This window comes from Copadichromis virginalis, linkage group LG22 (assembly GCF_057382275.1).
Source record: "Copadichromis virginalis isolate Kocher_CV1m ecotype Utaka linkage group LG22, C_Virginalis_male_GT1.1, whole genome shotgun sequence".
Taxonomy (NCBI): Eukaryota; Metazoa; Chordata; class Actinopteri; order Cichliformes; family Cichlidae; genus Copadichromis; species Copadichromis virginalis.
The window spans coordinates 8,941,833-9,081,940 of NC_140638.1; the positions used below are offsets into that span (position 1 = coordinate 8,941,833).

The following is a 140,108-nucleotide window of genomic DNA, read 5'->3' on the forward strand; positions in this document are numbered from 1 at the left end:
CTTACATATTCTCCAAGTGCTTAAGAGGCTTTTCTCCAGGTGCTCCAGCTTCTTCCCTCAGATAATAGAGCTTGTCTGGTTAACTGATTAATCTTAACTGGCTATAGCTGTGAATGTGAGTGTCTCTCTCTCTGTGTCAGACTCAGTTGACACCCAGCATATTTTCCTTAATGAATAATTATTTGAATAAATAAACATTTGATTTCATATATTTCGGTTGCATTTTGCTCAAAATTATTGCTTTGTGTTTATTGGAGGTGGATTTTTTGTGTAATGTCTCATATATCCTCAGCTATATTTGAAATAAATTTGTTTTCTTTGAAGTACTGTGACACTAATTTGCGACATTGTGTGAAATCTGTAAAGAAGGGACGTCACAAACAAACCATGTGAGCCTTTGTTTCAGTGCAGGAGTAATGGAGTCCTAAAGGGCACAATCATTAAGGTGTGATGCATGAAGTCCTACTTTCAGCATCTGCCGCAGCTTTATCTCACAGCGATACCATGATCTTATACAACATCGTCTCCCCTCCCACCTCTGTGATTTTCTTTACCAACCTTGTTAGAGACATAAGGAGATAAGCTGCTTTCGACTCTGCTGCTTGCCCTCTCAGGTGGTTAGCCCTTCACCTCAGCTTGGAGTCAGACCTGTTGTTTCCATGACACTGAGCCATGAGAGGAGACCACAGCAACAGCACATCCATTTATACCAATAATTTGAAACAAGCTTACTTCTCCTGCTAACTAGTTGGGAGCCTCAGGTTGTCATTTTGGTGATTTACTTTTCAAAGACCACAGTGTTTGTTGGGTTTTGTTTTGCCTTCATTTTCTTTTCTGGATAATGATAGGTCTTTCTGAGTCCCTGAAGATGCAGAGGATGATGATGTCAAAATGTTAGCCTTCCTCCTCAAACCAACATCAATTTTCAGTAAGATAAGACTGCTTTTTTCTCAGGGAATAAAATAAAAACTCTGCTTTTTTTCTTCAGTACTGATTTTTTCTTCTTCTTGTGGAATGACTAAATAAAGCATCCTCTTATAGAGAAAACGAAACATCCCTCAGATAATGTAGCGCTCAGTTGTGGATACGTGAGAGTACATGTTATCTCCTGTCACATCCGTTTTGTTTTTATTATCTAGTTTCATGCTGTTGTGCATGTGTGCAAATAAAAAACCCTACATAAAGACGATTATGAGCGTAATAAAAAAGACATTAGGTAGTAGAGCTTTAAAGTCTTCAATCAAAGCTTGAGGTCATTCTTTTTAGGTGATGACTATGTCAGCGGATGGTCTGAATGTGTCATATTCTTTTGGATGTCAGAGGTTGAGCATGTATGGGATGGTGAGCTCTAGCTGAATAAATTGAAAAAAGGAGATGTGAGCTATTTTCAAGGCTTTAACAGCAAAAACAAAACAAAACAATCTAAATAGTGGTTTTATATCATGAAAGATGCAACATGTTTTTGTCTCAGTGCAGTTTTGTCAGAAGCCGCCTACATCTCACAATTAAGGGTTTCTTTGACCACGGTCTTTGCAACAAAATGAGGTGCTGAATGAAAACTGCTGAAAACAGTCCTGTTTTAAAGATCCACATTGTCCACATTAAGAGGCTTACATGGTGGTGGTAATAAGGTCCCTAGAATACATCGGGCGAGTGTGTTTGACCTCGATTTTCACTCCTGAATTGGTTCACAGGTTTTTTAATTTCCCTTGCTGGTTACAGTATATTTACCCAACACATGCATCACATAATACAACATAACAGTTGGCCCTTATAATGATCATAATTTACAAAATGAACTACATTTTTATTGGAATGAGTGAATGAGCCCATAAATGCATCAGGAAAGTGTTTACAAAGGCAACTTTCTGTCGGATTTTTATAAGGCCAAAGGTTTTTGCAGTCACAGGTATTGCCCCCTGGTGGGTATTAAAAGGCACTTTTGAGTTTTCAAAACAGTCACAAAAATCATCTGTGCAGCTGTTTTTCTATATGTTATAATACAGCTCCGTATCAATGCGTCCACAGCAAAAAGTCGTGAGTCAGTCACATGCTAAAGCCTCAGTCATGCAGGCGTAAGACCAGAACCACAGTAATTAGATGCTAGAGACAATACTCTGACTGGATGGAAAGTGGCTCGCTGTTGCGAAGAAGTATACAGGACTACACCAAAAACCTCCTTGCCAGTGCATTGGTTTCAAATTTGTGTGGTTGCCCGTAGCTTGTAAAGATGTCAAATCATGACAAAACACTGGCCAACTACTTGCTAAGGGGCAGTGAAACTGTGAAAAATGCAGCATAAACTGGGAACAGAGACCGTTCACCTTCAAAGTAAAAATCGTGCCTTTTGAAATGTCTTGGTTTCAGTGGCAAGGCTCAACTACTACCTTGAAGGTGAACATTCTCAAGAAGATCAAGAAGATGACAAGTGTTTACTGACAAATCAGTGTCTTCCATGCAAACTAAAGATGACAACAATCTGCGAATGATGAGAGCAGGTTTTCAGTGCAGCGACCTCTTTGACTAATTTCATTTAGTGCCAGCCAGCAGCCTCCAGCAACCAATTCAATTGAATTTCATTTATAAAGCGCCAAATCACAACAACAATCACCTCAAGGTGTTTTATATTTTAAGGAAGAACCTACAATAATACACACAGAGGAAAAAAACACCAATCACATGAACACCTATGAGCAAGCACTTTGGCAACAGTGGGAAGGAAAAACTCTTTTTTAAAAGGAAGAAACCTCCGGCAGAACCAGGCTCAGGAAGGGACGGCCATTTGCCTGAAGAACTGAAGAACTGAAGCTTCTCAGATGAGAGGTGAAAGATCTTCAAGCAACAGATGCTTTTCTTTCCAAGGTCCTTAGACTAAAAATCTGATGATGCATGTATAAATTCTTCTGCTGCAAAAAGCAGATTTACCACTGATCGTCTTAAGCAAGGCTCACATACAATGAACTGTTTTTTGCAAAGACTTTTACAAAGTAGCCAATTAATTGATGGTATCTAATTGCTCAGCAGCATATTTTTAAAACCTAATAATGAAAAAAATCCCTGCAGACACCGGCGTCCAGTGCATTTCACAAAACATCTTAATGTACTATACCATCCTAGTTCTGATAAAACAGCATTTGGCACCCTGATCTGGACTCTGTTTTTTCAGTGGTTTACCTTATCCAACCTCATTATTCAGGAAGGAGTGATGAGTACTAAATTTTATATTAGCGATAAAGCAGAATGCAGTGTGGTAGGCTGATATGAGAAAGATATTCTTTAATTCTTTTTTTTTCTTTTTCTTGAGCCTCTGAGAAGGGTCATAGTAAATCTTACCATTTAATTAAATTAACACATTCTGACACTTAAGTAAAGCAAAATAAATATTCATCAGAGTCACAGTTCCTCACACCAGCAGCAGAGGGAGTGATCGAGGTTTGCCTCAGCAATCATGAGTGCCACTGTCAAGTGCAAAGTCAAACAGTCCTGTTGATTTATCTGGAGCCAGAGGAAATGTCTTTTTTAAGCCCTTGTTGGCTCAGATTATTTTGCATCCAGTGTCAGGAACCTGTGCAAATTTAATCACGATCACAGAAACACACCAAGACCCACGTGAGAACCGCTCAGCATGACCACAGCGTGCTGCTTCTGGTCATTGAGATGCACTGCTGGAGTAAACACAGATCAAAGTTGAGCATGCTCATTTCCATAGTGTTTACTGTACATGCAGCACACAGCAGGAAACAACAAGAAGTGTTAAGATAAACTATTAATTGCTGCTGGGAACATGCTGTTTTAAGATCGTGCCATCTGAAGTTACTAGTTCTAAATTTCAAATATGGCTTCAGATGGATGATAAACATGAAGACTTGCAGGTGTGAAGGCACGACTTGTTCTTTAATATGGCTGAGGGTATGGTACTTTGGGAGTTAGATCAGACATAACATGTCTCTTATGTCTGATGTGCACTTGAGCTGTAGGTTTGACCAAATGTCTGAACCACACTTTTCAAATTGGACTTTCATCTGCACAGCACTGTCACAAACAAGTACTGAAGTGAATGAAACAAAGGAAATTCAAAAGTAAATGCATGAAAGTCACAACACCAAAAGAACTTGTATCAGACAAAAGAAAACAAACAAGACACATCTCCAGGGAAGATAAAGCAAAATAAGAGGCACATAGAACTTTTCTTTCAGCTATTGGTAGCTACAAGTTGGAGATGCTGGAACAAGCAGCAGGAGTTCTGCTGTTAAAGGAGGCTGCGAAGATGAAGAGGGAGAAGGATAACAGTTGAAAGTAAAACATGAGGGAAAGCAGCATGGGGATTCACTGAAGGGAGAGAAACCTTCAGAATTGAGAGGTTTCAAAAGTGGTATTAGGTTCACATTATTCCTGCTTGGTTTCAGGAAACAAAACCTTCCCGCAGTCTTTTCAAAAGTAACGACAGGGTTGTGTGTTTTTACTGGCAGTGAATCCAAAACAAAGCAAGTAAAAAATAAAAGAGAAGAGATGCATTCAAATGTGGTGTTGAATCTGTGTTTACTCTGAATTAGGATTCCAGGTAATGCTGAACACAGTAAACAGTTACCCATGTAAGAACCAGAAATGAACAACTTGCTATATTTCAGCATTCAGGAATTCATGGCTGCAGCTGAAGGAAGGATTCCTGCAAAGTCTGTTTGTTCTCTATAGTCTAAAGAGATCCATGTGAATGGTGATTTTAAAGGTGCGAATGGTTGCCTGTCTCTGTGTTAGCCCTGTGACAGACTGCTGAATTGTCCAAGATGACTTTATCAGCTGGGTTTCTTCTCTTCTGTGGCTCAAGCTACAGCTGAGGGTAAGAAAAAGGAGATTTTTCCTGTCTTATTTCTAAACCATGATATTTTTAAATCTATTCACTGAACACCTGAATATGTTTTAGTAAAACCATAAGTCCGTGACAGATGTTAGGATCCTGCAGATGCAGTTTGCATGTTGTTTTGAAATGAATGGAAACAGCAGGCAGCTGGCCCACTTGAGCCATCGCAGGCACAATGAGTGAAATCTGTAAAATCTTTTTTGGCACGGAAGTGGAAAATATTGCCACAGTATTATTATGATAACAACATGGCTGCGCTTCTTTCAGGCCCTGCCAATCTCATGAATGCGTTAAATGGGACAAAAGCAGACCAGTGATAGATTGATCAATTCTGTTGATTACATCAGAAAGATAAAACTGAGAAATGTATTACACAGTTTGCAGTTCGTCCACTCCTGTGAAGTGTCTTGTTGTTTTCAGTGACCTTCGCTGCCTACCAACATGTTTCTGTCACACTCCCACAGAGTGGAGTAAACTGGAATACATCGCTGATGTGTACACAAATGTCAGAGTTTCTTTTATGTGATCAGCATGCAGCACTGAGAGACAGACTCACTGTTTTCATAATGAATGCAAAGATGGAGATTTACTGAAAACCAGCCGAATGGTCACCTGCTCTCTGTGGGGGAAACTAGGTGCATAACAGGCCGTCTTTACCCAGCACAGATGTTTTTAACACATCAGTGGCTCCAATAAATACAAAGCAGTGTGCATGAACTTTATCTGTGTGTGGGGTAAGGCAGAAGGAAGAGAGATGAAATATTGTAAGGCAACACGTAGCAATATTTAAACAAATTTTAGGTGACATAAACATGAAACATTTACTGGGAAAACAGTATCACCAAAAAATAAATAAAGAAATTAAGTGATTATATTTCAATGGCTGCAAAAACAGGGGCTGGCTGTGATATTTAAGACAGAAAACCTGCAAAAGAAACATTTCCAACACAGACTTCTCTTCTGTTTCTACTTTGTCTCTGGTTGCAAAAATCCCCTTCGTGTGCAGCTAGCGGCGGTGGCTCAAAAATATCCTCCAGCCTTCGGTTTGAAACAAGAGAGCACGATATTGTTGAGTCGCTAAACAAATGATCGCTTTATGCTGGAGCCCTGCGCTGTGGCTCCTGCCAAATGTTGATGGAATCATTGGCTTTCAACCACCAAGACATTTGCATTGAGTTGTTTACCAGCCAAAAGGACTGCTGCAAGGACGCACTGCGATGGGGGGGGGGAGCATATCTTACAGCTGATCCAATTAGCTCAAACAATAGAAATGTTCAAAGACAGAAAAGAGACAAACTGCCTCAGAAAAATCAGCAAATCATTATTCCTTTAGTGATAATTGACTTAAAGGACTAAATCTTGAATTATGAAACACTAGATGTAAAATGAAACACAATTATATTTACTTTAAAGTGTTTTTTCTTTCTTTTTCAGCCAAGTGTCTGCTAAATGGAGACATCAGCTGCCGAGCCTCAAAGCTATGGTGTCATCTATGTGCATCTACAGGGAAGCCACTCGATACGAAGAGGTCATCCAGGGTGACGAAGAGACGCAGCAGCACAAAGGCTTTTCACTCTCGGGGCTTATTAGTGGATCACAGTTTAAATGAGACAGAGTAACATCTCCTTTCTTCCTTTTTCTACCACGGCTATTGTCTTCCTCAGATTAAAGAGAAATGAAAAGAAAGTAATTTCAGACAAATTTAAATCTTCAAAGACTTATTTGAGGACAGAAATTGTATGTGAACAAAACATAGATCCATCTCATTTCTAGGATGTCTAATTCTGCCGTTCTGTCAAAGCAGCTGGCATCAGGCAAGACGTGCTTTACAGCAAACATAAGTACCGTGACACAACAGTTTATAGCAACACTAAGGCGGGTCTGTCACTTCTAATTCAATATAAACACTCTTTAAGGAGCGCTTGGGGTTTCATTTAAAGACAGTTCTTAAATGGTGATTTCATTTATTAAGGGAAATATTTATCCAAACCTACCTGACCCTGTGTAAAAAAGTAATTTCAGACCTCTGCAGGAAGTTTGTACATAAGAAGGGACTTAAACTTAAACAGCTTATTTAAGGTCATTCCAAAGGGTTTCAATAAGATTTAAGTTTTGACTTTGACTTGGCCACTCCAAAACCTTACTGTTTTGGACCAGTGAGGCCTGCAGTTCTTTAGATGTTTCTCTGGTTCCTTTTGTGACCTCCTGGATGAGTCACTGATGCGCTCTTGAAGTAATTTCGGTATATCGGCCACCCCAGTGAAGGTTCGTTACTGTTTTCTCTATTTGTGGATAATGGCTCTGACTGTGATTTACTGGAGTCGCAAAGCCTTAGAAATGGCTTTGTAATCCTTTCCCAACTGATAGATGTCGGTGACTTTGTTCCCCAGCTGTTTCTTTAATTTATATCATCATGTGTTGCTTTTTGAGATCTTTTAGCCTGCTTCAGTTTTATCAGACAATTTCTATTTAAGTGATTTCTTGATCCAACAAGTCTGCCAGTAAACAGGTGAACTTAGCTTCCCAAAAAATGAGATTAATCCAGTTAATTCATGATTTAACAATAGTGCTAATTACTTTTTCACACAGTCACACCCACAGTAACCCACAATCACATACAGACTCAATACTAAGACCAAGTCCTTTGCATTACTTCCAAAAACTTTGCTCTAAATGTGTGCCTTTCTCATGTTTGTATATATTTATCTAGTCTGTATATATCTATTCTATTCTATTCTATTTACAAAAACATACTAGACCTTAGGGGATATTAGTACCTAGGTTGGCTTTGACCTTAACCATCAATGTTAGTGTCCAGGGTCAAAGCTGACCTTGAGAAACAATTTCACAAAACTATATCAGGTACTCTGTCACATGAAAGGGCACGGAGAGACTACACATTTTATTTTTTTATATGTTACAATGATGCCAGGGTTTTGCACAATTACACTGTATTTGTATATCTTAAAGTCTGAAGTTTTAAAAACTTATTAAAGCCAAAGGCTTCAGCCCATTCTGCTCCAATCATATGGTTAAAGATAATAAAATGTGTAATTTTAGTATGTAATCTTTGAAGGACATAGGTCAAAGGTCAAACATCAGTGTGTTGCTATAAAAGCAGGCTGATGACAGCGTGTTGTAATAAAGACATCATAAAACATCAAAGTTTTATATAGCACTTGCCCTTCGGGAAGCGTTGCCCTCTCTGAGTGTTTATATGTGCCTCCACCTGCTTTACTGCCTCTTAATGCAGACATTTTCTGCTCTTCAAAACAATTCAATTCAATTCAATTTTATTTATATAGCGCCAAATCACATCAACAGTCTATTGCAGCCTACGTCTATTGCAGCATAACTAAGGGAGGATTCAGGGTCACCTGGTCCAGCCCTAACTATATGCTTTAGCAAAAAGGAAAGTTTTAAGCCTAATCTTAAAAGTAGAGATAGTGTCTGTCTCCTGAATCCAAACTGGAAGCTGGTTCCACAGAAGAGGGCCCTGAAAACTGAAGGCTCTCCCTCCCATTCTACTTTTAAATACTCTAGGAACAACAAGTAGACCTGCAGTGCGAGAGCGAAGTGCTCTAATAAGGTGATATGGTACTACAAGGTCATTAAGATAAGATGGGGCCTGGTTATTTAAGACCTTGTATGTGAGGAGCAGGATTTTGAATTCCATTCTGGATTTAACAGGAAGCCAATGAAGGGAAGCCAAAACAGGAGAAATATGCTCTCTCTTTCTAGTCCCTGTCAGCACTCTTGCTGCAGCATTTTGGATTAACTGAAGGCTTTTCAGGGAGTTTTTAGGGCATCCTGATAATAATGAATTACAGTAGTCCAGCCTGGAAGTAATAAATGCATGAACTAGTTTTTCAGCATCACTCTGAGACAGGATATTTCTAATTTTAGAGATGTTGCGCAAATGGAAGAAAGCAGTCTTACATATTTGTTTAATATGTGCGTTGAAGGACATGTCTTGGTCAAAAATGACTCCAAGGTTCCTCACAGCGTTACTGGAGGCCAAGGTAATGCCATCCAGAGTAAGAATCTGCTTAGATGCCATATTTCTACGATTTTGAGGGTCGAGTAAAATAACCTCAGTTTTATCTGAATTAAGAAGCAGAAAGTTAGTGGCCATCCAGGTCTTTATGTCTTTAAGACATTCCTGCAGTTTAACTTATTGGTGTGTGTTATCTGGCTTCATAGATAGATAGAGCTGGGTGTCATCAGCATAGCAGTGAAAATGTATGCTATGACTTCTAATGATGCTGTCTAGGGGAAGCATGTATAATGTAAACAGAATTGGTCCTAGCATTGAACCCTGTGGAACTCCATAATTAACCTCAGTGTGTGAAGAGGACTCAACATTTACATGAATAAATTGGAGTCTATTAGATAGATATGATACAAACCACTGCAGCACAGTAACTGTAATACCTACAGCATGTTCTAATCGCTCTAATAGGATATTATGGTCAACAGTATCGAACGCTGCACTAAGGTCTAGCAGGACAAGCACAGAGATGAATTCATAAAAAGATCATTTGTAACCTTCACTAAAGCTGTTTCTGTGCTGTGATGAGCTCTGAAACCTGACTGAAACTCTTCAAATAAACCATTCCTCTGCAGATGATCTATTAGCTGTTTGACAACTACTCTTTCAAGGATTTTTGATATGAAAGGAAGGTTGGAGATTGGCCTATAATTAGCTAAGACTGCTGGGTCTAGAGATGGCTTTTTGAGTAAAGGTTTAACTACAGCCAGCTTGAAGGCCTGTGGTACATAGCCTATTATTAGAGATAGGTTGATCATATTTAAGGTTGAAGCATTAATTAATGGCAGGACTTCTTTGAGCAGTTTTGTAGGAATGGGGTCTAAAAGACATGTTTATGGTTTGGAGGAAGTAATTATTGAAGTTAACTCAGAAAGATCAATTGGAGAAAAAGTGTCTAAATGAACATCAATGGTACTAAAAGTAGCTGTAGATAATATTACATCTGTGATATGATTATTGGTAATTTGTTTCTCTAATGATAAAAATTTTATTTGTGAAGAAGTTCATGAAGTCATTACTAGTTAACGTTAAAGGGATGGTTGGCTCAACAGTACTCTGACCTTTTGTCAGCCTGGCTACAGCGCTGAAGAGGAACCTGGGGTTGTTCTTATTTTCTTCAATCAGTGATGAATAGTAAGATGTTCTGGCTTTGCGGAGGGCTTTCTTATAAAGCAACAAACTATTTCTCCAGGCTAAATGATGATCTTCTAAATTTGTGAAACGGCATTTCGTCTCCAGCTTACGAGTCATCTGCTTTAGCTCGTCCACAGAAGGACTGGTAGCTCCCCTTACGATAAGGGTTCAGATCGCGCGAACAGGTGTGAAATGTGTGTGTTTAGTTAGTTTGTTTGTTTGCTTGTTTTAATCAATTTTAAATCATGCTTTTTATTTGTTTTTGTTTCTAATGTCTCTGTAAAGCACTTTGAATCACCTTGTTGTTGAATTGTGCTATACAAATAAATTTGCCTTGCCTTGCCTTGCCTTGCTTTAGGCTACGTGTTTGAGAATTATACCACAGAGTCAGGTACTTCTGATTTGAGGCCTTAGTTTTCACCGGAGCTACAGTATCCAGAGTCGTAGGTAGTGAGGAGGTAAAATTATTAACAAGATGATCGACCTCTGTTGGAGTAGCGTTCAGGTAGCTTGTCTGCTCTATGTTGGTACAGGGCATTGACGACGATAGCAGTGGTTGGATTAAATTCTTAAACTTAGTTACAGCACTTTCAGAAAGACATCTACTGTGATAAAGTAGATGTCTAAGTAGATGTCTAAAACAAGACTGTTATCTCTCAGTTTCAATTTCCAAGGCAACCATCACAACATATAAATATTTATAAGCAATGCAGTGGCATCTTAAAAATGTCAGGATTTGATGCTCTGAGATGAGAATGCATTTATCAAATAAAAATCTTTTGTTTTGTTAATACTGCTTCTTTTTTTTTTTTAAACTGTGTGTTTATTAAGTTTTAAACTTTACACTGACACCAAAATTAAACAAACAAACAAATAACCAAAACAACAACAACAACAAACAAAACAACAACAACAATAACATAGCAGAATGAAACAAAACAGACAAAACAAAACAAAGAGACAGGCAACCCGGCTTATGAATACAAAGAAATAAGTGGAAAATCCAGACATTTTGATTGTGAGATACGATTAGCAATACATATATGTAAAATAGCAGTGATCTGCTTGCATTATACCAAGGCCCATGAGAAAATAGCAGAAATATCCAAACCGACATACGCCATAAATGGGTCCCATATTTTATGAAACTTTTTGTCCCTATTATGTAGCTTGCATGTTAGGAAATCTAGTGACACATATTCCAATACTGTCCAATGCCATTGAGTCTTAGATGGGGCCGTGTCCGTGATCCAGTTCAAGAGGACACAAATACTGCCTCTTTTATTAGTGATTGGTTTGATGCTTTTTAAGACTTCAAGAAAATCATATTGCTGACCCCTCTTTTCCCAGTATAATGTACAAGCATAAATGGAAATTAATCACGATCTTATACTGAACCCAATGAACACATCAGCCATACAACAGGCCAAGCAACAAAAAAGCACATGGCATTAATAATAGCAGCTTTCTAATAGCATGTTCTTTTAACTAGCATGCTTTCCGAATCACCAGTAAATATCGTTTGTAGTTATAGTTTCCTCACAACATAAACACTTTCCAGGATAAGTTAAATTTTACACTGGTCTCACATTAAACCAGTCTAAAGAAATAATAACGCTTTTCCTTACACGAGCCTCAATGTCCTGGGCTATTTCGTCCTGCTGTTGTTTTTCTTCTGTCCTTACTAAACTGGCCTCCTGTGTCATTTATTCCTACTGCCGATACGCTCTGCACTCTACTGCAGAAGACTCACCTGCACTCACAGAAAGCTAGACAAGGTGCAGCATGATGGTTGTTTCTTCCTCTCCCTCTCCTCACCACCACTAGCATTGGTCTGATTTTACTGTTAATTTGTCATTTTCTTTATTAGTTAACAGTTAACAGCTATCCTGTTTTATTTTGGTTCTGTTTCAATATTTATTAATAATAATATTAAGGCGAGAAGCCTGATCCAGTGGCTCAATGTGTGGGTGGCTCTTTTGTTCTGTTTATTTTTTCAGGAATCCCATCTTTGGATTTGATATTTGTAATTAATTATATTTCCATTATTAAGATTTTCTTGAGTTGTAGCAATGATGAGGCACATTTAATATCTTGGTTAACTTTGAGTCACAGATTTAGACCATCACATTTTTAATTTCACACATCTAGCGTCCATCACCCCAGAAATTGCTGCCCTCAGAATAAGAGGGTTAGTGTCACACTTCAAATACTTTAATACAAATATGGGCTTTTGACATGTTCAGAAGGCGCATCAGCAGCAATAAACATGCCAGATTGTTTCTTTTCTTTAAAAAAAAGACAAACTTCAAGACTAAAACATACAGTGAGCCATTGCTACTGCACAAGGACAAATATACTTGACAAAATTGCAAAAAGTGAACAGAAAACCTGCAAAAATACGGGAGAAAAAAAGTCAGTCTACTTAAAAAATGAGGGGAAACGGTGATGATGGTGTATTTTGTCCACCAGTCTTCAGGCAACTATTTTGCTGAGTACCTTTATAAATCAAAACCCGTTTTTCCAAAATAATATGGTTTCAAGTGTGGTTTCTAATGACTGGGATCTCTGATGTGCCCTCCACTGGAATCTACCTGCAACAACCAATGTACAAAGCAAGCATAAACAGTGTTTATGACCCTGTGATTTGTCTTTTTATGTCTTGAAGAGACTCACAAACAGCAGGATCCCTCTCTGGGTGGCAGGGTTGGTCTTTTCATTAAACTGTGCCAGAAAATAACCAAAATTCAATTTAAGCTCATCTTTACCAAATTATAACTCAAGTGACCTCAAGCCTTTAAAATGGTGACAATGTCAGACTAATTCTGGGAACCTCTCAGGCTGACTCCCGCATCTGCAAGGTTGCAAAAGTCATAAAAACAGTTTTAATTTAATAATGTAAAACAAGGCAGACTTTTTCATGCGTTCTTCTACAGTACATGTGATGGAACAGAGGCCGTCTTTCTTCCTCTCTCCAGTAGCAGATAGATATTCGGCTGCTCGCTCTGAGTGGGTGACTTGGTTTAGATCAGCATTCCTGCTGGGGTTCAAGGATATCTCCCGTGTTTGTGTCCCACAGCTCTCTTCCATGGCTGCTATTGTTTGTCCTCGCTCCGTCCTCAGCCATCCATTCCCAGGAACAAATCCAAGACTCTTCTGGACACGAGAGCACAAGCAGTGTGGTCAGCCCACTCTCTGCATTCCTGCACCCTACCTCTGACAGGCCTGTGGGTGCTGCACTGATATCGTTTTTTGCAGGACAAACAACACAGTGTACAGCTCAGAGTGGACAAACACGTCTCCCATGTCCCCATTTTAGATTCTCTGTACAGGAAACTGGGCAGCCATGTTGCCCGGGCAGTGGTATGTGATATCAGGGCACGTTCACCCACTTATTCGAGATTTCTCAGCGGATGAGTTCAGATAAAGGCCTCACATTTCTACGTTTTTACGAGTCTAGAGATTTCCTGAGTCACCGTTTTAAGTGAATGAGCAACATTTAGAGCTGCAAGAGTTCAAAAGTTTCCACTAGCTTTTATATCAGGAGGAAAACCTGTATGTAAGCGATGAGTGATATTAATGAAAGACATCACATTTTCAATTAATGCGTCATTTTGGATTAGCAAATGTACAAAGCAAGCAACTTCCCAAAAAGTAGTGACTGTTCAGCCAAAATTTAGCTTACATCTGCAGGTTACATTTTACCATGACTAACAGAGTTGACTCAGGGTGACTCACATTAGCCACAAATCCATCTTACACTGGCCAGATGTCAGGTTTATCATGACATTTGATCCACACAACATTTGTGAGAGGCTCAACTGAGCTGTGAGTGCCCAAAACAGCCAACTTTAGCCCTAAATATGGTGGCAGTCTAATCAGATTTATGGATTAAACTGATATCAACAAATAATCTCTCCTCTTTGCACCTTCTGCACATATGTGGCTTAAATTTAAAGTTTGTACTTTAAAAAGGAAAAAAGGATGTACTACACTTACTGAATACATACTGAAAAAAGCCATTTTAACTTTTTCCGTTATTATTCTGACAATCTGTAAACCAAACGGTTTGAGGAGTAAGTGGGTGTATTTAGGATTTCCATTCTTACCGACATCACCAAGACCAAGGAGTAGAAAAATCTTTCTGAAACTGAGAGTTCAGAGCCGTCTGAGCTTTGAGCTCACAGGCTATACTTGTCTACATGCTGATCCCATTATTTTAAATTCGGCCATGCTTAATCTGAGGTATGCATCATTGTAACAATTTATATGTAACAGAAAATGTAAGAAGAAATCATAACAAGTTCACTTTAGAGTTGTGCGATTAGTCGTAAATGATTTTGAAGTTTTGTTTGACAACTGGTGTTTTATTGGACAGTTAGCTGCAAGGGGCTATTCAGCTAGCTTTGCATAATCAACAATAGCAACATCTGCTTTACATTTATTTGTAAATTAATGGCTGACTTGTATTTTGTCCACCTACTGATATTGCCAGATATATGTCATTGTGTGCTACATGTGCTACATGCTAAAACCAAGAACCAGGCTGCTGAAGAACTGTCATTTACACTGATCAATGTAACTAACTGCCTGCCAAATTCATGTTTGCATCTTAATTTCAGCTAAACTGTGTTTTTTTTTTCACGGTCCTGAAATAGTGATTCAGATGTAATTAGTAATAGGGACAAGACTATCAGTTACTATCATCATCAGTCAGTATCAGGTGATAAATATAAATATTTAGGTATAATAATAGATCCAGAATTTACATTTTTTTAAAAAGTTGTGAATAGTCAAATTTGGTTTGGGAAATTTTAGGCTTGTTGGGAACAATTTAACGACTGAGGCCTCAAAACTTTTCTCTCTTATGACCTTTTGTCTCATTAGTTGGACACAGACAAATGAAACCACATCACAATGAATCGAAAGAATCTGTAAGCAAGCCATGAAAACCTAAAAACCTAAAAACAACCTGCCTGGGACTGCAGATCAAAATTAGCTAGTAGCTAAATCTGACAGATTTACATCATCAATTTAAGGGCTTTATTTTTTGGTTGATTTATTGAGCCATTCACTTTCAACAAAAGTAACAAAATATGACAGTATATGCATCTGCAAACCCTCCAAGAATAGTTCACTTTGTACTCAAAGACCAGCATAACATTTCATTATACCTACAGGTTGACAGGCAGCAATGTTCCCTTCTGCATCTAAAGGTCAAGTCATCATCAAGTGGGCTCCAGACTCTGGATGCCATTGTCAACCTTGTTTTTGCACCATGCTCATCATCGTTATTTGCCAGTTTAGCATTAGTTGGAATGCAACTCGAACTCCACTTGAGACGAGGCTCAGTGAGTTCGGAGCAATAAACATGATTCAAACCCAAAGGTAAACAATTAAAAATGAAACTCACATTCTAAAAAAAAAAGGGGGGAAAAAACAATAATGAAGTTTGAAATGTATCTTTCATTTTTTCAAACTTTGGTTTGATTTGAATAAAAAACTTTCAATGGTCACTGACAAGATCCATGTCACATATGATGCAATCAACAAGATCCAAACCTGAACATTCATGTCAGAGTTAAATTATTATTGTTAAATAAACTTTAATTTTCAGATATATAAGATATGTAAAATATAGTCAAATTTCAAGTGTTGGTATTTAACTTTCATGCTTACTTTCAATTCTCTTTATTTCAATGTGTTTATTTTAGTTTTATAAGCTGAAAGACCCCAGAAACAGCTACCTAGGATGTAGCTAATATAGGGTCAATAAAAGAATAAAAATGTTCAAATACAACAAACTCAGCAAGTCATAAATCTTGCTGGAATAGTTACAAATGTGTTACTTGCTAAAGAAAATGTTACTTAATTTGATTTTCTGTCTACGCTTTCCCTTCACCCCAAAACCAGTTTCGACCAGTGGTTGCCTCTCCGTGATCCTGACTCTGCTGGAGGTTTGTTCCTGTCAAAAGGGAGTTCTTCCTCCCAACGTTTGCCAAGTGTTGCTCATAGGGGATTGTCAGATTTCTCAAGTTCTTTCTTATATATACATGATAACAGTCAGTCTGCTGCAAAACAGGGACTGAGATGAAAGATAAATAAATAGAAATACTGCTGTAAGGCTGAAACTTTCATGATTAGATTTTTTGAATTTGGGTGAAAGCAGGAAAAGAAAACAAGCCCTAACATCCCAGACTGAAACTGTCTGCAGACATTCAGCCTCTGATGTCAGCAGGAAAGAGAAATGAGTCCCAAAACAAATTATCCTGTAATGATTCACAACAATATGACAGCACGAGTGAGGAGAAACAGTTCAGAGCTTGTTTGTTTCAAAATTATATGCCCATCAAGCAGAACAAGATTTTTTTTAATCTTATTTCCACGTTTAGCACACCGCGTACACATATTACTTAAAAGTAAAACCAAAAAGTGCGCAAGCCAGGCAGCTCACAACAGTCAACACTAAATAGACCATTATGTACCACAAATATATATTTGTGGTACATAATATTTAGAGTTTAGTCAATAAGTAAAATATAAATACTAAAAACGTGTTAACTAAAATTTGTGATCACATGATAAAGAAAAGCTAAAAATAAGACTGTTGGTGGAAACTGAGAAGCCAGCAGGATCTCTTCATTATCAGGCCACATGACAGCTCACCCACTCATCAAGCTCGGCCATTCATTCAACATCCAAGTTATTTAGAGGCCTGCCTCTGCAACCCACTGGATATGCAACTGGCTTGGTTTGTCATTGGTATCCACAGATGCACTATGTACATGTCTTTTTATCTGTGATTACCATAATAGAGGTTTTTATTGAAATATACAAATGTTTGTTGTGTGCAAGTGATCTGCAGATGGTGGTTTTGATTAGATTGTAGATGATTGAAAAGGCAGGAACCAATAGCCTATAGATCTCAGCTGCTGAGGTGAATGTGTGATTTACCTGCATGCGTGTATCAGCCAATGGGGCTCCCAAGGTTGGCACATGAATTACTCTGAAAATTAGTTCAGAGTTTAAAAATGGGTGGCATGGTGTTGCAGCGGTTAGATGGCTCTGGGTTTGAACCTGCTTCTTTGTGAAGTTTGCATGTTTGCATACCAGTTTCCTCCCACAGTGGTATGTTAGACATGCATGTCATTGGTGGTTCAATCATTAGCCATATGTGTGTGTTATTTGCATCTCTGGCTTAGTATCTGAATCTGAATTGGATACAAAGTTTAGAAAATGTTCAGAAGCTTGAAAGAATGTCTTACTATTTATATTAAAACACTAAAACATTGTTATTAAAAATATGGAGACTGTTCCTATAAAACTTCCACTTCAGTAACGTGGCCAAAATCCCCACTTTTCACTTGCTTTATGTTGTGCGATATGAACACATATGAATTTAAGCCATGTTTTTCCAGTTTAACCTGTTTGTTTTCTATAAACATTTCTGCTTGACTTGAAATAAGAAACAATCAACAACAAAAAGACATCTGTTGCAAAATATTAATATTCTGATGCTGCATGGGTGTTTTCTAACACAGCTCGCTGCTCAACAGATCGTGCTTTGTCTGCCGACTGCCGCAGCCGCTCTGGGTGAAACAACACATGCAGGACTCCTTGTAATGTTGTTAAGTGGTACAATGAGAAAATAAATTTACACTCTACACTGCTAAACAGCCATGGATCGTTCTGTGAAACACTGACGGCTAACAAAAATATTCACTCCAAGGTCTTCAGGAGCAAATGCAGTTTGCTCAATCATCAATAAGCTGCAGATGCTTTCAAGGCAGCTACCTTTTATTTATTTTTTTGCAGATTTAAACTTGGTGCATTTGTACTTTTATTGGCATTAAAGCATAAAGCTGCAGTTTTCAAGTCCATGGCACAGATCTTGTTCTCCTGTTAGTTATAAACTGAAATAACTGGAGCTCTTCAATGGCTTTGGCTTAAAGACACCGAAACGGAGCAAATGCAATGTGCAAAGTCACCTCAAGTTTATTTTATTACTGTGCAGACAGATAATTGGCCTGTGTTCACAGGTTTTTGTCTCTTTCACACCATAGTCTTTCCTTTTCTTAATCTGGTGACTGTACATCCAATTCAAACACAATGCATGAAGAAGATATATGGGGCCGATGCAACAATGGCCCCACAGTGCTTCGGGCTGCTTTGCATCAGGGTGTGAGTTCAGACTCAGAGATAACCCTTGTTGTCCCTGCGGCCGGGGTGAGGCAGATGGGGAGAGGAACAATGGCCGGGCCCATGCGGAGGGCGGCAGTGACTGACACAGCCACTGAAGCTCCAAAGAATGCCTGGAGCTGAGCCAGAACCATGGACATCACCAATGCAAACCCCCCCACCCTCACCAACCTGACCCTCAGTATGTCCCATGGTGCCCTTGGGCCAAGGGGATGACACCTTCAAAGACAGCCCCTGAGCGTCAGATGGGCTGCAAACCACCCTGAAGGAGCAGCAGAGACGGGTTTTGGCACTGTGAGCTTTGGAATAGCTTGGAAGAGGACTACTGAGTAAACAGAGAGGTCAACGCCACCAACAGCAGCAGCAGCTAGCATGGCTACAGCGAGCACCTCAGGGCAGAGCGCTTTCGGGCTCGGGAGGAAAAAGAAGAACCCCGGTCTGATGGATCAGATTAGCAAATTCTTTGGAGGAAACAAAAAGAAGAGGAGCAAGGTGAGCATCCATCCATTTAAAAGGACAGTTTCATCCTCAGCTTAACCCAGTTTTAAACTTTTACTTAGTTAATTAGATACTTTGTGCCAAGCTGTGGTCTGTAAGCCAATTCATGCATATATTAATTTTTACATATAAATAATAATGTGGTTACAATAATAATGCAATTAATATGATTAATAACTTGTGTTTTTATCTTAAAAAGTGAAATATTAAAAAGAAATGTCCTCATAAACTAAAGTGAGACTTTGTGGATGATTAGAGGTTAGGGGAGGTGATAATTCACTTCTGCAGTTTATATTATGACAGTTTGCTTTTAAATATTTAAGCAATTTTGAATTTTCTTGAGCAGAGTTGAGATTTCTTTGGTTTTACTGCTTGTACTTCACATTCACCTGCAGACCTTATCTGTTAATTAAAATCCACTTATTTAAGCGTCAGTGTCCTAAAGCACTGAGGTTGTTTTGTATGTCAGACACCATCTCTGTGATGTTTCACTGAGTACTGCACTATGTAAAAGCTCACACTCAAAATTACTGTATGTACTGTGGGCTGTGGATTTTTTTTTTGCCTCCCATCTTCAGCTTTTTTAAAATATATATATATATATTTTTTTTTTTTTGGAGGGTATGAGTAACTCAAAAATCCATCCAGTTGCTTTGGTAGCTTTGCCCCGATGCACTGTTTTATTTTGTTTTTCTTGTTATCTTGCAAAATGCTGCAAAGAATCTAATATAAAGGCTCTAATACAGTCCCATTGAGATCTTGTGAAGGAAAAAACAGGCCTCAATGTGGATGCATGTAAATTTAGTCTGTAATATCTGTCTGACCATGAGCTGCAGCAGATAGAAAACATCAGACAAAACCCCTTTCAGATTTCAAGATTCAACAGTATGTGATGGGAGGGGCCCTTCTGCTGCTTCCAAACTGCTTTCATCTGCTATCTGAGGCTGTTATTCTGAGTAGGCAGAGCGCAAGGACGCCAGATCTCAGAGATTTCTTGAATTTTATTGTTTGTGTGTTTCACTCTTGTATTTCAGCCTTTCTGTGACTCATTTGCAAGACAGACAGAAAACAACAGAAAGCAAAAAGATGCGTGCCTGCACATATCTCGCTTCTTTATTCGGACTTCTTTGTATTCATTAAATATAAGACCAAGTAAAAAAAAATACAATAACTGTCATAGAGGCAGAAACCTTCCCCTGATTGGCTTCCCACATAAACAGAGGCTTACAGCAATATGTAGGGGTTGCTTCTGATCTCACAGCTCGCCTTAGATGACCATCAGGGATACATCTCCTCTCATTGTCTTCATTGCTTTTGCCTTTAAAACTTTAAAGTCTTTAATTCCCAGAACACTCAATTTTTTTCTAAAAGGAGTGTTTATTGAACCCTTGAACCTTGAACATTTACAAAATCATTAAAAATTGATTTGCATATATGAGGTTTAATCTGTATCATCAGTCTTAAAAACATCATCTTGATAATTTCCTCTCTGTCACTGAGATCTGACAACAATTAGGAAATATCAAAGCTATAATTCTGCAGCTGCATGGTGCTGACTTTCATCAGAGAAAGTGAGCTCATCCCAATCTGTTCTATCATGAAGACACTGCAGAAAAATGAATGTTTCATACAGTCAGATGAACATGTGTTAAACAAATATATGCAGTTACTTGACCTCTGCTTATCTTCTCAGGGGTCTTTCCGGGGTCATCTGGCCGCCTCACCCCAGCAGTCCTCTTCCCGCCGTCGGACTAATGAAAATGCTGTTGTGCATTTCTTCAGGAGCTTTGTAAGTTCCACTTGCACGCACACGTTATTCATGCCATTCCATACATGTTTTACTTACCTTTATAAAAGCTATTTTTTGTTGCTGGGTCACGCTAACCCCGCCGAGCGTCATTCAGTTAAATTTGTTTGATGTAATCCCCTGAAATTGCCAAAAACTGCATAACTCATAATGCGGAAAAAACAAATTTCCTCCAGTATTTTCTTTGGCTCTAACTCTTGGCATCAACAGTGTGGCAATGTTTGTTTGTTTGTTTTTAAAAACAGCTGGTTAAATTGTTTTTCCTCGCCTATCTCAGTGATTAGCGCGCGCATGACTCCTTCATTTGCATATTGTTAAAAAAGATTTTGGGGAAATTTCAATCAGCAGCTCAGCACTTTTTGTTTATTTCATATCTGAGTTTGTTGCTCTGTTTTTGTTTTGGTTTTTTTTGCTCTGAACAATCAGTCACTCTCTTGTTGTTGTTGTTGCTGTTGTTGTTGCTTGGTGTTCCTCAGGTTTCCTCTCCTCGTCCTAAATCCAGGGTGAGTCCCACTTTACCCATATCTGTTTTTAATTATTCCAAAGGTTTAACCACAGGATGAAGATAAAGTGTTTTTGCAGCAATCAAAGGTTAAAATAATCACTCTTTATCATTTCAGGTTTAAATTCAATTTTGTTGATGAAGTGCCAAAACAAAGTCAAAACAATCACCTCACCTTTTTATAGTTAAATAGAGATCCAATCATTTTAAAGAGGAAAGCCTAACAGTCAGATGAACCCCTGTGAGCAAGCGCTTGGCATCAGTGGGAAGAAAGAACTGCCATTTAACAGGAAGAGGACTCCAGCAGAGCCAGGCTCAGGGAGGAGCAGCCATATGCTGCAGTCTTTAGGGGGTGAAGCAAAGGAGAAGAAAGAGAAGGGATCAATATAGAGACAAAGACATTATATAGTAAGATAAACTGAATGTTACAAAAGCCCCTCAGTTCATTCCTCTGTCTTAAGCTGTTTAAGCTCATTTCCCTCTAAGGCCACACCTTTTTTTTTTTTATCAAAACCTCTTCTGATTGGTTGTCACTTAGATAGGAAGCTACATTCATGTTTTATGCTAACCTCAAAAGGGGAAGTACCTAAAACTTGCATTCTATCCGAAGACCACAAGATGGCGACAGTTGTAGAAGCAAAAACGATTCAGGTCCTATACAAGTTTATATGAAAACTCCCTTTTTGACCTCTGCAAACACTTTCCTCCTGAGTCTATGGACTCAGTCACTTATTTTGGGTAATATTTAATCCAAAATTGAGTTTATTTCAGAAATCTTGTTAATACTGTCTTAAAAAGTGGAGATACAAAACCGCAAGCTAAAATTAGCCAATTTAGCAGATTTTACTGTTGGATATTACATCAAGAATTTTGCACTTTGCAGGCATCGATTATGCTTACTGTCAGTCTGCTAGGGTCTGCTCAGGCCTGAGAGATACAAATTTTAGTGTTAGATAATGAAGGTCTATGAGGACATTTGCAGTCCTGACTTTATTTTTTATTTTTTAATGTAATTCATTTTTTGTGTCTTGAATGCACCAACTGCACATGCACCCAGACTTCAAAGAAGTAAAACTGAAATCAATACTCAACTGTTGCCGATATAAATACACTCTGCTATAAAAGCAGCAGAATCAAAGTTCTTTATTTAGAGAAGCCTAAAAATGAGATTTGGATATTTGACCTAAAATCTGTCTCAGTGGTTACTTTACTGATACTGTCATGACTGCAAATTTCCCACCACAATTTCTGCTAATTGCATCTCACATCTTATTGTGGAAATTCACTTTACTCATTTTCAGCATTTTGCTGAAGGTGCCTTCATGTAATGGTTACAAAATCACTGGAGAGCCATGAAGTGTCCTGTGGATCTAAATGTGCACTGTGGGTCTTTCACCCATAAACAAATGGATGAAACAGAGTTCACCTGTGTTCACAGAGATTATCTAAATGTCCTACAAAGGAAAAAGCTGATATAATCACAGACAGCACTATAAGCCATAAATAAGAAAATATCAGATAATAAGATCATAATAGATAGAGACCTCTGCATCACCAGCGAGATTTTCTTTAACCGTAACCCACTTATTGTTTTTCTTTTTCAAACTGCCAGCAATAAACTGCACAAAAATGATATTTAATGTATTTTTTAATATTTGTCGGAAGGGTTCATAAACACGGTTTGGGCTTTGAAGGGTTAATGAAAGCTAAAATGTAATGTGTACCTAATTTCACACATCACCATGGTTGCTATCCTGGTGTTATCATGGTAACATAAACTAAAGCTGAGGCTGATTTTAGTGAGACAAATAGATAATTGGTTATAACTGAGCAAACCAAGACTGTGACCTGATGATGGTGCCATTATGTAATATTAAGGTTATAGTTCATACGTTTATTGAATGAATATCTGCAAAAAAAATATCATAGCAAGTCATCTTATTTATGCTGATGTTTACTAGATTATTAGTAATCCTCTGTGTGGGGATCTATCTGTATTCTTATATTTGTCTTATTATTGCAAAGCAATTTCTTTATAAGGGTCACATATTCCTCTAAAATGCAGATTCCCACTCTGGTACTGGATAAATACATTATCAAGGATCATGAGATAACTGGACAGGAAACGAAACCTTTTCTCTTTTTTTTATATGTGCATCCATTTTCAGTTTCTTCGTGGTTTTTTTTAGGAACCTTTACCGAAACATTTTTAAAAGCTAGATCATAGCAGTGGAGATCATGGAGGGACTGGATAAAATCAGAGTTTTCACATCGACTTGTCTGCTACCACAAAGCTAATCTGAGACCAGTGCAGGTGGCATCATAATCTTACTGTTGCTCATCTCACCATGTCGTTATCTGTTTCTTTTTCATGTCCAGTGGAGAGACGTCTTGGGTTTGGTACGTCACTCGATCCATCTCAAATTATACAAAAGCCCCACTGCTGACTGCGCCGCTCTGTGCGTCTGCAATCATCCCATTTAAATCTGTCTGTCAACCTCTTCTTTGCAACATGTCCTTTGTCTGCAGTGCACCTGTTTCCTAACCTACTTTGTGTTTCACTGCTTTCCTCCCTGAAGAGAAATACATTTTATACCGGAGCGCGATGAATCAAGTCGCATTCACGTCCTGATTCACCAGCATTCACACACAAGGCCTGAAAGGCACAGTTACAGCAGATCAGCCTGGATGAATGCCACAGAAAATCGATTTCATTCATTGACTTGCTGCTTGGAAATTATTGATACAGTTATTGACTTATTGATAAGTTCATTACACTTCAATTTCCCTCCCTTCTTTGCTTCAATCCAGAGCGACTCACTGCTTCTGGATGACTTTGAAATCGCTCAACTATTTATGAACCACAGCCGGTAAACGCTTTTTTCTTAGGACCTCTCCCCCCCCTCTCCTCTTTCACACCGCTAGTTCTCTGTAACACCTTCATCAACTTCTCCAGAGATGACTCACCGATCCATCTGTTCTGGTCTGCCACCTCCTTTGTGTCTTCTTATCTGTCCAGCCACTGTGGACAACTCTTTGTGTGTCATTTGATCAGCCACTTACACCCTTTGTGTCAGTGTCTCTTCTCATGGACCCCATCTTCTCCTTGTCATCCATCTTCTTTCCCCTAAAGGTTACTGTTAGGTGAAATCTGGTCCAGTCACACATTCATATTTCTCTCCTTTCATGTCTACTCACAATAACAGATCAAAGACAACTTTCTTCTTTGCTGTTGCAGAGAAACCACATACCTGCACTTTGTTATTTTGCACACCAATTCACTTTAAATATCAAAGAAGGAAATTCAACTCATAGCCAAACACAATGAAAGCACAAACCCAAATACCAAGGAGTCCATCCTAATGCATTTAAAGAGGATGGAGATCATTAAAAAGAAGGTTTGCAGTCATATTACGGGTGGTTATGTGTTTTTTGTGCAGCAACAGCAAAAACGGCGCCCTTTGTAACAAAATGTTAAGTAGTTTTTTTGTGTGTTTGGCATTTTGTTGAAGTAGTTTGATATCTCTGATTGTCTGGGGGAAAATATCTTTAATCTCATGGAGAGGAAAAGGCCGTCCATGTAAAATGAATTGCTTAAAGGTTATGCAGTGAGGCAATGCTGGATTCTGGAGCTGGTTCCAGTTCTCCACCTGTGCTTATAAGGCATCTTTTTCTAGGCCACGTCACCGCGTGCCGAGAGCACAAAGTCACCAGTCAGAAGGCGCAGAGACCAAAGCACGCTGTCCAGACTCTTCAACCTGGTGAGCTCGCAGAACGTTTGCCTCTTTGCGTTACCCAGAATTCCCCCTTTCTGCCTGTAAACCTGGATTTCACGATCACTGCTTCCTGTTTGTGTTTGCTCAAATGCAACAGTGATGTTCTCGTCAGAGATCAGTGAGTAGGATGTAAATACGATCATTTCATCATCATGCTTTTACTGCAGCCTGTCATCATAATAAACTAACAAGCTTTAGAGCCACATTTTCACTTTTACATGTAAGCCCAAATTCATCCAATGCCATCTACCTCGATGTTTTTGAGGCTTTATTTTCAGTGTGGATCAGCGCCACTAAATGCAACGTTTTTTTTGACAATCACCTCGTTCATGAACTTTCAACACTGTTTTAACCAAATATCTTCCCAGATTGCTCTTATCTGTGGCTGCGGCAGGAAAACTAATGTTTTTCTCAACCTCCTCATGTCCACTTCTTCTTCTCTCCAGGGAGAAGGCAAGTCCCGTGCACCCTCTAAACGCTGGAGCACCATCTTCTAAGCTCTCCACTGAGGACCAAACCGCAGATCCGACACTGACGAGACCAAAAGAAGAGACAGATACGCCTGCGGCAGACTCACGACCTCAAGAGATGTTAACAAACTAACACGATCCTCCTTTATCTTTAGACAGAGACACAACATTAGTGTAAAAATCCTCTTTTTATTTTTAATCCTACTTCTGAGGAATTATTTAGCTGTTTGTAAGAGGTTCAGTCATGCTTTTAGTAAAGTCTCCTACCATAAAAATCATTGTTTGATGGTGCTAGTGTCTGCTGTCTGAGGTTTGTTCATGGCAGGTGTTTGTTTCTTCTATGTCTGCTGTCGTCTGCATTTTGTACACGATTGATGCTTTATGGATCTCGCTGCTTCCTAGAAACACACAGCTCACACGACACACAAGCCAAACAAACTTTCACATGTGAAATCGTGACAGAGGGTGGTCCCGTTTCTGCTTGAGCATGTCACAAAGCCACACGTTTGTAAAATGCAACTGGAAACCTATAGAAGTAGTGGACTCTAATATTGTTTTTAACACCACTGCATAAGTTTTCTTTGCCTCAGTGTAATTAATCACCATGTATGATATTGATGCTTCCCAACTCTATCAAAACAAGATAAAAATGCCCTTTCGAATGCACTGTTTCACACCTGAGAAATGTGCTAAAACTATTCTGTTGTCTTTTCTGTAGCTTTTGCCTCATTTAGTGATTTTCTTTATCTGTTCTGTCGTCATTTAAGTTTTATGGTGATTTGTGTTTTTCCAGAGGATGGCTGACATGTTTTATAGCTGATGGTTAATTTGCAAGTGGTTCAAAAGGTTTAAGGATGAAGCAGCAAGTTGGCACGAGGAGCACAGTACTGTAGGACAGGATGTTGGATTCATGTGTTCTGACAAATATTTTGTGATTTATTTTTTTTTTGTTTGTAATAAATTACACTGCCACTCTTATTTCTACTTGATGTTTGTATGTTCACTTTAACTGAATGGTCAAAAGCACTGTAAAGATGAGATGGCTAATGTGTGGTGGTGCTACGGGAATAGGAACTGATACTTAAATAAGTGTTGTGTTTCCTCTTAATGTAAATTTCCTGTTTGTAATGTACAGCCTAACTTGCAATAAACACCTTTACTTTTTTCACATTTAAGAGTTATTAAATGTTTTAAAATCAGATCATTCCCTTGTCTTTGCTGCATTTTAATTGTTATGATTTACCAAACATATGATTCAAATGAGCTCTGAGCAAAAAATGTGACAACGAATGTGCACGCTAGCGTTCCTGCTGAACGTTAACCAGATAATAACACTTTCACGTCTGTGGTAAGGGGACAGTCTGCTAGGCTTAAAATGCCTGAAAACAAGTGGACACAACTAGTCGAATGCATAGACTGTATGTAAAAGATGGACTTTAGTCATAAAGATCAAGCCAGAAGTCCTTAAAACTGTTTTTTCTTTTCCTTTTAATAAGGTTTGATTTCATAGAAAGTGATGAGAAAATGGTTTTTAGATTATTTTGAACTCAGTTAAAAACTTTCCCGATGAGCTTCTTCTCAGTCAGTAGTTTCAAATATATGTGAAATATAGTCTCTGCTAGAGTTTAGGAGGAGGATAAAACACAAGACGCTTTAGAGCAGGGGTGTTCAACTCCAGGCCTCGAGGGCCGGTGTCCTGCAAGTTTTAGATGTATCCTTAGTGCAACACAGCTGATTTCAATGGCTAAATTACCTCCTGAAGTTGTCTTGAAGCTCTCCAGAGGCCTATAATGAACTAATCATTTGATTCAGGTGTGATGACCCAGGGTGAGATCTAAAACCTGCAGGACACCGGCCCTTGAGGCCTGGAGTTCCCCACCCCTGCTTTAAGGCATGTTTACCTTATGCATGATAAGTCGCTGGTGTATGAGAGTATCTGCTGTTTATTGGTGTCTCAGTCAGACCGAGCTCTCACTCCTCATGAAGTTAGGAACAGCAACAAATTCTCAGAACAGGGCCTCACATTAGGACTATAATAACCATATGTTTTATTGTTTTATTATTTGCTTCGAGCCCTGTGTACAGGAGCTGCATGCAAAAGGATCTTTTGTTAAAAGGCTTGGCGTAATAAGCAAATGCTTCAGCCAATACCTTTTGATTAGCCTTGTCTCATGCTTTCTTGCTTTGTGGTAGATCTTTGTTCTGTCTTCACTGAGATATTTAAATGCTAATCAATCAAATCAAATCAAATCATATGATGTCACGGTGGTTACGTTCTTGAAGAAAAACATAACCACCTATATACAGTCTATATTCTTAAGGTTGAACAGACCATAAAAATAGCTGCACTTCTAAAGCTTTATGCCTTTTTCCATTTAAGTAATGCAAAAAACAGTATAAAATATTGTATAGTGTCATGTTTCGCTGTGTGGCAGGCAGGATGAGGACCCAAATCCAGGACTTGGCACACGGAAAAGTAAAATTAAAACGGCAGCTCTATTTCCCGGAAAAACTCTACACTGAATACAAGAAAACGAAACCAGAAACATAAAACCTAGGGAAGTACACTACAACAGAGAACTTGGAGAATACTAGGAGCGCCGAAGACTCACACACAGCACTTAGCACTGACAGTATGACGTGACAACAAACAGGGGAAGACTGAGGGCTAAAATACACAGGCAGGATAACGAGACGACGGGGAACAGGTGGAAACACAGCTGGAACTAATCAGACATAAAGAGACAAGGGGACGCAAAACTAGATACACTGACATGAGACAAGGACTATCAAAATAAAACACAAAGCATGAGACATAAGCAATTTGACACAGAGACGTGGAAAATGACAGGCTCAGAACAGAAATGACTGTTTTAGTACCATTGGCATGCTTGCTGCTGCATTCGCTGTAAGTTATCGTGCCTCACATCACACATATTAAATTAATCATTAGTTTAATGTAAACAAACAACACAATAGTTCACACAGACACACTACACAAAGATAATGTACACAAAGTGTCCCTAATAATAATGTAGAAAATGAGCTGTTCATTGGTTCCGTTCCAATTTATCATGCTTACTTCCTATTTTGTTTCTATTTTGTCCTTGAGCACATGAATGTATGAAATATAGTGTGCTCTGTATGTGTATGTGTTGTATGTGTGTTGATGCTGAGGCACATTTGCAAGTATGCATAGAGGCATTGTGCAATTGTGAAATACCTTATGTTAAACTATTCATTTGTACAAAGGGCAGGCTTATAAGATTTCTTCTTGCACCGCTTCCCGTTATTATGAAGTTATATATTCTAACGTCTTAAATAAACTCAAATAAATAAAGAAATATAAATTTCTAGTACTATGAAAGAAAAAGAAAATTACATTTCTGCTCATTTAAGCTCATTTAAGGTAAGTAATAGCCTTCTACTGGAAGATTTGTAACCATACTTCATAAATTTTCAATATTTTACCCATTAAGAGTCTTTGTTGAATTGCCAAATTGTTTTAAAAAATTACAAAATTTGACCCTGTTACCTTCTTGCAGCTTAGAAGGCTTATAGTTTGACCTAGCAGCTCAAAAACTGAGAGGAAAAAAATGTAAACTGATAAGCCCCTGTTGTAACTCAGCAATGATCCATGCCATAAAAAGCTCCCAAACACTGCTGAAATATTCTCTCGAGGCCAGTCGTCTACGTCAGACGATAATCCCAATATCAAAGTCTTTTGCAGAGTGAAAAAAACAAGATCTCAACTACATCAAGCAGGACACTCTGTCCTACATTTAATTAAACACTAAACAAGGATGAGTCATCCTCGTTAGACTCCCTTGTCAATACTGAGAAGTGGGAAAAACAGTGTTTCTCATCATTAGAAATAACGGTGAGATAGAACTTTTCATGGACTACTGCCTCTAAAAGCAGAATAATCACTGAGCTGCTTATTCTCTGAATAATTCAACAATTGGCTCAGAGGTCTATAATCCATGTTACGTCACGCACATTTGAGCACTCATATAAAGAGCAAACTGTACACTCAGCCAGTTCATCTTCACAGTTAATCCAGCCATACAAGTGTCTAATGTGACAAAACATTACTATAAAATGATTTTTAACTGTACTGCAGTAACATTTCTCTCTAAGCTATAGGGCTCTGCAAGCCAAAAATGTGTATTTTCTGTGTTATGTCATTTCTTTCTTTGATGGTCAGGACCTCATGTTTGCTATTTCTATAGACTATCCCTTCTGAAAACACCCAAATATATTAATCAGCAGTCCCATTCACTGGCATCTCTAGATCATGTTATCACAGATAGTGTAGTTTTTGACTAGAATGGCTTGATGCAGTGTTGAGCTACAGAGACCTCTTGTGCCCCGTCATTGTGCTGCAAGGCAGCATTCTAAATGTGTTCTAATGGGGCAAATACTATATCCAAAAGCAGCACCTGTTTACTGAAATTTGAATTTCAGAATTTCTCCACTATAAAAAAAGCAATATGTTCTTATGCACACAACTCAGCAGGTGACTAAGAGCCAACAAACAGTTATTGAGACTGTTATGAGAATGACCATAAATGACCCAGGTTTTAAGATGAGCCTAAAGCTCGATTTAGACTTCTGCAGGAAAGCTGCATCCTAACTTACGTCGTAATCAGAAACTCCTTTTAGCCGTCCACCACATTTCCATGCCATTGAAGTCGAGGCAGCCTGCATCAACCCGATGTGTAGTTATTTTTTTCAGGAGGTGCACATCAGGTGGTGCACATCAGGCTACATGGAAGGTTACAGTGAAGGGTTAACATTGTAGATTTCCCAATGAAGCATTATTCATGCATTAATCTTCTACAATTAGCTACAATGAAAAACTAGTGTTCAATAAACTTGTAGCATTGTTAAAAAAAAAACATTCTAGTATGTTTCAGATCAGCCTCAGTGTTCTAGAATGTTTCTAAAATGTTTCTAAAATGTTCTAGAATGACCATCAATGTTTAGAATGTTGCACACTGTTGTTCTAGAATGATCACCAATATACACAGCACTTCAGCATTGTTTAAAACATACATTCTAGAACAGGGGTGTCCAACTCCGGGCCTCAAGGCCTCAAGTTCGACACCTGTGTTCTAGAATGTGCCGTGCTCTAGTAAGTTTAGAATCAGTCTCAGAGTTCTAGAATGTTTCACATTAGCATCTGTGTTCTAGAATGGCCATGAATGCTTAAAAATCAACTTCTGCATTCTGGAATGTTGCACACCGTTGTTCTAGAATGGCCACCACTATCTACACACTAGTGCTCTACGACAATCTCAGCATTGTTTAAAACATGAATTCCAGATTGTTTCAAATCAGCCTAAGGGTTCTAAAATTATCTGCAATGTTTCTTTAAACCTCAGTGTTTTATGTCCTCCAAAAACACACAGCAGTGTGGAATGTTGCTTAACAATCTTTTAATATTGACCAGTGGGAAAATGCCGCATATACAGTACTTTTCAAATACTTTTAGATAAGAGGCTATTCATCTAAAAACATTTCTAACTCCTCAAAAATGTAAGATTTGTTTATGTTGGTCAAATTTCCACTAGGAAGGGATTTTTCTTAACCGATGAAAGAAACTGCAAGAATCCACTTTAGTTGTGGATTTATTGGTGTTTACTGCATTCTTTCGTTTTAGAAAAGTACCAAACAGTCGACTGGTCACTCCTAAAATAATGTCTCCCTCTGGTGTTCATTTTGTTTTTTTTAAGTCTAATCATAGCCTCCTTCACTTACATCAACATCTCTAAGGACCTCATACTGATAGCAAAAATAAATGGTTCCCAAATACAACAGAGGAAATTAACAAAATCGACTCCAGTCACCGGAATTACTTTTTTTTTTTAAGTCAACTGCCTTTCCCAGTTATATATTGCTTTTGTTGAACCACTTGAATTTAAACTGATAGTCTCCACCTCAATCATATCTTAATAGCTTGATTTAAAATCCACTGTGTTAGCCTAAAATGGAAAAATTATAAATCAGTGTTCACACCCTGCAAGCCTAAATGTAACTGGTAGAGCTCGTCTCACAGGGAAGACGATCACACTTATCTACTAGAAACCCAAAGTCACCTGTTTCAACCTGGAAAAGATGCTAAACTTCATATAAATCTAACAAGCTATTCGGGAGCCCAGTGTTAGCCTCTCAGGTGCCAATACACTGACTGGCTTTGTCAGCAACTGCTAGATAAAGCTGTAATCTCATCACCATTGATTTTAAGTTTCTTTCTTGAGAAGTCATTTAACAAAATATTTAAAAATGGCCTCAGTGCTCTAAAATAACACACAATATTAAAATGAGCCTCAGTGACATGTTTTAAAATGATCACAGATCACCAAAACCAGGAAACAAAACTACTTTTATTACCATGATTTTTTTTTCTTCACATAAGTGACATCAGCATGGCACGGGAAAAAAGCATTTTTATCCTTGTGTTAAAGGTCAATGGCAAATAATTTATGTGCAAAATGCGAGAAATACATTCACAACACTGCTTGGTAGAGTTTTAAGCATCACTAAACAAAAACTGAGCCTATGTGACGCTGCAAAATGAAAAAGGATCACTTGAAATTAGAATTTTTTTTTTCTCATGTTTTTCAAAATAACCATGGCCTGTAAATAATGCACATGTAATGGACAAAACTGAAGCAGTGGCTCAAAGATTTGTTGCGTTATACATTTCCATCTTTTAAAGGGTTTATGTACATACAGCAGAAAGCTGACAAATCCTTTGGGATCACCAACACTTTAACTGATTACTAATTATCTGATCAAACTCTGAAAATATCAGTTTTACTTTTCATGTCTTTATTGAACACATTGAGTAATCCCACAGTGTTTATTCTAAAACGGTAAGTAAACTATTGAATTTATTTAGTTGGACAAACATTAACAGCATTGAGGCCAATAATATTTCCTGTTTTACTGCATCTTCCCAAACTCTTCTAAGCATCAGATTTAGAACTGCCGCTATAAACGTATTTACTCTCTCAATGCCTGCAAAGCATCCAGTTGGTGGATGGTAAGACTGACTTTTGTCTCAACTGTGCTCAGAAAATTATTACAGAACTGTTTTGGAACATCCATCTGGTCTTTTGCAAACTTATTTACTTAGCAAAATCCTTCCATTAACACTATTTGTTATTCAAAAGTTTTCTGTATATCTTTTAATTATTTTAGTAAGTGTAGATATATTGTTTGCAGATATATTGTGGCCTCTGTGGCCTTTGGAAAAAAAAGAGTAGTGCCTGTCCTATATTTCCACTTTATATAAATTTCAGAAAAGGCTTTGTAAGTAATCAGACTGTGTACACATTTGTTTATAGGGATAAGTGCCTCTACATCCCACAAGTCAAATCTCATTGCCTTAATTGGAACACCTGACTCCAAGCAGCTTTTCTGAGAACTCATTAGCACAAAGGTTCGCTTATTCTTTCCATCCAGCACTGAGTGATTGCTCAATGTTTCATAAATAAAAGAATGAAAAGTATAACTGCTTGTGTTCTTCGTTTATTCAGATTGTGTGAAGATCGGATGACATTTCATGGCAATTTAAGCAAAATCCTTCTTCAAACTTTACAGTAAGTGCTTTAAATCACCGTTTTCCACATAAACGTTTAATTTCAGGTAAAGCTCTCGCTGGCCTCCTCTTTAAAAACGTGACTGCCAGGGTCCAAGTTTTGCGTCTGGGTTCTTAGCTCAGCAACTATCCCAGAAACACTACCCAAAAGCCCACCCATCCCATCCTCTATCTCCTTATGAAAATCCACTTCCTCAACTTTCACCTGTCCTCCAGTGGGGAGAAAGGCTTCCCCTTCATCAAATCCATAACTGTAGCCATCATCCATATCTGCTGCTGCGCTTGCACTGTTGCTGTTCGCCGAGGAGCTGGAAGCAAGTCTCTCACATCGGGCCTGATGTCTCAGGAAGCTGTCTCTCCAAATGACTTTCTTCCCACAGAGGCTGCATTCATAGGGCCGCAGCCCTCCGTGGGTTTTAAGGTGCTTAGTGAGATGGTGCTTCATTTTGAAGGACTTTGTGCAAACAGGACACCCAAAGGGCCGTAAATTGAGGTGCTGCATCTTCACATGCCGGTCACGCATACTCTTCAGGGTGTAGGCTTTCCCACAGTGGCAGAAGTGTACTTTGCCCGTGTAGGGCGCAGCAGCGAGGGACACTGAGGATGATGAAGATGGGGTTGGAGGTGAAGGGGGCGGTGGAAATGCAGCAGAAGATGAGGACAAATGGCGACTGGAGGTAGGGGTCAAAGAGCCACCCTGCCAATTCACCTCCGCGCCCGCCACTGTAAAGTCAGGAGACACGGGGACCAAAGGCCGCTGGGAAACCTGTCCTGTGCCATCTTCAATCTCATCGTAAGTGCCTCTCCTATAGGTCGCTTCTGTGAAACATTCAAAATCCACATCCTCCTCTTCATCATCCTCATCTTTACTGCAGCTGCCGCCCTCTCCTTCCTGAGGCCTCTGCTCTTGCTGAGACCAGGCACCTGTTTGCCACTGAAGCCTCGCTGAGGACGGGCAGGAAGGGTCTGGAACTGCGTCACCTGTTTGGCAACCATGAAGACTGGGCAGGTCTGTGGCTGGATCGCTTCCTACCAAATCTCTTTGCTTCATCACGTCTGCACTCTGCTTCCCTGCAACATGTCCAGCTTCGTCATTTTCATTTGAAACTGAGTGAAAGTCTGCTGAAGACAAGAAGGAACAAAAGCACAGTTTATTAAATTCACTGGGAAAATGCACAAAGAGAAAGAATATATGACCCAGCTATCTGGTCAGATTCAACATTATTTATATTTATATCCACTGCTGACGTAAATCAGAATTTCACTAAATTGAAACCAATAAATAAAATATTTAAATTCTTGTATTTATTTTATAATATATAAACATATTAACTTTCAGTAACATTTACAGTAAATGTCAGGGCACTGCTGTCAGTCCAAATCATCCCCACAAAAGCTGCAAATTTCTTTATATTTGGAAAAAAACTGCTGTTCAAGAAAAGTAAAAATCCTAATAACAAATAGTGTCTAAAAAGGATTCTTTAATGCTGTTCATATTTGTCCATCTTACCACAGTGTCCCATTTGTGCAAAGCCTTCCTTCTTCCCCGTCTCTTCTCCTACTCCTTCATCCGCCTCAATCTCTCTTCTCTCACTCCTCCTCTTATCCTGCGTCTCATCACCATCCCCACTCTCTCTATTCTTATCGAGTGGTCGATCAGAGGTCTGTGGTGCCCCCCGCTGTTGAAATCTGACTTTCTGCTTTAAAGCCTCAGCACCCAAAAACCCCCCATGGTGCCGGGCATTGTGTCCAGGTCCGTCATGAGTAAAGTGACTCGTCTTAGCATTGCACGATACCCATGTCTCCTCGCAGCTGGTGTAATCAGTCTCCACATAGCCAGGAAGGCTGTCCAGCTGTGAATCAGCCAAGTGCTGGGCTGACGAGGGTCGAGGGCGTCCCCATCTTGAGAACTGCTGTGGGCGTCTCCATGTAGCCAAAGGAGGCAGTGAATCTGGCTTCTTCTCCCTCCTCCTTCCCTCCCTTTCTGCATACAGGCACTCCGTGCTGCTCGGGGACTGCTGGCGAGATGCAGAGCCGGGGTGAGCTGCGGCGGCAGCCTCCCCAGAGGCGCCCTCTGCTAAGGACCGAGGCCTCTTCAGGATCTCGGTGCATTTGTCCACGATGTGCCACATCTGGAGGAAACTGGCCACGGTGACATAGTTGACGATATCGTCATGCACGATGCTCAGCTGGCCAGTGTACGCAGAACTCAGGACGCTCTCAAAGGCAACTGGGTCCATGACTGAGGGCAGGGAGACAGTTGTAACATTTTTCAGTAACACCTGTGAAGAGACAGAAACAAAGACACACTTTGACATCTGGACTAAAATATACACATAAACAGGTTTTCTGCCAGTGTTTTACAAACCCAGTGCCTTTACAAAAACAAACTGTTGCTCAGTTTGTTATCCATTTTAAACATAGAAAAACAGCTAAAGAAACTATAAGGGAGGCTTAAGACACCTGCTTTTTATACAAAAGCTAGGTTTCCGCTAACTGGAGTCACTGATGTGGACATTTCCACCATGTTTGTGCTGTTTGATGAAATTATCTGAGCTACTGTGAGGTACAGACTACCCAAGGATTTTCTGCTTCAGTTTTGGCGAGTGAAATTCAAGTATTTTATCATAACCATCAGCTTATGTTACTACGTATTAATTAGCAGGTATCTTTTTCAGTGGATTGCACTCCAACAGTTAATAATACAGCTTTTAAACATGTTTGCCAGCTGTGGCCAAAATGTAAATATTAAAGCTCAAAATGTGGAGTAGAAAACATGTGGGTGATATGCTCATAAAGGCTGTGAAGTGGTGTCTCTCCCTTCGTCTCTTGTCACCCACTCTACATGCAGAGATGATTTTAGGTATTCTAATAGTGCTATATTACTGGAGTGCAACATCAGACAGTAAACCCCAACAACTTCAACCCTGCATTAATATGCTCTGCCCTACCTGATCATGAAAGTAAGGTGAGGATGCAGCGAGGACACAGCGGTGAGCCCTGAACACTTGACCTTGCACCTGGATGGAGAGATCGCACAGCCTGCCTTCCTCCCGCTGCCGGTTCAGATTGTCCAAAACAGCTGCTCTGGCGCCTGGGAAGCACACCTGGACCGTCAAACCGGCCGGAGCCACAGACCCACTGCAGGTCGGATCCATGGTCAGAGAAACCTAGAGGAAAGGCACAAAAGTTGTCAGTTGTTTTCTCATATTTTACTACACATGTAGTTATTATTTTTCTAATCCACACTTATACATATAATGCATTATAGACTAATATATGTTTTGTTACGCCATTAAAATATGCAATAACACTGTCTGGTTTCCACAAAAGAAGGCTGATAACATTCACCGCAGAAAAGATCAGCTGGTACATTAATCTATTATCCTCTGATTGATCTTTAATTGCTTACGAGTAATTTCATGAAGACCAATTTTACCTCATCATTTTACCTCAAATGTCAGGTAAAACACTGCTAATATCAGTGTTATGGAAAATATGCTGTTTGGTTCCTGTACCGAAGAACTCAACACTATCAGGGCTTAACAACTATTGACTAGCTCCCTCACACCAGAGACTTGCCTGGGCCCACCGGTGAAGTAGTCTAGGAGGAATTGTCTACCTCTGAATGTGAATAAGACCACAGTTACGGTGACTAACTTCAGAAGGAAGAGGGCAGCTACATAGCCAAGACCTATCCTGGGACAAGGTGTTGAAGTAGAGGGCTACTCCAGGCATCCAAATCAGGAAAACCAACACAGATTGTATACAAGAAGGGTAATAGGAGACTATTTCCTAAAGAAACTGAGATCCTTCAAAGCATCCAACAAAATGCTGCAGATCACCCAATTTTAGACTTTGCTGAAGTCTGCTGGGGAGCTGGTGACTCCAACATACTGAATAAACTGATCAGACAGGCTGGCTCTGTGACTGGCTGCACACACGACACTTATGAAAGAGCTGTGGTCGAGACGAGGCCACTGAACAGTCTGCTATCCATCATAGATAATCTTGACCACCCTCTGCAACACTTACTAAACAGACAGCAGAGCCTGCCTCAGATACACTGCCACAAGGAGAGATATACAAAATCTTCCCTTCCACATGCCATCACACTCTATAATTCAATACATCCGCCTACCAGAAAGCCATCTGCCAGATAATCCGGGTGTTATCTTTAATGTTCAATTTAAGTGCTGTAACGATAGCATTTCCCGAATATGGGATAAATAGGGCTGATTTATTAATAACCACCTGTGTTCATCCCGAATAATTTACCACCTGGTGATTACTGCTCACGTCGATGCTCTACTATTTCACCATCTACTTTTAAAGGCGGCACTCACACGATGAAGGGCTGAAGACATTCGCTCCTTAGTTTTTGGTTCATTGTTTATATTCCCTGGGTTAAGCTAGCTTTTAGCTACATTAGCCAGTCAACAGTTAGCCCAGTAAACGTTAGTTTAATGACTTTACCTTCGATGAGCCGAGATTTTGTTGTTTTACATGGAGCCTCGCTGACTATTTGCAGCAAAACGTCACTGGTAAACTCCACATGCTAACCGCCATCTCAAAAAAATCACGCTAATAAAACGAGGCTAACGGCAGCCTGCCCGCAGGCGCAGCTGCTGCTTATAGCCAGTTGACTAAGCAGCATCCTCATACGGTGTGAGTGGGTGTTTAGTGTAAACGTCGGTTAGAACTGTCACGAAACGCCATCACACGTTAACCTGTTGATTCACCTGCCGCTGAATAAACAATAGCTGCATGGACAATTATTAAACGTTACTGACAGACCCATTGTTACATGTATTGACAGAGCCCAATCCCCGAGAAACTGGCTGCAATCCAGCTGGAGGCCCAGCAGGGGGCGCTCCGGAGATATTCAATTAGCTGACAGTGCAACACGGATAAAACAACAGCTTCTAGACAAAACGGTCAATGTGTAATTTAATTTTCGCATATCTCATCGATAATGGGCCTGTACTGAAATAAAACGATGTTCCTGTCCTTTAGTTAGTCCTCACAGAGAAGCTTATGCTGCCCAAAAGCTAGCATTTTGCTAAGACACACGTTTCTACAAGCGTTAAATAAACAGTGGAAGAAAAGTTAAACCGCAACAGAAAACAACATGTGTGATGGTTGTGGTGGTTGAACGGGACGCTGCCAGGAGGTTAGTTGCTAGAAATTCTCAGCTACTGGTGGATTCATGCCCAAAAGTAAAATGGCGGATGCAGTAAAGCGGCTCATAGTGCTGTGAAAATAAATAAAACCGCCAACGTTTATCTCCAAACAAAATATCATAAAAATTTCAAATTTTCCTCAATGAAGTTTACACTTTTAAAAATGCAAAAGATAAAATGAAAATGAAATACCCCCACCCACCCCTTGCACCTAAATAAAGTTCAAGGTTCTTTATTTGTCACATGCATAGTTATACAAGTATAACATACAGTGAAATGTAGCCTGACACGCTCCTCGACATGTGCAAAAATTGGGGGGGGGGGGGTGTAGAGGAAGAACATTTTATATATATATATATATATATATATATATATATATATATATATATATATATACACTGGGTGAATGTGCAGTAGTAGCAGCAAGCAGGTGAATTCTGTACATTAATATGAATAGACATCTGACTATTTTACAGGATAGACAATATAAACATTAAAATTAAAGGAATTTGGAATGTACATTGTGCCTTGGTTTAGAGTGTCTGGAAGAGAGTCCTGTCTCAGTCAATTATAGATGATGTGAGAGGGCGGGTGTGTGTGTTTAGGGCACGGATGGCTTGGGGATAGAAGCTCCTCTTGAGTCTCTCTGTCCTTGCCCGGAAGATGCGGAACCTTCTACCAGATTGCAGAAGTTGGAACAGTTTGTTGCCAGGATGGGACGGGTCCTTCAGTATCTGCGCTGCTCTAGTCCGGCATCTCCTGGTGTGTCCTGAAGCAGGGGGAGAGCAATCCTGCAGCAGCGTTCTGCTGTACGGATCACTCTCTGGAGAGCTTTTTGGTCCTTCACACAGCTGTTCCCGAACCACGGTGTCATGTTCTGTGTGAGGATGCTCTCCACAGCGCCTGTATAGAAAATCCTGAGGATCTTTGGAGGGACCCTGAACTTCCTCAGTTGTCGTAGGTGATACAGGCGCTGCCTAGCCTTTTTGGTCTGGACCTGAATGTGGGCAGCCCATGTCAGGTCTGAGGAGATGTGGACACCAAGATACTTGAAGGACTGCACCCTCTCCACTGGAGCTCCATTGATGATAATGGGCTTGTAGTCTCTGTGCTGACCCCTTCTGAAGTCCACCACCAGCTCCTTGGTCTTGCAGACGTTCAGCTGGAGGTGGTTGTCCTGGCACCACGATGCCAGATTCTTCACTTCATCCATGTAGGCCGCCTCATCGTTGTTGGAGATGGCACCCAACACCACTGTGTCGTCAGCAAACTTCACAATGGTGTTGGAGCCATGGGTGGCCACACAGTCTGAAGTGTAGAGGGAGTAGAGCAGTGGCGAGAGGACACATCCCTGAGGTGCTCCTGTGTTGATGGTGATGCTGTTGGAGAAGCACCTGCCCACCCTCACCACCTGAGTTCTGCCAGTGAGGAAGTCAAACACCCATGCACACAGACGGCTGTTAAGTCCCAGATCCCTGAGCTTTGTGAACAGTCTGCAGGGCACTATTGCGTTAAACGCTGAACTGTAATCAACAAACAGCATTCGCACATAGTTACCCTGTTTCTTGTCCACGTGGCTGAGAGTGGTGTGTAGGACGTGGGCGATAGCATCCTCTGTGGATCTGTTGGATCTGTAGGCGAACTGCAGCGGATCTGTGGTGTCTGGGATGGAGGAGGAGATGATGTTCTTCAGCAGCCTCTCAAACACCTTCATTACTACCGAGGTCAGTGCAACTGGCCGGTAATCGTTCAGGGATGAGGGTTTGCTGTTCTTGGGCACAGGGATGATGGTGGATCTTTTGAATACATTAAAATAATTTCACGAAAAATTCCTTCACTGTAGCCTACTGTAATTTTAACTGGATTTTTTGAGTCACCTCCCATTAGCGCCCCCTATAAAACAAGAAGTCCAGAAAGTGGAAGCTCTCTGATGCCCTGTATGAATCAACATGGAGTTAAATTAAAGGGCCATCTCGCCCTGTTCTCGTTTTCTTATTTATCATTTTCCATTTAATTTGCTTCCAACGCACACCGGGATCCCTGCAGCAGGTTTGAGGCAGGGTTAAATGAGCATCAGTTTAAAAAACCGTACAGAAGAGGCTCAAACAGCTGTCACATGCAGCACCTGCCCTGTCTCACACACGCTTGGCTGTTTTTACCGCAGTGCATCTGCAGCAACAGCCTCTCAACAGAGGTGCCGCTGTGGCGCAGGAAAAAACACCGTTAACTGAGCACTGGACGGATTTATTTGAGGGTTGTGTGTGTGTTTTTTTTAATTGCGTGTCTGGTTTATATGCCTGCGTGTGCGCTCACGCAGTTTGACCTGCAATGCCAACGCGAACGAAACATCTTTTCTCCGAGCACGGGGTCATTAGATAGCTGAAATTATACAAAAAAAATATATAGCTGCCATCGCAGGAGAGGACAGTATTTTTCTATATTTTTTCCAGGAGAGACGACTCTGCTCGAGGAGAGGAGGCCTGATCAGGACAGTGGCTCTGATTTCATTGATCCGATTAAGGATAATTACCATTAGACCATTAGACTGGTCTCTATTAAATACTGGTAGCGTGTACCCTGTAAAAGGTAGCCATTTGTTTCCTGCCGTAGAGCATGCAAATTGATTATAAATGCACTGGCATGTAAATGTATTGTTGACGTTTATTCAGTAGCTGGCATGTTGCACTCTTGAACACATTCATTTTAACCTCGTAAGCGTCTATACTCTCTGTAATTTTCCAACATTTAGAGCGGAGCATGCCCCAGGGAGGTCTACTGATTGCTCTCTGCATCTCATATTAAAAGGACCTCAGGAAAAAAAAATCATAACCTCAGGGTGCGGATCTGGGGAGCACTGTGAGTTAACAGATATCTGGATCGTTTCATAAGCTATTTGATTATTGATAGCAGAAAAGGTCACCGCGTGGATGCGGGAGGCCAGTGGGTGTGTAAATTGGGGGAACTGTCTCAAAAGGAGCAATAATTTGTGGCAATAAATTCTGCAACCAGAATTCTGGAAACTGTTGCCGGCTTGAGCCAAAGACCTGAGTGGTTCCACGGGACATTACATTTACGCGTATACGGTTTGCACTTTACAATGCATGTTTAGCTGCTAGTTGTCACCAACACATGACATCAGCCTGCACTTAAAAAAAAAAAACAATACAGATAAGCTTCCTGAAATCTACAAGAAAACATTTGCAAATATCCATCCTGCTATTGCAAACTCGGAGGTGCTCAGTGCGTGAGTGTCACTAGGCTCCGTGAAAGCTTCAAGAACCATTTTAGGGTTGTACTTTTTGAGGCCCCTCCTTCGATAAAACATCTGGAGTTATGGCACTACTACGTTTTCTGCTATTTTCCTTCCTCTGCACGCTGTTTGGTGAGTGGGCGGGATTCCTGGCAGTGTTTTGCTATGACACCTTGTTAACCCAGGCTGATGACATCTCTTCTTTTCTTGTAAACAGTGTACCAGTGTCACGGGGCCTGTGCAGAGGTGGACTCGGACACTGAAGCTGTAGCAGGCAAGGGTTTTAAACTGGGCTGCATCTCCTGCAAAAGAAGGAGTGAGGTGAGAGGTGAAGCCAGCGTCGAATGGTACTTCAGGCCAAAAGGGGAGGCTGACTTTTTTCTGGTGAGTGTTTCCATGAAGTGGGATTTATGGCCCTGCAGATCTGGGTTTCCCCCCATCTTTTAAAAAAAAAAAAACATTTATTAGAAGAAGGAACAAAGTATAGAAGTAACTTGCTGCTTTATTTATATAAAATAAACACTGTTCAATATATTTTCAGGGGAGACGACAGTAGGAATATGATTGTGGAACTGCATTCGTTTTCAGTTTAGAAACTTACATTTGTGAATCTGAAATTTGGCACAGAATTAAAAAAAATCAGATTAATCTGAAATTCACAAGAGTTTGCGTTATTGTCTTGATGGAGTCCAAATAAAATATCTTTCCAAACCAATCGGGAATCACTTACATAAACGTAAACATGCTGTTTCAGTAGGCAGGAGTAGAGGTAAAGCTAAAATAACTGAAAGACAAACTCATGTAAGATTACATAATGTCAGGTTTGAGTCTTTTTAAGGACACTTTCGGTAGCATAAAACCAGTGGAGCACTTTAAAGGATGCTTCTTTCACCTTGTTAATAAAGTAGAAGAAAATAACTGCAAAAGCCAGAGCTTCTTCCAGTTACTATCACACAAAACGATTTCAGTACATTTGAAGGAGAAGCAATATCCTTCAGGAAAAGAGCTCTCATTTCCTAATTGCAGTTTTGATGATGGAGATTAAAACAAATTTTAGTCTTCCAAGATCCTCACTGTGCATCGCTGAACTGGATGACATACACGTCAAGAAGTGGGCCGGTGTTGCACCAAAAAGATTTCTGATGTTTCTGATGTATGTATGTGTAATAGCTCCTCGTGTTGGTAAATTAACTGGATTTATGAAGAGGTTATCTATAAAATAATACCTAAATTCTAATCAACCCAATCCTTTTTGGCCAATTTAATAATATCTTTACAGAACTATGGTGCTATTTATGCTTGTTGCAATTTCTGCAAAATCCCTTGAAAAATACATTTATGTCAATGACACACAGCGAAGCCGCTACCTCTGCTGGACCTTAAATTCTGCTTTGTACACAACAAGCAGCACTGCTGACTATATGGGAGGTTTGGAGCAGGAAGTCTTAGTCATGCAAGCATCCATAAAATCAAACTTGTGGGCTACTTCTCTCAGGACTTGAGCTATTTATATATGCACTTATATATAGTGCACACCAAAGCTCTCCTCCTTCCTGTCGCTCTCACTTACTCGCACATAGACACCTACAGTACGGTCCTCAGTCACATAATAGCACCCAGTGATGAGACCGTCATGAGCTTCAGATGGGAATCAATTGGAACATTTTACTCCACTGAAGTCATCAAAGTGTCAGAGAGAGCTCTGCTGACCTTGTGCTGGATTCTCTGTTTGATGCCGCAGTGCATGCTGTGTTAATGTAGCCGTGGATGTATTTCAGTATAGTAGTGTCTGAACGGTCGTTTTATAATTTACAAAAATATGCCTGAACAGTTTCAGGGGAAAGTGTGTTTCATATGGGGTGACTGGGGGTGTAGACAAATTTAAATCGGAGGCAACACATCCATCTACAATATGTAACGAGGTATTTTCCTCTCACATGATATCCATTTGGAGCTGTCAAGTGTGTTTACTTAACCAATTAACTGAAAATCTAAAAAATGGAGTATGTTTTTTACTCATGAACCTGGACATATTTTTTTCATTGTTGCTTCCAATTTGAAATCAAACAATCAGGGTACAGCTGAAGTGTAGACTTTCTGCTCTAATTCAAGGGTTTAACAAACATTTAGCAATAAATGTTTACGAGTTACTGACAGTTTTTACACTAAATCCTTGATTTTCAAGAGATATGAAACACATTTCCAAAATAATAATAATAATAATAATACATCGTAGCCTAAATAACATAATAGCTCATTGGTGGATGTTCATATTAGACACCGCCAAAGTTTCAGCGTTTTTAAAAGTAACACCTGTGAGCCAAATGCTCTGTTTCTGACAGTTTCTTCTACCCTTGGCTCTGTGTGATGTCATGGAGTGTGTATATCCCAATAGAGTCATCTCAGACACCTGGTATTAGCTGTGAGAACAGAAGCTCCACCCACAACTGTTCCGATCTTCTGTTTAGGGGGGGACAGCCAATCAGAAATAAGTTCTCTTTAAGGGGGGAAACAAACTGAGCGGCTACACCAAGGCCCAGAATAACATAAATAATGAAAGATTAATTTTAACCGTCACTCATGCAAAGGTGTTGCATAAGAATATGTAACTGGTAATGAACACAACCTTAAATGATCTCTGTGTCGTCCAGATGTACACCTACAATGAGGATGGCCCCACCATTGAGAGTGACCAGTTTGAGGCTCGTGTCGACTGGAACGGAAGCAAAAGGAGCAGAGACATTCAAGATGCGTCCATATACCTGTTAAATGTCACCTTCAATGACTCGGGCACTTACCGGTGCTTTTTCAACCGCATCCTCTCCTACGAAAACTACGAGTACAACGACGTTGTCAGCAAAGTGGTGCACCTCAGTGTGGTGGGGAAAGGTACGACTTTATACAGGTCATTAGTATCTGAGCAAGTAGACTTAAAGACATCTGAAGACAGTTAACAAGAAAAAGCTAATTTATTGCTAAATGTTAAAATATATTATGCATATTGAAATAAGGTTGAAAAGTGTGGTTTGAGCAGTCAGATTTAGATTTTTTGAATTTTTTTGAATGAATTTATCTTACGTGTAAATGTGGCGATCAATGGTGGAGATGGCTGAGCATTTTCAGGCCTTAATTAGACTTAAGCAGACTCTGTCATTGCAGAAGCATTTCACAAACTGATTCACACTCACACAATACAGACCGTCACTCTTTTAAATCTCACTGTGAGTGCAGTGTGCATTCCTATTAACCTGGAGGTCCCTGAACAACAACGGAGCTTTAATATTATGAGAATGCAGCCTGCCTCCATTTTCAGAGGTTGAAGATTCTGGCACTGTCAATAAAGCAGCCTCCTAGTCTCTGTTATGATTAAAATGGAAGCAACATTCATTTTGTTTCACTTCTATTTCATCAGTGGCTGATATTTACTCTCTACAGTTTTCAATAGATGGAAGAAACATGTCTAATCGTGGATACTGACACGCTGCCAGTTCAGCAGCTTAGCTGAATTATTTAATGTTTCCTGATAAATGCATTACTATCAGACAGCATAACAGTAAGCATATATAACTGTGCGCTCTTTGGTTCAGTCTCCCAGACACGGATCAAGTCTAGTCTTAGACTTTGCGGCGATCTTAATTTAATTTCCCTTTGAATCTAGGACTAGGCTTTAAATACGTCTGGAAAACTGTCTCTTAACTGTAACTTTGGAACAAATTATGATTAATTAATAGATATTTTGCAAATATTTAGACTCTTAAGAGAGCTTTGCATAAACGAATGCCTGCAAATTGTAATGAACCGAAGCAATGTTGTGAAGTGGTCCAAAATTCCTCTGCAAGAACATGAGAGACTGTTAAAGTCATTTTATTATATATTATATATTTTGATTAAACTCAGTAGTGTCTCACAGGCAGACTGCACAATGTCACAAAAGTGATTCTTCTGCAAGAAAAACTAAGACTATTCAAGCACAGAATTCTTTATTTCGATGCGTGTGGCTCTTGTGGTTGAAAACAAAAGATTTTAGATAGAACAGATGTTTCCTCTTTAGGTTTTAGGTGGTTTCAGCTTTTTCTCGACCCCGTCAGGTCACCTTTGTTTTGTTTGTTTGTCTCGTCTTTCCTGGTTTCCTGTATGCAGCCACCAGAGGTACAGCTTCCATCGTGTCAGAGGTCATGATGTACGTGTCCATCATCGGCCTGCAGCTCTGGCTCCTCATAGAGATGATATACTGTTACAGAAAGATAGCAGCAGCTGGAGAAGAAGCATTACGAGAAGCGGCGTAAGTATTTTTCTCTTACACCTAAATGCATGCTGACTTAATGCATGTCAGAATTTTGTATATACAGTTGAGCCTTTTCATTTCAAGATTCAGCTTGAAAAGATATACAAGATGTGCTTATATGTTAAAGGCTTATAAAAGTGTTTCTGAGTGCAGTTATGAACTGGATGCAGATATGTTGGCCAATATTAGTTTGTAGCTCAAAATAAAATGAGTCACGCGTTGCTATTGTGGACCAAGATGTGTAATTAAGTCATTTTACAGTTGAAAAGGAAACAAACATATCTGAGACTCCTTATTTTCTGGCACTTATTGGCATGCATATTTGTAGATATTGATGAAAGACAAATTTGGGTTAAGGCCCGGTCACACCAGCATTATAAACTCACTCAGAGGTGCAAATGAAAGAAAATTTTAGGTCTCCAGCTGAAGGAAGTAAACACTGTGTGAGTGTAAGCTAGGGATTCCAGAATTTTGTGTCTGCAGGTTGGGTAAAAACATTTTAGGTGTTCCAATTAGGCAAAAATTAAATTAAAATAATTGTAGTTCACACTAACAGTCACCTCAAGGTGCTTTAAATGTCACAGATTTCAGGCCGAACCAAATACAGCTTTTAGAGATGGACTAATTAAACAGAAAAAACCTAAAACATTATTGAGACAATGTGGAAAATTAAAGAAACAGAAACATGACATAAAGCTAAAGAGGGCAGCAGGGTTAGAGTGTAACTGAACAAAAAACTGATAGAAACTGAGGCATTAAATGGGCACAGGAAGCAATCAGGAAAAGTGGAAACACTAGATTAACAGGGCACAGCTGAAACTAATTAAGACAATAAGAAAGGAAATAATATTAATGATAATGTACAAGAGACCGAAAAGCAACAAAATAAAACAGGAAGTACCCAAATGGGGAAACCAAGGAAAAGAGAAACACTTGACAACAAAATTCAAGAAGACATCAGAGAGACCAGACCAAACCAAATCAAATCAAGTATAGGGGTATTCTAAACGTTGAAGAAAAACTGATTTCAAAAGTAAGAAGAACTAAAACACTAAATGAGAATCTTGAGATGAAATAGAACCTAGAAGTAATCAACACATCCGTTACATTTTTGCTATAATTACAAAAAACCTCAACGATAAACTAAGAAATCCTTACCGAAGGAAAAACCCAACAAAATCCACAGATTATGTTATTTTATTGCAAGGTAAAGACTGCACATCGTTATAGAGAGAACCCACAAAAAATCAGAGGATCCACTGTGAGTAAGAACTACCGTTTAACAAGAAGAACCTTCCGGCAGAACCAAGCTGTGGGAGGGCAGCAACCTGGCCTGAATGGTTGAGAGATGAGGGTAAAAGGAAGAAAGGAAAGGAAAGCAGAGAGAGACCACGAGCAGACACAAAGTATAGGAGGAAGTAGACAAAGGTTGCAGTAGTTGCATATAAGCACATCCAGGAGAGTGGGAAGAACTGCTCAGTGCCTCATGGGAAGTGTCCCAGCAGCCTGAAGCAGCATACCTAAGGGATCATTCAGTCACCTGATCCAGCCCTAACTATAAGCTTTATAAAATAAATGAGAGCATTCTTTGGAGTTGAGAGGGTATTTGTCTCCTGAATCCAAACAGGAGAAAATGACATCATAAAAAGGTGGATGTTAACCCAACCCAAACTCAACCCTAAATGCTCATTTTAACTCATGACCTGTTGCATGTTAAGAAGTTAACTTTCCTCGGTGTGCAAAAGGAGAAGAAACACAGAAGAGGGATATGGTTTGGCAGACTGCCAAAGAGACAAATTTATATGCAGAAATGATAAGAGATATGTGAAAGCAGTTGCGGTTTCCTTCTCATTGATACTTGTTTATTAGGTGTTATTTTGGCTTACAGTGTTTGACGTGAATGGTAATTTCCTCAAAAACAAATTTGGTGTGAGTCGGAAGTTGTGAAAAGTGTGTATTTCCCCATGAGTCATGTCATTGTTTATTGTCCTGCTATAATCACACCTATAATTTTAACTTTTGCCTTTGCCTGCTATATCATTGTTTCCTTTACTATAAGACTGTCGCTGTCTCCATCGTGTTTGTGTGCGTTCACTTGTGTGTCTTTGTCCCGTTCCCTCTTGTCGCCTTGTCGTGTTTTCATCCTGCCATCCTCCTCCCTAGTCAAAACCAAAACCTTCCTCCTGTAAGTCGAAAAGAAAATCAAACCTGTATCTTTTTATTTTTGCATTTTTTAACCCATGTCATTGTGATAAAAGAAAACATTGCAGATGATTACTGAAAATGATTTTCTTTTTTTCCTTTCCAGAAATGCTGAATATTTAGCGATAGCCTCGGAAAGTAAAGATAACTGTGCAGGGGTACAAGTCGGAGAATAGCACAGGTACGTTGTGATCATTTAATGAAAATGGATGTCATCTTTCCATAAAAGATACCTACTGTTACAATGTATTTTAGAATGATTAGAAACACTACATAAATGTCATTAAACCCTGTCAGCTGACCACTCCTAACCACGGCTTTGTTTCAAACATCATGTTTGATCTATGTAAACTGTGTCCCTGTAGCAACAATAACGACGTCAAGTATAAAATATAAAAGAAAAAAATGCTCTTTACTTATTATCTAGTCTAGCAATTTTCTGATTGTATTATTATGGTGAAAGTTTTGTTATTTCTAGACTGTGTACTTTTATTGAAAACATTATGTAAAGGTCATTAAGGGTCATTTTTGCACTTTTCTATGGATATAGCAAAATTGTTCTATGGATGTCCATGAAGCTAAGCTAGGCTATTAGACTGCTAACTTAACATTTACTAGAAAGTGCAAAATAAACTTTGTAGATTTAAATACTGAGTTCTTGCACTAAAGTATATTTTTGAGGGAAATTAATGACAGGTTAGAAAGGTGGATCCCTTGAATTTCTGCTCAACTATATTTTTTCACAGCTAAAGTGTTAAAGTGGGACCAGCTTTGCTAATTGTGTGATACAAATACTGTACCTTCAGTTAGGTGAAAATGTGTGGGTTTTAGACGTCAGACTAACACCCACACAATACATGTGTGTGCAAGGGGGGGGACACAGTTGGAGAGGTGAACATGCAAGGGGCAAAGGTAGTGAAAGTAGATGAATTTAAATACCTGGGCTCAACCATCCAAAGCAAAAGACAATGTACAAGAGAGATGAAGAAGCGAGTGTAGGCAGGATGGAGTGGGTGGAGGCAAGTGTTAGGGGTGATTTCTGGCAGAAGGATAGAAGCAAGAGTGAAAGAGAAAATGTACAAGATGGTAGTGAGACCTGCTGTGATGCATGTTTTGGAGATGGTGGTACTAACAAAAAGAAGATGCTAACATTTTCACTGGTAGTGACCAGAATAGACAGGATTAGAGACCACTGCATCAGAGGGACAGCTCAGGTAGGGCAGTTTGGAGCCAAAGTTAGAAAGGAAAGGCTGACATATGCAGAGGAGGGAAGGTGGATATATCTGACAAAGGATGTTGAAGATGCAAGTCAGGAAGAAAAGAGGAAGACTGCAGAGAAGATTCATGATGTAGTGAAGGAGGACATGCAGAGGGTTGTTGTGACAGAGGAGGAGATGGATGCAGATGATCTACCCCTAAGGACACGATAATAAACCTTTGTGAAATATTAGGAATTAAGTATTATTGGAGTCCAAAAGGCTACACCACCATGTACTCCAAACCTCATTACTAAATATAAAACTGATTTGTTTTCTCTAATAAAGTGTAAAAGCATTATTTATGGCACCATCTAACACAGATATGTTGTCACTGATTAGGTGTGCAAAGCTGAAACTAATGGAAAACAGCTGTGAGATCATTTTAATTATTTAAATGTGGCTGTAGAGGTTGGATTAGTTAGAGATAAACTGGATTTTCTACAAGCTCAGTCGCTTTGATTCTGCGCCAGCACTTCCATTTACGTGAGCCGTCTTTGTCCTCAGGCTTTCTTCATGGACTGAAAACATCCTTCCACTTAACGACCTGCACGATGACAACCTGAGGGAAAAACTCTTCGTCTCAAACCTCTATTTTACCTTCTTAACAAACCGAACAAAGGACAACACACTAGGAGAGCATGGTACCAGCACTGTATATAGTACCCTGTGCACAAAAAGCATGTTCTGCACTTATATGAGAAACCATTATGCATTAATGAACCACATTGTCTGAAGCATATACTGTACGTTCAGTATTTGTCTTTAAGTATATGTAGTCATGCATTTAATATGAGTGGTTTTGTGGAGAGTCCATGAGGCTAATTGTCCAAGAAAGCTTTTTACTAAATCATCACCACATAATGTATAAAAAACACCATATGTGTAAGTGATTTCTAAAATAGAATGTGATGGGCTACAATAGACTGTATTTCTAAATTAACTGCTAGTTATAGATTCAGTCAATAATAAAGATGTATTAATAAAAATGGAGAAAACGTGGTTGAAAATTGTCGTGCTTGGATATTATGATTGATGATTATGATGAAGATTTCAAGTGAGGTCTGCTCAGCTCCAGCTCCATTTTTAATGTTCAAAACAACTTTTTTTTTTTTTTATTCTTCTACTGGACCTGTCTAATATGAGCGTCCACTTTTGTAACCATATTTAGAAACCAGTGATTTATTTTGAAAGTTACTGGTGCCAGGGGGAGCAGTGTAAGTAGTTCATAAACTGCTGATATACTGGAATTTTCCCCCACACAAACATCTCTTGGATTTGCAGTCTGAAAATTGTCCAAATAAGAGAAAATACCCAGTGAGCAGCAGTTCTCTGGCTGAAAACGCCTTGTTGATTCCAGTAGCAGCACACCACACTATATGACACTCACCTTTAAGAAAAACAAGATGAGGACAAATATAAAGCAGAGATGTGTTTCTGTTAGAGGAGTTAACCTGTGGAATAGTTATGACAGTGATTTAAAAAGGTGTAGTTCATTTTCCTTGTTTAAAAACATGTTTAAAAATAGAGTATTAGAAAAATATATATATCAAGAATGAAAAGAGCAAAAAGGAGAAAAAAAACAACAACCTCTTGATTCTTTTGCTTTGATGTAGTTACTTATCTAAGGTGGAAAGTTTTTTTACTTTGTTTTTGTTTGTTTGTTTGTTTGTTTGGTTGGTTTTTGCTTTGTTTTATTATTTTCTTCAAGCCCTGTGTACAGGAGCTGCATACAAAAAGATATTTTGTGAAAAGGGTTGGAGTAATAAGCAAATGCTTCTGCCAATACCTTTTGATTAGCCTTGTCTCATGCTTTCTTTCTTTATGGTAGATTTTTGTTCTGTTTTCACTGTTTGTTTGTTTTTTCACTGTTTTCACTGAGATTTGAATTTGAATGCTAATCAATCAAATCAAATCAAATCAAAAAACCTAAGAACAGGAAACCGAGGCTACAATTAGAAAAACATGGTCTGATCTGATGCGTCTCAGTTTCTGCTGCAACATTTGGATGACAGGGTCAGAATTTGGCATAAACATGAAAGTATGGACCCATCCTGCCTCGTGAGTGGTTAAGCTGCTGGTGATGGTGTAACGGTGCAGGGGATATTTTCTCGGTACGCTTTGGCCTCCTTAATACCAACTGAGCATTGCTTAATTGCTGCTGACCATGGCTATCCCTTTATGACCACAGTGTGTCCATCTTCTGATGTCTGCTTCCAGGGGGATGATACTCCACGTCACACAGTTTAAATAATCTCCAGCTTGTTTCTTAGATGATACTGAATTCAGTCCACTCAAATTACCTCCAGTCACCAGATCTAGGAGCAGTACGGCAGATTGTTTCATGTCAATGCACCAAAATCTCTGAGGGATGTTTCCAGCACCTTTTTGAGTCTATGCCACAGAGAATTGAAGCAGTTCTGAAGGTAAAGAGGGCCTAACCCATTATTAGTAGAGATGGACCGATCCGATATTACGTATCGGTATCGGTCCGATACTGACCTAAATGACTGGATCGGATATCGGAGAAAAATAAAAAATGTAATCCGATCCATTAAATATCAGGAAAGCACCTCACAAAACTTGCAACACGCCGTAACTCACCTCAGAACGTTAGCATGTCGGAGCAGTATGCATCACGTGATAGAGCGGCTGTGGCATGCGGGACCTGTGGTCTGGATAGCATGTGGAGCTTCGCTAGCAACCTGGCATTTCATCTCCGACAAAGTTATCCCCGAGAGAAGTAAAGCAAGTGTGTAAGTCCATCTCTGAATGTTTGTAAAGCATTCCTGCGTTAAGCTTAACGAGCGACTGCCTCTCGCTCTCCTGCTGCTACTTCAATCGTGAAACTGCTTAAATGATCAGCTGATCGGCTTTTCTGTCGCGAGTCCGTCTTTGTTTTTGGCCCACTTTGCACCAGAAAGAGGAAACCAGCGGCTGAACAACAGCAGCACGTTTAAGCTTGATAAGCTGTTGTTAGAATTTATTTAATATTACTTTCTACACCAGGATCTTTTTCTACGTAGCTGACGCTGGTAACTGTGCAGGGGCGGATCTAGCAAAGTTTAGCCAGGGGGGCCGATAGGGCATTAACTGGGAAAAGGGGGCACAAAGACATACTTTTCTTTCTTATTCTCATTTAAAATGTCTAGCTTTTAATAAATAATTATCTGACACACAAAGTTTTAATTTGATGTAAAATGAATAGAAGTCAATTACTGTATATAGTGACTATTAAGTCTAATATATATACTAGAGATGGACCGATCCGATATTACGTATCGGTATCGGTCCGATACTGACCTAAATGACTGGATCGGATATCGGAGAAAAATAAAAAATGTAATCCGATCCATTAAATATCAGGAAAGCACCTCACAAAACTTGCAACACGCCGTAACTCACCTCAGAACGTTAGCATGTCGGAGCAGTATGCATCACGTGATAGAGCGGCTGTGGCATGCGGGACCTGTGGTCTGGATAGCATGTGGAGCTTCGCTAGCAACCTGGCATTTCATCTCCGACAAAGTTATCCCCGAGAGAAGTAAAGCAAGTGTGTAAGTCCATCTCTGAATGTTTGTAAAGCATTCCTGCGTTAAGCTTAACGAGCGACTGCCTCTCGCTCTCCTGCTGCTACTTCAATCGTGAAACTGCTTAAATGATCAGCTGATCGGCTTTTCTGTCGCGAGTCCGTCTTTGTTTTTGGCCCACTTTGCACCAGAAAGAGGAAACCAGCGGCTGAACAACAGCAGCACGTTTAAGCTTGATAAGCTGTTGTTAGAATTTATTTAATATTACTTTCTACACCAGGATCTTTTTCTACGTAGCTGACGCTGGTAACTGTGCAGGGGCGGATCTAGCAAAGTTTAGCCAGGGGGGCCGATAGGGCATTAACTGGGAAAAGGGGGCACAAAGACATACTTTTCTTTCTTATTCTCATTTAAAATGTCTAGCTTTTAATAAATAATTATCTGACACACAAAGTTTTAATTTGATGTAAAATGAATAGAAGTCAATTACTGTATATAGTGACTATTAAGTCTAATATATATACCCTAGTAAGTTTTCCTTTGGGAAGGTACCATCTGTGCAGTCTGCAATTTTGTTGAAGAAAGATGTTGAATCTATTTAATATTTCTTGAAAAATAATTGATTTCTGTGCATTTTTTTTTCACACTGCATCAAATTAAGGTTGATTACGTCGATTAAGCATCATGAGGTGGCGCGTGAGGGGTGGTTCCCTATTTTTTATTTATTTATTTTTGTTGTTGCTGGGAGTTGGAACCCTATTAGTTAGGTTGCTTAATATTTCTGCTAAGTACTCTTTAAAATACCAGAATAGGGAGGATGGTGTAGGTCTAAGTTTATTAGATTGATCAGTATTGCTGAACTATGAAATATTTTTTTTGTATACAGGTATAACAGAATAGCTTTAGTGTAGTTGTTGTTTTAAACTTGAGTATGAACTTGCAGACTTGCAAAATGCAGCAAGATATTTAAAAAAACAGTTTTGTTGATTAAAAAACACTATATCGGATTCATATCGGTATCGGCAGATATCCAAATTTATGATATCGGTATCGGTATCGGACATAAAAAAGTGGTATCGTGCCATCTCTAATATATACCCTAGTAAGTTTTCCTTTGGGAAGGTACCATCTGTGCAGTCTGCAATTTTGTTGAAGAAAGATGTTGAATCTATTTAATATTTCTTGAAAAATAATTGATTTCTGTGCATTTTTTTTTTCACACTGCATCAAATTAAGGTTGATTACGTCGATTAAGCATCATGAGGTGGCGCGTGAGGGGTGGTTCCCTATTTTTTATTTATTTATTTTTGTTGTTGCTGGGAGTTGGAACCCTATTAGTTAGGTTGCTTAATATTTCTGCTAAGTACTCTTTAAAATACCAGAATAGGGAGGATGGTGTAGGTCTAAGTTTATTAGATTGATCAGTATTGCTGAACTATGAAATATTTTTTTTGTATACAGGTATAACAGAATAGCTTTAGTGTAGTTGTTGTTTTAAACTTGAGTATGAACTTGCAGACTTGCAAAATGCAGCAAGATATTTAAAAAAACAGTTTTGTTGATTAAAAAACACTATATCGGATTCATATCGGTATCGGCAGATATCCAAATTTATGATATCGGTATCGGTATCGGACATAAAAAAGTGGTATCGTGCCATCTCTAATTATTAGCATGCTGTACCTAATGAAATGACTGGTGAGTGTACGTATATGCATCCAGCCATCCATTTTCTTCCGCTTATCCGGGGCTGGGTTGCGAGGGCAGCAGCCCAAGCAGAGAAGCCCAGACCTCCCTCTCCCCAGCCACCTCCTCCAGCTTATCCAGGGGAACACCAAGGCGTTCCAGGCCGGCCAAGATATAATCTCTCCAGCGTGTCCTGGGTCTGCCCCGGGCCTCCTCCTGGTGAAACATGCCCAGAAAACCTTACCCAGGAGGCGCCCAGTGAGCATCCTTGTCAGATGCCCGAACCACCTCAGCTGGCTCCTTTCGATGTGGAGGAGCAGCGGCTCTACTCTGAGCCCCTCCCGGATGGCCGAACTTCTCACCCCATCTCTAAGGGAGAGGCCAGCCACCCTTTGGAGGAAGCTCATTTCCACCGCTTGTATTCGCAATCTTGTTCTTTCGGTCACTACCCACAGCTCGTGACCATAGGTGAGGGTAGGGACGTAGATCGACCGGTAGATTGAAAGCTTCGCTTTTACACTCAGCTCTGTCTTCACCACAACAGACCGGTACAGCGTCCGCATCACTGCAGCCGCTGCACCAATCAGTCTGTCGATCTCCCGCTCCCTTCTCCCATCACGTATATACGTGTACGTATATGTAAAAAAAAAATTTGGGAAAAGCAGAATATATGAACTTTAAAAAGTTTGTCAGTTTGTCAGAGAAAGAATTTTTTTATTTTCATATTTACTTTAGCTGATGCTGCCGCAGGTGTGATGACAGCATACGATTATGTCACATAAGCTCTCTTAAAATCAACAAACAAGACGTGTTAATGAGTGAACGGATGTCACGCTGCTGGCTGTTTCACCCAGTTTACAGCCTTTATGCTGAGCTAAGCTGATTGCTTTATAACGCCAGTGACAGCTTATTTCCCTTCAGTGATGGCCCACATCTCTTAGAGTTGCAAAACACAGTCTGTGCCGGGGTACTGGGGCAGGTTGAGTTGATATTTCTTCTCCAAGCCAGGTGGCACAAATCTGCCTCCCAAGAAGTGATATCGTCCTTTAAACAGGGAGGCGGATTTCTTTGGTGCAGTGAGAGAGATGAGCATGTCAGGCTGGAGTCCATCTGTGCTACCCTGCTCCACATCCCAACCTTTAACATGAAAACAAACAAAAAAAGGCTGTCACTAACCAGCTGAAATTTCTGTTTCCTGAGATAATCTGCAGTATGTCTGTTAGCGACAGTTGTTAGACCCAAATCAATATCCTCTGTTTGGGAGCGCGGACATGCAGCAGGCTTCATGCAGTTATTGATTATAATCATTCCAGACTGTTGACAGATGCACTGCAGTTTAATAAATCCTCACTGACAATAAGCAGAACTCCACAACATTGCTGGCAAGCCGTACTGCAGCGAGGAGGACTGCAAAACCACATGTTTTTCAGCTAAAAGCTGGCTATACATTGGGTTTAGTTTAAGAGGTAATGCTAGCAAAAGTTAATACATCCATTTTTATAAGAGACATTTCAATTCAAGGTTGTGGCGACATGGAGCTTTCCCCAGCTGCCATGAGCTGGGAGGCGGGTTATATCGTTGAAGGGTTAGCAGTCTGTCAGCATGGCTAACAAAGAAAAACAGCACTTCACATTCACATCTTCATGGTGATGTGCTAACCCCTGCCCCACTATACTGGTGCATGCCTTATTGATTACTTTTTAATGGCAGTAATTTTGTATTGTAACCAGTTACTTCACAAAGTAATGTCACCCAAGGACTGGTGAGGACTGACCTGAGGGGATGTCGATGCTGGCTGTGGGCACTGTGGACTTTTTCAGTGTGTCCAAGATGGAGCCAAAGGGCTCTCGCACAGCTCCCTTGAAGCTGAAGCCAAAGATGGCGTCTATCACCAGGTTGTATGCTTCATCAATCGCTTTGGCCTGAGGAGACAGTTTTACCCAGATAAGTTAGTTTCAAAGGAATTAATCAATAGCTTGAAAGCACATTTATTTCAGTGAGTAAATCCATCAACTAAAGCTCCTCTTAGCTACCAATGAAATTATTCACTATCTAGTTTGCTGTAATAAAAACAGAGCTATTATCCCCTCAGTATCATTTAGACAGCTAATTTAAACTGGAGCCTAATTACATTAGCTCTGTTCATGTGTAACAGAGCATTTGTACAGCTTCATACAAAATGCACAGTCAGAAAACAATAAGCAGTGTGTCTGTGTGTTTACATTGGATAAAGCTGCAGCTACATATTTTATTAACACCAAACCTCAGGCATCTCAGTCAGGAAGGGGATCTCCATTTTCTGGCACTGTGTGGTTAGGCCTTGGAACAGCGGCTTGTTTGGCCTCTTTGGGTACAGGATGGTCGGCTCGTAACCCTGAAATCAGACACACAAAGTACTAACGAGGAAAAAGGAATTTAGGATTTTAAGGCTGAATGAGGATGTGAAAATAAATGGTTTACTTTCCTCTTCTGTGAAATTGAGAGACACTCACAAAGAGTTTCAGATGCCGGGCACAGACCAGGCCATCGCCCCCGTTGTTACCTGGTCCACAAATCACTAGCAGAGAAGGTCTGGCTTTCACCAGAGAAGTAAGTGGATATGCCTGAAGGAAAAGAAGAAAGCAAAATAAACTTTGATATATTTAACCTCCTAGGACCTGGCGTCCACATATGTGGACATCACATTTTGGGTTGTTTAGACCAAAATCCTAAATTTTGCTCTACAAGGGCCTGATATCCACTTACGAGGACATTATACTGCCACTGTTCTATCGAAATTTTAGACAAATATCCTCATATGTGGCTCTAATTTTTCTCAGAAACAAAAATCAGGTAAAAAATATGGCAATTCTTTGTTTTTACATTCATTGGGTCACAATCAGCCCAAATATCAAAGAGAAATTAAAATTGCATGTCATGGAAGAGTTTGGGTCTTAGGAGGTTAAGGGCCCGTTCTGTGTTAGTTACGCAAACCAAGTAAAGCTTCTTCCTGCACCTTCGAGCAAAATGCAGTTGTATCAAGTGCATCTCAATTCCACAACAGCAAACTTAAAAGTGCAGTTGAAAATATTTCAGACTTTGATTGTGCAAAAAGACGAATGTTTCAACATTACTATAACGTCATCAAGTGTAATGTTACTTTAGTCTGACTACAGAAAAATAAAGGCTGACGAGTAAGATTAGATCAGAGTTTTGGGGGAAATTCATCACACGATTTTTGCGTAACTGGTTGGTAGCTGTCTATTTACATCAATGTTTAAACTTTTATTTTTGTAACTGGATTAAGTGGCTCAACCATAGAATAGAAGAAAAAAGTGAAAATATTTCTACACCCCACTTTCGACCCTTGTTTCTTTCTTCAAACCCTAAAGACACCAAACTCATTTTTGAGCAGCTGGAATAGGTAGAGGTCTCACATTAGTTCCTGAAATAATTATTTTACATTCCTCCCGTTAGATTTGCATTTCAAAAATAAGAGCCCACGGTGACGCTCACCCGTGTGACGGCTGTGGCACAGCTGAGTCCAGCCAGCTCCATCAGTTGATCCACACTGAAGCCGTACTCACTGAAGAGCTCCTCGTCGATGTGCTGGGCCTCCTCCTGCCTGTGAAGTATTTACAGGTCAGTCTAGGCTCATGAAGTCTGGTTTTACTCTTATGTGTGAAAAGGTTAAAACCTTCACCCGAGATATTTGATGGCCTGGGCCATGGTGGACGCTGGTGTGCTGCTGAAACAGTCCTTTCTGTGGCTGTTAGCTGCAGCGGGCAACGGGCATGTCCCTGCCTGAGCGAGGGCTGTCGCGGCTCGTGAGGTCACCAGGAAGCCGATCCCAAACAGAGCTCGAACGCTCAACATCCAGATGATACAAGCTCCTGAGGAAATTTAAGAAAAGACCACAGTGAGCAATGTTCAGTCTGCTGATGACGCAGGTTTCACTCCTTTCGCTGTTTCCTTGCTTTTATTTGCTCACACCTGCAGACTGCAAACTTAGAATCAGTCATTCCCTTCGTCTGCGTTGCTGCTTAGTATGCGTTAAAGAAAGAGGTGAGACACCCCACTCTCACACAGTCTGTGCAACACCAGAACATGGTTGATTAAAACTAAATAAAAAAACCCATACTAGGCATTTAAAAAACAAAATTCCACAACAAAAATGAACTAAAATGATACTGTGTTATTACAAAACTAATACAGTAAAGATAAACTGAGTGTATTTTCTGTGTAACCATCAAAACAAAAAAATAATCTAAGTGCAGTAATATTTACAGATCTGACTGCTTTATTTCCTCCCACAGGAGAAAATCCTCTTGAATTAGACCACTGCAGCATTAAAAAAATAAGAATAACAATAATAAAAACAAATGTAAATAGATTACAAGTAACTTATTTTATGTAAATACACTAATAATCAATACAGAGAAAACTATTATCTGTATCGCTAAAATTATGTGAAAAGGAACATTATCACAGGAATCTCTGCAATCCTGTGAAAAACTAATTACAGCCCATGATTCAGCAGCTTGTAGCACCACCTTTAGCAGCAATCATTTCCTGTATGAGTTTATCAGCCTCTAACATCACTAAGGGGGAATTTTGTCCTACTCTTCTTTATAACATTGCTTCGGTTCCTTGAGGTTTGCAGGTATTTATTAATGCACAGCTTTCTTAAGAGCCTGCTGCATTTTAATCATGCTGAGGTCTTTCACCTGGCCATTGTAACACCTTGATTCTTTTCTTTTTCACAAATTTGCTGCTGTGCTAGACATCACTGTCCTGTTGCATGACTGAATTTGGGTCAGGCTTTAGCTGTCAGACAGATTAAAGAACAGTTGAATCAAATATGAACTGGTGCAGACAGTCAACCTGGTGACTGTAAGGTGACCACATCCTGTGTCTGCAAAACACTCCTTCCAAACGAGCCAGACTTGTTTAATCTTTCTCTAACAGTTCATTGCACAGATCGATCTTTTGGTGAATTTGCTGGGAAGTTTGTGGTACTGTGTTGACACACCTGAATGTTGCAGACCAGCAAAAGTGCCTAAACTTGTGCTTTTACAGAGGTGCTCATGATCAATTAATCGTGATTAGCAGCACCTTACTGCTACATACCCTCTTAATTACAATGAAAGCAGTCAGGGTTTACTTATTAATCCACATGACTGCACAGAAATAAAAAGTGTCTGAACTATGAACACTGAAGTGAAACAGATTTCACTTGCTAACATCCAGTTCGATTTATGTTCAGATCAACGCGACTAATATTTGTAAATGTTTATTAGCATTTGTATTTTTTTTTATCTGCATTACACGGTTATGTGGATATTACTGTGTACACATTAATGTCGCAGGGCTACAGTAGGAGCACTCTCATGTCCACTTCACTGTTATCTAGCTCTGACTTGCTAGCTAACGTTTAGCATTTGCTCCACTTCGTGTCAAAACATTAGCGACACTCACCAAATTTTAACACCCTTTTTCTTGCAGACAGCTTCACATGCAGTTTTGTCCTTTTAAACCACAGAGCTCTTAGTTTTGGAACTTTGACGCTGTGCAAGAGCAACACTTGCACCCTGACCTTGTAGGCTACTTCCGGGTTTGAAAGCGACCTGAAAACCAGGATTCCAAAATAAAAGCCTGCTCTCAGTCGGAGAGACTGCAGTAAAAGACACACTTTTCTAATTAAAATGAGAAAATATGCGTAACCCTTACTATATATAAATGAAGTAGAATCCCTATATGCCAGCTATATAGAATCAGACCCATGTGACACACGATATAAGCCCATTTTATACATTCTTTTTTATATCCTTAATTTAACTATAACTAGTAAAGCACAAATGTTCAAAAACATTTCCATTAAAGATATTCCAGTAAATAATTCTTTATAAAAACAGAAGGTCTATGAGCAGAAATTTCATTTATGATTTGGAATGTTCATTATATATATGAACGATTTGATTTTGAAAATATTTTTATTTATTTTTTGTAATTTCAAGAAGCAGGAATTCCTTCTAAATAGCGGAGAAAAGGTACAAAAAATATAAAAGAAATACTCAAGTAAAGTTCAAGAGGTGGTGAAATAAATGCACCTATAGTTTTATAATACCGTGGACGAGTATGAATACTGAACAGTTATAATCTGTTCTTTTATATTATTGTTATCATGTAATTGTGAGCCTGAATACAAATGTCATATTTTTCTTCATTTGAATGAAACTTTTTTTTTTAATTATTGATTTTTATTAAATCAATAAAACTCTTGGCCTCGTTCAAACAGATGAACTATATAGCAACACCTGACTGTGTCCTAATAGAGGAATTATTAGAGGCTGGAATTGCCCACCCCTGTATTAGATTCTATGGTGAGGCAGTAAATATTGTAAGAAACTGAGTAAATAGAAAGACACAGAAAAAAGGCAGGTTTCTGAAAACACGTTTATTCATTTTAATAAAAAAAAACCCGACAATATTCTGTAGATCTGTAGCAAGGTTGGGTTCATTTTACCTTCACCATGTAAGAAGATTTAATGAGAAAAAAAAAGTTTTCAATTTTGGTAAAATTGTAAACTGATCGCAACCCCGCTGTGTCAGAGTGTCTATAGAGTATAATGAAATTAATTTGAATTAAGTTTTTAAAACGAATGAATGTTAAAGTAACTGTTTTACATTTTCCAACCTTAAATGTCCCTAATATAAAAAAACAAACAAAGCTAACCCCAATTAACCTTTAGGCTCTGGAAAATTATTCTTATTCATGCATATGTACATTATAAAAAGCAGTATAAAATTTTCTGGCATTCAATAACTTGAAATTAAATTGAAAGTACATAAACTGAACTAAAAACTATACCAGATAACTCAACAACTGATACCTAAGAAGCTATAGAAAATGTAGTGTAGTGGCCCCAGGGCTTCACATGATTGGACAGCTCTCCATTCTGCCTCCAGTCTAGGAAGAAATTTTAACAAAATTAGAATTATCACACATGCATATTAATAGACAAAAAAGAGGTAATCTTTGCATGAAAGGGAAGTCATATATCTCCTGTATGAGCTGCGGTACTCACCTTGCGAGGTGTGCTCGTGCTGAACACGTAGGAGTGGGGCAGTAAACCCTCGGAGATGCCTCCGCTGCGGAAGGAGCGGGAAGCAGAGGACACGGAGCAGTTGCTGGATTTATCTGAAGGAAGTCCGCATGAGCCGCACACGACCGTCCGGCTCCGCAGGTTGTACTCGCCGTCCCCACAGGTGCTGTGAGCCACCTGCTGAGGCACAGACACAGCTTTTAATTAGTGTGTGTTAAAAACAAAACAAAACCCTGCAGTGGTAATAAAGGTCAAGTATGTGTCGTGGTGTCTGTGCTTATTTAATTTTCATTCCTTCTCACTGATATTTTCCTAATGTTTTGGTCTCTGTTTTGTCTTTCTTGTTTCCATTTCCTGTCTTATTTTGGTATGTGATTTTCTTTGTGTCTCTTGGGATTGACTTCCTGTCTTTGTCTCTTCCCCCCCACCTCTGACACTCCTTTGTGACTGCCTGCCCCACCCTTATTTGTTTAATGAGCATCTACTCAGTCCTGTGTGTGTAAATAGTCTGTATCTATGGGAGGACTGGTTTTGTAACAGCTTTTGTTATTAAACCGCCTTTGTCTCCTGTATTTTTGTAGCCCTGATACAATGAACAAGAGCCTAAAAACAATAAGTGAACTGTTTTTTTGTTTTTTTTAAATTGTCTCTTTTAACAGTTAACATTGAGTTGCGTAAACAGTTGATGAAATATGTGTGTTTGCAACTATTCTTCACTACTGATAATCATTTTTCTAGTAAGAATGTAAAATATCCATTGGGAGCTGCAACTGTGTGAGATTTTGCTGTATTTCTTCATTTGCACACGCACATGTGTCCTTGCTTCACCTAACTAAAAACACATATATCCTTTTAAATATCTTTATTTTACTTACCAACCATCACCTTATCATGCAACACGTAATGCTCAGTTTCAATGTTACCGCCCCCACACAGTGATACGGATCCATTTGAAATGTTAATATCTGAATTAATGTGATTCTTATTTTAATTCAATGCAAAACCAGTGGATGCTGCTAATTGGATTCTGGTCCTGCACATGATCTCATTATGCACATGCTAGGAAAACTATCATTTCTCTCACCATGTCATCATCTTCTTCTTCAAGGTGAGTGCGGGTGACCTTCCTCATTGCCATTTCCTGAAAGAAAAGTGTTGTAGTTCTTATTTATTCATTCAGTTTCGGTATATTTTAAATATACTGGCCATGAGTTTTGATGTCTTGACACTTTAGGTCTGAATGAAATGTCTATCAAGCCCAATAAGCTGATTTAATTCAAAATACCTCTCCATTAGTGCTGATCAAAGTAGTCTGGAAGAGGTCTCCGGTGCCCCAGGAGGGCTGATTCTTCCACACCAGGTCAGATGGAGGATTATGAGTTCCACCAGAATTAGAGGCCCAGATCTGACCACATGGACAGTACAGAGTAAATCATCTGTGCTAATCAGGTGTTGATTGGTGATTCTGATTGCTGAATAAAGACGCTACTAACCGTCACCCTCTGACCAGCCTTCAAGGTGAATTTAGCTGGGAACTTGAAGGCGATGGGAGTGCCAGATCCCACCTGCCGCTTCACCTGCCAGTTCCCCAGATTCTGATCCTACAAGAGCAAGAGGGTAGTTGGGTAAAAACGTCAGAGTTCAAAGTCACTACATTACAAATAGTAATGTAGTCAGTCCACCTCCAACTTCTCCATCTCACCTCATCAGCTTTGTTGCTGAGTCTGACATATTTCCCATCCAGATCCACCTCGTCCACAGTGACACGTCCACTGGCCGAAGCCTGCTGGGTGATGCGAGTGCGGGAAACGGCTCCACCGGCGAAGCTGGAGGCCTCGCTGTCGGTGTCGTTAGGGCGACGTCTCTTAGCAGGGGAGTTCTGAGCGCTGTGGTGGATAGATCGAGAGAGAGCTCCAGAAGTAGAGGATCGACTTCCCGCCGCCCTGGTAGGAGGAGGGCTGGGCGAAAGACGCAGTCTGCAGAGAGAAACATGTTGATGACGATGATGAGATAAATGAAAAAGTTTATGAACCACACAGAGGAAACGATGAGCATCGTTACACATACCTTTGCTCTTCTCCCTCCAGCAGCTTCCTGTAGGCGCATATCTCCATGTCCAGGGCCAGCTTAACGTCGAGGAGTTCCTGATACTCATCGAGCTGCTGCTGCATCTGGTGCCTCATCTCTGCCATCTCTCGATCCTTCTCACCCAGAAGGCGACGCGTGCTGTCCCGCTCCCGCGACAGAGCATCCTCGAGGTCCCTGATCTTTGCCTCACGAGCTGCCAGCTGGATCAAACCAAAGAGTCACAAAGTTACTGCCTGATAGGATCAAACAAGCAAGTCTGGAGACCTCAAGAGCAATCAAGGAGTGAGTTAATAATTGAGCTCAAAAAACAAAGGAAATCTAGAGAAACCATGAAAAACTGAACTTTTAAACAAATAAATGGAGTTTACAGCCAGCATCAATTTGAAGAGCCTAATTCATGTGAATCTATAAAAACAACTTCTGTTTTAAATTAAATTGATTTCTGTTGGGGTCTGTTTTTACTTTAAAACATGGATGTCAAACTGATTTTACATAGTGAGTCACATACACCCCACTTTGATCTTAGGTGATATTGAATTGGCCGGACCAGTGAAACTACATGATAAATACGCAAAACTACAGAATAATTTATGTTACTTCTTTCCACAGACTGTTCTGAAATGATAAAATATAAAGTTTTTGTTGTTCTTTTTACTATGGACTCAATATTTGAAAAACAAACTTTCTTGTCATTTAGTTGCTTAATTACTTTGATTTAGCATGAAAGTGGGCAATCTTTATTATCAGGAACATCTGTAAAACCTATGAAACTGCAGTTAAAAATTCAAAATCTATGCGCTTCTTTACATTTTCTACAGCTTTGGCGGGTCGATTGTGTCTTATGTTTTGCACCCCTGCTCTGAAATATGAAAAATATCACCCTTTTCTTTAAGTGATGTATGCTTGCAGATAAGTGTGTGCTGATTATTTGTAAGAACCTGTTTCTGTAGCTGGCTGAGCTGAGTCGACGTGGACTCCAGGCGTACTCGGATCTGCTGGAGCTCCTCGTGTGCTGCCCCAACCAGGTGGCTGCTCCTGTCTGCTGACTGACGAGCACTCTCCAGCTGATGGAGGGAGATAAAACATGGACTGTAACCAAATTATACAAGACATTTGTGAAACTGCGAAAGCCCAACAACTCGGAACTACACAACCATGTCACGATGTTTTAACTGGATATTTCTGCTGCGCAATTATTCAGTGCAGCTTTCTTTCACCACTGAGGACCAAAACAGAAGACATAAATGCTGCAAAGTAAACCTTTAGTAACAGTAACTTGATGGTCTACCTTGGTGTTGTAGGTCTTCTCGATCTCATCCTTGTACATTTTAATCTGCAGCTCATGCTGGTTGCGCATATCCACCAGTGCCTCGGCCAGTTTGCATTCAAACTCCTGCTGGTGGCCATTATCCAGTTCAACCATGCGGGACTCATGACGCCTCTTTATCTCCCGCAGCTCCTATTGAAAATTTACCAGCAATGATTATCAGTAAAGTCCAGCATGGGTACTTTTTAAAATGATTAACTAATGATAAGAACATATGCAAAAAGCGCTCAGACCTCAGAGTGGAGGTTCTTCTGAAATTCCAGCTCCTCTTTCAGAGTCTGGATGCGATTCTCTCCATCCACCCTCCTCAGCATCTCATCCTGCAGCTGCTTCTTGGCATCGGCCAAGCTGGTATCCAACTAAAAAAGAAGCACAAAATGGGCCGAGTATGAGTACAAAGTAATGCTGCGGAGTGGAAAATAAGCAGTCAGTGGAGTATGCGGGCAGGAAAACATGCAGAGAGGCTGTCCTTCAACCCCTGCTGAAATCTGAATTAGCTGACATTTACTAACAAAACTTGGAAGAAAGAGAGGAGGACTATGAAGGACAAACAGAGAGGTTCTGAGCTTGTAGACTGACTGCAGAAAGATTGAGCCCAGATGTGTTTCTATTGAGTTTTAAATTGAGCGTGGGTTTGACTTTACCTTGGCAACCTGCGCCTTCAGGTCCCTGTTTTCCACCTCGAGGTTACGCTTTTCTCCAAGAGCCGTAGTCAAGGAAGCATCCTTCGAATTAAGCAGAGCCTCCAGGTCTTTGAGCCTCTGCAAGGCTCCCCCCAGTTCTGACTCTTTTTTAGTGTTCCTATGAAAACAAAAATGGGGACTAAGTTCCACTTTAAGTTCTCAAAGTGCAGCTTTTGTTCATTTTTAGTGCAAGCATGAATGAAAGAATGCACTACTTTACATTTTCTATGACAGCTTTGAGTGAGATCAAGGGAGGATTTCTCATTCATGTTTATCTCCATTAGTCACCATAGCAACAATACTTGAACAAAACCTTAAACTACTATTACAAATGCCACTGAGACTTTCAATGTGTACATTTTCTCTCGTTTTACTCAAATGACACTCAATTCATTCAAGCTTTGAGAATCCATAGTTTAAGAGTTTAAGCATCTTACTGCATTTGTTTTAGTGACCTAAGACCTAAAACTGAATTACTATAGTTTCCTTTACACACTCTAATCAAACAAATATGAGCTATTTTTGAATGAGGATGTCTACAAGAAGCAGAAGCAGGGGAAAGACCTCGGTGCATATGAGTCATAGACCACAGTGATTTTCATCAAGTCCCGTGGATCTGGTAGCCACAAGCCACAGCCGTTGGTTTTTAGCTGAGATATTGCCATGGCAACGGTATGGCTTTGCCAAACACACTGTGGCCGTCGTTTTATTATTTACGGAAAAATAATCCAGGCAAGAGTGGAGCTCTTTAAACACTGCCACGTATTGTGTATAATGATGACTTTGGTGAAGGAGGAGAAGCTGGGGAAAGAGTTAGTCATCAGCCTCTGGATGTGGAAGCATGGGAAAGAGCTGGAGTCCCACTCCAGCTCTTGCCCAGTGAGCAATGAGGAGAATATGTTACAGTTATAGGGAGTGTTCCCAGCGGCAGGGTAACACAACTCTCAGTGCATCACCAAGTTAAAACATCAGTTATTAAAAGATTATGAGTAACTGCTGCTTAATATGTATCAACACTGAAGTCCAAACCCTTTCACATTTGTATTAAGGGACAAATAGATGCCTTCAATTGAAAGGGTTTGTTTGAAAAGGGGGATTTTAGATGCCTCGCAGCAGCGAGACATCTCATGATCACCAGACACTCTGCAGCAGAGTTCTTTCTGAGAAGAGTTTGGCAATCCTGACTTCAAAAGCTGTATCGTATAACTTTAGCTGAACAGCAGACACTGTGGGACAGGTGATAATTATGGGATAATAGTAACTGCTAATGTAAATATAACACAAACAGAAATGAGTTATGAAGTCAGCAGAATGACAAGAAACTCCTAAGACTTGCTGAAATTAGATACTGGAAGCTAAAGGTCAAACCACATTAAATCGTGCCGTGACAGCCCCTGAGTGTAAGGAATGAGTAAGGGTGAATTCTGCAGCTCATGATTTCATATTGTTGTTACTATTTTGTCTTTTAAAGTTACACACTCCCACTATAGCTATAAAAAAACAACAAAAAAAACCCCACCCACATCGATCAAACACACAGGGGTGAGTTTAAGGAATTTGGGGACCCAAGATGAGAGGGCACAAACCCAAAGTAATCAATCTTTTTTCTCAGCAGCTCCTGCAGACACGTGCAAAGACAGTAAACATTATACCTGGCTTTCAGCTCCTTGTGGTCCTCTCGCAGCTTGCCCAGCTCCAGCTGCAGCCGTGCTCGCTCTTTGGCCACCGAGTCCAGTGTCTGGCGGGCATCTGCCAGCTCCGTCTCATAGGCGGCCTTCAGACCCGTCAGCTCCCGGCTGACCTCTGTCTCCGACTCGGTGATGCGCAGACGCAGCCCGGCGTTCTCAACCTCCAGAGAGCGGACCTTGTCGATGTAGACGGCCAGTCGATCGTTGAGGTTGCAGAGGTCCTCCTTTTCCTGGAGACGGGTGATCCGGTTGGGAGAAAGTGGTGTGTTTGCACCTCGTGGAGTGTTTTTGGGTGTCGCCATTGTAACTTTCTTATTTTGCTGTCAAAACAGATATGATTATATTCATTTGAGTCTAAAGAGTCAATTTGAGCAGGTTTTATTCAAGTGCAAATGCACACCATTCAGTTTGATCCGACAGTCGACGTGGAACATGTGTCACAAATAAGATGAAAGAAATATGCCCAAGAAATATTCATTGAAACACACAAAAATGAGGCAACTTTTTGGCTCAAAGTTCAAAGTTAAAAAGAAAACAAAGCTTAATTCACTGGAACATATTGATTACTTCCAAATACATCCGGCTCTTTTTAATCCCCTAACATTAAGCACACAAACGACAAAGCACAATTAATCAAAAGACATGGGTGGGGTTAACAACTCCACCCAAAAATTAAAGTGATGTCCTTGCCCAAAAGATACTAACTTATAAAATTCGATTTACCTTTTTAAAGTTTGTTAGAGGATGAGAAATCTCTGGAGATCTTTGCAGAGTAGTTTGACGATTTCCTTACGTGATCCCAGTGTTCGTCTTGGTTCTCTCTTCAGTCTGCAAACTGAGCTGTCTGCAAACCCATCAGAGTGCCCATGTAGGAAAGAATGAGATGGGAGGAGAGGTTGGCCTCAAGTTTGGCACTTGTTAGGTGGCTGTTCCTCCCTCCCTCTGTCTCTCTCTCTCTGTCTCACTGTAATGGGTGTACAGTCTGAATAAATGAGTCACCCTCTGCACAAAGCCACGCACAAAGCCATGTGATGCCTATAAGGGATAATTTTAAGCAGATCTGTTGGCTGAGACTTGAATTGTAGTCGTTTTGTAAAAGCTCTGCAAAAGTTTTAACTCCAGAAGAACCCCACAGAGCTGGAGTCTTCACATCCTGTAAGGATGCATTTACGCAACATCTTTTCTTAAGCTCTTACACAAATTTCCTACTTAGCCTTTGGTTTAAATACCTAAATGGCCAGAAATGTATTTCTTTGGACAGCCTTAACTAAGAGATTCCGAGTCATAAAACAAAAACAGCACCAAAAGTGTGCTCTGGCAGACTGGTTTTCTTTTGTAGACCTTTAATTATTCTGATTGTAGCCCACTAAACATCACTAAACATCATACATATAATATGTATGAGAAGATACAAGATACAGTGTTACAGATACAGATGATACAGTGTCTTTACATTTCAGTGGCAGGATGAGAGGACTACGCAGTGGTGCAGATATTAGCACTCACCTCCTGGTCGGCTGGAGTGTTTCTCTGTGGAGTTTACAGGTTCTCCCTGTGTGCTCCAGTCTCCTCCCACACTCGGAACCACAGACATGCTCCTCTATAGGCGCTTCCATCTCGCCTCTCTTATATCAGCCAGGTCAGTCTGCCTTGCTTGAGACCAAAATTTGACTAGGAAAATGAATGGCTGGACAGCTGGAGTGACTACAAAGACACTGAGGCTGAAGCATTTTACTAAATCTCATAAACTGATGAACAAGCTGATGGAGATTATATGCTAACTGGTCATTTTATTAGGGACACTTGTTTGACTGCTTGTTAATGCAAATTTCTTATCAGCCAATCGCATGATGAAAACTCAGTGCATTTAAGCAATGTGAAACAACTTACTGAAGTTCAAACTGAGCATCAGAATGGGCAACAAATGTTTCTCTTTTTCTTTGGACGCCCTTACAGTGCAAACCTGGTCTGAGTATTCTAGAAACTACTGATCTATTTGGATTTTACTGCACAACCATGGGGTTTTTAGAAAACTGAAAATATCCCGTGAGCAGTATTTTTCTCTGGGAGAAAATGTCTTCAGATTGCTGGTGATGGTGTAATTGCGTGGTGGATATTTTCTGGGCACGCTTTGGCCGCTTGGCACCAATTAAGCATTTTTAAATGCACAATCTTCCTATGTTCAGCCTTTTATAACCAGTGTGTACCAATCTTAGGATGACAGCCTCCAGCAGCATAACATAACCTCCACAGTCACCAGCTCTTACTCCAGTACAGCACCTTTTGGGATGTGGGAGCTGGATGAATGTGCTGCTGACAAATGTGCAGAAACTGTGATGCTATCATGTCAATATGGAGCCACATCTCTGAGGAACGTTTTCAGCACCTTGTTGACTTTATGCCATGAAGACTTAAGGCAGTTCTGGAGGAAAAAGGGGGTCCAACCCAGTACTAACTAGATATACTTAATAAAGTGGCCGATGAGTATGTATGTGGGTTTTTTTTTTTCATATGCACTTTTATCCCATTTATAACCTGTAACACAAGCTAGAAGTGGTTCATTTTAATAGTGGACTTTAAAGGGTTAAAGCTATGCTTGCAAAAATTCATTTTCCCCTTTGTGCTGGCTTTAAAAACTGACATGTAATAAATGGCAGACAGTTTTATTAAACACTATGAATTATGACTTTTGGACACACTGTTAAAGCCTTTATACAAGTAAATTAAACGGCAATGAATATTGTTTCAATCAAAGGATTTATGGATATCTGGTGTAAAATTACCAAGTATTTAAAAAACAAACAAACAAACAAACAAACAAACAAACAGGGGCCTAATGTGTAAAACATGTTCTTAAATAAATGTGATGTGCTTTGTGAGGCCTTACAAGCTTCAGTATGTTCGTGCTTTATTTTATAGACAGCTTCTGAGATTCTGTGTATGATAAAGGTGCATTTATTTGTGAATTAAATAGACTGTAAAAGAAAATCTGCTGATCTCAGTTGCGCAGATCAGCTGTGGAAGACGTCGTGCCTCCTGCCGCTGACACTCAGCATCGCCTCCTACTGTCAGAAATTGATGGGAAGGTTGGCTGTAAAGAAACAAGAACCCGTTTTATTTGTCTTTTTCACTCATTTAGCAGCTCAGCGATGTACAAACTGGGTCTGAATTTCAAGTAAAATGGTCACCATAGCTGCCCGATGTGTTAAAACCATGCGAGCTTCGGCTGTGCCTTGTTATGTAGACAGTTTTTGTCATGTGGTTTGAGAGAAAACCCGTATTGGATCTCTGTGGTCACCTGGGCAAAAGAGACCCGAAAAAAAAATCCCATTGAGGAACTGATTGATTGGGAGAGAAAAACGAGCACAAAAAATGACTCTCAGTGACAATATTTACCGCGCTATTAAATCCAAAGTCAAATAATTCGCGAGTAAATCGTTTTTAATAGAGAATTAACCAAACAAATCCCATGAAAATCCGTCTCTAACCAAACTGTTTGCACACCAGGAGTCACGTGAATACAAGCTCTCCAAATCTTACAAAGACAAAGCGACATTTAGAGCAAAAAAGACGCATTTCCTTCTGTCAAAAAACGAACAAACTAATCCACTCCGTGTCTTCTGGAGCGCATGTCGCAGCCGCTTTGCGCGGACAAACAGCAGCTGTGCGCAAACAGAGGACACGGAGGACATAAAGAAACCAATTTAACCGCAAACCAGCCTCAATCCGTGCATTCAGATCCGAATTTATAACACAATAACGATCATAATCCAGGACTCAGCCTCCCTCCACCGCCTCGGCACCGCTGCGGAAACACCCGGACTCTTTTTTTTCTTTTTTTTCTACTTTTCCGCACAGACGCAGACAGCTCCGTCCTGCTCCTCAGCGGCCTCCATTTTAGCTCCTTGCCCGGTCGGCGCCTCACGTGTCCTGGACTGTCTTCCTCACATGACCCGTGTGTTTGTCCCCGTGATCAGCGCTTCCATCTCCGTAATTCGGTGTCGTTGAATATCGGCGTTTTACACCCGCAAAAGCTTCATGGATATGCTGGAGCAAAGTCTGGACAGCTCGGCGAGGTGAGAAGCTGCTGCCCGCTTCCTGCTCAGACATGGCTCCACCACGGCCTATAAACCCCTCTGTTTTCCCCCTGCTCCCTGCAGCGCAGTGCAGTTAATAACCTGCCTTCTCAGTGTACTTTTAATATTTGTTTCGTGTTGTCCCGCACTGTCTGCGCACTTTTCTCAGAGGATTTCTGCACACATTAGCTGTGCGCCCGTTTCCAAATCTGTGCGCTTGTTTTATCCAATGCACAATAAAAACAAGTGCACAGCTGCAGTTTGTGACTGTTTTTAGGCTAACAAGTAAACGCACTTCACTGCTACTGTAACTGATGCAGCATCTCTAAGGTTTCAAACTCTTAAATCCAACTACATTGGGGCGTTGTTTGGAGTATTATGTATATTTGTGAAGTTTGCCTTTCCATGCGCAACTGGTCAGAGCAGTTAGACTAGACTTCTAGGTCTTAAATAATTCTCATTTCCCCCTTTTAAGTGCAGATGAACTGATTTTAAGTCTTAGACGCCAGTAATGTTTCATTTTATTTATATCTTAATGATTATTCCCTTATATAACCACCCGGGGGCGCCGTATTTCCTCAGTTGGTTCAGGAGAGCTGGGTTTTTGTTCAGAAAACGTTAATGATCTTATTTCAGAGAAATACTTGAAATTGACTCAGCTCTGCTCTGTTTTTGTTTTTAGTCACGACAAACAGGAAACAGAGGAGGTGGTGCAGCTACAGGAAGGTAGGAGCATCTGTTCTTGTAATCCACACGACTGAAACAAAACACACTTAAAAGTGAGACTTTATAGAGTTTTTCCAGGTTCAGAATGCATTTTTTGGACTCTCCACACAAGGAAGATTGAGTTGGATATAGTTAATTCAACAAAACAGTGGATATTTTTTTGTTATTTCTTGGCATTTAGTGACTAAAAATGAATTTTATGGTAGTGAGGACATGAGTACTGTGAGTACACGAAGCTCCACTTGGAAAGTAACATGTCAATAGTTCAGACGAGGCCAAAACCTGTTTGGACAGTGGCAGATTTTTGCCCATGCAGAAAAACAAAACAGGCTTGCTGTTAAGCCAAAAGGCGTGCACCTGCGTTACACGGCCCTGCGCTTGTTTAGTGTTCGAGGTCTGAAACGTGGTGGTGTGTGTGTTGCAGGGGAAGCTGTGGGGACGGACGAGCAGACTGCAGTGACCATCACCGGTGTCCCTCAGACTGCATTTGCTGACCACAATGTGCAGTACCAATTTCGTACAGACAACAGCGGCGGACAGGTGAGCTGCAGGCAGCATTTCCTCTGTTGCTGATTTGCCATTCAGATATTTTCTAGTTGGAATGCAACAATAGAGCTTCAGATACTGGTAACCACGGTAACTGATAGCAGCAGTTGTGCCCTGGTTCAATGTTCAGGATCTGTTGATCAGGAGCTGAAAAACTTTCAAAGGATGTCAGCTCATTTTTATATAAGGAAGAATTATTTGTTTACCTCAACCAAAGGAGAAAAATGTAAAAAACTCTTTGGCATCAGCTATCAGACAAATTGTTATTTTAAACATGAAAAATCTGTAGATCAGCCCAGAATTTCACAGTGGGAGTATAACAGTCTTATACAAGGGAGACGGACACAACAGCAAGACACAGAGCCATATTTCTAAAGGTAGCAGTCCATCAGCAGCAGGAGCGTCTGTCTACTGTTGGTGAAAAATTTACTCCTGTTCTGAGCTGTGACAACAGATTTTAGTATCCTGGGATCAGGCGTCATAGTTTTACACAAAGGATGTGAGGATATCTTTACAACAAAGCCAGACAGACCTTAGTAATAAATATGTGGAGAGTGGGCAGTTGTGATATAGTTGCTCTGTCAGTGATTTTTTTTTTCTTCAGTTGACATATTTATTGTGGATCTTATTTTCTTTCTATCCCAGTTATGTTTCTTTAAAAGCGAGGCTGTAGCCACAGATTCAACTTTGGCAGCGATCGAATCGAAATCCGGGCGTCACGCCGCCTGAGGTCATTGAACGTGGGTGTCACTGTTGGTCTGTGGGGTGAAAGTGTAATTGACTTGATTGATAAGCACATGCAAAATTAGCAACGACTGTTGTTTTCACTCCAGACGGTCACTGACACCTTTGAACAAAATCTATTTTTTAAAATTTTGACCCAAATATTTGAAAGTGAACTTGAGAAGTTTCAGAACCAAAAAAACTCACGAAATATGGTAACAAAGAGTTTCTGATCAGAGAGTTTATGAGAGGCTGTGAACAGTGATGGTGGCTGTCCCAGCAGCGCTGTGATTGGATCATTGCTGTCATCTTCAGAATACATATTGTGATATGATAAGATGAACGATAAGATGAAACGTCTGCGTGACGGCTACTCGATGAATGTGCATCACCAGGCTTGTGTGAGGTCGACTCGTACCAAAAACAAATTTCAAACACCCCCATAATGGTCACTGACTTCATGCCCTCCTCTGTCTGCAGGTGACCTATCGCGTGGTTCAGGTGACAGATGACCAACTAGAAGCGGCAGCTGATGGGACGGGAGCCGTCAGCGTCGTCTCCACTGCAGCATTTGCTGGAGCCCCTCAGGCAGTAGCGCAGGTCAGTTAACCCTGCAAGATGATCAGGATGCACAAAAGGCTCTAGAAATAAAAACAGACTGCAGTCAAGACGCAGCAGCCATCAGTCTGTACAGGAAGCCACAGATACACCCGCTTCCTTATCTGACTAATCTATCAGCTCGTGGCTGACAGGAAGGCTGAGGGGCATGCAAATAGGGGATTGGATCACCATGACGTCAACCTCTTCTACGTGAAATTTCACACGGGCTGTAATTATTTAGAGAAGTGTATATGGTTCGGTCTGGAAACGTTTGGGTAGTGACCCTATTTTAAGATTTATTTTTGGCTTTTACCATGAACACCTGTGACATTTTAAAAACACAGTCTGTGAAAAAGTGCATGACAAGGACGTGACCGGATGACACAGAGTCAGTCTGTATATCAAACATGGGTTAAGGAGTTAAGGAGCTCTTATTCTGAAAACTGTATTTCAGCATTTTGGTTTTCCAGTGGCAAAAGTAATCGAATTTGTATTTGAGATGATTCCAGCTGTACAAACTTTCTGTCTCCGACTTTGCAGGCCGTCATCCAGAATCCTTTCAGCAACGGGGGAAGTCCTGGCGGGGAGACGGTGGGAGGAGAGACACGTTTCGCTTATTTCCCTGCAGCCACAGTCAGCGATGGAACAGCCACGGCCGTGTCGGTGCAGGCCACCGCCGACCCAACAATTACACAAGCGGGAGGTGAGAAGCACTTCTTTAACCGTCAAATAAAACGGGCTCGTGTTGTCGATCTAACGCCTCGTGGTGTTTCGTCAAATCCAGGTCAGTTTTACGTGATGATGAGCCCACCTGAGGTGCTGCAGACGGCGACCCAACGTACCATAGCGCCACGCACACACACCTACACTGCGTGAGTACAACTTAAAGCTTCGTCGCACATTGATGCTACTTCCCAAAAAATCTCAGAATGACCAAATCACCATAATCCCTCTGCACATCTGTTTGGCCGACATCTCACCTTTTTCCTCCCAATCTGCACTGGACTGGGTGTACTCTGCCTCTTGCTTTCCTTCTTGGCGTGATCCGTCTTGTCATTGTGTGTAAAACAATAAATATATACTAAAAAAAAAGAAAAACCATCATTTAAATCATTTAAAACATCCAACATACTATGTCCTACTTACCTGCCATCCCCAGAGACCTTGGTGAAAGCGAGATGTTGCAGCATGGCAGTTCAGACTGGTGAGAAGAACTTTCACTTACGCCCCCCACCCTGCCCCCATCATGTGTCGTAGAATCAGACGTTTGGTGGCTGCTTAAGATACGAGGATTAAACTGGATTTTGGTCTGCCTGTGGCTTTGGTTAATAGCTGCAGGTTTAGTTCAGGCATCAGTGTTTCCCACAGATTTAGATTTCAGACCCAGTTTTCCACCTCTTTGCAGTTTCAGTCTGTGATGGTGAGGTTGGACTACATTGAGCCACTGAAGGACATCTTCATCTGAATGACTAATGAGCAGCACACGCCTGCGAGCCACCTACTAGCCACTGCTAACGCAGGACTAGTGGTGTAGCGGTGATGAGACTTTCAAAATAAAAGTGAGGAGGATAAGATTAACTGCAAAAAATGCTAAAATGAAAGGCTAACTATAATAAGGGCCCATTACTATACTTGGGCAGCCCTCCCAGGTAATAAGTGTGTGGGAACCACTGAGCTTTGGTGTTTAGTTTGTCACTGATTCTCCTTCAGAGAGGGCAACAGCAAACCATACTCATGTTTTTTTTTTGAGGGGGGGGGTTAGAGCCTGAATCCTTCAAAGGGTTGAGCTCAAAGAGCGTGCCCTTCAGAGGACTTAAAGGATCTGGGTCTGTTCTTCGGAGGTGAAAGTCTAGTTAACACAGACTCTAGCAGTTGGTATATTTGTGGGGTTCTTTACAGCTCATTAAACCTAAATAAAGATAATTTTCTACTAAAACCAGATGGGTTTTGGTTAACATGCTTTCCTTTATATCAATACTTTTTGTTGTTAACAGACTTTTGGGTCACAGTTTTGGCACATCAGCATTCAGTGTGGTGTCTTAGCATTTTTTTTTCAATGTTAATTTACAATTGTTGTGTTTTTTCTTTGTGCCTTTACAGGAAAGTAGATGGTCCACGGGCGCCCAGGGATGAGAGGCGAAGAGCACAGCACAATGAAGGTGCGTGATCGCCAAGGTTACGGATATTTCAGGGCTGTCACATCTATCACTCCTTTTTAACTTCAAGTTCCTAAGGAAAGACCAGATTTAATTTGAATAGTGAAGGAAGGATCTAAACTTAAATGAAAGTTTGAAAGCGATTTTATTTTAATTGCTCTTTAATCACAGACATGAATGGCAGTAACATGTCAAAGTGCACATTTCCAGCAGCATTTTTTTTCCAGCTCGTGTGTATCTCCACAGGTTAGCCACAACATTAAATGAATCTTATGTGGGCTCTTGTGTAGAGCCTCTGTGTTCTGGGAATACACTCTTTGGGTTCTTCTGGTGTCCCTCATGTGGTTTCTGAGCAGTTTTTGTTGCATGGGATGGTGTAATGTCGTGCTGTGGGAGTCTGCTGCTGTTCACACACAGAAACTACCAAACACAAAGGTCACTGAGAGTCGGAAGCAGGCGAAGCTTCTTCTTCTATTTCCTTTCCTTTTTTTTTTTATTGACGGTTGGCAAACGAATTGGTGCATTACCGCCACCAACTGGTATGGAGTCTGGACCAGAATGTCACTTAAGGATTAGAGCAGGCACAGCTGGCGAGGGAGCTGCGCTTTTGTAACGATCACTGGCGAGTGATTGGCCTCATGTGCTCAGATCAGCCAATAGACATGTACCGATTAACTTTGAATGGGCCAATAGGCGGAGGCTTTATACCTGGAAAAAGAAGAGCAACAGAAGAAGAACAGAAACAGTTTCACTTATCGTGCATGTAACAAGAAGGGTAGCACATATCGAAGTAAGATCTGCGTGGCAGGAGCTGAGGTTTCCCAGCAGATGTTCAGTGTTGTTGACGTCACCAGTCGGTGGTTTTAATGTTGGGGCTGATCGGTGTGTGAAACCACAGCTTGCGAGAGCTAAAACTGAGCATCCTTTTTATTTTCTTTACAGTGGAGAGAAGAAGAAGAGACAAGATTAATAACTGGATTGTCACGCTGTCAAAAATCATTCCTGACTGCAGCATCGACAGCAGAACCGGAGCGGTGAGCGTTGTATTAAAAAAACCCTCTGACGTTCACTGAAAACTCGTGTATATTTTGCATGACCGTGTAAGTGCTGACAGATGGTTACAGAAGCTCCTGCTAGTTAGATTAGCTCAGTATGTAACGTGACTTCATTTAGTCTGAAAGCAGCTGTTTCATGTCACTGATCTTTTTAAATTTGCCTCTGTCAGGCCTTCATTCACTTCCTGTTCACCCTGTTCTTTGACTTCATTCATGCCTTCACCAGGCTTTACTACAGCCAGGGGCGTGTGACAGTGTTTACTTTATTTATTTTATTTTTAGCTCAGCAGGTAACAAAGTGTTTATATGGAAGGAATTTCAAAGTGTGTCAGCCGCTGGAGAAAAGTCAGCTCACAGTGGGAATGAAAGACTAGAAAGAAAAATATTATATTATTTGTTTGTTCCTCAGAGTAAAGGAGGCATCCTGTCCAAAGCGTGCGACTACATCCGCGAGTTGCGTCAGAATAACCAGCGGCTGCAGGACAGTTACAAAGAGGTGGAGCGAGTCGAGATGGACAACGAGCTGCTTAGACAACAGGTTAACTTCCCATCATTGTGCACACATCTCATATTTTGATTTGCTACCCTTTGCAAACATAGGTGGAGGGGGCTTTGGGTCCTCACAGACAAAGCGGTGCAGTGCCAAGAGTAGAGAAAAACGTTGAACTCGAGTGTCTCGATCAGTCTGAACGTTGTGAGCGCACTGTAACATGACAGAAAATAAACACTGCAGAGGACTGCACCAATAAGCTGAATTAAATTCTGCTCAATATGAGTTTTGTCTGTTATTTCTGACTAATAGTGGAGGTAGAGTACTGAGGTTCCACTTTCTTTGCCTCAACACCAAAGCGGGGGCAACAGAAAAGCGGTGGTTCAGTCCTGGCTCCTCCGGCCTGCATGTTGGGCAAGATACAGAACACGGATTTGTTTCCAGTTCATGCATTCGATTGTGACCATTAGGTTAAAATTGGGCATAGAAAATAACACTTACATGAATGTGAGAGAGAAAAGCACCGCCGCTCTCCTGTTTGCACCTAAAACACCATAAACGTGGCATGAATCAAGAAAGTTAGGGGCATTTTAATAAAAAAGTCTTTGAAGGATCAAGGATGAATGAAATTAAATACTCTGTCTTACGTTTTCAGATTGAGGAATTAAAGAATGACAACGCACTGCTTCGAGCACAGCTGCAGCAGCACGGTATAGAAGTCAACGGAGATGCAACACCTCAGTGACTGTGGACTGGACAAGTGCAGGATCACAAACACAGAGTCGCGTCCTCCCACACAGCTGAACGACACCAGGAGAGGAGCAAAAAAAAAAGAAAAGAAGAAATAACAGGAGACAATTTCTGTCTGAAATTGGACCAGAGAAACACGCAAAAGGCTCACGAAGAACACCGAAGGACTGCAAAGTGAACACGTCTCCTCCTCCTGCAGCTCCATGAAAAGCTTGAACGCTCTGAAATCCGTTAACTGAGTAGCTAACTGAACCTCTCACTTCTGCTTCAAGGAAATCGACCTCTGCACTCCACCGCCACGCTGCCGCCAAACTCTTCTTTTTACTTTAAATTATGAACCTGCCACACAAAGTTTATTTTTAGCGTCTTTACGTTTTTATCATCACACAAACTTTTTCCTTTGGGTTTGTTTTTTTTATTTTTTGGACATGCTTTGTTTGAAGCTACTAAATGGTCCCATTTTGTTTTAATTTATTAGTCTTTAAACAATGTGTACACAGAAGTTTAAAAAAATAGAAGCTGAAATCATCTCCAGAAATGAACAAATAATGAGCAAATCAGTTGTTTTGATCCTGCTCAGCACTGTTACTAAGAATACTTTTACTGTCAGTGGATTTTTTTTGTTTATTTTAAATTTCTTCCTCTCGACACTGGTACTCCACACACCAGACGGAGCTCACACACATCGTCCATCGTCAGTGAATTCAAAACTATAATTTCTGTAGAGTCAAAGTGGGAGTGGCTTTGACATCACGGGCATGGAGGTTTTTCTTTTTAGTGTAAGGCCTTAATAGATGCCTACTGGAGAATATAGGTGTTAACATAGCTCAGGTAATTGGGATTATGCACTGGCAAGCGGTTCCCACGTTCAATGACGTCCTTATATAAAGAATTTAGAGCTCATATGTGTCCCCCGTTAGGTGCAATGTACAGATAAAGTAACACTGAGATGATTTTCAAGGCGAATCGTCTCTGTTGGGCATTAAACCATGGTTTGGTTGTGTATCTGCTTAATAGGTCACTGGAATACAGGTGTGAGGTCCTGGTTGGAGACCGGCCTCGGTTTTGGCCCACCGGTCCTGCTGCGTTTTGGTGACTTTTTATTTTCCCTATATTACTATTTACACCTTGGGAACCATTGCTGCTGATTCATGACCATAAAACAGCCATGGTCAGGGAGGGGATACGAGTTATGATGATGATGATGATGATGATGATGATGATTATACCTAACTAGATTTTTTTTTTTTTTTTTTTGTCTACACTGAAAGTCACCACAGCATGGAAATATAACCACTGGCATGACTAATTCTGATACTACAATAAATGAGTGTTTATACCCGAGTGGTGTTTATTATCGAGGTTACGAGGAAAAGCGTTTTGGGGCTGGAATGAAGCTTCTGGTACAATATTTTGGTTGTTTTTTTTGTTTTTGTTAGATTTTAACTACAATATAATAGATCACAACAGAAATCGGTGCTTGTCAAAATAGTCCAGCTTTAATAATAAACAGAATAAATAAAAAAGATGTGTGTGTATATATATTTATACACATGTAGATACTTACACATGCATATATGTATAGATACACAGATGCTTTCCCTCCCCAAAAATATGTAAATAAAATTTTTTGAATTGTTTTCTTTAATATATTTCCAACCTTCAAAGTGTGATATGACCCTATTTTTTTTTTTTCAGTTTTGCTACGCTATGATCTCAAATTGGTCACATTATTCAGATAATTTGATTATTTTTATTCATATTACATCATAACTTTAATATTTAGCTTTACTATTTTAGCTTTTTATCCTTCATAGTTATGCGACAGGAAGGGTGTGTAAAGGTGTCAGTTTGGTGCTACTACCACAGTAGTACATTTGAAATAAATTATGCGGATTTATCCGATTGTGTTTTGATAAGTACTGAGCCTTTTCTCTTTCCCGAAGCAGAATAAGTCTATTAAACTTAAGTCTGCTTCTACAAGTCTAAAAGGAATTTTCCCCGGCTGTCATTTAGGCAAAGTGGATTTAAGTTGCTCGTGTTCCCTGATGATTATTTCCTGGTAATCTGACTCAAAACTAAACGTAATGAAGGTATTTTAATTATTAAAGCCTTTTAGGCGCAAGTTGTGTGTACTTGTTGCCTAGAGACGGTCGCCACGGATAACAAACCCCGGAAAAACCAGCTCAGCTCAGAAGGTACCAGAATTCCGGTGAGTAAGATCGAAGTGACGAAACATTTCAGCTAAATTTAAACATTACAATATTTTTCAGATTTAGATCTAGAAAACATAAAAGGGGGTATCCCGATTCAGAGGGGGAAAACAATAAATATTCAAATGAGCTGGTCAATGTTGGTATTTTCGAACATTGAAGTACATTTAATCAAGGGCAGCACTTCGTTCCACATTTTGGCTATTTTAGCCTACTTGACTGTTTTTATCTTGTTGCATTTTCTGATTCCGCTCTATTGCGTTTAATGCTGTACTCGTTCATTAATAACTCGTACAGTGCTCAAGAAACTACCTGGTACCAGACCCACCTGGCCTTTTTGACGGCCACGTCTGGCCCATGTACCTGAAACATAAAATCAGTTAATTACAGATAAATCGGGGAGACAGCTGGTAGAAAGTTTTGGTTCATTTTTGATCCTTTATTCATGCACGTACATAATAAAAAGTCAAATATGATCTTCCTTTGAACTTGTTTCTACTTTTTGCTAAAATGTTATTTGGAAAAAGAATTGCAAAGGTAGTTTGTACTTTGATTTATTTATATTTTTTGCATGTTTTCCCGCTTTAAATAATAATAATTTATTTTCTTATATTTTTAATCTATCCTTTATTTATACAGGTAGTCCCACTGAGACTCAATGTCTCATTTACAAGAGAGACCTGTTTGAGAATAACAATAAAATTACAACCATAAAAGAAATAATTGTACGTGGTGGTGTAGCCTTTTAGACTCCAATAATTACTTAATTCCTAATATTTCACAAAGGTGTGTCATCTTGTTCTTTCAGCTGCTCCCTTTAGCAGTAGATCATCTGTGTCCATCTCATCAACTCCCTAATATCCTCCTCTGTCACACCAATCCTCTGCATGTCCTCCTTTACTCCACCCATGAATCTTCTCTGTTGTCTTCCTCTTTTCTTCCTGCCTGGCCTGAATTATTTTGATTGCACAATCCAAATTATTTATAATAATTAAATTAAAAAGGTCCTTGATATTCTTACATGTTTTTGCAGTTGCTAAGAGGTGATGTAACTTTGAAAGGAGTATTTACACAGTGTAGTATCTGTTTATTTTCGTGCTTTTATCACTGATGTTTTATTAATGTTTCTGTTTCTGGCAGCCCGTTAAATCTCAAATCTGCATTTAGTGTTATTAAATACACAGGGATGGTTTGTTTGTAAGTATGGTTTATTAACACAAAGCACACTCATTCAAATATATATTGTAATAACATCTATCAGTTTACTTTGTCAGCATTTCATAATGATATTATAACTAACGCTCCAGATGGCGCACTTATATAATTAATACACTATTGGGTTTATTGTGTGCAGTTTTGATAGAGTCATAAAATCTAAAGTAGTTGATTAACTGCAATATAGTCACTGACACAAAACAGAGTAACAAACAATGCAATATTTACCTTGGATCAAAGCAAATTACTATTGTGATATTTAATAAAATGGAAACATTCAAAATAAAGAGCAAAATTTTGATGAGTTTTTATGATCGTTCAGATTTTTCAGGGGATATAATGCCATTATTTTGTAATAATATCAGTTTGTAATTGGTACTCATAACTGCACTTTTTTCTGGTAGTACCTTTGCACTGGTAATATATGTGTTGGTGTTTGATCTTCACAGAGACATAGAAAAAGATCCCCCACATTTAGCTGTACGTGAAAGATCCAGTGAATCTGGGCCTTGTTTCAGCAGAAATATGATGCCTTCACTAAATGCAAAGCCTGGCCTGCACCGCAGTGTGTCAGAGTGGACCAGCAACAATCAGCAGCTGTCTGCCACAGCTCAACACGAACGACACATTTCGAATGTCATCAGACAGGAAGGGAGGACACTACGCAACGAGACTAACTTTAAGGTGGGGTCTTGTTTTGTTGGCAGAGCTCAAAGGACACTGTCCACTGGACCATCCAACAATGTCCTTTCTTTCTCCACACGTTGTTAATAAAGCACCTTTTCTCCATAGACACGCTGGGATGAGACTGATACGTGTCGTAGGCTGAGTGACCGTGTTTGGGATGTTGCTCGGTGGAAGGAAGTGTTGGAAACTTGTGCTCAGAAAGTAGATGAAGAGATGGAGACTCTGACACTGGTGATTTATTCAGACTTTTTAAAAGCAGAGGTTGAATCTGTAGACTGTATAAGAAACACGGAAATACGGTAGCTGATATACTTCTTTGTCTAAAAAGTAAAGCCAACATTTCAGTGCCTTAAACCTGTTTTCTTTCTAATGACCAGCAGGTGGTGACACCATCTGGATGTGATAAAATCTCCTGACTCTTTATTTGGTTTAATAACTCAGCAAACATGTTCCTAATATGTTTAAGATCTCAGTCCCTGGTTTAAAGTCTTGTTTAACACAGCCTGATTTGCATTTTGTAAATGAAGCTCTCGTTTGGAGACAATAAATTGGGATGTGCAGAGCCTGAGTAGACTGTGCCCTATAGTGGAAATGTCAGCTTGCCTCTCGCTAATCTTTGATTTCAAAATCCAAGATGGCCCCAGTATGACTGAGAGGTGCCTTTGTCCATTTTGTACATGTGCACATGTGTCATACTTAAAGAAACATCTAGGTGTTTCTTTGTCAAGTGCTCATAAAATCTTTACTCCTGGTCTCTGAGATAACTTTCATTTATGTGGGCTTCACGCTGGTGTCAGTCCAAAGAGCACACCGAGCAAGCTTTGGCTGCCACTGCTGTTCCTCTGGAGGTCACCACTGAATGCCTGACACTGAGGGAGGGACGGCAAGGGCACGAGCTGGTAACGGACCCCGTGGACGAACAGCTGAAGAAAGAGGTGGAGCTGATTGAAAGAGTGCAGCAAGTTCTACAGCAGCACACTAGCAGGGCCTTTGAGCAGCTATGGTACGTTTCTGTTTCCCACTGCTGAAAATGCATGTTGACTTTAGCCAACTTCTAAGCTCCTCCCTTTTTCCTGGTTGCTAAGCATTCTGCAGGAGGTGCGGCACCAGCTGACTGCTGATCTCCAGAACAAGATGGATGCTCTGGATATTGACATGTCCTGTCTGTCACTTACGATAAAATCGCCCCACATCTCCCTAAAGACCAACCCGACTCGCATACCATCAGGGTAATCTTCAGATGAGGGTGTGCATGAAATATGAAGTATGCAGATCATAAAATGCTAGTGTATGATATAATTATTATCATAATTAAAAGATTGGTTGAATATTACTCCTCATTTGCTAAACTATGGAAATTCAATTCAACTTCAGTTACATAGAGCCAAATCACAACAAGGTGTTAGAACTTTTCATAAAGCTTTTGTAATATATACTTTTTTACATGAAATTTATATACAAAATTTGTTCTTTTACACACAAAAACCATAACTACTGAGTGTCACTGTAATATTGTGTATTATGCATTTTTGTGATGCTTGGTTACCGCTGTCTATTTAAACCGTATCATTCATAGCAGCTACTACTGTTATAACTGCTGTCTTTGGTGTAGCTCCTCCACCCCCCAGGAGTGGGTCCAGTTCAGCCAGCATAATGTGGCTCGTGCCCATGAGGCGATGCAGGTTTCCCAGCAAATAAGGGAGGATATGAACCTCACCCGAGCACAGGTAGGTGGTTTGCAACTAGTAGGAGTTCTTGAATATGACTTATTATACGACCAAGTACTATTCAAGTATTTTATTTAATTTAAAAAAATTAAAAAATGATAACCACCTAATGACTTTAATATTCATTAAACTGTGCACAAATATTGGTGCAACCCTCTCTCTGTGCTCAGTCTGTGTTCTCCAGATTTGACAAATGTTTATTTAATGATTAAAAGCTTTTTATGCACACATCATAGATCCATGTTTAAAAGCTTAAATTAAAGAGGAGATATGTAGTTACCACATTTATTAATCACAAAGATGCGCTTTGTGTATTAAATGTGTGTATTATATTTTTATTTTGTTAAAAAAAATCTTCTGATGTCACATTTAATTTAAAAATCATTGATATTCTAGGCAGTTTTAATCTATGGGATAAAGGTTTTACTTACATGTTAATAAGAACATTGTTTCACATGTCGGTGTTTGAACACCCGGGGGCGCTGCAGATGGTTAAAGGATTTCTTTAATTTGATTAATTTATTTTTATTTTGGTTTTCTTATATTGTCCACTAATCTTGCTTAGAGTAGGTGGGGCATATTTGCTGTTAATTTCTTTCTTTCTTTTTATTTCGTAGCTGCAGAATGAGTTGGAGACTCAACGCAGAGCCACAGAGTTTGCTCTCCGCAAACGTAATCACCTTGAAGAGCAGGCCCGACATGAGCTGGAGTGGCAAATAAAAACTGTAAGATCTTATAAATAATAGCTGTTAGCAGCAGGGTGAGGGAGTATAGTTTGTCATCGCATGTTCCCACTGCCTGTACATCCGTCTGTAGACTGAGGAGGAAATGGCAGAAATGGAAATTGACATCCACGGGCTGGATGCAGATCTGCAGGCGAAGACAGCCAACCTGAAGCTTGCTCACACCAGACTGGAGACCAGGACCAACAGGCCTAACGTGGACCTGTGCAGAGATGAGGTATATATCAGTTATATAGCAGCAGATGTGTCCCTGATTGCATTAGAAGTCTTTTCTCCTTTTATCGTGATGGTTTGCAGGTGCAGCACGGCCTCGTTAATGAAGTCCAGCAACTGGAGGCCACGATCGCAGCTCTGAAGCAGAAGCTCTCTGAAGCTCAGTGAGTCTTCATTTTTATTTGTGTGGCCAAACTAAGTAGTATTAACAATAATAATAATATATAAGTATTGTATATATTACACAAAACATATATGTGTTTGTGTAATATACTCTCAACCCTGTTTGGGAGTGTTGAAGCATCAGGGTAAGAATAGAGGTGGATGAAGTGATGCACTCATCAAGCCTGGTGCCTACTGCATAACCCTGTAAAGGAAGTGTTATGACTGGAGGTTGCTTCAGTTCAGCAGGTTGTAACTGAATGACGTTAAATGCCCGAAAAATTAGGTCAGCTTACTATTTTTCCACCAATTTCTTCCCTGATGGCACAGGTAAATTCCAAGATGACAATGTCCAGACCTTGAGAATCAGAGGGATGTGCTGGAGACAGAAGGGTCTGACTCTCCCATCACCAATATGAGATCTTATTGAAATCATACTATGTGTGGCATCATCACATCTCAAGCTTGTCCAGTTAAATAAATATTAGGTCCAATTATAGAATATGTATTCTATATATAATATAGAATATTAGATTGGGAAGTGTATAAACAATCTAATGGAAGAGAAACAGACAAGTTATAGAGTTACCGCTGAAATAACATAGGACTATAAAAATATATCTGTCACTCTTACAATCTTGAATATAAAGAGAAATACATTTTATGGATTTGTGATGTTTTAAAGTAATGATAAACCATAAAACCAAATTCAGAAGAACTTCTCGAGCATGCATGCCACCGGAGCTGATATTCATCCCTGCTCGCTGCTGTAATCCTCTCTCAGGCACTCTCTGCAGAAAATGAAGCTGCATCACTCCCGCATGCTGCAGGATCTTTCCAGAAAACAGGAAGCTCTGTCTCTGGAACAACGAAGCCTGAACACCCGCGCTCGCCTCACAGCAACCTCCAGCACCGACAATAAAAACTCGGCGCTCGTGGTCCCGCTGGCAAACTCCAGTGGGAGGAGCAACCTGCAGCTGCTGGCTCAGTGAGAAGATGGTCTGAATGTTTTTGAGGGAAAAAAATCGAATAGTTATTTTAAGTTTAATTTGTTTAACCCTGCAGTCATAAACAAGCAATGGACACACAAAAATCTACTCACACTCTCAGTAAAAGTCTGGGCACAGTTCGCTTCACAAAGTAGTCCCGAAGAAAAAAAACAAACTTACTCCAGCTGCAACTTTTCTCCTCTTGTAAAATTATTATCCTGACCTCTGTTTTGTGTAGTTAATTTGCATTTTTGTGTATCATAATCCAGCAAGAAATGATTGATTTATCATCTCTAAATTGTGGATTAAACAGTCTTTTGAGTAAAATAAAAATTCACTCTTCAAACTATATCCGGCATCATATAATTATCCAAAATTCACACGTGAAAGTGCACGTTTTCATGTCTGTTTGGTTCTTTTATGCTTTAATGGCTTTGTTTAGTTTTGCCACACTGTTTGATCAACTGACGCTGCTGGCAGCTTAAAAGCTGCAATAATGAGGGGAACTTTGACTCTGATAAAATAACCTGGTAAACAGCCTGCCTAAAATAATAAACCTCACCCGGCGCTGTAGTAAAGTCTTCAGATGGATGTGTTTGTGTCATTCACTGACTTTTTATGAGTCACCAGATGATCTCGGGTGAGCTGTTTTTAACAGATGTTTGGTGAGTAAGATGTGCTCAGATAAGAGAAAAAATTGTATGAAAATAACACTAAAAAACCAAAAAACCCTCCCATGTGAGACAAAAAAGAAGTTACTTTCTAGGACACGATTACTGCACCAGGTGCAAATTACACAGAAATAGTTCTTTCTGTGAAAGAAAGGTTCATTTTAAACACAGATAAACTGTTTACTGGTTAGCTTTTCAGTGCTTAACTCTCCATTTTTGCACAGCTGTGTTAAATTTCCCATTTCTTAATGTAGACATGATCTGTGATGCCCCTGTTTTCCCAATAATTGGAACCATTTTAAGCTGTTCTTTCCAGGAAATATCTCAGAAAAACATCAGAGCATAACTGAAGTATTTTAAATTTGTCAAGCAGTTAATTTTGGCAACACAACTACAACATAGTGAGCATTCGAATAGGTAATGGTGCTGCATTAATACCAATAACAGAAATGGAAGCGCTACCGGAGAAAATGACGCAAGACAGTGCAAACAGAAACGGCCTGAAAGGAAAAACAAAATCAGACTGGTAAATAAAAGCTGTGCTACTGTCACGTTCATTTAACAATACAGGAAAAGTGTCGTCAGTTCATTGCAAACATTCAGATCAAATATCCGAAGACTGGACGCTGTAGACGTTGGTTTTAAAGACTGGATCAATAGACTGATCAAACACCTAATAGCTGTGTTTTGAATGGCGGCAGCTCCATTCTTAGAAAAAAAAAATTGTCGAGTGAATTTTCTGCTCCATTTTCTTCACCAGCAGCCTCCCGCATGACACAACCACCTCGCCTAACACACTTTCCCACATGCACACACAGAACACCCACAATAAGGAAAACACCGTCCACCATAAAACTGTTCAAAGTGCCTTCATGTCACAAACAAATCACCATTTCCCAAAGCCCAACCCATCCTCTGCTCGCACTAACCATCGGTTTTCAGCACATTTATGACTTTACTGCCTGGCCCTCCAGTTCATTTACACAGCCTTGAATTTAAGAGGATGGGCATGTGCTTCCTGACAGGTTGAATTATTCTGAATCATTTCACTTAAGGGCCCAGATGCTAACTGTCTGTTGCCCTTCACTGAGAAGGCAATTAAGGTGGCCTGGTGCCGGCTAAATGCCCCCCAGCTTCTGCATGGGTGAGTACGTCTTGTTATCTGCATCTCTGTCATGATGTCGTATGAACCTCGTCCCCCTGTGTGCCCATACACATCCTCCCATTTGTGGCCACCACCTCTTTTTTTTTTTGGCATCACCTGTCTCTGTGCCTCAGACCTGCTTGTGCACATGATGGCGAGAGAAACCCGGCTCTTCTGCAGCCACTTTACCGCCTCGGAAAACATTCCAAACGGAGACTTTGCTGTTTTAAAGACGTTGTAGATAAACGGAGAGGACAAAAGGTCAGCAGTGTGCATATTTCCAGGCAGGACTTTTCTTCAACCTTCAAACTATGTCATGGTAAACTGGAGGCGGTGCTACCAGTTTAGTGAACTCATCTGAAGAGATGCAGCTGGCTGTCAAGGACTGCATTGCTCTCATCATCTACATCTTGACCTTTCTGCTCGGCCTTCCTGCCAACCTGCTCGTCTTCTTTGTGTACATGCGCAAGGCTCGTAAACATGGTGCCACACCCAACGTGGTCTACGCCCTCAACTTGTGTCTGGCCAACTTGGGGCTGTTAGTCTGGCTGCCTGTCAAGACTCTGGAGACTTTGCTTCAGGACTGGAGGCTGCCTGCTCCCGTGTGTCTTGTCTACAACTTCTTCCTCTTCTCGTCCCTGTATGGCAGCTGTCTGTTCATCACTGCTGTAACAGCGGGTCGTTACTTCAGCATAGCATTCCCGATTGTCTACAAGAGATGGCGCTGTGCTCGTAACTCCTGCATCATCAGCGCTGTCTTGTGGCTGTTGGTGGTGCTACACCTCAGCCCTGGCGTGATGGTCGAAGAAGGGGGTTTTTTTGTTTCCACAGGTAATAACTCCTCAGTTTGCTATGAAGTTTTTAGTGCGTCCCAGCTGGCCGTGCTGCTGCCACTCCGCCTGGAGATGGCCATCACCCTGTTTCTTTTGCCTCTGATTGTGTCAACTTTTTGCACGATGCGCTGCGTCACGCTGGTGTGGCGCTCGAAATTGTCCCCCATGGGAAAAAGAAGAGTGCTGGCTGTTGCGCTGTCCACGCTCGCTGTGTTTGTGGTTTGCTACGCACCCTACAACGCCTCACACGTCGTGGGGTTTGTGATGGGGGAGAACGTGAAGTGGAGGACGTACGCTATGCTGACGAGCACCTGTAACGTATTCCTGGACCCTGTGGTCATGCTGATGCTATCTCCAGTCATGTCAAGAGGCATCTTGGGAAGAATCTGTGGACGGCAAAGCCAGTTCAGCCACAGGGGGGGTTCTCGGTACCGGTGTAAAGCCGTCAGTGAAGCTTCAAAAGTTAGACCACCAACTGTCCCATCTGAGGGGAGCAAACCTGGGGCTTAGATGACCTGAGAGTGTCACAAGGAGACTGTGCAACAAATTCAAAAGAAGAAATGGTGCAAAAACATTTAGTCTGATATGACCACTCTTCATGTACCAGTAACCTCTGCAAACAGACCCAGTAAACCTCCTCCACACTGACTGTCCAGCTACATGAAATCTGTTAATTCAGAGCTGACTGACTTCTTCAAAGCTTTGTGTCGTCAGGCGTTAACGACCTGTTTAGACCAAATGTTTCTAAAGAAAAGAGATGATGTAAAAGCCTATTTTGCAGACTGAATACAGCTGTAAGGTACTGCTGTGTCACATGTAATGTTTTGCTGATTCTTGTAACATCCTTGTTTTGGATTAAAATGATGTGTGGATAGTATGTGAAATCATTGTTTTTGACCAGGCACACTGTGTATGTTTAAACATTTTATTTCAGATTTCATGAGGAATGTTTATCGGCTGATTTTAAATGGCTCCATCTGGTGTCTCAAGCTGTAAAAGCTCACTTTAAAATCTGTCATGTTTTGGAAAGTGTTCAGTATTATAAGACATTTCTCACAGGTGAAGCTAATCACAACACAGCTGCCTTGATTTTCAGTGGCAGAATTATCAGCACGGCAACATGAAACAAATCTTTAATGTTATTAGTTACACCTGTGTGTGTGTACATGTTTAGATATCTTTTTGAGGACAGAATATGCCTTTTTCCCAATAAGTGACTATTAGTCCCCACAAGTTGGAGATGAGAGGTAAGTCTTGGATCAAGAAATAAAAGCGGTCAGCATCTTATTGGACAGATAAAGCAAAATCACTATATCATTGGAAATAGATGACATTGCCTTCAGTGAAAGCTTGTAAAGTGTATCCGGGGGCAGACTCTTGTAGTGATCGTAGTCCATTTCGCTTTAAGAAAACAAAGAAAGTCCTAGATGCCTACAATACCTGTCCTCATGTAAGTATGGATATTAAACAAGAAACCTATGAACACCATCAGTTCAGCAGAGATGTGAGTCATCGTGCACTGACAGACTGACTAATGAAGACGTCTTAAAAAGAGCAAAACAACTTTGTAAAAATATAATGATTGAATAAAGATTCCCATTATAATAGATATGTTTCATCACAGGACACATATCCCTCTAATGGGATAACTACACTCCTCACAGCAGAACAGTGTTAGGGTCAAGTTTTCTCTTTAGTTTGTCACCTTTGTGAGACCCTGTGTCCTCATCCTGAACCTTATACTTCCTCCTGGTCAATAAAGTAATAATAATAATAATAATAATAATAATGGATTGCATTCATATAGCGCTTTTCGAGACCCTCAAAGCGCTTTTACAATTCCACTATTCATTCACTCTCACATTCACACACTGGTGGAGGCAAGCTACACTTTAGCCTCAGGGCAGCTGTGGCTAAAGTGTGCTATACTTTGGTGACTTTATTGTCTGATGCTGTAAATAAACCCGTTGTCTTCATATGAGGACATTAAAAATTACTAATGTTATTAACGTTCAAAAAAGATGCTTAGAGTTACACCAATCAGGTAACACTAATCCCAAATAGCTAGTAGAAATTAAAGATCCTTCCTAAACAATAGCTTGGGTCTCAGGAAACACCTGTTTTGTTATAGCATGCTAAAAGAACATAGACTGTTTAAGTAAATACACTACACACATATGATAATACTTAAATAAAGAGATATGTAATACATACATATCTCAGTTATAAATTATGCTGTACTTTTGTGTTTAATAAATAAAAAATAATAAATTAACAGACTTCCAACCAATATGTATTAAGTAAAATAAATAAATACAAACAATGCAAAGTAAAAATAAAAAATTATAACATACAGACTAAAACACAATTAAAACACACGTGTTGATAAGCTTCTGTGTTCCTCTTGGATAACCTGCATGCAAAGGTTTTAGTGGAAAATTTCCAAATAAACACTCGGACTCTTGGCTCGCGTTCAGCGCTACTGTATACGAGCCACTGCATGATAAACACATCTGGTCTTAATGTGCCTATAATGTTCAGCTTCCACTTATGCACATCAGACTGGGGTCATCTGACGCTGTCCTGCACATAAATCCTTGTTGTTTAGAGATTTGATGTGCTCTGAAGTGATATAAAAAGAGAGGCTGGTGGGAGGGGTTGAGACACAAACACACCCAGTGTTAGAGCACAGCGGAGCTGAAGGACTAAGTGGGCAGCAGACTGATCACATCACGTCAGGTAAACCAAACCATCTGTGTCTTTATCATGTTTATTTAATCCCTATTATTGAATTTTTGGTGCCGTATATGACATCAAAAATGACTCAAAGTCATACTTTCAGGTAAATCTGGAAATGAATAGAAAAGTGAGGATTTAGAAACATTTTAAAAAGTGTAACCAGCTTACAGCCGTTGTTCATGTATTATATGCGTTTCATATTTTTGTTTTTAACTTTGCTGAAGTTATAAGTGAAATGCAATCAGGAATGTGACTGACAAGCTTCATGTTAGGCAACAGTAACAAGGCTCTTCATATTTTTAGAAAAAAATATTTTTCATTATTTTTAATAAACCCACCTTATTATATTTTACATTGCAAGCAGAGCTGGTTCTGATACACTCCAGGTGTTAAACGTGGCCCAAAACTGGCCCACCTCACTGGATTGCTGAAAAATCATTAATTAACTCCAACGTTATCAGATCAGATCGAAATTTGTTGTATCCCAAGTTGCTTCATTAAGAATTCTTTTTTTTTTTTTTTTTTTTTTTTTTTAAATGACATCAGAAACAGCAGTATGCGACATTACGTGATGGCAGAGCTTCAGTTCATCCTTTGTCATTTTTTTTTTTTTTTTTAATAAATAGGACAGGGGGAATGAATGAGAGAAAGAGGGGGAGAGAAAGAAAGAAAACCAAAGGGGAGAAGAGATGGTGAGAAGGGGGGGGAAGAGAGAGAAAAAAAAAAAAAGAACTCCTGGGTCACCTGTATGGAGAAACCCCCCCCCCCCCCCTGTCCCCTTCTGGCTGCCTCTGCCTCAATTTTATCCCACAACTTAGACATTCACATTATTCACACTCTCATTACACATACATATAGGATCTTGGGGGTGGGCACAATCACGGAGTCCAAATCACCATCAGGGTGTATACCTCACCCCTGACGTCGTTGCCCACCTCTCAATTTTAAATACACTTAGTCATTGAGGGCTAGCAGGAGGGACTATGCGCTTACCTGCTGCTCCTTGGCAGGTAGCTCCATGCCCTCCTGGGTTTTAATTGCACCTTAGAACACACATGCATCAACACTACAATGAGCGGGTGGAGGGAGGTTTGGAGTCTTCTCCCACCCCCGTTCTCTGCGGCCTGCTGGAGCGGGAGGGCTAGTAGGAGGAGTTGGCCGTCCGACTGCGGTCTGGAGTGTGGGGCCTCCCTGCTGCTGCGGAGTCGGGGTGGTCTGCCTCTCCCCACCGCAGGGAAAAGGGTAACACCACCTGGGTCTGGGTGCAATTCCCCCCTCCAGGGGCAAGGGTACCTAGACCCGGTTTGTAGAGTACGCTTGGGGAGTGTGATTGTGTGTACAGCGTCTCTTTATGTCTGTCTCCACGTTGGTTGAGTGTGGAGTGAGTGCATATGAGAGCATGAGGGTGGGAATGGATGTTTGTGTCTGTGTGTGCCTGTATGTCTGTGTCTATATGTCAGGTTGGGTATCAGACGCCACCTCTCTGGGGACACCTCAGGCCCTCCAAGGTTTGGAGGCCTATCTCCACCCACCACCACTTCCCCTGCCGGTGGCGGACTCCCTCAGGTGTCGGTGTGTTGGTGGTTCTTTGTGTCTGGGGGTGGGCGTCCGGGTACACACCGGCTCACTCCTTGGCGGCCGCTTGTCGGGGCCTGGGGCCTGGGGCTCGCTCGGGCCCCTTTGGAGGTGGGGTGCCCCCGGCCTCTCGGCTTGGGGCTCGGTCACTCAGGCACAGCTGGGGGCCGGCGGAGCTCACGGGCGCGTCACTGCAACTCCCCCTGACTTCTGCTCCGCGGCTGCTGGGCGAGCCCTCATCTGGGACTCTCCTCAGCTCTTACTGGAACAGTGGCGCGGCTGCCCCTCTGTTGGTCTTCCATGGTCTCTTGTGTTCTGGGGGCCTCTGGATGTCTGGAGTTTTGATCTCCTCCATACCCGCTTCACACCCTGGAGGACGGGGCTGTGGCCCCCCCACACTCCCTAGCAGATCATTACATGGAGAAACCTTTGGAATGCAAGCATGCTGATCCACACAGGCGTACACATGGGTATTCACAGACGCGGACTAAAGCTTTCTTGGCTGCTGCCTCAAAGCACACTGTGCGCTGTCTATCTTGCGTGCTGCACATTATCGTTTATTATTTAGTAAATATTGATATCTATGACTAGCTAGTTTATTGTGATGGTGCTTTGTTTTCTCTATTATTATGTTACTCTTTGTTGTTTGCTGTCTCCTCTGTTTGTTTTTTTTGTTTGCTTCATTAAGAATTCAATTCCATCGTCATTACTGGAGTCTGTACATGTTTTTTAATGTACATGTAATTGTCACAGACCCCACAGTTAATCCCTGTTCTCTGTTTGGTTTGTAGTTTTATTGATGGTTCAGGGTTTGTTTATCATTTATTCCAGAGCATCATGGGTCTTCAGTGTGTTTGTGGACTCATTATATACCTCTCTGTGTCACCTCTTCTGTTATGTTCATGCATGTTATATGTTTGTCCTTATTTCAGTGCAGCTCTTATTGATCCCCTGCTTTGTTTTGATAGTGTTTATCTCTTGTGCCCCTTCTTCCTGCATGATTACCCTGAAATATGTCTCATTTCTTTCCTGATATTTCCACTCCTCTGATTAGCAGTCTGTATATAAATAGTCCTCCCCCCATCCTTTGTAGAGTTGTCTGCTGTTCTGCTGTGTATGTGTTCTTGTGTGGATTTTATTTGTCTTGCTTTTAGACTTCTACTTGGACTCTACTATTTTGTTTATTGGACTTTTAAATGGCTAGCTTTTGTTTATTGGAACTGCTCCTCTCTGTTTTGGGGTCCTCTCACTAAAGCCCCTGTGAGAGTAATGACAACAGACTAAATCTGGAAAAGACCTTGTTGAAATAGTGCTGCTTTATCTTAATCATGTATTTGTAAATGGATGGTTCAGTAAATGTGGTTCAGCTGGGATAACAGTTGTGAGTTTGGACAGTCATCGTGCCATAAAATGGAAATACGATGTACAAAATTTGGATTCATCACTCTATCGCACTTGCTTCAACTGATTTTCAGACCAGTTGTTGTGTAATTTGGCACACCTGTGCTTTTTCTCCCCTTTTCCCTCCTTTAAGACTGGCAGCCTAAGAGCTGAGACTATTTCTGATGGGGGTTTGGCAAAGAGTAAATGGATCAGCGCTCCCTAGTGAAACAATTAAAAACTAGTTGTGTAAACACAACACTGGTTCATCTCCTGAATTTGGTGCCTTCTTCTGCTTGAATGACTCATAGGTCAGTGTTAAAAGAAAACAAGAGAACAAAACACAAATAAACTAAACACTCCTCCCTCTGAAAATGGTTAGGCACAAGGACTGGACTGAAAGAAAAACTTTGAAAGATAAAACTTGAAGAAAACTTAAAGAAATCAGGGGTGGCTCAAAAAGAAGCACTTTTATGGCTTCTTTTTTATTTTGACTTGGATTTCAAAATTAGGTATCTTGTAGTTTAATGCACTTACAGATCTTTTTGTGGGATCCGACAACGAAAAAATGAAGAAAAGGAAAGTGTAGCTTCCTCTGCAAAACTGCAGCATTTTGCCAAAATGTGTTGATATAGAAAAAAAAAATTTGCTTTTTAAAAAAAGGTAAATTCTCTTCTCTGGTCGCAGCAGAGCAGAGAGAGGAAACAATCTTCCTCTTCTCTTTGTTTGTGCCTTGGCCTTTTACACGAGAAGTTCTGATTAATCATTTCCACCTACGCTGCGCCGAGCTTCTCAGCGGTTGCTGGGAGATGATGTTTGGAGAATGGTGAGAACGAAATGTCCAGAAGTTTATTAAATTTCCGCTGGCAAAGGAGAGACTGTAGGCGCAGAAGGATGACAATATTAGGGGCAGTCTTGTGATGTGATCAAACAGTCTGTTTCCAAGAGGTGAAGAGAGCTGCAGCACTACAGAGCACTCTGTGATGGAGAGGCTGGATTTCAAAGCCTGAGTGAGGTGAGTTTATCTCCAGCTAACTTCGGACGGGGCGTATTTTATTTCTGGATGTCTTTATATGCAGAAATTTTGTCCCACTTTCTCCATTTCTTTGACAATAAGATGTTGCAGGTAAATCTGAGCCAAATGGACTCAGATGTTTGTTACTTTTTAACAGTCAGCTTTAAAAGTCTGTGTGGTTAGAAAGTTTGGGGGAGTTTCTTTCTGATTGCAAAGAAGAATAAAAAGTATTTTATTCCTCTGTAGCAGAGAGCTCACCAGTTGCTCCAGTTCCTTTTTTTTTTTGTTTCCCAGAAAAAACTTTGACACTTCATACACCACACTAATTCTGAAGTTCTACTTTTAAATAAGAAAAAACAAATTTGTGCATCTTTAAATTTAAATGTTTTCTAGATGGTAAGGTAGCAATCAACTGATGTGTTAGAATATTCCACTGTGGATTTTTTTCTTTTCTTTTACGGAAATTATTATTTGCAAATGTTTGAATCTGATGTCAAAGAGCGTGTGAAGCTTTAGAGAAGATAATGTGCTGTTGTGACCGCTGCTTGATTTGTTCTGTGTTTAAAGCCAAAGTTCAGTGCCTTTACCTGGTAGTGGCAAGGAAAGAGCAGGCTGATGACTTTCTGAAAAACCTTCTTTTGTGTATTTTTTAAACATTTTAGCTTAAAAAACAAACAAACAAACAAATGCAAAAGACAAGAACTGGTTTCCTTTGCAAACAAGATAAACTGACTTATTAATATTGATGCATGGAGTTATATAAACATTCACATCTCTATGGCAGATGAAATATATTAGCTGTTTTTCTATTAAGCTTTCTTTCTTTCTGATGTAAAGTTAAGAAAAATGTAAGTATGAGCTGTTTCTGAGTCTTTGGTGCTACTTGATCACAACTTGCTTTCTTCCTCCCTGCAGTGTCTGTGAGAGTGTGTCCCTAAGAAGACACCATGGCATACAATCTGTTGCTTTCTGTCTACATTATCACCTTCCTCATGGGAGTTCCCGCCAACATCCTGGCATTTGGTACCTTCTGCCGCAAGGTGTATCGCAAGCCAACCCCGATAGACATCCTCCTCCTCAACCTGACCATCTCCGACCTGATTCTCCTGGCTTTGCTGCCTTTTAAAATGAAGGAGGCCTTTGATGACATGGAGTGGTTGCTGCCCTACTCCCTCTGTCCCTTCACTGGGTTTCTCTTCTATGTCACCATCTACAACAGCACCCTGCTGCTCACCGCCGTGAGTGTGGAGCGTTACCTAGGGGTCGCCCACCCCATCAGGCATTCCCTCCATCGGCGGCCTCGTTATGCTTTGTTGGCCTGTGTCATGTTCTGGTTGCTAACGTCTCTGAACCTCATCGTCGTCTACATCATGCCTTACCTCCAGTGGAGACACACCAATGGCAGCACTCCCGCCACACCTCCACCTAGCTGCTACCTGAATTTCTCCGACAAAGAGCTTGCAATCCTGCTGCCGTTCCGCCTCGAGCTCTTCCTCGTCCTCTTCTGCATCCCCTTCATCATCTGCTGCTTCTGCTACGTCAACCTAATCCTTATCCTGTCCCGTCTCCCAAATATCAGCAGGCGGCGGAGGCTGCGATGCATTGGTCTGGCTCTTGGCACACTGATCGTATTCTGCGTCTGTTTTGGTCCTTACAACATCTCCCATGTGGTAGGCTTTGTCAATAAGGAGAATCAGGAGTGGAGGACTGTGGCGTTGCTTTCCAGCACCTTAAATGCCTGCCTGGATCCATTTATCTTCTACTTGTCCTCGTCAGCCGTTAGAAGCATGTTAAAGCACTGCTTCAGGAACATCACAGCAAAGCTGCACATCCTGCGGTGTGAAGAGACTCAACACCGTCCTCAACAGAAACCAGAAACTGAAAAATACAAGAAAGCGGAACCTTCTTGAAAGTTCTAGAGAAATTCTGAACGTATTTATTTTATACAAAAGATATGGACAAAATGAAAAGCCAGGAAATGTTGTTCCACTGTGAGACTGAGTCAGTTCCTGTTGGTGTCAGTGGTTTAATTTATTTAAGGTAAAATATTTAAAGCTGAGTTTGAGTGATATGAATTAATTTCTGTATTGTCATGTGTGTTAACTGTGTTACTGTTGATTTTATAAACTGATGTCATAAATGACCATAGTATTTCGTTACCAACTTAAATAGGACTTTAAATAAGAGCTAAAGAAAAATCTGGTTTAGTAGATTAGTTTTATCTCCTAAAAATACAGTAATTATTATTTTCCCCCCTGAATCAGGTCTTATTGTGATTAAGATCTGAGAAAATGAAAACAATTAGATATAAACACAGTCTGCAAACCAAACTAGTAGAACTACACAACCAAAGAAATAAGAAGCTATGAAAACAAACTCTGATAAATGTTTCAAAACTCTCCAAAGGAGGATAATGTATTTTAAATGAAGTTTTGTCTTTTTTTAGGTGGATAAAATGCTGAAAAATTGAGTAGGAGAAATAACTTATTAGAAAAATGCAAAAATAAGTGCGCCAAGGACGGAGCCCTGTGGAAGCCCATTTTGGATTGGTTGAGATCTGTGGACCAGCTTTTGAAAATGAAAGTTATTATTTTAATGATGAAAAAGAACACTTCTTTATCATTACACTTTAAATACAGTAATAGCTAAAAAGGTGTTTTGTTTGTTTTTAGTTATTTGCTCAGGTGGAATGGTAATCTATGGAGGTCCAGACTGTTATAAAGTTAAAGCTTATTATCTTTTTGTTTATCTTTACTCAGAGGCTAAAGGTGCACTCCGTCTGTCTTTTGGCTATAAATGTAGCAGGAAACGGGCCCTTCAGAGCACCTGCTGTATACACTGTTCTGTACTCATGTCACTCAGAGTTCAACAAGGACACCGTTTAATTAAAGATAAGTGTTTTATAGAGATAAAGCAATTAAAAAACCCACGTTAGACCATATAGGCAGGAAGCGGAGAGACTGTACATTGCTGAGCTAATATGAAGTTATGAGCACAGACGGCCCGGAAGTGTAGACACAGATTAAACATGGATGTAGTGACACAGTTATAAAGTGTGTGTATTTGTGCTCTGCAGAGACTTCAGACAGTAACTGATAACCGACTTCAGGCCATTTCCTGTCAATAATAATGAACACCGCACTCGTGCGCAGGTGCAGAGATGCACACAGCTCATAGCCCTTTATCGTATCCAAGTATACACTGCACTCAGTGTGCACAAACAGTTTATTTTGAGCCGTCAGGCTGAATGCTGGAAGCAGGTGTGTTCGAGTACTACTTACATGGTTTTTGCATGGATGTAGAAATACCTCAAACACAAATAATGCACTGTAAAAATACTAACGTGTTTAAAAGAAAACTGGAAATACATTTTGAAAACATTTGCTCTGGACTGCTTTTATTACTACTTAATTACTTGCGTAGTAAGATACTAGTGCATACCAAGAGCTCAGCTAGTTTATTAGTTTAGCTAGGACTGCAGCTAATGGGATTTATTTTACAGCAGCATTTTTCGATATCACAATAACAACAACATAGTATTTGTAATGTTTCTGCAAAGAGCAACACCTTGATTTACAAAGAAAGGGCAAGTCCATCCATATTTGGATGCAACAGCACTTTGTGTTTCACTGATGACCGAGGGCTCCCTTCAGTTTTTAGTCTAGCAGTCAGGTGGTGGAAGTAAAGCCATTATTGGAGAATCAGCCTCAGCTTAAAGCTAAGAAGGACAGAAGTAGCTCTCCTTAGACTCATGCGTCTCAGATTTTGCAAAAAGCCTCAGTGTGATGTTTGGAAACAAAGACTGGATGTGACACTTTCTTCAAATCACGACAGCAACACGACTTTTATACATAGAGTATTTATTCCAAAAATTAAATATGACAAATTAAAAAAAAGAAAAAAAAAGAAAAAAGGCTCAACTTAGGACCAAGATCAGGTGAGTGTTAAGACAAACTTTAAAAGTCCTTTAACATACAGTTGTACTTATTAATATCATAAATTAAGAAAAAAAAAACAAAACATTTTCAAACTCAAATTTTTTTTTCCTTCAAGAATGATATGCAGCCAACCTTCAGAGGCATCTAAAGATTCATTCATTTTGTGGGGAATCCCTTAACATGGGAGACGGGCACTCGTGGAGAAACAAAAGCTCTTTGTCCAAGTCTGTAAACGTCTGAACTTCGCATTCGAAAACAAAATGAAGTTTTCATACAGAGACACGCAAACACGGAGAAAAAGGAAGGCCGGCCAAACCGATTGCACAGAAATTTTACAGCTGCTTCATTATTGCTGTCCATTTAAGAATGAACACACAAAACGCCAACCGATGACAACATGCAGTACGCCTCACAGAAATAAATAAATATGCTACATCATGTCTACACTGAGATATTCGTTGCCTACGAGTCATGAGTGCTTCTTACCCAACCCACTCGCCCAAGTTATGATTTGTATTACTGAAAAATGTTTGGTTTTAGGTTGTGCTCGAGTGCCCGTTCAATAAACCAATCCCTGCAGGCCTTTTGGTCCTGTCAGCTCAAAACGGATAAATTCTGCATATTTTTGTGTTCTTGGCATACATGTCAGAGGTATCCACACACATTACAGTATTTCCAGGTATTAATATATACGTATTAATGTAGACTCTGGGCTCAGCACACTTTGAACATTTTTTTTCCAGCACCATCAGAAAAAGGCACAGTCTGTAACGGACAGGAAAACCCCCCAAAAATAAAGCCTCCTCTCATTAATATGCAAAATAAAAGGTTTAGTATATGAATAAAAATCAATGTCCTAAAGCTTCTCAGATGAGCTTTTGAGATGATAACACAAACAGAGTGCGGAGGGCTGAGGATTCATCTGATCGCTCTATGACAAGACAAACCTCGATCACATACATAAACCTAAATTTGGAAAGTTATCGCAGACCTCTACGTTATTAGGCTTCTGCTTTAAATAGGACTTTGTTAGAAAAATAAGCAATACATGTATTTCATTATTAAATGTAAATATAAATATGTTTTTTTTTTTCTTTAAAAGGGGAAAAAAAAAAAAAAAGGCATCTGAAGTCCTGTGGCATCACTAGTGGAGAAGGGGGTTCCTGTAATAAGGCTGTCTAAAGGTCAACTTACAGAGACGACCAGAGCACCAGCAAACAACGTTAAATATGCCCGCCATTACTTTTGCTATTGTTCAAGTAAAAAGCAAACAACCCCCCCAAAACAAAAACAACTAAAAGAAATGCTGGTAATGTCTGACATTAAGAAACAGCCTCGGCCAAACATAAAGAAACCTAACGAGCACTTCTCTCCCCCGTGAATTTCTGTTAAGTGCAGTAAAATATCCTTTTTGCTTTTTGTGTATAAATATACAGTATTTATGTTTATCTGCTGAAATATTAAATAAAACTCCTCTTATAGCAGCTGATTCTGGTGACACGTGGCAAGGAGAGCGTCAGCACTCACCCCGACCAGGCACATGGGTTTGGTCCAAGGGATGAAACCTGAAGGCTTCATGTGTGTTAAAGTAAACTGAAGGTTTGAGATGAGCAACAGCCTGCGTGGGGCTGGGTGTCCAACAATAACAGCAGTGCAGAGACGTCAATGACGGACTAAAAGTTGAAAAATAAACAAAGATGTCAACATCACCACCTGCAAATCCAAATAGAGGAAAAACCCTCCAGGGGGAAAAAACAAAACGTAAAGATAACTCTGCTTTTGAGAAAAGTGTCATCTTGGCACTCAAACTGCAACGATTAGTCGATTTTCGGGGCCAATTTATATCAACTTGTCAGATACTGGTTTTTGTTGTCATTATTTCTTCTTCTTTTAAATAAAGCTCTTTCCATAAATTTTTCATGTCTGGCTAGCTCAAAATGGATGGGATGCACCAGATAAATACTGGCCCTGCATCAGTGATTATAGCTGCTGAGATCAGTCAGCAGGGCCAATAGCAGCTGATGCATTGTGCATTTTTATTTAATTTCATTATATTTCAAGGAAAACACGTTACCGTTCTTCATCATACATGATAATGAACCACACATATTTAGATTTTAGACTCTTGGGGGCCAACAAAAGAAATTTGATGCATCGCCCTCAGAGTTTACAGACTTCTGATTTATTTTTTTTTAAACATGCAAATGACTGAAAATAAGGCCTTTGTAGCTGCACTAATCCAAATTTGTTTGTGAAAACAAATGAGACAGAAACCAGCAATAAAAAGCTGAATTTCAAAGGCTGGGACAGCGAATCCTTCTCAAACACAAAATTTATAATCTCGTTTGAGATTGTTAAATACATTTACCAAAAAAAGGGAAAAATAAATAAGAATCAAAGCTGCTGCCTTGAGTTTGATCATTTCATCATCGGGAAAACCAGGTTGGTGAACAGTGAGTGTATTTTTGATGTTTTTAGCCGATGTAAAGGTTTTCTTTAGTAAATAAACCAAATGAAATGCATTTAGAGGTCTGGAACCAGGAGACCAAAAGCACCATTTAGAAAACATCATGACCAAGGAGAGCGGTCAAGTATAATTACTGTTCAAATCATCTATGTGCCGAAAAAAAAGAAAAAAAAAAAAAGATTAGCTGTAAAAATCATGAAAACAATTTTTTCTGGTTAACATGATGAGTCTGTAGGACCTCAAACATTTTTCATATTCAGATCTGTGATTTAGAAAAACAAAAAACGCAGCAAACATTAGCAATCACACTTGGCTGGCGGTAGGATCATCTACAATCCAGTGTGCTGTGTGTGTTGTTAACAAATCGACTGTTTTGAGGCACCCAAACTGTTTCAAAAAGACCTTCCATCCCACCAATTGTTCAATTTCTAAACATATCAGGCACTTTAACAACACAAACCTCCTCAAACACAATCAGACCTCATCACGACCGAGCCTCACGTCTGAGGCATCAGTCCTACACGGTCACCAGAATGTCAAATACTGCACATTCCTGATTCCATCTTCATTGTCACTTCCCAGATCTCATTAAGAACAACACAAATACTCATGAAAACACACCTGCGCTCTCCATTTTAACACGTTATTGCACTGAAGGAGTTCTTCACAACTGAATCGGTCAGTTTTTTTTCCCCTCTCTTTAAAAGTAAAAACTGGGAAAAGTCCAAAGGTTTGTGGTCATCTACACACTATTGCTATAAATTATTCTTAATTTAAGTTGAAAAAGAAAAATCATAAATAGTCAGACAAACAAGAACAAAGTCCATTTCATGGCAATGACTTTGAATCTTATATAGTTCTGTTTATGCACCTCGCCTCACAATAAGGCGACAAAGCCTCAAAACGGCTGTACGTGGCTCTGCTTAGAAAAATGAAGATTTCATTCAGTGTCTGTGTTGGTAGAGTGCAAAGTTATGCTGCTTACTGTCTGGCTGACAGACTGAGGAACCACACAGAACTGGCTTAAAGGGAGACAGAAGAGAAACCACTAAGGCAGCCCGCCCATTTACAAAAGGTGCCAAAGCTAACATGCTGCCACGTCGATCACACATTTGCTCAGAGAAACAACACAGACAGGCTCTAGAAAGCCAAAGAACAAACATGAACATTAGGCTCAACATGAGGTTACAAAGCAGGTCAGGTCCTCTGTGATTCTACCACCAATGCACCAAAAATAATATATTTTTTTTGATTACTGGCTGCTCCACCATCCTTTAAAACCCCAAATAATCCCATAAAAATAAAACTGAGTGTCTGTAAAATGCAGAAGGCGAGGACACGGCTCACGGGGAGAATGAGATGGAGGTCCGGAGCACCTTGGCTGGTTTCAGATTACATAACATGGCTGGACTCCTCTAGGACATTCCTACACAGCCGTCGTCGTTGTTTGGCTTCAGCAAAGCTGCGCCAGCACAGAGTCACTCCGGATCAGGAGGAAGTTGGGCACTAAGACTGGCTGAGTAACTGGGAGGTGGAGTGGAGGGGTGTTTAGGCGAAGTACATGGTCCTCAGTGTGTCGTGGTGGATCTGAACAGCCTTGGCCAGAGCCTGGGGGTCCCTGCCGTTACTCTGCCCTGAGACATGGCTGCCCTCCGCACTATGACAAAAAAAAAAAAGTTATTAAAAAAAATAAGTACAAGGATAACAAAGGTATACAGAGATACCTGAAATGGTTAGCCCCCAGAAAACCTATGGTACTATGATTATTTAACCCTCACTGATGCGGTTTAACCACCATATTGGACGACATATGCTGTAGTTGTATTAAAAGTCATACTATTGGCCTACATCAAGCTACAAAAACTACTACAGAGATAACAGCAAAATATTAATGCTAATTTGGATTGACTGAAACAAAAAGGTGATCATATGAAACTGTTGTTTTCGAAGGGTACAGGCAATATTAGTCATTAGAAGTTCAAGTCCTCTGGGGTTTCATGAAAAACACAAATACAAACATTAAAATATTCGGGCCCCACCTGTCATGCTCCTTGTCGACCAGGTGGTAGCGAGCGCGGAAGGCTACAAGGTGAGCATAGTAGGCAGGTGCTGGGATGGACACGGAGCGTGTGCAGCGGACGTAGGTGTGGCACAACTGGTAAGTGAGGAGCTGGAAATCGTCAGCGGTGAAACAGTTGTCATCCCATAGTACGTGGTAGTGAGAAGGACGACTGGTACCCTGGAGGGAGGAAAGCGGAGTTAATCGCACCCAGGAGAGAAAGCAGCTCCAGCGAGAGGCAGCAAACAATGAGCGGCTAAAATTAGGTGAAGCTGGTAGGCCTGTGTGTTTGACAGTAACAGGGTTCCCTTCTCCAACAGCTGCTGAGGTCTCAGTTACGCAGTAGAGTGAGAGGTGTAGTTCTTAGGGAAATGCTTCAAACATGAACATGAGTGAAAGAGGCAGATTCCAGGTTTAACTGACAGGTGGCAGAAAGGGAAATTAATTCTGGTAATTAACAAGTAATGATTGATCAACACGTCACAAGCCAAATAATTTATTTTTTTCACAAATGAGAGACGTGCTCCAAGATTGCCTTAAAGTGAAGCTGAAACAAAGTCACCTGAAAGTTTGCGTCTGTCCTTAAAATCTTACCTGGATTCCAGCGTGACTGCAGAGGTAAAAGTCAAACTCGTATGGGTGGGTGATGTCTGTGTCCACTGTGGTGCCAGCAGGAATGTTTCCACTTCGTCCCACCTTATAAGAAGAAACAACGTAACAATATACTGGTTGAAAATAATTTGAGTTTATTTATTACAAAAGCAAGTCTTTTTCAAATATGCATTGACTGGTGTCCAATTACATCTTTTAATCTTATCTTTTAAAGATCCCAAATCTATTTCAAGAGTACATATGATCAATTTGTACATTTATAATTTCATCATCATCTCTCTCTCTCTCTCTCTCTCTCTCTGATTATGTACTCCTCCTCCTCCCCCCTCACACCTCCACCTCAAGCCTGATCTCCTGAACTGAAGTCAGGGCTCTAATAACCAAAAACGTGCATAAACATTCCTATTTCTTTCCAGTATTATCACAATTACTTATTGCCAGCAGATTAAACATGCAACCCTCCTGTCTCCAGACACCTTACAGTGATTTGACTAAACATCATCAGCTGGTTACACACTGTACCTTTAACTTAAAGTTACAGGTTGTTTTTCCATCCAGCTTTCCATTAACCATTACAGGCCATTGTTTCCAGATTTTAACCACATTATACAAAAACAGTAAGTTTCTAATATGACTAACTAATTAACTCCTCGGAGGAATGGGACAATTGGGAGAAGTGGTAGTTTATTTCTCACCCGCTCAGTGCGATCTGCGCAGAACAGGCGTGTGTGATGGCGTTTCTGCACGACGATGTAGGTTATCCCGGGCTGGTATTCCTTCTCGAGACTGATGCATGCCTCCCTGATGGCCAGCAGCTCATAGTACAGCACCTAAACACAAAATAATACAGTACACATTCAAAAAGTAGATTTTAGAAAATCTTATTACAATACAAGTGGGGAAAAATTACTTATTCTTCGTATCTGATGTGCACATTACCTGTTACTAATTTTAGTTAAACATTCATGGTATAACAAATAAACAGCATTTCTTTGGTGTTATTTACCAAATAATAAACAACTTCGTGTACAAGTTAAATTGGTGTTTATGTGGTGCCTGAAAGAGTTTCCACCCAAAGGAAAACTAACAATAAGCCTTGAACAATATATATATTTTTTAAAGTACCTGTCTGAACTGGCCCTCTGACACTCCATCCCTGTAGAAAATGATCCTTGTTGGCTTGTAGCGGGTCGACTTGTAGAACTGGATTAAGAGCTCTCTCACCATAGAGGCCAAATCCTGGATGACCTCCTGTCTAGGCCTCTGGACCCGCACTGTAGCACAGTACCTGCAGGGGTGGGCATCCATACTGCCTACCACCTATAGGAGTGTAGACAATTGCAAAAATCATACAAAAAACAAAACCCTGCCATCATTTTCTGTTAAAAATTCAAAAGTAATACTTTAACCTAGCCAATTAAATAGTATCAACAGTGCAAATAATCTTCAACAACATTTCTATTTATCCGATACATTTCGGCCTGTTTTGTGACTCATCACTGCAAACATGAGCCCGAGAACAAGTACTCAAACCACTATTAACAACAACAACAACAACGATTAATTGCTTTTTAAAAGGTCCCCACAGTCAGCTGACTGTAGTCGCAGCTTGACCTCACAAATCTTAAATCTTGTAAGAGGAACTAACACTCTGAGCCTGTGAAATGCTCTTTAGTGCTCTGTATTCAAGTACAGGAATTTTAAAATAAATCCAAAGATCTACTGAGAGTCAATATTAAAAATAAAAAATAGGAATAATGTGAGCTTGCTTAATAGAGTGAGTTAATATCCTGGCTGCAGCCTTTTGTACTGCCTAAAAAGATTTATCCAAGCCGGTAATCAGGGCATTACAGTAATCCAAGCACGATGACACCAATACATGAATAATTTTCTCCAGTTCAGCTAAGGAGGGAATATGTTGCAATTTATAAGTGTTTCTTAAACGAAAGAAACCAGAACAGGAAAAAGATGTTTCCTGACGAGACGACTCACCGCTGCAATAGATGGCTTCTTTCCATCTCCTGCAGGAGGATGAGTGACATCAGCCCCAAGGAAGATGATAGGTTGCTGAAACACAGTGGGTCTGGAAGTAAGAGAAAAGAAAAAAAAAAAATTATCTACCAACCAATGTGTCATGAAATGACACAGATCAAACGATTTTTGGCAAACAAACCTCAAGGAGAAAAACAGAGGAGAAAAAGCGCCAACTGTTTTCATAGTTTTAAACTTTGAAACAAATAAACATTGTAAATCATTTATTTCACAGCTTTTTCTAGCTCATAATGTCATAAGCAGTGTTGGGAAGGTTACTTTTAAAATGTATTCCATTACAGAATACATGCCCCAAAATGTATTCTGTAACGTATTTCGTTACGTTACTCAATGAGAGTAACGCATTCTGAATACTTTGGATTGCTTATTATATTTTCATGCATTTTTACAACTACGTGAACTATTGCTGTGTGATTTATTACTATTACTGGAGGTAAAGGGACCTCTGGCTAATAGGTCGGTTCGTGTCGGGCTCGTAGCCGAAAAATAGCTTTACTTTGTTGTGTGGGTCAACTTTTCTTGCGAGAGAGAGAGAGGGAGAGACCTTGAAAGGCTGCTGCAACAGAACTTATTGTTTCGGAGGAAAACACGAACACAGCGTACAGTCGAGTCTTAATAGCTTACTTACAACTGGGCTCGTCAGGCACTCTTCTTGGCTGCAGTGGTTATTATTACATTTACATGCTTCCAGCTCCCGTTTTTGCTCGATGACAACTCTACTTTTTGACTCTCCTTTTTCTCCCACCTCGCGCTCACAGACACATAACGAGTATGGCAGTCCATTCTCCCTGCAGCACGGACTACACTGCCCATGAGGCTACATTCTTTAGAGCAGGGGTGCCCAATCCCAATCCTCGAGAGCTACCGTCCTGCAGCTTTTAGACGCATCCTTCTTCTGACACACCTGAATCAAGTGAATGGCTTGTTATCAGGCCTTTGCCAAACCTGATGGCATGCTGAAGAGGTAATCACACCATTTGATTCAGCTGTGTTGGAGTAGGGATGCATCTAAAAGCTGCAGGATAGTAGATCTCAAGGACTGGGATTGGGCACCCCTGCTTTAGAGCGATACCTGTAGCATTCTGCCTATTAGCTTAGCACAACAACAACAAAAAGGCGCTCTCTCACCCAGGAAACACGCAGAGCGAGAGCGTCACCCTGTAACGATGGCAACCGCAACACTGCCGCCTGGAACTACTGTCAAACAAAACCGAAATGGTCCTGACCGCCACAATATGAAACAGGAAAGTACCGCCGTGTAATCCATTTATTTCAACAAAGTAACTGTATTCTAAATACCACCTTTTTTAAACGGTACCTGAAACGCAATACAGTTACTCATATTTTGTATTTTAAATACGTAACGGCGGTACATGTATTCCGTTACTCCCCAACACTGCATATAAGCACTTCAGTGAGAATGTGTTTAAAAAAACCAAACAAAAAACCATCAAAGTCTGTTAATTTCAGTTTGAAGTTTTGTGAGCTTACCGCTGATGTGGAACCAGAATGTTGTTGATGCCTCCCAGTTTGACATTGATCTTGAGGCAGAGGTTAGAGAGGGTCTGAGGGGACGTTTTTACTACGTTCTTCACCTGGACGCATTGGGTGGCCATGCCGAGGAGGGTGTCACCCACCCGCTTCACCTCAGCTGTGGGTAATCAGAAATATTAGTCATCCTTTTACTCTATGCAGGCATGCTTGATAATCATATGTCAGACATATAAAGCCATTTTCTGCTTCGATAGAGTTTAACTTCAAAATCTCTTTTTTTTTTTAAGAACACAAAGATATTATTGTTAAACAACACTTGGTTTAGAAATTAAAAGATCTTTGTACCATAGACTGGTGTTTTGCCAGGTAGGATCACGATGATGAGCTGTAGTCCAGCGTAGGTGTTCTTCAGGTGTCTAAACATGGGCTCCACGCTGTCAGCTCCCTGGGCATATTTACAGAAACAGGGCTGGCCTTGGATAGGCATCCCAGCATCCTTTGAGATTTTCCGCAGCTGGTCAGTGAAGCTCCTGAAAGAAGGGGGGGGGGGGGGGAATTAAAGTTTAATGAGCAGTATGGTTCTGAAGATTAACAATCCGTACTTAACTTATACCTCCATAGAACAAATCAAATACCTTAAATAACCAATGAAACTTTGTTTCAGTTTACTTTTTGAAACTACAACAAATTGTTACTAAATTAACTTCTAAAGCAAGTCTAACATATGTATATCCACTAAGTGCTGTTTCACAGTTTAACCACTTTGTAATAAATAACCAAACCAAGCTCACTTGAGGATCTCTTCTCTGCACTGCCTCTGGGTGGCAAAGCAGGCGATGGCCCACATCTTGATCTCCACTCCAGTGTGAAACTGCTTCCCTCTCATGTCCCAAACCCCGTGACTGGGTGTGGCCACTGTGCGGTTCTGCAATGACAGTGTAGGGTTGATCCGCTGGGGCTGGCAGTCACACAAACAAATATAATACATGGACAATGACAATGTATGGATTCATAAAACGTAAGCAGCTAGTGGGAGCTCAGCTGGTTTTCTTAATCGGCTGAGTGACTGATTGGCTCATTATTTAGTACGGTAATATTTTTGCTGCTTTTATTCTTTCTTTCGTCATGCACATGCAAAGGGAAAAAAATTAATTTTATGATTGACATGCAAAACAGAGCCACTAAAAATAAATCAACATTATCTGTGTAGATAATCTCCCTAAACAGCATTCATGAGTTAAGGTGTAATTAAACAGAAATCACAAACATGTTCAGAAAGATGAGAAAATGTTAGCTGAATTAGTTTGTAGTCGAACAGTGGAAGCAAATTAAAGATGATTTCTCCTCCCAGGGTTTTCTCCACAGGAAAACTAGCTAATTCATTTACTTAATGAAATTAGTAAATTAAATTCATTTACTTTTGTGTTGCACATCTCCACCTGCTAGCATCTCCTCCTTTTCACACAATTTTGGTGTCAAGAGCCACAGATTTCGTGGATATTTTGGAAAGTATTGTGCTTTGTTAAGGATGGATGATAACTTTTTTTTTTTAACATCATGTAAACATTTAGAGTTGTATTATTGTGGATGATGTGGTACGGCATAGCCGTTCTGAAGTGAAATTCACCTGCTTTATAAATGTTTTTCATGTAATAATTCTGACTATGCGGCACACTGACCTTTGAGAGAGAGTTGCATAACTGCACATTTTTAATCATAAGAACAAATCTTTTTAACATGAAAAAATATACACAATTTGCAAAAAACAATCACCAACACCTTCACATATATGAAATCTCATGGCTGAAATACATGTTGGGGAACGCTTTCTGTCAGTCAGCTCCTTTCTTCATCCTCAATTTAGGTTTATTTAACTTGAAAGTAGCACAAAGGTGTGCTAAAGGGGGCAATTTTGCTTCATTTCTGGTTTTGCTGCTTCTGTGTTGGACTCTGCATAGATAGGGTTCAAACAGCTGATCCCAAGTGCAGCAAAAGGAAACCAGGTGAAGCAGAGGCTAACAGGTGCCACAAAGATTGTACCCCATTTGTGATTGTCAGTGGAATCAGGACGATCCCAGGATGCCACTTGGTTTTCTCAAAGCAACGGCAAGGACTTTTTTTGGCTGAACCTCATCTCTGCTGATATTTCCTGGTGCAAATTTGCCTCATTACACATACTTTCTGCAACTGCGCTGAAGGAAAACTGTGCTTCTAGTTTGTTGCAAACACGCCATAAGACCATACTGTTTTGGTTGTGTAGGTTGTTTCTCCCCCTCAGATTTCAGGCCCCTCTTCTACGAAAGCAGCATCCAGTTTGAATTCAGGAGACAGACACACTCTACTTTTAAGATTAGATTTAACTTTTTTTTGATAAAACATATAGTTAGGGCTGGATCAGGTGACCCTGAATCCTCAGTTATGCTGCAATAGGTGTAGGCTGCTGGGGGATTCCCATGGTCCATTGAGTATTTCTTATTCAGTCATCCTTTTCCCAACTCACAATGTGTTAATACACCTCTCTGCATTTAATCATTGGTTCTTATTAATCTCTGTCTCTCTTCCACAGGATGTCTTTTGTCCCGTCTTCCTCCCCTCACCCCAAACCGGTCGAATCAGCAAGTCGCCCCTCCCTAAGCCTGGTTCCTCTGAAGTTTTGTTCCTGTTAAATTTGAGTTTTTCATTCCTACTGTCACTAAAGCTCTTGCTCATAGGGGCTCATTTAATTGTTGGAGTTTTTTAATAATATAAATCACCTTGAGGCGACTGTTATGGTTTGACGCTGTATCAATAAAACTGAAAAAAACAAAAAAAACAAACAAACCCAAAAAACCCCCAAAAACTCTTCCTGTGGCTAAGTGGAGGAAATCCTGTTGTCTGCAACACACACAGAGACATGTAGAAGGACACACACATGCGTATGAAGCGTGATTTAAAGGGGAAGGTACCATAAAGGGTTCAGAGCTCACCCTGCCACCATACTGCAGCATGGGGGCTGGCAGGACTCGACCCGTCACCTGAGCCATCTCATCTCGCACACGGAACTGAAACTCCTGGACAAACGGGTCGGCGTCATAGTTTGCACTCCGCACCTAAGAAGGGGACAAAAGTCTATTTATTCAAAGACACCAAAAAACTAAATCTCCCATGCTGCATTACTTTTGGCCTACAGGACACTCACCAGCCTGCTAATCTCCTCTTGTCTGTCTGGTGCAGAGCGGGCTGTGGCTTTGATCATGGTTGATGTTTGGTTGTCTGTTAGCTTTTTAATACAGCGCTGTCCTGCTACAATGTTGCACACCTGAAAGTAAAAACAAAAGTGTGGAAGCGGTTAATCAGCTGCATTTCTCAGGAAGGTATTGAACCCAAACGAGTCACTGACAAAATGGAAACTACAGTAGACCGACTGCAGTGGAGTTACATATCTCACATTTATATCTTTTCTGTGAAATTTTAATCAACTTGTAAAGCTATATTTTACATTTTCATGTATTTAACAAGCCAACTACCTACTCAAAAGAACCCGTTTCTAAACTTCCATTAGTTGGAGAAAACAAACAGCATCACAAGATGGATATAATGGTAAGAACAACAAAAAAACAAAACAAAACACAACCCCCACCCCCCCCCAAAACAAACAAACAAAAACAAAAAAAACCAACAAAAAAAACAAACCCTCCTAATTAATCCTGTATTTGGGAAATTCTTTCAGTTAAAATGATAGTGTCCTGACTTATTACAAGTTTTGAGTTTTCCTGTATGATCTTAATCATCAAGAAACCGTTCTCAAACCAGGGTAGTTTACACAAAAGAGAAGGCCCAATGCTGCTTAACACCATCCATCCTTCTCAAAGGAGACAGTGGAGCTTGGTGAAGCTGTGGCTTGAGCCACATAGTGTCATAGACCAAACTTATTCAAGGATTCTGGTATTATAATACTAAAGGCTTGAAACGTTAAACATGAAGGTAGGCTACCCAAGATGAGGTAGGTTAATTTTTTTTAATATGACCTACCTATTGAGTAGTAACATGCAAACTGAGCCCAGGTTCAATAAATCAAAAACAAGTAGGCCAGATGAGGACATGGCAGTGTTTCACTGGTAGTGCGCTGCTCTGAGTGTTAAAAATAATGTGTCAGTGCCATTTAAAAACAAACAAAAACAAAACAAAAAAACCCCACTAATGTAGTGCGTTTCTTGTTATGAATCCAACACAATCATTGTGAGCTTACTGGCCAAACAGTCGACCCTATGACCCTAGATGCGAAAAAAAGCTCATTTTCTAAAACCTTTATTTAACCAGGAAGTGAAACTTGAGATTAACAATCTGTGTTCATAGGGTGTCGTCATCCAACATAGGCAGCATTAACCTAACATTCTTAGATGCCAACTTCATGGAAACTCCATAGAAGGGCCCTGCCAGGTTTAAACCTCGCAGTCCCAAGAATTCATGTCACAAAATTCATTTAGACCTCAGGAATCAACGTGTGTCGACTGTCTTTTGTAGAGCGAGAAATGCACATTGTTCTCAATCCCAGTAGCAAGTAACCTCTAATGATTTAAAATCCAGAGACTGTTCTTTTAGGGTTTTAGGGCAAACTCCTACGATCAACATTAGTTCTTACCTCTAGAGGCAAGTAGGTGTGTTTCTGTTCCTGTCCCACCTGCAGACAAGGCAGGTGGGGATATTTCAGCTGCAGATTGTACTTCTCTCTGAAGTACTGAGCCACTGTGCGCTCAACTGTTTGACCGTTCTCAAGCTGCAATGGAAATCTGAGGATTTGAAAGTAACAAGAATGTGTTATTGTAAGCCAGCAACAGCTTTGAGTGCGAGTTAACATCTACTGGGGGAGCAATATGGAAACGTACGTCTGGAGGCTGGCAGGGCGCCGTGTTACATTGCAGACTCTGTACTTCCTACGCATGGTTCCACAGTGTGTCACTTCCACTTTAAGACCTGTAAAGATTTAAATGATAAGCAGTTAGCTCCCCCCCAACAGTGGAACTACTGATACCTCAATTACATACACGATCTTAAATTATCTGCAGCAATAAACAAAATGTTATTACTGTGACACTGTGATAAAAAACAAGCAGAGGCTGTCACTCCTCTGTGATGTACCTTTGATCTCTTTGGTGAACTTGACCCTGTGGGAGTCTGTGAGAGGGCGTGGCTGCTCGTCAATGTTGTGAATGTCCAGAACCTCACACATGAACTGAATGACTGGCTGGGCTTTGTAGAAAGCTGTGGCTGACACTGAGAAAATACAAGATGAGTTAGGACAGTCAAAATGGTAGGCCAGAAAGATTCATTTTCAGTCACATAACCAAAAGTTACTTTTGGGAAAATCTAATTGTTGCAACTTTGACCAGTGCCACAACAACAAATCAGATCAATATAAGAATGGTGAAGCCTTATGTAGACAGCCAAGACATGCCGAATTGGTTTAGAGGCTTTGATTAAGACAAAAAGGGAAATCTGAATTTGATTATAAGTCATTAAACAGCTGGACACCAAGAGCTGTAGCACATTCTGGATTTTGTTGTGACAAAACAGTAACAAATACTGAAATGTCTGCTTTTCCCAAAATTTCCTAATGACATTAAAAGTTACAGTTTTGTGCTTTTACTATCGTGCCAAAAAAAGAATTATAATACGTAAGTTAATGTGCATACACTCAGAAGACCTTTCCAAATGTAATGAAATGTAACACAAAACATCCAAAGCTTACCAATTAACATGAAGAATTCAACTAGAAGAATTAAAATCAAACTGAAGTTTACAGGAATTTGCAAACCTGCTTATAAGTCAAACAGGTCTAGAGACCAGTCAGTGTGGCCTTTCAACGTGGCAGGGATCACTGACTGGTTATGGATAGGTGACTAAGGGGAAGGCAGAATTAATTCCCTGACTGGCGAGTGGTTGCTGGCAGTCTCCGAAATCATTTGCAGAGAGAGTACAGCAGCAAAAACCTTCTTGTGATGGCTTTGGTTGCTAGCAGATTGCTCTGGTTGCCCACCGAATGCATGAAGACACCAATTTGCTTGCCAACACTCACGAACTACCCACACTGTGATAAATTCCTGAAAGTGTGACGGAAACTGAAAACAGAACATTTGTCATCAAAGCAATAGACATACCTTTTGAAATAATTCAGCAATAAGATGCAACTTTTACTCTGAAGGCAAACATTCTTAGCCTCTGTCACATTATGAGGTTCCACTACTGTACTGCAGTGAAACTTCCAAACGCGTTGGTCCATAAATTGCATCCTCCACGCAAACTATGGGCAACCGCAGCAATCTGCTGGTGACCAAAGTAATCATAAAGCAACTAGTTTCATCTAATGACTGCCTGCACCATTTAGCGCCCACTCACAACCAATCAGGAATCATATTTTCTTTGAGTAACTGGTTGGCAGCCATTCCCCAACCTGCTAATCTGTCTCCAAGTCTGTGTGACTAAAAAGAAGACAGCTGAAAAAAAACTCAGAAAAGAGAAAAATGGTAAAACTTGTAAAAATTTTAAGACCTTTACTTTTGTACAGATTAACTAGTAGTAGTTAAGTTTAGTGCACACACAGTAACAATCATGTCATCCTAATCTGGGCAAGAAAGCATATGCGTATTCACTACATGCATTCCTTTTAAATGTTCCTGCTTTCACCATCCTTACCATCAATATTTAGCATCATCTTCCACATGGCTGGCCGTACTGACTGATGGAAGCCGAACCAAACTTCTCTTCCTCCACCTAGTGGATGGTCATAGTCCTTTGGGGAGGAGAAGAAGGATCTTCCAACAGGGGTGTACCTGGTGACGATGTAGAGGACACGCAGAGGTAAGCAGGGAACAGAAATTACACTTACTGTGATAGGAAGCGACATTCCCTGTGGAGTTCACTGGGTACAGCAAAACAAGCCATGAGTTTCATGTCTCAAACCACAGGAGGCTCAGAGGGTTTGTGTTCATGTTACTGAAAGTTATTTTGGTTAATGGATTCACCAAATGACACATCCCAAGGTAGATTACATAAAAAGATGCTTTTAATCCATCTCTGCATGTCAAATTCAAATCCCAGTGGGGTCATCTACTAATCTAAAAATACATCTACCTGAGGTATTGTAGATGAAATGCAATACATGAAATGTGCAACTCTGTTGTGGTTGAAATGCTGCATAATAAATTAAGGGAGCTGTATATCTCCAGGATGCGAGCATCTTTGGATCATATTTCCTGACTTGAGAATTAACTAACAAAGACACTACTCACATGTTTAATTCAGATTACATTATTTAGCCTTTACAGTTTTTAATCACTTAAATGTAAAATGCAACAGAGTAATGGCAAACAAGAAGCAAAGACATTCTGACAGAAATAGGACAAATGAACGAAATCTATGATTAAATTATGCAATAAGATGGCAAATGAACAGCCCTAAGAGCCAATCAGCTAGGGCTGCACGATTAATCGTTAGAAGATCGCGATCTTGATTCATACTTATGTGCGATCTCATTTCCAAATGACAACGATTTAAAAAAAAAAAAAAAAAAAAAAAAAAAAAGACGACGACACCGCATTTTGACCCGGGACGTAATCTGCATGAAAACAAGCGCTCACTCTTCCTTGTGACGTGTGATGCTAAAATTAGCAGGGAAAAAACGACGGAGAACACGTCAGGGATGACGAGAAAGTGACAGGAGAAAATCCGTCCCGGTCAACCACCCAAACATCAATAACGGGAACCTTATACAGCGCTTCCCCCGTCGAACTCCCGCAGGCACAAAGAAATTACGGAGGCCATCACTTATCACCTGACCAAAGATATGGCTCCCATCAACAATGTGCAAAACGAGGGATTTAGGAAAATGATCAACACCCTAGACAAACGCTACACAGTGCCGTCCCGCAACTATTTTTCTATTGTTGCACTACCTGCTCTATACACGCAGTGTCGAGCAACGGTGGAGACGGAATTTCAAGCAGTACAACATTTTGCGGCAACAACAAAACGTAAGACATTTGTTGTTTTTATGTTTATTGTTTTTATGTTCAGTTTCAACTGTTACGAAGTTGATGTGCAGTTAATAAGTGCAATAAATATTTATACTGGAAAAGAGAATCGAGAGAATCGTGATCTCAATTCTAAGCCAAAAAAAATCGTGATTCTCATTTTATGCAAAATCGTGCAGCCCTACAATCAGCAAGGTCAATGGGAAAAAAGTACATTGTTAGGACATGAGTACACAGCTGAGCTTCGCAGCAGTTTCAGCTGTGAGGTTGCAGGTAAATCTACTTGTTTTCATAAGAGCTTGGTAAGTGTACTTATTCTTATTGTATTCAGAATGTAATTTAGCATTTCATTTGCTCAAGTGCTTTGGTGGAATTAACCAAAGATGGTGAGGACAGCATGATGGATTGAGCAATTTATGATGCTATAACCTTATATATGTAAACTGCAGAATAGTTTAGAGATAATCTGCTGGATTTTTAAACCAGATCATCCTTCAGAAATTAAATAGAACAATTCAGACAAAGGCTTCAACTTAATATCCAGGAAGTTTCCAATTGAATGTTTCCAATTGAAGACACTTGCTAAACAGTAGACATCAATGCCAGTTATTTTGAAATAACATTAAATAATTCGAACAAATGTTTCATATAATTTTCTAGTTGTTCAGTTTAGAAAGGTGTTTATCAGCAAAACAAACCTTCACACATGTGCAAGACAAGAAACTCACTTCATGGAGGGCAGATGCCGAAGGACAACATCCACAGCATGAACAGGGTTAGTGCTCAGAGGTTTATCCAGGTCCATTGGCCCTGGTGCTCCGCGTCCTGTCAAGACTTCATGTAGCATGTGCCAGCTGACTAATGACACAAATTTAATTGAGACTTTAAAAGGTCGGTCCTTCCCACCTTCACCTGGCAGGGTGACATCCAGATCAACCTGTTTAAGAAAAGAGAAAAAAAAATGATACAGGGGTTATACTTAATCAGTGGTACCAAGTGTTGAGTTCTCATTTCTCAATTAAAAGACAAAAACTTCTAGGACTCTACAAAATATGACTTATTTATGATGATCAAACTTTTTGCCCTTAATTTGTGTGTGTGAATAAAAACTATCTGTACAATCATGTCACATTGGAGCACTTTATGAATTTCATCAAAAGTGGGCCTAAGCATAAAAGTGAACATGATGTGCTTATTCGACAACATTAAATCCAATAGCAGGCTAAAACCAATCAGATAACATCTGAGTCAGGCGTCATATTTAACTGACATCGCTTTATGCAAGCAAGTTTCAATTTGACTTCTTTTCCGTGCTTTCTCTGCACATCTCTTTGGTGGGAGGGACCAAGACTTGAGTGGAGGTGAACAAGATTAGAAATGAAGAGGGGAATTTATTTCTAAACTGTTAAACAGCTTTATACTTTGATATAACCCCATGTCCTGGGTAAAAGGTTGCTGGAGTTAACTAAACCTAAACTTGTGTATTTAAAACTAGCTCAAATTTAACCCTTTCATCAAAGTGGTCACATTTGTGTACACTGCCTACTTTGATGCTGGGAGTACAATTTATTTGCATTCCAATTTCTGTAATTCCAATTTGTTACATTTTGCTTCTGATAATGCCTACATTAATTAATAAATAAAAGACTCAAGCTCACATCAATAAAAGTGAAAACTGAACTAAAACTCTGGTTACCAAAAATAAGAACCACCTGAGCAGGTGAGTTTTAGACATACAAATGCGTACTGACAAGTTCAACTCTCGGGCACTAGAAATCAATATCATAGATAAGAAGCTGCTGACAGGTGCAACCTAAACAAACCAACACCACACAGAGGATCTAGTTTCTTACCCCACCAGTGGCCACAGGAAGTGGGCTCACAGTGTAGAGGCTCTTCTTCCCATCATAAACTGGCAGCCGGTCACCAAAGATGGTCACCTTAAAATGCTGCACCATGGAGTCCACTACCTCCCTGCAAATGATCACACTGCAGCGTCACTATTAATGTATGCATAAAAGTGTAGGTGTAAAATGCAAAGGAAAAGTAAATAATGTCCTGTTAGTTCTTCTGTAAAAATCTACACAGACAGTAATGTTAAATATGAGCCAAATTACCAAATAAGTTTGGGGATTTTCCCTTACCTATTGACCCGCCGCGGGCATTTATCAGGCTTAATGTCCACCTCATACAGGTAGACATCAATCTTGGGGATTTCCACCTGAAAACAGTTGGCCAGAAGCTTGATGGATTTTCCAAGGGTGCCATAGCCCGGTCGCCGTGGCAATGTGAACAGCGCTTGGGCTTCAACGGCTCCTAAAGCAGTGACAATAAAATTATAATTATTGTTTTATTCCAAAATTAAAGTAGCCAAGAGGCCACAACCTTGGGCAGTTAATACAATGAATCATTACAAGACAACTGAAATAAAACCATCAAGATGCTATTTCAATTTGACAGCGGTGTCTGTCCAAAAGAGACACACCCTTCCTTTGCAGTAACCCCCAAGTCACTCCCAAGCTGCAGGATTACTTTAGTCTACATTTATCTATATTTGTTTATTTTGTTAATTATATTTTCAGCAGAAAAAGCTCAAAGGAATGGAAACAGTTTTATGGACATGTTAAACAACAGCAGAGTTTTAGCTTTTACCGACTAGTATTTACTGTAAATCTAATCTCACTTCTCAATTTTTGCTCTTATACACAAATGTATTCAGTGTACGGTAAATTCATACAGCACTTATTCTTTGTACGAAAGCACATAATCTATGTTGCATTCACACCTACGGCTAGTGTGGAATCACCGATTACCCAGATGTGCATGTCTTTAGACTGTGGGAGGATGCTGGAGTACACCGAGGGGGAGGAAAGGCCCCCACCTACCAGGAGGTTCAAAACAACCTTCCTTCTTGCTATGAGGCAACAGTGCCAACCACTGCACCACAGTACCACCGAGTGTAGAGCACCCTTACAGAGAGAAAGGCAAACTGAAGGAAGGAAGTGGTTAATAAGGAGGAAAAGTGCAGACAGTGTAAGCCGGTTCTGATGGTCAGGGATGTTAAGCATTGCCTCATTTTAAACCGACAAAACTGAAAGACACAGACTAACACTGCGATTCCCACATCAATCTGATAATGGCCGTAGGAAAGGTTACAGAGTTGGGTGACATTTTAAAATAAAGACCAGCTTGGCGGTCACAGATTTCTGACTGACATGGCCTTTGCCAGACAGGAGAAGGCGGCGAGTGACACACCACGCTTATTTGACATCAATTTTCATAAAATACCAAACTGGAAAATACACATTGAAAGAAAAAAGAAAATGACATCACACAACCACACAATTTCCACGAAAGTGACTCAGAGGATCCGCAAGACAATGTTTGCGCATACATACACAGCTGAAGCTGTAAAGGCACCAAGACTTTGAGCACTTGGTTGCTGCTGAAATGAAAGTGTGAATCAGAGAAAAGAAATTCTACAACAGTGATGAAGTGAGGACTATGGCTATGAAATCAGTGCAACTGAGAAACTGGGGGTTGAAAAAGTTAAACTGTTTCAGGTTCTGAACTCTCATCTGGATCTGAATGTGTGATAAGGAGGCATTATTGACTAAAACAATACACTTTCTGCATGATGGTTACCCCAGGTTGTTTTATTCCCTTGTGCCATTCCCATGGTGACGGCACCCATGCTGCCATAATTCTCCATGGTAACTACAACCGTGCCGACAGGAGGAGGGAAGAGCAGGCCAACATGGATTTACCTTATTTATCCCTGAGCTGCAATGAAGAAGGAGAAAAAAAAAAGGTTCTTCCTGAGAGATATGATAGCTCAGGCAGGTAACAGGGTGCCCATTATCTATTTAAGAGCCATCAGTATAGCAAAATAAAAGATCAAAAATGTCAAAATCATGTATTCTATTTAAGCTTTTATAAAAACACTAGTTGGGTATATGTCTATTCAACACAAGGATAAGGATTACTACACTTAACCGAAACTAGATGTGAAAAATTAAAAACAAAAAAATAACCAAAAAAACCCCCCAAAAAAAACAAGGGGGGGTGAATTTAAATATGTGCCGTTTAAAAAAAAAAAATTAAAAAAAATGAATGCAATTTCTTTTCGTCTTCAGTGTGAGTATATGACCCGGGTTTTTCCTGCTTTCAAATAAATTTCCAGCATCTATCAAAGAGGTTTTTCGTCTTTGACTAAAGAAAATCACAATTACGAAATATTTTAAGATCTCCCCCCCCCCACCAGTCTGGTTTAATCAACTGAAATTCTAGTTCAGCTAAAGGCAAAAACTAAAAATAATAATTATAATTAGACTTCTATTCAGATATCGGACTCTTCTATCACTTTCCATGGTTTTTATATGTAGTTTATTGGACTAATAAGTTCTTACATGCAGTCGCCTCTCCAAAAAGCTCCATTCTGAGTTAGGAATTACCCAGAAACTTTCAGCCCAACAAGCTTCGGAGTATGGCTTTTGTAACCGAAGTGCTGACATTTAGCTCCATGAGTATTTGGACAATGTCACAATCTTTGTAATTGTTGCCCCTTTGATTTTGAAGCGCACTGTGATGGTATAAACTAACAACATATCATTAATGTACAGCTTTAATTCAAGGGGTTTAATAAAAGCATCTTTAGGATTTAATTATCTTAATACAGTCCCTCATTTTCAGAAACTTGAAAGTAACTAGACAATTGACTGACAAGTTTTGTTTTGTTCCCTTGCATTCTTATGAAAAATTAAGGCAAATAAGAGATCTGGAGTTGATTTCAAGTGTTGAACTGAAATGTCCATTACTGGCACTTCCAGAGGACAGGCAGCAGCTACTGCACCAGTAATGTCCCAAAAAGACAAAGGCTCACTTTAGCCTGAGCAACAATGGAGAGATTAATAACCACTTATCAGGCTGCTTCAATGTACAAATGCACCACACAACCAGCAGCCACCCACACATGGCTGTAGTTAACCCACATATTTTAAAAGAACTCCACTGATGAGATACTGTACAGCCACCACAGCACCAACACTGGAAGCTAAAAGTTTTAAAGTGCATCCTGGAATAATAAAGCAAGTGTTGGTTTAATCTCCTTAACTTTATAGGACACAAGTGTTTAAATAGTTGTGGTGTGAATATAATTTGCTTAATTAAGCAGGCAAAGTATGATCATCAAGTAGAATTTAATAGGCAAAGCTGAGTCAATCCTCACGTGCAGAAAAAATAAAATCTGAAGATGAACTCTTTTTAATGTCTCATTCTCAAGTTAATAAATAGGTATGAATTGTTCAAACATCTTATTACCATCACACTCAACATCACAGCTCTAATGAGGGGAAAACTGAAAGCAGGATTACCGCAGGATAACTTCCGCCTCAGTTTTTATTGTTACAAATACATTGGCATGGTTACCAGCTCTGCAAATATAACCCTGCACCAGAGCAGATTATGTTAAAGATTAGAGATCAGTGCGTGACAAATTACCAACTACTGGCCAATCAATTCTATGAAAAGTAGCATCACCATTAAGACCTCTTCTGAGGGAATGCAAGGGAGTCAAACATTTCTTTATAGAGCATCTAAAGTTTGTCATTTTCCTGATGAGCCTTGGTAAGAAATACATTCTCTGAAGCAACATTATTCTGTGATTTTCATACTAGCTGCAAACAATTAAAATTTTATTATTCTAAAACCCTTAATATACACACTCCCAAGAGAAGCAGATGAAAGACTAGGACTTAACAGTATTGCAAACTTTTAAACAGAAATTCAATGCCATATGAATAATTCTGTCTTAAAAATGGAGCTGCGACACTCAAATCTGTTGACAAAAGATCTTGCCATTTTTTCTTAAAATACACTTCAATTAGACCAATATAGTAGCACTTTTTCAGACTCAAGTGAATTTCATGTTGCCATGCTTCTGTTTGCATAGCATAGCCTATGCAGAGTGAAGGATTTGGGATACGCAACCTATAAAGACGTGCATGCATGCAGTCAGTCATGCAGTTGATATTCACCTTTGTGTGATCATTTATCTTGACTGCTTATGTTTGGTTAAGCAAAGTCAAAACAAAGATCCTGGGTATAATAAAATTTGCATTGTATTACAGAGCCTTGCTTACTGAAGGAAATAAACAGATACTTCCTGTGTTTAACTTATTAAAAAACAAAACAAAAGAAAAAAAAAAACTTTCCAGAATGAAGTCTAAACAGGATATGAGAGAACCACAATAACTTCACTTCCAAAATATCTGTGTACTGCATTACAAAAATTAATAAATAAATAGAAAAATTATAAACTGAAGCTGAGCTGGGGTTGTGCCGCTTACAGCTTAAGGTGCTGTATAAAGTCAATGACATTTATCAGTCTTTGAGACTCCAGTGAACCACTCCATTAACTGCAAATAGGTTCACAATGGTTCCAGGTTTTCTCTGTTTTAAGAGCACATCAATGACTCACCCAGGAGGTCACAGATCCCAGAACAACAAAAACAACCACCAACCACAACAACCAACAACAAAATACTGGGCAAAAATGGCATCCATGGGAGAGTTCTAAGAAAAGAACCACTGCTGAGCTCGTCTTACATTTACCACCCTTTACTACCATTGCTACTTCAGGACTTTGATGACTTGCCATAATTGAATTCTGAATCCATTAATTCTGCTCTAACAAAATGCTGAAGGAGAATGTGCAAAGTACACCAGCAAATCCAACACTGAAAGACTCTACAAAAAAAACAAAAACAAACACCAACCACAAACATGAAGGTTTTGGAGTGACCTTAAAGTCAGAGTTCGTGCTTAAATCTGATCGACATGCACTGGCATGAACTTAAAAACAGGCATTCATTCTTAGAAGCCCTGCAATCATGAGTTAAGACAACCCCGTAAAGAAGAATGAGTCAAATTTTGAAAGAGTCATTGCCAGTTATGGAAAATACATGATTGCAGTTCTCACTGCCAAGGGTGGCACAGCCCATTACTCTGTGGTAATGGATGGTTTTACTTTAATAAATTCAATAATTTCAAACCTGCAATTTATCTTTACTCGGGTTCTCTTAATCTAATATCAGAATTTGTTTGATGAGTTGAAACACCCAAACCTGAAAACATGACCAAAAAAAAATATGAAATCATTAAGGGAACAAATACTTTTTCACAGCAGTGTATTTACAATGGTGCCCTGGCAAAAGAGAAAAAAGTAGTGCCGGTATGTCTGAAAACAGACAGACACGCTGAAGTGAAAAAGTTTATTGTTAAAACTTTTCAGGCTTGAAAAAGGCCCAAATCTGAAACGGGTAAAGGGGATGGAGAAAGTATGGGTCAGCTTCAATGAACCAGTCAACATCTATACCTCGTCCCTCCCAGTCCACCACTGGACTTTTCCCAACACAATCATTAACACAGAAACTGCTACCCCTGGCAAAAAGTAAATTGATTTATGACCCTCCATGCCTATCTGATTCATAATTAACAAAGACAGCAGTTAACTAAACATTATTCAGTAGGCTGAGTAACTATGGCAGCAGTGTGGGTGGGTGGATGGATGGATGGGACATACCCCCTCCCTCCCAGTCTTCAAGCACACCTGGTGGCATCACCACCTGCTTTTGACAACCTACACAGTCAAAAAAGAAACCCGTGAGACTGGTTTGGGGGCAAACACGCAAATACTAAGGGGCTAAGTTTGCCTTTAAGGGTTTGTTAATACAACATTTTTCAGGCTTAGGCAACAGCAACTCCTTGGTTATGCTTGGGGTTCAAACCCAGTCTAAGAAAAACTGGTAGAAAACCACGAGGTCAAATGTCTCCCTTGTGCAAGGCGCTCAACTGACCGGTAATCTCTGGGAACAGACACCACTGAGCTTTTTTTCTGTATGATAACCTGAACACTTTAAAAACAAAAAAAAACAAACAAAAACGTATGACACCAAATTGATTAAAGGAAAACTCCTAATTCAAAAACCTGTAATGTTAAATGTATGAGAAGTACCACATACGGGCTCAAAATAACTCGGCAGCACCTGAACACCACATTAGCACATTTAGGCACGGTGGTTAGTTAGTCCGGGATCCCACCTGTTGTTCCGATTTCCATTCATGGGGGTGTCTGTCCGGATGAACCGGCACTTTATGATCAATAATCCTCGTAGATTAAAATGTTCAGTGTGGTTCCGCTGGCCCCGCACGCATCAGCCAAGCTCCGCCGTTCGTGATATCTTCTCCCCGGCTTCGTTCGGTGAAGTCGAACCGGGCCGCTTCGCTGTCCCGTCGGTTAGAAGTCTTCTTGTCTCCCCACTACACCTGACCTACATAAACTGGCAGATTAAAGTTGAATGAAATGTCTTAACTCCGGACTTTGGCGTTGTAACTGAAATAAGAGCAGAATTATTATCGGTGTTAAGCTTTTTTTTAAGACACGAAGTTGGTGAAATGTCTACGGTAGCGTTAGCAACTGTGTGTAAGCTAACGACGTTAGTTAGCTTTAGCCAGCGACAACTAACAGCTAAATGGCAACCCGAGATTGACATTAATATTTACCTGCTCGACTGCTGAGTTTACTGTCAAGTCTGTTTAACGTGACAATCCCGATTTCAACTTTTTTCAAACAAATATAAGAGGCTCTCTACCTCGGCGTCCTCCTCAGCGTCGGCGATAAACCGGTCTGAAATCTGCTCTTACGCCGCCCTCTGTCATACTTAAGGGAACGCTAACGGGTACGAGACATAGCAACTTCCGGGATATTCTTTCAAAACAAAATACTTATTCAAGTCTTCTTCCTCCTCTTCTTATTTGTATTATGTGTTACAAACATTGGGACTCATTCTTTAAAAAAAAAAACATACACACAGGCTAAAATTCATGAAACTCATGTTACAGAAACTTACACAAGTAATATACGTAAAAACACTCAGTTTAAAACTTTTCAAAATTACTTCTCAAAAAACTGCTGAGTCCAGAAGGTCAGTGTATTGCGTTAACCAACTGAGGCTGAACTAGGGTCAGGCTGCACCTTCACATAATGCTTATATCACATGATGGTGCAGTGAGTCAGTCTTAACTCTATTTAATCAGGTAGTCATTAAGAACACATTCTTTTCAACAGTGTTGCCCAAAAGACCTGTATTATTGCCAGTTTTGATGTGTCTAATATTGACTAGCTGAGACCTAATTAAGGAAGGCACAAAGGGCACAGGTGCAGGGAATTAGAGACAGGAAGAAGTGACAGTTTTTCAACAGTGTGTAGTTGTTGGTTCTTTTGAGAAAGTGGTGCTAACTGAAAAGCTATATCAAAACTTAAAACACAAAGTAACATTTTTTTCTGTATTGTACGTTGAATAGCATTTTCATTTTCTGCAATTTTCTGCTTCTAATCCACTATATATCACATCTTACTATCCTTTATTGAACATTTGATCCACCACATAGATTGTAGGGCATAGCTAGTGCATGTTAACAATATGATTAGCACCTTCAAATTAAGTTTCAAATATCACTAGTGTTCAAAGAGAAACTTTTAGTTTCCTTTGTTTTTTGTCTGCTAAAATGGTATATTTTTAAAAAAGACAAACAAGATGAAAAGATGCCTTTCCTCTCTAAAGACATACCATCAGTTTGCTAAGTTGCACCTAAACAAAGCACAAGACCTCTGGAACAACCTCATACCAACTATTAAGCATGGTGGTGGAAGGTTGAGGATTTGGCCTTGTTCTGCAGCCATAGAACCTGTCAACCATAAACTGTATACAAAAGTATTTTACATGAGGCCATCTGTCCTCCACACAACAGCAAATCTGCAGCAGAATAACTGAAACAGAAAGGAAAGGTGTTGCAATAAGCAAATTGCTGTGATCAGATCTTAAGAGAGTTGTGCAGAAATGAATGCCTGCAAACCTCAATGAGCTGAAGCAACATTGTAATGAAGAGTGGTAAAAATTCTACCTGTCGTGATTGTTAATATATATTTTTAACATTATACTTTAACAGTAAGCTAGAATTTTGAACCATATAAAGCAAACAGGATAATTTGTAGGATTTCCACTGTTTCATTGAGTCTAACTTGACAAAGCTCTTAGTCCCTCCTCTCCTCCTCCACTGAGGGAAATCCATCAGGAAATACCATCTGTAGGCAGTAACGTCACATCCGTGAAACTTTTTTCTAAAGTATGTACGTCAGGTTTATAAGTAAGACGTATTCTATTTGCATTTTAGCTGTCGTAATTTTCCGTGGCTTGACCTGTTTGCTCAGGTATTGTAACAGTCAGAGCAAGTCAAAGACACAGTGACACACCTCATGCAAGTTGCTTACTCCGTACTGTAGATGTCCCCAGAAACCATTCATATAATTTTACATCTGCCTCAATCATAAACCTGGGAAATACAGACTGAATGCACAGGCAGATAGAGGAAATTCTATTATGAAGGCAAATACAAGTAAGAATGGGAAAGAAGTGAGCCCTTTATGATAAACAACTTGTTTATGGATAAAGATGAGAGTGACTTTTCACTTTCTGCAATAATGAAAAGAGGAAGAAATTTAGAGTTTCTGTGAAAAAGCTAGAGCAATTAATCAGATAAGTACTGAATAATGAGTCTGTAGTGAATGGCTATACATTAGTTAAATTCTATCAAACACTAGGCTCTAAAAGAAAACAGATCAACAACACTGACCCTAACAGACAGTGGTGTGCATATCCACAGTGTAGCATTTAAAAAAATAAATTGACTGAAGAAAAGAAGCCTTCTCGTGCCCGTATTACCTCAGAAGGGCTTTCTACTGTCGCGCTTCACTACGTTGTCTGCGACTTTGTGTCCTCAGTCCTGACACAGTCTGTGGTCAGCAGTGACTTCAGAAAGGCTAGAAATCCTGGACTGAGCCTTTTATATGTATACTACTCCTCTTTGAGTAAGGTCATGTATGAGTGTGCGGTTGAAGAATTAAAGAAGGAGTAAAGGATGTCATTCAGTGACATTTTAAACATTCACTGGTCATTGCTGCGTTTGTAGTTTCCAGTCCATTTGTTCCAGTTTGTCATGGTATTGTTAGGGTTGTTGAATGAATACGTTTAGTTTAGGAACATTTCCACCAACCTTAGTAATGATTGACAGGTTGATTATCTTGTAAATAAATTGACCTGTTTATGACTCGGGATACTGTAGCTTATACCTGGGAGTACTTGACTCCCAGGTATAACTCTCAAACGCACACCTTAAGGCAGATAATGTGTAAGCTGGAGAAGAAAAGGCGTTTCACATATTTAGAAGATCATCATTTATCCTGGAGAAATAGTTTGGTACTTAAAAAGCCTTCTTTAATGCTAGTACATCTTACTGTTCATCACTGATTGAAGAAAGTAAGAACAAGGTTTCTCTTCAGCGCTGTAGCCAGGCTGACAAAAAGTCAGAGTACTGTTGAGCCCATCATTCCTTTAACGTTAACTGGTAATGACTTCATGAACTTCTTCACAAATAAAAATTTAACTAGTAGAAATAATTAGTCATAATCATCTCACAGATGTAAAATTATCTACAGCTACTTTCAGCACCAGTAATCTTTCTGAGTTAACTCCAGTAATTTCTCCAAACCATCAACGTGTCTTTTAGACCCCATTTCTACAAGACTGCTGAAAGAAGTTCTACCATTAATTAATGCTTCAGTCTTAAATATGATCAACCTATCTCTAATAATCGACTATGTACCACAGGGCTTCAAGCTGGTGTAGTTAAACGTCTTAGCTGTCTTAGCTAATTATTGCCCAATCTCCAAACTTCCTTTCAGCTCAAAAATCCTTGAAAGAGTAGTTGTCAAACATCTGCAGAGGAATGGCTTATTTGAAGAGTTTCAGTCAGGTTTCAGAGCTCATCACAGCACAGAAACAGCTTTAGTGAAGGTTACAAATGCTCTTCTTATGGCCTCTGAGAGTGGACTCATCTCTGTGCTTGTCCTGCTAGACCTCAGTGCAGCGTTCGATACTGTCGACCATAATATTCTATTAGCACGATTAAAGCAATCCTGTAGGTATTACAGGTACTGTGCTGCAGTGGTTTGTATCATATCAATCTAACAGACTCCAATTTGTTCATGTAAATGAAGAGTTCTCTTCACACACTAAGGTTAATTATAGAGTTTCACAGGCTTCAGTGCTAGGACCAATTCTGTTTACATTATAGATGCTTCCCTTAAGCAGTATCGTTAGAAGGCATAACATACATTTTCACTGCTATGCAGATGACACCCAACTTTCTACCAAATCTATCCATGAAGTCAGATATAGCACGCCAATTAGTTAAACTGCAGGAATGTCTTAAAGACGTGAAGACCTGGATGTACCTCCAACTTTCTGCTTCTAAATTCAGATCAAATTGAGATTGTTGTACTTGGCCCTAAAATTCCTAGAAATATGGTATCTAACCAGATTCTTACTCTGATACTTACCCAGGAACAACATCTGAGGTCTCTGTCCAGAAGCGCATGTGAGTGTGTCAAGAGCATTTACTTCAGGTTCTAAAGTCTCCCCCACCCCCCCAAATAAAACCACAGAACCCCCCAAAATCCTAAAAAGATTTTTTAAAAAGCGGTATCGCTATGCTAAGAATCTGAACTGTGCTATGAATCTTGAGATGAGTGCATTGAATCTGTGCAAATGTTTAAATAGTTCCCACTGCAGTGTGTTTGCCTCACAGTTAGATCTAAAGAAATGTTCTAAGGCTGACATGGAAATCAAAATCAAAGCCATATTTCTTGTTTGCACGTATGCAAGTGCTACATCCATATATGGTTAACATACATCAAATGCAGTAAGTATATACATGCTTCATATAAATATAGTCTACAACTTTCTTCTTATCTTTAGCCCACATAATTAAACATGCAATAAAACATGTGAATTTTGATTGTATATACTGTATAGCCTATATAATAAGTATGTAGCCCAATAAGTACAAAATCCAGAAAGCTACTCAAAATGGGATGGTTCATTTACAAACACAATTCTAACTTAAGTTTCAAACTTTTTTTTATTAGAAATGTTAAAATTGTTTCATGCTTAAATTTAAACAAAATGACAGAAATCTGCACTTTCATGAACACACTTTTGACCAAAAATTTAAACCTAATTTTTCATATTTTACTTGGTTAACCCTCTAAGGCCCACAATTTAAATTCAAATTCAAATTCAAATTTTATTTGTCACGTACACAGTCATACACAGTACGATATGTAGTGAAATGCTTGGACAACTGCTCGTGACCTAAAGAAAACAAAAAAAGGAAAAGGCTATGAATAAGATAGGAAATAAATATGAAAAATTAAAAAGGGTAAATAATTGGCCATTTTTGATTACTTTTGATTTGACCTTTATATTTACCTAGATTAGCCTTGCTTGGTATCGTCCTTTTCAGCACAATTTCACATGTTGAAATTTATAGTTATTTTTTTTTATTGACATACTGTATTAACACAGTTTATCTGAAATCACACAAAAAAAACAAACATAAAATCCTAGTAGGAAAATCTTATATAATTTTTAATGTAATAACCACAAATATTTTTAGTGAATTATTTTCATAACTTGAAATGCAAATATAAACTTTAAAATGTTTTGTGCAAATTTTTTAAACAATAAAGTTGTACCTAAAAATGCAGCCAATGCCTCAGGTGTTTTTGTACAACCATTCAAAAATACTACTAAAATTGAAATTACAAAGCAATCAGGTGTCTGAATAAGAAGCCACACACAACACACAAAACAACAACTACACTACACTGAGTACACAAGACAAGACAACGCACGAACTACACACTCCAAACACGCTAAACGTCACAAATCTCTCACATCTCATAACTCACTTTTTCTCACTGCAATCACTCCCCAAACGTTCCCCTCTTACTTAACAACCAAATAAAAAAACAAAAACAAAAAAATACCAATAACCCCAGAGGGTTAAGAACACTCACCTTCACTCCAATTCCAGAGTGTAACAATCCATGTCCATGGTGTTCATTCAAAATGTGCTCTGGCACAATCATAGGTTGATTGCTACTGACAACAAGAATTAAAGCTGGGCACCACTATGGGATGAACCATTTTTTAAGGGTGAAGTGTGTGTGGGGTGGGGGTTGGCAGTAACACTATGCAATAAATTCAGTTTTAGAATTCATATTCAGTTTATATTCAGCTGTGCTCAAAGTGTTAATGCTAGCTTTTTTTTTTTTTTTTATAAACAAAACCATCGCATGCAAAACTAGGGCTGCACTATAGGGATGGCAAGAGATTATTTTTATTTTTAAAAAATAAAAATAATAAAAAGTATTTTATTTGACCCCATGCCCCCTTGTAGATCCACCCATGTGTGAAAGTTGATGCCACATACTGTGGAACCATCCTTACGCCTACTCGAAAGCTTACAAAGATCCTGCGTGATGAATGGAAGATGTGAACATCCATGTGCATCATTGACCTATGCAGGATTTTATTATGCTAGTAATAGTATGTCTCACATTGACAGGGAAAATAGTGCCCCCTGGTGGTGAAAGCTTTCGTTGTATTGTGCAAAACTATTTTAAATCACTCTATTTAAACCCTGTTGTTATTATTGCTATATAGAGAAAATCCACATCATTTGAAAAGTTTTGGCATCATATTAAGATATTTTTAAAAATCCTTAAATAATGGTTTTCAATGGCAGATTCACTACAAACCACAGATTATATGAGGGTGTTCAACATATCTTTTATGTTGAACATGAAGGATTTGTTTCAGTGCAGTTTTTCTTTGTCAAGTGAAGGCTGAACCTAAAAACAGCAGGGGTTGTTTGAAGAGCACAGAGGTTTGAAACTGTGTATGTTCTGTGTAGAAACACAGAAGCTAAACACAGCTACGGAAAAGAAAACATTTCCTTGTCAATATGAGAGTAGATGTCTGAGGTTTGTTTTATGTCTTTGTCCCAGGTTCAAGTGAGACAGAACAGGGTGTTGGGATTGGGATCCAGTTACATGTGGCTACTGGGAGGTGAAGGAGGAGGATGTGTTGGTGGCAGCGGCAATTGATCATTGTTCATCTGCTTTGTGTCAGTGGAGCGAGTGCTGACACGAAGAAGCCCCAGGTGGCGCATTTCCATCGGTGATGTGGGCGGGCTTGCCTGGGCTCGCAGTGACGGAGCCACCATGCTGCTGTCGAGCTCACCCTCTGCCAGCCAAGGAGGGATCTGCAATGACTCCGTGGGGTACAAATCTGACACAAAGGCTGAGTTCTCAATCCCACCTTGATGAAAGAAAAAAACTGAATTAGTACCTCAGGGTTCAATATTGGAGACATTGCTGTTCTCTGCATTATTATTATTATTTTTATACAAGTGACACTATTATTGGCTGCTCCTTTTTATTAATGCACCTGAGCAGTACTTCATATTTTATTAGATTACCTCTGTTCTCTAGATGCTAAATCTATATAACTCTTTATGTCTGCAGATTTTCATTGTGCTTGGTCCTTCTTGTCTGTGTACATAAATCAAACTCAACACGACTCAGTGCTGTCAAAATGTTTTATAAGTGTTCGCTTGCAGAGTGAGAACAGAATTAGGCAATTCTATAATAATCCTATGATAATGCGTTGTTTTCACACATGTACTTCACCTTTTTTAAATGTATTGCATATGTACTGTCTATTTAGTTCCCTCTGTTATATGTTGTAATCTTTGTGTTTATAGTAAAAGCATTTTCTGCTCTTAATTATTTCTGAAAAATATGTTTTCTCTCATTTTCATACGGGATGTAGAAAGTGGATTATTTTACCTCCTGGTTTGGAATCTCTCATGGGGAAAGAAGGGTATGGCAAGTCATAGCCAGAGGCGCTATCTCCCTCTGAGAACCCAAAATCTATAAATGAAAATGAGAAAATTTGTTTTAAATCTATAAAACAACAACAACAACAACAACAACAAAAGCAGACGTACAAACCTTCATCACCCGAATAGGAGAGTTTAGTCTGGCTTATTGACTTTCCTTTTGGCATCTGTAAGAGGAGGAAGAGTCATTTGATCACACGCTATGTTTCAAAAAACATGGAAGGTGAAGTAAAAAAAGAGACAAGACCAATGGCCTTCAACTATGCTACCAATGTTGCTGTTACATATTTTGTCTAGCAGAGGGCACTCTGCAACTTCCCTGATGGCAACAAGCATGTTTGCAACACTACAAACAACAACCAGCTGAATTGAGGAAATAATTAGACATCACAAATGTATCATGTCTACTAGTGTTTCATGTATCTGAAAAGAAAAAGGTATAAAGGAATATTTAACTTTTTAAAAATATCTGTGTAGGTATCGGTCTTAAAGTTCTATATGAGCTCTGGTAATAAACCAATATGATACATTTATTACACAATACTTTAAATATATTTGAATATTGTTCTCTGCAGCAGTATGAAGCAGAGATTGGCACTGTTATGGTCGGTGATGAGCACAGTTGCCTCCCAGCAAGAAGGTCCTCTCAAGACATTCTGTTGGTAGGGTTAGGTTAACTCTATTTTGCCCATAGGTGTGAATATGAGTGGGAATAGTTTTGTGTCTCTGCGTGTTAGCTCTGCGACAGACTGACGACCTGTCCAGTCCTACAGTAGCTGAGATAGGCTTCAAGCCCCCCGTTACCCTGACAAGGACAAGAGGAAGAGATTGGATGGAATCATTCAGCCCTGCATAACATGATAAAAAACAGAAGCACTTAAATATCAATTTATGTCTGCTAAAATGGTATAATCCCAGTAAAAAAACAGCAACGCCTTGATTTTATTCACAATAAATCAGAAATAATTTGCCATTTTAAGAACAATATTAGCTCATGTTGAATTGGATGACAGCAACACAAAAAGACTTGGAGCAGGACAATTAAAAGCTGGAAAACTATAAAAACAATAAGAAAAGCTTGGAGGAACATTTTTCAGCTTTTTAGGTTAAGTGGCATCAGGTCAGTAATGACTGGAAGGAAAAAGAGCACCTTAAATAAGTCTCAGTGTCTCAGAAGCAAAGATGGGCACAAATCTGCAAAAATCTGGGTCTACAAATTATGCGATAACTTCACACTAATTCCTAGGTCCTTAATGTAAAATTGTGAAGACACTGAATATCTCAGCATCTATAGTACATAATATCAACAAGAAATGTAAAGGATCTGCAAAAGGGGCAATGTTAAAAATCAATATTGGATTTAGGTAATTTTCTGGCTCTCAGGCAGCGCGGCATTAAAAACACAATTCTGCCATGGAAATCACTGCATGGGCTCATTAACAAGTTAATCAAGTTAATCAACAAATGCAGGTCAGAGCTCTGTCCTCCAAAGAAGAAGCCATTTGTGAACATGATCCGGACACTTCTATCTTCTTTGGGCCAAAGTGTCATGGTCCTGAGTTTTGGACTGACCAGACAACATATTTTTCAGGGAATGTCGGGAAGTTTATGGGCTGTTCTGTGTGCTGGCACACAGTGGTAAACATGGAGATGTCCTAACTCTTTTGAGATGTATTGCTGCCATCAAATTCAAAATAAATATCTTTCTTAAAAATTGACATCTTCTGAGTTTAATTTCTCAGTTTAAACATATGATATGTTTTATGATTCTATTTTGCTCTATTTTGAATCAAATATAGATTTGTGAGATGTACAAATCATTGGAATTTTGTAGTAATTATATATATAATAATAATATATTTTAAACAACTTCCTTTTTTTTGGAATTGAAACTGTACCAAACAGACAAAAGAAAAATTTTAAAAAAAGATTGATTTTACTTAAATTTTACTTCAAGAAGCAAAATCCAATATTTTTGTCCACTTTCACACATGGAAGAGAGTTTATGAATATTATTTCAAGGAAGTTTAATAAAGGCTCAATAGGGAATTATTTACTATTTTGTACAACAAAAAACAGAACTGAAAATAAAGAATCAGTAAGGGCCGTATTTGCAAAAGACACTTTTCTTCTTCACTGAACCTCACAAAGACATAATCAGCTCTTTGCTCTTTGTGGTAAACTCATTCCCTCTCTTTCTCTTTACCTTCTGCTGGTGTTCCTTCTTTGTGTGCTTGATGACCGTCTTTGGTGAAACGCCCGTCTTTGCAGGCTGGAATGACTCCATTCGGTTCTTCATGGTTCTCTTGAAGATCTCCTGGACTTCTTTCTCATCTTTGTTGATTATGAATTTGCTGCGACTGAACCTGTGGCGATGCTATGAACAAGAAAAGAAAACTCACTGATAAAAACAAACCATGAAGACCATGAAGTCAAGCTCAGCCACAGTCCAGGCAATTCAGCTGGTCTCAGTGCTGATATACAAATATACAAATTCTACAAATATAAATCTCAGGCAGCTGGATTTGAGGTGCATGAAACTGCTCACAGTTGCATCTGTAACTGCTGTGCCTGACTTGATCATTTGCATCTGTTGATGCTGATTCCTGGAAATATCTTTCTACCGTGGTCCTGACTGATATATATATATTTTTTATTCGTTTTATTAGTGTCACCTTTAAGGAGAACAGTAGAATAACCTTTCATATCTTTTCACGGGAATTGAGTGACTGGCATGAGCAGGACATAAGAAAAGTGTTACATATGCATTTTTTGTTTTGATTTTACTTTGATTTTGTGTGTGTGTGTGTGTGTGTGTGTGTGTGTGTGTGTGTGTGTGCATGTGTATGTGTGTGTACATGTATGTGCGAGCATCTATGTGTGTGTGTGTGTGTGCATACATGTGCGAGCATCTGTGTGTGTGTGTGTGTGTGAATGTGTATGTGTGTGTGCATGTATGTGCAAGCATCTGTGTGTGTGTGTGCATGTGCAAGAATGTGTGTGTGCACGTGTGTGTGTGTTTGTGTTAGGGTGTGCATTTGTGTGACCTCCTGCACACAAAAAGGATCATCTACCCTGTATATGGCTTAACCCCTCCAATGGTCTCAACATACACAAACACAGGTGAGGTCAAAAAGGCAGGAAGTAAAACATCCTCACTAAATAAGAAACAGAACGCTAACCGTAGGATGTGCCCATAATAAAACACTACAGCCTCCCCCACCAACAGGCTGGGGAGGTCAGAAACAAAGGAATGTCTTTGATCATGGTGCTTGAACTAAGACTTACAAATTTAAGTAACACAATGACAACATTTAACATTTTGTCTCCAATGAAATGAAAGTGCAGCACTAAGCTGCTTTAGTAAGCCCTCCATGTGATGACTGAATGTGCTCATTACCTGCTTCCTGCTCTTGTAAAGATGCTGATCCAGAAGGTTGTGAGCGTTAACTGCCTCAGCTTCGTTCTTAGCCTTCATGGCGTGCTCGTGCATTTCCACGCTTACTGATGGAATAGGGTCTCTAGTACAGAGGAAGACAATCGTGTCAGTGATTTAAAGTAATACTAGAATATTAAAAGGGCTATGTTCCCTCTGGTTTATATTTTAAAATATGGTTGTGAAATGAGCTGTTTTCAGGCACTGAATAGTTGCAGTGCTCCTAGTTAGCTAGTTAGATTTTTCTTCAAATTAAAATAATTTTTTGTGGCCTCTGATTCATCACCACCCAATTATATAATGGCTTGTAAGTCTGCTTTTAGCTCTCCTCTTATTATCAGAAAAATCCAGATTGCTTACCTCGTAGTGGGCTTTGCACAGTGACCATTTGACATGTTCGCCCTCATGCCAGGCATGTCCTCTGAGTGTTCACTTTCAAACTTTTTCCTGAAATCAATAGCAACACTTTCTTTACGGATAAATTCCAGTGAGCCTCTACGCTCGCCCTGCAACAGAAGAAGACAGAGCTTTCTTTACATGCGGCAAACTTATTAGTTTTCCAAAATGAGCATTTCAGCAAAATATACTTAAAATGTACAAATGATGCTCACTTCAGTCACATATTCCATAGCATCCTTGAGGTTCAGCTGATGGAAGACATCAAAGACTTGGTCTTGTTTCTTCCTTGCAGACGGCTTCATCAAAATCCTCGACATCCACTTCTCCTCAAAATACTTCCACCTTAGCAAAAAGAAAACAGATCACTGTAGCCTATTTTAAAATGAAAAGGCATTTTGAATTTATGTATCAAGTCTTTTCATACTTGCTCCTCTGACAGTTGTGTCCTATTTGTCCTGATATGTCTTCTATGGCGACCAGAGTGTGATTAAACATCTAAAGAAAGGAGAAGGACTCTAATAACTGGACAGAAAATGGTTGTGTAGGTGAAACATGAGATGTTTTTTAAGATTTACCTTGTTTGTCATTTTTTCTAGGAGTGTGAGCTCTTTCACTTCAGCTCTCTTTACTTTCAGCCACGTGACCAGAGGTTTCATCGTCATTCCCTGCAACAATGTGAAGCAGTAATGTGCAAACCTTTAGCTCTAATGCGGACTGTGTAAGAAGAAAGAAAATAATGTATACATTTAATAACAAAAACCAAACTTTCACTACCTGCCAGATGACAGTGAAGTAAACCACAATGAGTGTAGTGCAGACCATCAGGTTTTTCTCTTTTATCTTGTTTTCATCCAGCATCACAGCCAGGCCATACGCAACAGCCCCTCGTAGGCCACCGTAGCTCATAATCACCTGATCTATGAATTCCAGCGGGACCAGCCTGTACCTGTTAAGGATCCAGGTGAGGAAAAACACACCTGCAGTACAAACACAGAAAATTTCTTTGTATAACACACAAACCTTTAAATCACAATGTGTGCATGTGATAGCAAAAGGACCAAATCTCACCAATGAATCTATACACAAAGACGAAGAAGACTGTGAGGAGGATGAAGCCCGTGTTCCAAACCCAGATAACCTTATCGATGGCCGAGATACCGAGGAAAACAAAGATGATGGTTTCTGATCCGTTGGCGAAAACCTTCATGGCATATTTGACAGTTTGGACTGAATGCTCATGCATGTTTGCTCTGACGTACTTCTGACATAACACACCGCAGAATGTAGTCCTACAGAAGGAAACACAAATATAAATTGTGTGCATCTAAATATGTTTACTACATTTTTACATATAGAAAATGGATAAGACACAACAAAATAAATGATATTTCAATTGTGAAATACTCACGAAAGGATAGCAGACAGAGAAAGCATCTCAGCAGTCAGGTAGGAAAGGTATCCCATGACAAAGATGAAGCCTGGCTCGATGATCTTGACATTTTTTGTGCATCTGGTCAGAAGTGAAATTAGTAGGCCGAATGCTATGCCCACAAGGGAACCACCAAATGCAACCACAAAGAAGGAAACTGTGGAGAGAGAGTCCCAAAAAGTAAATTCTGTTCATCTGGACAAATCATTTTCAGTGGAAGAAATGTTTTGTGATTCACGCAAGTGACTTCATCACTCAGCCCTAGTTTATAAGGTTGTGGAAACATGCAGTCAGCTGCATGCACTGATAAATTCTCTATTAACAGCTTAATAAATGTCATGTCTTACCTATTCCTTTAGCAATTTCTGCAGCATCAATTTGGGATCCTCCCAGTGACACAAATGCATCAAACACATTGAAGAGCACCTAAGAGATGAAAGAAAAATTGGATGGAAGAAAAATTAATGACTGGTCATCTGGTAAAAATGTTTTCCAGACTTGTCCATTCTAGCTTGTACCATTCAACAGGAGAAAAACTTCTATCACATTCTCAACATGGCAACGCCTTATGATTTAGGTGAGGGTGCTGAGCATGCGGGAGTTTGTAGAGTGGTGTAACAGCTCCAAACTTGAACTGAACGTGAGCAAAACCAAAGAGATGGTGGTGACCATCTCCAGTAGGCAGAGGGATCTGGCTGCTTCAGTCACCACCACCATCCATGGGAAGCCAGTGGAGGTAGTTGAGGTATACAAATACCTGGGAACCATCTCTGACAACCTCCTGAAATTCTCTGCCAACACAGAGGTGCCACCAATGGCTATATGTCTGTGAAGGTTCTCAGTCGCTTTTCTTTGCAAGCTCCTTTGACTACCAATGGCTATACCTCCTTAGGAAACTCAACTACTTTGGAGTCAGCACACCCATCATGATGACTTTTTACTATGCCTTCCTGGAAGGCATCATGACCTTCTCCATCTCCTGCTGGCTCCACTCCCTCAGCCTTCAGAACAGGAACAGACTGCAGCACACTGCATCAGTGTGCTCTAAAATCATTGGCCTGCCTGTCAGAACTGTTGAACAGGTTTTTCAGCCAACAGGCCCTTAGACAGGCAGCCAAAATTATTAATGACCCCTCTCACATTCTTCACGCCGCATTTCAACGGCTCCCTCTCTGGGCGGCGCCTCCACTGCATTTTCTGCAGCAGGAGAAAATGCAGCGAGCCACCTTTGTCTGAAAGCCACTCTGCTTTTTAACTCCAGCCAATAAGCCCATTTCCCACACCATAAACATAAACTACTCTACACTCTTTTTATACTGCCGACAGTTTATTCACTTTTAGTCACCTACAGTTTTTTATTCACTTATTCAGTGACTTTAATTTTAAAACTGTGTATATACTGTGTATTTTAAGTATTTTTTTTCTCATTCGTTTTGCCTGTTTACGCCCCGTCCTTGTTTTTAACATCATGCTGCTCTGTTGTATCTTAATTGCCCCTTGGGGATAAATTAAGTCTCTCTGATTCTGATTCTGATTTTTCCAAGAGTTCAGTAACAACTCAACCAAGAGGTCACAAAAGAACCCAGAACAACATCCAAATAACTGCAGGCCTAACTTGCCTCAGTCCTGGTCAGAGTTCATGACTCCATCATAAGTTAGACACTGGGCAGAAATGGCCTGCATGGCAGAGCAAACACTTTTTCACACCACTGTACATAAATAATTCTGTCTTCTTCTTAGTCCTTGTCAGACTGTCTCTTTACTCCCAGTGTGTTCCCTAGTGTTACTCCAGCTGCTTTTGTTAATGTTATGTTGTTGCTGGACATTTTAACCAATAAAGGTGTATTTTCTGTTTATTTCTTCTTTTTCTGCATATCTGCATCTTGGTCTTCAACTTAACACTCCAAATGGGTCTGCAAGCGCTGCAAACTCATGACACCTCTGGTTTGAGTCACCTAATTTTGAGACTATTAAGGACCAGATATTATTTACTATGTCCTGATACGTAAAAGAGCTTTTTTCTTTTCACCACGACTGTACATTTACAGAGACGAAGGAAGGAGGAAAGAATTCAGCTGGTCAGATTTTGTTTCACTGTCCTTATGCAGTACAACATGCTATAGTTACATAAATGCATTTTGTTACCAAACTGACCTTTCATAGTTTCCTTTTACAAATTGCACATTGCATGTGCAATTTGTAAAACTCTTACACTAGAGGGCCCAAGTGTTTACTTACTCTACTACATTGCTATGATGGGTGTCTCAGCAAACTCACAAACTGTTATGCTACTTAAGTAACGCTAAACAAAGCAATGATGCATACGAACCACTGTTACACCATCGTTGAGCAGCGACTCTCCAAACACTATGATAAAGAGGACGTCGTTAACGTGGACCTGCTCAAACACAGCGATGACGGCCACGGGGTCCACAGCAGCCATCAGACTGCCAAAAAGAAGGTACTGCAGCAGACTGATGTCCAGGTCACCTGTACAGATACAAAGAGCAGGAAATATATTCAGTTTTGCTCAATTGTACTGTAACTATGATCAATCTGGCACTTTGCTGCAAACTGAAATGCTGGAATGAAATGCTGTGTCATTTGGTAAAACATTCTCATTTATTGGTAGGAAAAGTCCATGTCAAATCTCTCTCCAGTCTCATCCAGTGCACTGGTTTGGCAGTGGTCAGACTCAGTATTCTTCACCCAAAGGTTTAAGGCAGGGGTCCCCAATCCCAGTCCATGAGG

General features: G+C 40.0%; 11 protein-coding genes across 25 annotated transcripts in view; 6 read left to right on the top strand and 5 right to left on the bottom strand.

Moving 5' to 3' along the window:
• Positions 1–18,451: 18,451 nt before the first annotated feature.
• On the top strand, positions 18,452–26,496 carry mbpa (myelin basic protein a). 2 transcript variants are annotated; one of them, XM_085445945.1, is made up of 8 exons: positions 18,452–18,734; positions 20,434–20,529; positions 21,024–21,050; positions 23,429–23,449; positions 23,861–23,919; positions 24,727–24,810; positions 24,923–24,943; positions 25,272–26,496. In XM_085445945.1, the coding sequence occupies exons 1-8, from the start codon at positions 18,615–18,617 to the stop codon at positions 25,426–25,428; spliced, it is 585 nt and encodes a 194-aa protein (XP_085302071.1). In that variant the 5' UTR covers positions 18,452–18,614; the 3' UTR covers positions 25,429–26,496. The 2 variants fall into 2 exon arrangements, with proteins under 2 accessions (XP_085302071.1, XP_085302070.1); XM_085445944.1 differs by lacking the exons at positions 23,861–23,919; positions 24,923–24,943 and having other exon boundaries at positions 25,272–25,462.
• Positions 26,497–31,664: 5,168 nt separating this feature from the next.
• zbtb22a (zinc finger and BTB domain containing 22a) lies at positions 31,665–38,066 on the bottom strand. Of its 4 annotated transcripts, none has more exons than XM_085446186.1 (4): positions 37,381–38,066; positions 35,856–36,074; positions 34,415–35,186; positions 31,665–34,026 (listed from the first exon to the last, which is right to left on the bottom strand). In XM_085446186.1, exons 2-4 carry the CDS (start codon positions 36,060–36,062, stop codon positions 32,948–32,950), a joined length of 2,058 nt encoding a protein of 685 aa, XP_085302312.1. In that variant the 5' UTR covers positions 36,063–36,074; positions 37,381–38,066; the 3' UTR covers positions 31,665–32,947. The 4 variants fall into 4 exon arrangements, with proteins under 4 accessions (XP_085302312.1, XP_085302311.1, XP_085302310.1 ...); XM_085446185.1 differs by lacking the exon at positions 37,381–38,066 and adding an exon at positions 37,251–37,350 and having other exon boundaries at positions 31,665–34,023; XM_085446184.1 differs by lacking the exon at positions 37,381–38,066 and adding an exon at positions 37,251–37,350.
• Positions 38,067–40,277: 2,211 nt separating this feature from the next.
• Positions 40,278–50,082, top strand: scn1bb (sodium channel, voltage-gated, type I, beta b). Its single transcript, XM_085446199.1, has 6 exons — positions 40,278–41,469; positions 41,555–41,721; positions 43,989–44,226; positions 45,478–45,619; positions 47,931–48,005; positions 49,588–50,082. The coding sequence occupies exons 1-5, from the start codon at positions 41,421–41,423 to the stop codon at positions 47,998–48,000; spliced, it is 666 nt and encodes a 221-aa protein (XP_085302325.1). The 5' UTR covers positions 40,278–41,420; the 3' UTR covers positions 48,001–48,005; positions 49,588–50,082.
• A 4,899-nt stretch (positions 50,083–54,981) lies between these two features.
• naxe (NAD(P)HX epimerase) lies at positions 54,982–59,908 on the bottom strand. Its single transcript, XM_085446654.1, has 7 exons — positions 59,754–59,908; positions 57,979–58,168; positions 57,792–57,900; positions 56,789–56,899; positions 56,560–56,670; positions 56,071–56,218; positions 54,982–55,433 (listed from the first exon to the last, which is right to left on the bottom strand). The coding sequence occupies exons 2-7, from the start codon at positions 58,149–58,151 to the stop codon at positions 55,234–55,236; spliced, it is 852 nt and encodes a 283-aa protein (XP_085302780.1). The 5' UTR covers positions 58,152–58,168; positions 59,754–59,908; the 3' UTR covers positions 54,982–55,233.
• Positions 59,909–60,760: 852 nt separating this feature from the next.
• Positions 60,761–70,715, bottom strand: LOC146682680 (lamin-A-like). 4 transcript variants are annotated; one of them, XM_085446190.1, is made up of 16 exons: positions 70,564–70,715; positions 70,356–70,465; positions 68,674–70,258; positions 67,891–68,011; positions 67,132–67,487; positions 65,441–65,597; positions 65,030–65,155; positions 64,758–64,928; positions 64,408–64,533; positions 63,449–63,669; positions 63,084–63,357; positions 62,875–62,982; positions 62,667–62,786; positions 62,466–62,522; positions 61,364–61,561; positions 60,761–61,245 (listed from the first exon to the last, which is right to left on the bottom strand). In XM_085446190.1, exons 5-16 carry the CDS (start codon positions 67,467–67,469, stop codon positions 61,210–61,212), a joined length of 1,932 nt encoding a protein of 643 aa, XP_085302316.1. In that variant the 5' UTR covers positions 67,470–67,487; positions 67,891–68,011; positions 68,674–70,258; positions 70,356–70,465; positions 70,564–70,715; the 3' UTR covers positions 60,761–61,209. The 4 variants fall into 4 exon arrangements, with proteins under 4 accessions (XP_085302316.1, XP_085302318.1, XP_085302315.1 ...); XM_085446192.1 differs by having other exon boundaries at positions 61,364–61,558; positions 70,356–70,715; XM_085446189.1 differs by having other exon boundaries at positions 68,674–70,715.
• Positions 70,716–71,183: 468 nt separating this feature from the next.
• On the top strand, positions 71,184–79,633 carry usf2 (upstream transcription factor 2, c-fos interacting). Of its 2 annotated transcripts, XM_085446196.1 has the most exons (11): positions 71,184–71,243; positions 71,926–71,969; positions 72,394–72,509; positions 73,719–73,838; positions 74,379–74,541; positions 74,623–74,710; positions 74,998–75,042; positions 75,939–75,997; positions 76,937–77,028; positions 77,459–77,587; positions 78,195–79,633. In XM_085446196.1, exons 1-11 carry the CDS (start codon positions 71,206–71,208, stop codon positions 78,282–78,284), a joined length of 984 nt encoding a protein of 327 aa, XP_085302322.1. In that variant the 5' UTR covers positions 71,184–71,205; the 3' UTR covers positions 78,285–79,633. The 2 variants fall into 2 exon arrangements, with proteins under 2 accessions (XP_085302322.1, XP_085302323.1); XM_085446197.1 differs by lacking the exon at positions 74,998–75,042.
• Positions 79,634–80,271: 638 nt separating this feature from the next.
• Positions 80,272–86,587, top strand: tekt2 (tektin 2). 4 transcript variants are annotated; one of them, XR_014917518.1, is made up of 11 exons: positions 80,272–80,501; positions 82,167–82,401; positions 82,510–82,635; positions 83,202–83,407; positions 83,490–83,633; positions 84,017–84,131; positions 84,749–84,856; positions 84,948–85,091; positions 85,172–85,251; positions 85,580–85,642; positions 86,034–86,076. XR_014917518.1 is itself a non-coding variant. In XM_085446193.1 (10 exons), the coding sequence occupies exons 2-10, from the start codon at positions 82,243–82,245 to the stop codon at positions 86,239–86,241; spliced, it is 1,290 nt and encodes a 429-aa protein (XP_085302319.1). In that variant the 5' UTR covers positions 80,274–80,501; positions 82,167–82,242; the 3' UTR covers positions 86,242–86,587. The 4 variants fall into 4 exon arrangements, 3 of the variants coding, with proteins under 3 accessions (XP_085302319.1, XP_085302321.1, XP_085302320.1); XM_085446193.1 differs by lacking the exon at positions 85,580–85,642 and having other exon boundaries at positions 80,274–80,501; positions 86,034–86,587; XM_085446195.1 differs by lacking the exon at positions 85,580–85,642 and having other exon boundaries at positions 80,274–80,501; positions 82,236–82,401; positions 86,034–86,587.
• A 77-nt stretch (positions 86,588–86,664) lies between these two features.
• Positions 86,665–90,007, top strand: LOC146682683 (free fatty acid receptor 3). The gene has a single exon (XM_085446198.1). The coding sequence runs from the start codon at positions 88,419–88,421 to the stop codon at positions 89,394–89,396; it is 978 nt and encodes a 325-aa protein (XP_085302324.1). The 5' UTR covers positions 86,665–88,418; the 3' UTR covers positions 89,397–90,007.
• A 6,514-nt stretch (positions 90,008–96,521) lies between these two features.
• LOC146682684 (free fatty acid receptor 3-like) lies at positions 96,522–97,505 on the top strand. Its single transcript, XM_085447050.1, has one exon. It carries the CDS (start codon positions 96,543–96,545, stop codon positions 97,503–97,505), a length of 963 nt encoding a protein of 320 aa, XP_085303176.1. The 5' UTR covers positions 96,522–96,542.
• A 4,188-nt stretch (positions 97,506–101,693) lies between these two features.
• ago3b (argonaute RISC catalytic component 3b) lies at positions 101,694–124,959 on the bottom strand. Of its 4 annotated transcripts, none has more exons than XM_085447048.1 (20): positions 124,878–124,959; positions 124,327–124,565; positions 118,371–118,542; positions 118,080–118,200; positions 116,955–117,163; positions 114,890–115,026; positions 113,336–113,470; positions 113,083–113,170; positions 112,839–112,986; positions 111,396–111,515; positions 111,163–111,306; positions 109,009–109,142; positions 108,563–108,747; positions 108,215–108,374; positions 106,664–106,754; positions 105,797–105,991; positions 105,367–105,501; positions 104,654–104,755; positions 104,040–104,239; positions 101,694–103,657 (listed from the first exon to the last, which is right to left on the bottom strand). In XM_085447048.1, the coding sequence occupies exons 2-20, from the start codon at positions 124,343–124,345 to the stop codon at positions 103,549–103,551; spliced, it is 2,604 nt and encodes an 867-aa protein (XP_085303174.1). In that variant the 5' UTR covers positions 124,346–124,565; positions 124,878–124,959; the 3' UTR covers positions 101,694–103,548. The 4 variants fall into 4 exon arrangements, with proteins under 4 accessions (XP_085303174.1, XP_085303175.1, XP_085303172.1 ...); XM_085447049.1 differs by having other exon boundaries at positions 111,184–111,306; positions 124,789–124,959; XM_085447046.1 differs by having other exon boundaries at positions 124,789–124,959.
• A 4,789-nt stretch (positions 124,960–129,748) lies between these two features.
• Positions 129,749–140,108, bottom strand: part of LOC146682686 (sodium/hydrogen exchanger 3-like) — a 15,427-nt gene continuing 5,067 nt past the window's right edge. Inside the window, exons 3-16 of the mRNA XM_085446128.1 lie at positions 139,687–139,847; positions 137,705–137,783; positions 137,337–137,514; positions 136,997–137,217; positions 136,703–136,905; positions 136,504–136,593; positions 136,353–136,423; positions 136,141–136,270; positions 135,890–136,035; positions 135,494–135,614; positions 134,300–134,470; positions 132,206–132,260; positions 132,041–132,124; positions 129,749–131,510 (exon numbers count right to left, since the gene is read on the bottom strand). Of these exons, the coding sequence (XP_085302254.1) occupies positions 131,239–131,510; positions 132,041–132,124; positions 132,206–132,260; positions 134,300–134,470; positions 135,494–135,614; positions 135,890–136,035; positions 136,141–136,270; positions 136,353–136,423; positions 136,504–136,593; positions 136,703–136,905; positions 136,997–137,217; positions 137,337–137,514; positions 137,705–137,783; positions 139,687–139,847 (1,982 nt within the window). The 3' untranslated portion in view covers positions 129,749–131,238. The remainder of the gene's footprint in view (positions 131,511–132,040; positions 132,125–132,205; positions 132,261–134,299; positions 134,471–135,493; positions 135,615–135,889; positions 136,036–136,140; positions 136,271–136,352; positions 136,424–136,503; positions 136,594–136,702; positions 136,906–136,996; positions 137,218–137,336; positions 137,515–137,704; positions 137,784–139,686; positions 139,848–140,108) is intronic.

What these genes read in the sequence shown, in the direction of transcription:
- mbpa (XM_085445945.1), top strand. Translation starts at nt 18,615, where the DNA reads ATGGCTACAGCGAGCACCTCAGGGCAGAGCGCTTTCGGGCTCGGGAGG. An exon ending in CTCCTCGTCCTAAATCCAGG is followed by an intron (nt 21,051 to 23,428) that starts GTGAGTCCCACT and finishes TTTCATGTCCAG; the next exon opens with TGGAGAGACGTCTTGGGTTT. An exon ending in GGAGAGACGTCTTGGGTTTG is followed by an intron (nt 23,450 to 23,860) that starts GTACGTCACTCG and finishes GCTTCAATCCAG; the next exon opens with AGCGACTCACTGCTTCTGGA.
- zbtb22a (XM_085446184.1), bottom strand. Translation starts at nt 37,271, where the DNA reads ATGTCTTCAGCCCTTCATCGT. An exon ending in TGTCTTCAGCCCTTCATCGT is followed by an intron (nt 36,075 to 37,250) that starts GTGAGTGCCGCC and finishes CCTTTCCTCTAG; the next exon opens with GTTTCTCTGACCATGGATCC. An exon ending in CACCTTACTTTCATGATCAG is followed by an intron (nt 35,187 to 35,855) that starts GTAGGGCAGAGC and finishes GTCTCTTCACAG; the next exon opens with GTGTTACTGAAAAATGTTAC.
- scn1bb (XM_085446199.1), top strand. Translation starts at nt 41,421, where the DNA reads ATGGCACTACTACGTTTTCTGCTATTTTCCTTCCTCTGCACGCTGTTT. An exon ending in CTTCCTCTGCACGCTGTTTG is followed by an intron (nt 41,470 to 41,554) that starts GTGAGTGGGCGG and finishes TCTTGTAAACAG; the next exon opens with TGTACCAGTGTCACGGGGCC. An exon ending in GGGAGGCTGACTTTTTTCTG is followed by an intron (nt 41,722 to 43,988) that starts GTGAGTGTTTCC and finishes TGTGTCGTCCAG; the next exon opens with ATGTACACCTACAATGAGGA.
- naxe (XM_085446654.1), bottom strand. Translation starts at nt 58,151, where the DNA reads ATGTTGAGCGTTCGAGCTCTGTTTGGGATCGGCTTCCTGGTGACCTCA. An exon ending in TCCTGACTGAGATGCCTGAG is followed by an intron (nt 56,219 to 56,559) that starts GTTTGGTGTTAA and finishes CTGTCTCCTCAG; the next exon opens with GCCAAAGCGATTGATGAAGC. An exon ending in CAGCATCGACATCCCCTCAG is followed by an intron (nt 55,434 to 56,070) that starts GTCAGTCCTCAC and finishes TTCATGTTAAAG; the next exon opens with GTTGGGATGTGGAGCAGGGT.
- LOC146682680 (XM_085446190.1), bottom strand. Translation starts at nt 67,469, where the DNA reads ATGGCGACACCCAAAAACACTCCACGAGGTGCAAACACACCACTTTCT. An exon ending in CACAAGGAGCTGAAAGCCAG is followed by an intron (nt 65,598 to 67,131) that starts GTATAATGTTTA and finishes TTGTTTTCATAG; the next exon opens with GAACACTAAAAAAGAGTCAG. An exon ending in TGATCAGCACTAATGGAGAG is followed by an intron (nt 62,523 to 62,666) that starts GTATTTTGAATT and finishes CTTTTCTTTCAG; the next exon opens with GAAATGGCAATGAGGAAGGT.
- usf2 (XM_085446196.1), top strand. Translation starts at nt 71,206, where the DNA reads ATGGATATGCTGGAGCAAAGTCTGGACAGCTCGGCGAG. An exon ending in CGCACACACACCTACACTGC is followed by an intron (nt 74,711 to 74,997) that starts GTGAGTACAACT and finishes TGCCATCCCCAG; the next exon opens with AGACCTTGGTGAAAGCGAGA. An exon ending in ACGAGCTGCTTAGACAACAG is followed by an intron (nt 77,588 to 78,194) that starts GTTAACTTCCCA and finishes TTACGTTTTCAG; the next exon opens with ATTGAGGAATTAAAGAATGA.
- tekt2 (XM_085446193.1), top strand. Translation starts at nt 82,243, where the DNA reads ATGATGCCTTCACTAAATGCAAAGCCTGGCCTGCACCGCAGTGTGTCA. An exon ending in CCGACTCGCATACCATCAGG is followed by an intron (nt 83,634 to 84,016) that starts GTAATCTTCAGA and finishes TCTTTGGTGTAG; the next exon opens with CTCCTCCACCCCCCAGGAGT. An exon ending in TGGAGTGGCAAATAAAAACT is followed by an intron (nt 84,857 to 84,947) that starts GTAAGATCTTAT and finishes ATCCGTCTGTAG; the next exon opens with ACTGAGGAGGAAATGGCAGA.
- LOC146682683 (XM_085446198.1), top strand. Translation starts at nt 88,419, where the DNA reads ATGCAGCTGGCTGTCAAGGACTGCATTGCTCTCATCATCTACATCTTG.
- LOC146682684 (XM_085447050.1), top strand. Translation starts at nt 96,543, where the DNA reads ATGGCATACAATCTGTTGCTTTCTGTCTACATTATCACCTTCCTCATG.
- ago3b (XM_085447048.1), bottom strand. An exon ending in ACACCTACTTGCCTCTAGAG is followed by an intron (nt 111,516 to 112,838) that starts GTAAGAACTAAT and finishes TTTTACTTTCAG; the next exon opens with GTGTGCAACATTGTAGCAGG. An exon ending in GCGCAGATCGCACTGAGCGG is followed by an intron (nt 104,756 to 105,366) that starts GTGAGAAATAAA and finishes TCTTCTTATAAG; the next exon opens with GTGGGACGAAGTGGAAACAT.